Raw genomic sequence first — 144,179 nt, 5'->3', positions numbered from 1 at the left:
TGCCAAACAACCACAAAAAATCCCTCGTTGAATTACCAATTTTCCAGAAAAATATTGTGTTAACTCATAAACAGTAATTCTTCTTCTGAATTAAGTTTTCCTGAAATTTATTGTATTCCTACATATTTTTCTATCATCAAAATTAGAAAGATTTCTACCAAATCTTTCTAATTTTGATAATTGTATTTGTTCATGTTTTAAATCAAACTCATAAATCAACATCATTGCTCAAAGTAGAAAACTATTTATGGTATGACTATAATGTTTATAAGCGCTCATGTAATTGCACTCTTTAAAATACTCTGCATAATTTGCAATGAACAATAAATCTTTGAAAGGTATTTCAGGTCATTGTATTTAGGATCAAAATCTTCAGCATTTCCATAAGGTCAAGAAGTAGTTATTGGATAATCTCCAAACATTCTCAATAGATATTGGTGGGTAATTAAACTGTAACTGAAAAGATGTATTGTTTGGTCTTTTATTGTACAATGTCTTCCTTATTTTGAATATATAAACCCACTTTACCTCAAATTACAGATATTTAGAAAAATTCTAACTTTGCCACTTCATCCACCATAAAAAAATTACTGATTCTTAGCAACCTGTAAGCATGTGGTATCTCAAAGATTGAAGAAAAGTTGACTCAAATACTTTAATCAAACCCATTAGTTACAGGTAGTCTATTCAGTGGTATAACTGAAGGGAAACATAGGACTTTGGGCAGCAAAAACTACTCTGAAGAATTTGGTTGATATTAGGGTTCAAATCGTTCTTGAAATTATTTGTGATTATCCACAAAGGCATACACTAATTTGACACACACTAAAACAATCTTATAGAGTGGAAAATGTACTGCTTTGTGAGTCAGGATATCTGTTTGACTCTCTTCATTCCACGTCCTCATGTATGAAATGGGGACAATAACATGATTTCTCAGGATTATTGGGAGGTGGTAGATAATGCATGGAAAATTGCCTGTCACATATTCAACTCACAATAGTTGTTACTTTCTTTCCCTTCGAACAATAAACCCAAGTGGAATATCTACTGATTTTTCCATGCTATAGAATTGTTTTCCATTCATCCTACAAATATTTATTAAACAAACCAGTCAGGGTTTGGTCATGAAAACAGATATAGTTTAGGATTCCAAGTATGAGTTGTTTTTTTTTTTTTTAAAGTAGGCTCCATGCCCAGAGTGGAACCCAAAATGGGGTTTGAACTCATGATCCCAAGGTCAAGACTGAGCTGAGATCAAGAGTCCATCACTTTTTTTAAAGATTTTATTTATTTATTTGACAGAAAGAGAGAGAGCACAAGTAGGCCGAGTGGCAGGCAGATGGAGAGGGAGAAGCAGGCTCTCCGCTGAGCAGGGCATGGGGCTCGATCCCAAGACCCCAGGATCATGACCTGAGCCAAAGGCAGCCACTTAACCAACTGAGCCACCCAAGCACCCCAACAGTCCATCACTTAATGGACTATTTTCTATTTCTGTGACTCTCTTCACGCCATTTTCATGCCCCCGAATTCCCCGTTTTTCCATGCTTATTTGTACCCCAAACTTTCTGGTTCTTCAAAGCTCAATGTGAAGTCTACCTAGTCCTTGGAGTCTTCCCTGATTTCTCTCTGGCAGCTGGAAACCATCTCTTTCTCTAAATTGCCAGGCAATGTCCCTGCATCTACCTCTAGTCCAATCTTTTGCCTTGACCCACTGTTTTTATTCACATGTCTTGTCACCTCTGCCAGACTGGGAACAGAGTGAGAAGATGATTCAGACATGAATCATCATTGTGTTCCCCACAGCACTGAGCACTGAGCCTTGAACTTAGTAGGTATGCTGGATTATCTGGAGTCAACTTGGTATCACTGTCACCCCCTACGGTCACTATTGCAGAAGAAGCTGAGAACTACAGTTCCTAGAATCCTGTTCAATGGAAGGTATTAGCACAAGGTTTAGAAGAGAAGGGACCATTATTTTCTTGAGGGAGTTGCAGGCAGATGACACAGCAGATGTGAGATTCTAAGCAGTTTTCAGGAGAGGTTCCTGAGAATCACCTGTGTCAGTCCTGCAGCCTGAGGGGTCAGTGGGAACCTCCCAGAGGTTCTGGATATTCTCGGAATCTTTTGTGCCAGCACTTGAGAACCTTGTGGTGCTAGAGCCTGAGATGGTCACTGACAGCCTTCCTGACTTAGATTTCCCACCCTTCCAACCACTGTGTAAGCCTCTAATTCCTTGCATTAAAAATATTCATACTTGTGGGGCTTCTGGATGGCTCAGTCTGTTGAATGCCTGGCTCTTGGTTTAGGCTCCAGTCATGATCTCATGGGTTGTGGGATGGAACCCACATTGGGCCCCACGCTCAGCAGGGAGTCTGCTTGAAGATTCTCTCCCCCCTCCCCCTCCTTCTCTCTCTCAAATAAATAAATAAATAAATCTTAAAAAAAGAGAGAGAGGGAATGCAGTGAGCATCGGGAACACTTAAGTTATTTTATTAAGTAGAAGAAAAGTGTTATTGAAAAGGAGCAAAATGGAGGGGAAATCCCAGAAAGGAGTTTCTGTTTTATCTTCGGACACCATTGCCAAATAGAGTTTGAAATCTCATTAACAGGAAATAGGGAGGAATTGAAGATTTTGAGAGAATCATGATTAGATTGCCCCATGAGGATGAAGATGAATCCTTACCTCCACTCTGTTCAGCCGGCAGAATCTCTCAGGACCTGTGCTGGGTCAGGATGGGCACTGCCTCCCATGGACCAGTACAGGAAGAATTCGGTGTGTACTACCATATGTAGGCACCCTGGAAATCCCCCACTTCATAGGTCAATAGAAGAAATTGGAGTTCAGAAAGGTTGTAGGACTGCTCAAGTCCACAGAATTGATGAAATTTGAGGTTTATGGATTTTTAAAAATATTTTATTTATTTATTTGAGAGAGAGAGAGAAAGAGAGAGAAAGCAGAGGGAGGGGCAAAAGGAGAGGGAGAGAGGATCTGGAGCAGACTCCACATTGAGCTCAGAGCTCCAGCCCACAACCTCGAGATCATTACCTGAGCTGAAATCAAGACTCTGCTGTTTAGCCGACTGAGCCGCCCAGGTGCCCCAAGGCTTTTGAATCTTGATTGCAGAATAAAATTGTTTCCACATAACTTGCTGTACCACCCTCTCTCTACTGCAGTTCCACCAACACGCCCCCCCAAAAACCCAAAACAACAACAAAAAAGAACCTTTCATTCCAGTTTTCTGCTCCCCTTTTCTAACTATATAGATCTTATTCTGAAATCCTGAGAAATAACCAGAGGGTAGTAAAATTTGCTCCATCTAAAGATTATACTTACAAGTCAGGTTTTCCTCGTGTGCACACATATTACAGCAGGAATATTGTGCAGTTCTACATAAGGAAAGAGGAGATTCTGAAAGGTACTCTGCATTCAATACAATGTCAAACTTCTCCTACAAATGCCCTGGTGATGTCAGTACTCTCAATCCGTATCCTTCAGTTGGCTTAGTGGATTACCTAACTAATTTTAAAAATGATTTAGTCTTTAATTCTCTGAGCATTCCATCACCACATCCAAGATGAACTAATCTCATGTTTGCAGAAATTTATAGTGTGAAACTGTGACCCAAAACATTTGTGACCTTATTTATCATTATTTACCTCTTCATACCTTGGTTCTTTTGACTCTGGGCCTCAGGATTTCTCGCTGCTGTGCTGTTTCTCTACCTAAAATTCTCCATCTCTGTGTACTTACATTTTACTCATCCTTTATGTTCCAACATAATTTCTGTTTTCCCCATGAAGTCTTTGTTCATCCAATGCCCACCATCACCTATCTGAACTCTCCTTCCTCTGATACATCTGTAGCACTTAACCTAAATCACTCTGAGAGATGTCTATTTACATTTTGGTTATTTATGTATATAGTGTCTCTTACCCACTGGTCTGCAAGGTTCAGGAGGGCAGGGTCTGAGTTAAATTTATCTTGAATTGTTTTCACATCATTTAGCAGATTGCCTTCAAGCAGCAAGTGTTCAATAAAGAGTCACTGTGCTCTTACTGGGTATTTACCCCAAAGATACAAATGTAGTGATCCGAAGGGGCACCTGCACCCCAATGTTTATAGCAGCAATGTCCACAATAGCCAAACTATGGAAAGAACCTAGATGTCCATCAACAGATGAATGGATAAAGAAGATGTGGTATATATTTATATATGTATATATAGAATATATACATTGTGTGTGTATACACACACACAGACAAACACACACACACACCGGAATATTATGCAGCCATCAAAAAGGGAAATCTTGCCATTTGCAATGATGTGGATGGAGCTAGTGGGTATTATGCTAAGCGAAATAAGTCAATCAGAGAAAGATAAGTATCATATGATCTCACTGTTATGAAGAATTTGAGAAACAAGACAGAGGATCATAGGGGAAGGGAGGGAAAAATGAAACAAGATGAAACCAGAGAGGGAGACAAACCACAAGAGACTTAATCTCAGGAAACAAACTGAGGGTGCTAGAGTGGAGGGGGGTGGGAGGGAGGTGTGGCTGGGTGATGGACATTGGGGGGTAGGAGGGAGGGGTGGCTGGGGTATGTACTATGGTGAGCGCTGTGAACTGTGTAAGACTGATGAATCATAGACCTGTACCCCTGAAACAAATAATACATTAATGTTAATAAAAAAAAAAGATTCACTGTGCTCTGTAGGATGTTTGCTCTTCCAAAGCCCTCTCCACCCTTCTCCACTTGTTCAGTGTCCAGGAAGCTGACGAGTTAGGTTTGGCCAAAGGGGAGGAGACAGGGAGAAAAGTGAGGTTGGGGCATTCATTCTACAGCCTTCCCCCAGTGGCTACCAGAAGCTGGTCCTTCCCTTTATCAAAGGTCACTGCTTTTGAGGCAGGGCTCTCCCATTGCCATTCTTTTTAGGTTCAGAGATGTAATGAGCCTCAGTCCTAAGAGCCTGGGATATTGCACTATCCCTTGTGGTTTTTACTAGAGCTGGGGTGCTGGTAGAAATGAGGGAGTTAATAGTAAGAAATGAAGGACTTAAGTGTATAAGAATAAGAGTTTTAACCAGAGTTCTGTAGAATAGAAATTGAACATGGCTACTTGTTTGTCATAGCCAACGCCAAACTCACTAAGGAATTAGCACATCCATCTTAAATTTGCTACCTGATACCATGATTAAAATGTCCCTTACTTTTTTTTTTAAGATTTTTTTAATTTATTTGAGAGAGAGCATGTGTGCATGAGCATGCTGGGGGATGGGCAGAGGGAGAGGGAGAAGCAGACTCCCCACTGACTAGGGAGCCTGACATGAGACTTGATCCTAAGACCCTGGGATCACCACCCCAGCTGAAGGCAGATGCTTAACTGACTGAGCCACCCAGGTGCCCAAACCCCTACTTCTGTCAGCAATATACCATGAATTCTTGTGAAGAATAACCTTATGCTTGCTTCTTTAGTTCCATTGTGTAACTCCAACTCTCACTCTGTCATGCTGGGCTTATCTATAATTGCAATGGATAAATGACAAAAATAGTAAATACTTAATATAGCACTGTATTATGTGCCAGGCTCTGGTCAGGGCACTTTACTAAACTATGCACTTAATACTCACAACCTACCTGGTAAGGTAGGTACTGTTATTATTCCTATTTTACAGATGAGAATCTGAGGCCCAGAGAGGTTAAATAACTGGCTTAACATCACACAGTTAATACTTGAGAGAGCCACGATTTGAAGATAGGCAGTTCAGTTCCAGAGTCAGCTCTTCTGATCATATGGGGGCAGAGGGGGTAGGTTTCCAACATAGGAATTTTGGGGGAATATAAATATTCATCCATAACAACAGGTGAGTCTGAGGCAAAACCAGAATTAAGAACCACTGCAGTCTGTGTAGTGTTTGTATAGATATAGAAACATTTCTTCCTAATTCCACAAATACTACATGAAATTTTCATTGAAAGATTCAATAGAAGTATACAGAAGAAAATAAATATGGACAAGTTTCCATTGTATGATATGCTCTGTTACCCTATTTCAGGTATCTCTAGCACACATTCTTATAGCCACTGATCAAAACAGTTCTGTGATGTGAGAATCAGATTAGTTAAGAGGTAGATGGTAATTCTATCAAGATGGAGTACATATATCCATTGGTGGAGGATTTTGTGTCTTTGTGTACCCTGTCCCCTCCAAAAACTGGTATCATTATCTTCCATATTCAAAAGTTCCTACTGATTGTGCAGGTACACCAGCAAGACTGTGGAATCTGCCTTGTGACTCACAGTAGGTTCCTCATGATTTGTTCCTTGCTTAGTCATTCTTGGCAGGATCTGTCACTATTTCCAGCTCCGCCTCTTTCTCTCATGAGCTGCCTGGAAGTTTGGCTTAAAATAGCACACCTTTTCTCTGACTTTGGTAAGATGTATTGATCAGTCTGCCTGGGAATCTCCAGCCTTTCATCCTTAGGAGTTAATTTTGATTTTTCTGAAACTTATGTTCATCACCCCACCTTGAGATTGGGGGTAGAGAGAATGGGTTACATGACAGAGGAAGTCACTTTTCACCACTAGGAGACCCTGACTGCACTGTGGCCTGAATCAGGTAACTGTCTGCTTTATGGTCTTCCTTCCAGGATTTCCCACACACCCAGGGGAGAGGATGGAGCAGATAAGCACAGCTGAAGAAAGTACCAATGACTTTATGATAGGAAAATGGAAATCATCTAAAATATAACATAGAAGAGGGTGAGAAAACAGAATAGAGCATTCAAGAGCTGTGAAACAACATCAAACAGTCTAACATAAGTATAACTACATTTCCAGAAGGAGGGGAGTGAGGGAGAGAGAGAGGGAGGAAGAAAGGGAAGAAGAGAGAAAGCGGGATATTAGGGAAGAGGAATCATTTAAAGAGATAATGGCTCAAATTTTCTAAAATTAATGAAAGACAATATACTACAATGCCCAAAAAACACAGAGAACTCTGAACTCTGAGCAGGATGAATCCATGCACACACACACACACACACACACACACACACACACAGGCACATCATAGTCACACTGCTAAAAACTAAAAACAAAGAGAAAAATTTCAAAGCAACCAGAGGGGGAAAATGTATTACTTAGAGAATAACACAGAGAGGAATGACAGCAGAAATCGTGTAACTGAAAGACAGTAGAGCATCATCTTAATACTAATGCTGAAAGATAAAAACTGTTCATCCAGTGGGGAGGACTCTCAAAGATGAAGCTCAATACTATCTCCATCAGTAGAGTTTGCTTTTGGCATTTACATTAAACCACTAAAATTCACAACACTTACCACATTGTACTGCATGCTGTAAACTTACATACTTATACCCTATTCTGTATTGTGATCTACTCAAAGATAGGGACCTTTTGTTTATTTTTTCTGTAGTGACAGATAAAGTGCCTGGCACCCAGAATGCATTCAACAAGTGTTTCTGGTTGTCCAAAGCAACTTAAATTTGAGTCGTAAGGTAGATCATTTCCAGTGCCTACCATGGGCAAAGCATCATCTGTTAAACTGGAAGTTAAAACAATTTATTGAGACATCCCCACACTTTTTGAATATGAATAATGTCTTCCTATATTTACTATCATTACTACTACTACTACTATTATAGTATGTTATGCCCCTATTATGCAGAGCATTATACGGTGTGATTTAGGGGCAAAGAGAGAGGTAAAAGGCAGGGTCTCCTTCTGTCAGTTTAAGAAAAGAATACAGGAATTATCTCGGCTGCCTGTACACATTTTGAAGCAATAACTTAATTAAATCAGTAAGTTGAGGTAAGGTTCAGCACTGTGATAGTCACAGGAATGGTCAGTGTTTCTGTGTCTCTGTTATTTGTGTCTGGTACAGGATATCTGAATTCAACCAACTGTTCATGCTGACATGCTTCAGAAATTGTGCTACCACTAGTTCCTCATAATGCATGAAAAAGGGGAGAATCAGAAATGATGGCATAGCAAAGACATCAAAACTTACCTATCATGATTGTGTGTGCATCTAAGTGTACACACATATATACCTGGGCAAGCTGAAGTCTCCTTGCTGGTCGTCATTCCTTTTCAGTTTTACTACATAATTTACATAAAGTTAAGTATAACTATACATTCATACTAATTAATGCATGATTACTACTTTAAGTAACCTTCAGGCTCATACCTTCATTCAGTTATTTACATTCATACAGTTTTCTTTTAATTTTGTACCAAGTAGTGTGCTATGCTAATGTTGGATGTTACTCCTAACAAGCCTAGAAGGTAAATTTTCCATTGGATTAAAAACATACAAAGCAAATGATTTGTATTGTTAAATTATGTATGTCTATATGTATGCAGAACATAATATTAAAACAATTTTAAAACTTTTAAAACCTGTGGTGCAGGGCGCCTGAGTGGCTCAGTCGGTTAAGCGGCTGCCTTCGGCTCATGTCGTGATCCTGGGGTCCTAGGGGGAGCCCCACATCTGGCTCCCTGCTCAGCGGAAAACCTGCTTCTCCCTCTCCTTCTGCCTGCCATTCTGCCTACTCACGCTCTCTCTATCTCTCTGTCAAATAAATAAATAAAATCTTAAAAAAAAAAACAACCAAAAACCTGTGGTGCCTGGATGGCTCAGTCGCTCAGTAAGTGTCCGACTCTTGGTCTCAGCTTAGGTCATGATCTCATGGGTGTTGAGATTGAGCCCAGTGTCGGACTCTGCGCTCAGTAGAGAGTCTGCTTGGAGAGTCTCTCCCTCTGCCCCTTCACCCACTCACATGCGCTTTCTCTCTCTCTCTCAAATAAATAAATTAATTAAAAAAACCTTTAAAACCAAATAAGAAGAATGTTTTATTTTATATTGAAAAATGTCAAAGAACAGTGTAATAAACACCCATATGACCTCATCTGGATTCATCAAGTGGTAATATTTTTGCCATACCTGATCTGCCTCTCTCTCTCTCTTTTTCTGTCTCCATAGATGCGCACACACATGCACACACACCACACACACACACACACACAATCCCTTTTCTCAACCATCTAAAACTTGGGCTGCACACATGAAGACACTTCCCCGCTAAGTCCAGTTCTCGAGAGCAAGAGATTCTGCCACACAGCTACACACCAGTGCCACACCTAAGAAAACCATTAGTAGTTCGATAACCACATCAACAGCAGCTCATATCCAAATTTTTTCTATTGTTTCATCATGTCCTTTTTTACTAGATTTTTTTTTTGAATCCAGAATCCAGTGAGGGTAGATACACTATTTTGGCTTTTATATCTGATTAGACTCCCCCCATTTTGATCTGTCCCATTGCTTCCTCCCCTTTCAAGTCCTTGCAAGAGTTGTGAAGAACACTCCGTATTCTGGATTTGTCTGTTTCCTTGTGTAGAGGTCCAAGGTGAACATTTCTGGCATGAACACACCGTAGGTGAAGCTCTGTGCCTCCTGCCACATCAGGAGGCAGGACATCAGGCCAGCCCACTAGTGGCAGTGCCAAGCTTGATCACTTGATTCATGTGGTGATCTTTCCATTATAAAAGCAAATTTTGTCTTTGTAATTAACAAGTCATCTGTGGGTGGCTACTTTAAAACTGAGAGACTATCCTGTTCCCCAAGAGCCTTTCAACTATTGTTTAAATAGCTATTCTTGATGATCTGAAATCAGTTTTTACATTTCGGGTTACAAAATGATGATTTTCCATATTCTATCAGTCCTTCTGTATTTACTAGTGGAGGAAGTGTGCTTTAAATAAAAGTAAAATGATAAAATTTCATCAACTAAACAAAACGATAAAAATGTTATCGCCAAGACTTTGTACCCTGAAACTCTAACCCCAGCTGCTTAACTAGTCTCTCCAAGTTCAAAGGTGGATGATGGCAGCCAAAAGTACCCGAGAGCCTCAGGACTTCAGTGTGTTGCCAGCTAGACCCACCCTGAGGTAAGCCGATCAGGTTGAGTGTTACACCTTCAGGGAGCCATCCTCATTAACCCCAGGTGGAGACAGTCACTCTCTTCTGTGCCCGAGCTGTGCCCTGTACTAACGTCCATCAGAGAGCATCTTTGACACTTCATTGCACATTATTACTGTTATGTTATTTCCCTCCTCTGGATAAACTCAGGGATGATAAGGACCTTGCTTATTGATCTTACCTATAGCACCTAGGACAATGCTGAGTGCATACTGAATTAATATTGAAGCCACACACATAATCTACATCATCTAATAAAACTCCTGAGAGGTAAGTAGGACACATGTCCCTTATTTGTTTTATAGACAGAGCAATTCAGAGAAGGTTGTGGGGAAGTGAGAGGGAGGAATGAACAGGTGAAGCACAGAGGATTTTTAGGGCAGTGAAGCCATTTTGTATTATACTATAATGGTGGATATGTTTTATTATACATATGCCAAAATCCAAAGAATTTGCAACACAAAGAATGAACCCTAATGTAAACTATGGACTTTAGTTAATAATGATGTAATAATATTGGCTCCTCCATTGTAGCAAAGGTACCACACTAATGCAAAATATAAGTAATAGGAGAAAAGAGGACAGAATGAGTGGGCATATGGAGAATTCTATGTACTTTCTCATTTTCTGTAAACCTAAAACTGTTTTTAAAAAGTGTATTAATTTAATATTACATTACATTTATTTATTTTAATTTAATTATATAATATAATATTTAAATTAAATATATTATATATATACTATTCTCAACAGGAATGGGGATGTATGGCAAAGAAAAAATCAGTACTTGCAACATGCTCAATGCATCATATGGTGAAATGTTCTTAAATTTGGTTTTACTGGGCTTCTCAGTTAACTTCTTGTAAACTTACTCCTAATGAACTGCACTGCTTCAAGAGAGTTGACCACAGGAGAGATCATTTCCATAGCAAAACTAAGGTGGGGGGTTGTTTCCTTCTCAGTAAGGAGAAGGGTTGCATTACCTGCAACATTCTGATGGTCTGAACTAGCTTCAGGTACTTCCTAAATTAAATAAGGATAAGTTTATGCAACAGGAAAACCCTGATTACCTTGCCCTCAGAAAGATTAAGACAGGAAAATGTTTCCATGGCTTTAGATTGGGTAAACTTGCTCTTCAAGCAAACTTTCTTCTTTGGACAGCACCATCTAGCAGCAGGAATGGTACGAGTTCCCCTGCAATGGCAGTCACAAAAATGCACGTTGGCCTGGAGCCCAAGGCAGGAGTTGTCATAGACAGAATGAATCATTGAGGGCACCAGTGTCTCCCACATTAGCTAATTGTGGGCAGCAAAGGTGGCATGCTTGGAAACTAGGGCATTGTTAGACCATTAGCTTATCTCACTTCTTTGCCTTTCAAAACCTAGTTGAGTCTTGAATATTATGAATCGGAAATTAGAAAGAGAGGGGGAAAATGTCATGGAAGGAGGCTTTGAGTATCAGTTGAGAAGAAATACACACACACACACACACACACACACACACACACACACACCTGCTTATAGGATTTTGTCTATAACATAGTTCAAGACCCCTGGAGTTTAGAGGGCATGAGTATGAGGAGGTAGGGTGGGCAATGGCCCTGAAAAGAGGCCTGGAAAGACATAGGAAGATCCTATTAATAAAGTTTTGCATTTTGTGGGGTTTTGGTGGCAGAAAAGTGGGGAGTGGGGGTGGGAATACAGTGAGATTATAAAATGGAAATAAACCTATTTCTCCCTCCCCCAAACCCCACATGCACATTTATATGCCTGGAGCATATAAGAGTTTCTCTAGGGTATAATTCTTAAGAATGGAACTGCTGGATCATAGGACAAGCAAATCCTCAAATTTACTAAACAAAATCAGATTGTTTCTAATTTTGTTTCTCCCAGTCTGTAGTGTTCTTTATCATATTCTTTGTGGTATATTTTAAAGAGCAGAGGCTTTTAGTAAAGTCCAATTAATCAACTCTTTCTTTAATATTCTTAATTTAACATTTTTTTGTGTCCTAAGAAATCTTTGTGTGTCCTAAATATTTTCTTCTAGGAGTTTTATAGCTTTTACTTTTCATTAGGTTTCTGATCCACTTTTGAAACACAGTTATGCTGGTTAGGACTGGGATTAGAGTGAGGCAAGTGAGGCATTCACCTTGAGCACAAAATTTAAGAGAAACTGAAAAATCTCGGTAATCAAGAAAAATACTTTAATGCAATATTTAAAAATCAAAATTGATGCAATAAAATCCATGATGAGTGAAATGTCAAAATTTCAGATAAAGACAAAATTTCAATTACTGATTTTTTGTTTTGCCTCAGGGTCCCATATAGTTTGGCACAGCACTGCTGTATATAATTCTTCACTGACAGATTTTTTTACTCTTAGAATCTTAATATGTTATGCCCCTGCCTTTTGTTCACCACTGTTTCTAATGAGAAGTCAGCTGTTAATATTAATGTGGTTTCTTTGTACATAATTAGTTGTTTTACTCTTGCAGCTTTCAAGATTTTCTCCTTGCCTTTTTTTTTTTAAAGATTTTATTTATTTGTTTGGGAGAGTGAGAGCACAGAGGAGAAGCAGACTCCCTGCTGAGCAGGGAGCCTGATGCAGGGCTCCATCCCGGGACTCCTGGATCATGACCTGAGCCAAAGGCAGACGCTTAACCGACTGAGCCACCCAGGCACCCCTCCTTGCCTTTGGCTTTAACAATTTGATTATGATATCTCTAGATGTCTTTCTGTTTATCCCCGTTGGAGTTCTTTAGGCTTCTTGGTTTGGAATGATTTGCATCAAATCTGAGAAATTTTTGGCTTTTATTTCTCCAAAATTTTGTGGTTTTTTTTCTCTCTCCTCTCCTCTGGAACTCCTGCTACACATATGTGAGTATGTTTAATATGTCCACAGGTCTCAGAGGTTCTTCCAATTTTCTTTATTCTTTTTCCTATCTTTTCTTCAGATTGGATCATTTCTATTCATCTATCTTCAAATCCTGATTCTTTTACTCTACCAGCTCAAATTTGCTTTTGAACCCCCCTAGTTAATTGATGTCTCTGCCAGTTTTTTTTTTAATTCTTTTTACTTTTAAAAGAATTTCCCCTGGATCAGCATAACTCAGTAGTCAGTCAACGATTGGTCAGAAGTTTGCTTAGAGTCAGTAAGGCTACTACTCTTTGCCATTGGCTCTGTGTGTGGCTTGGGGAGTGCTTGGAAACTTCAAGCAGTTCAGAAATCTGCCCCAGATTTTACTTTCTGCATGCACAAGACCCCAAGTTCAGACAATGACAATTAGATAGCCTTTTCCAGTCTTTTTAAGTGTGTAAGCATGTCCTTGTGCATGAATGCAATCTTCCTGAGCCCTAGAAATACATGGGAACTTACCAAGACCCACTATGGCTATCTCATTTCTCAGAACTCCTTGTTAAATTTCTTGCTGGTCTGCTGATCTGTTACTTGTTCCAACTAGTGAAATCTCAGGCTAACCGCAATGTTGGCCTCCCTGCCTATTTGCCAGAGATCATTATTATTTTCATCAATACCACTGGGTATGTGTTTTTCTGTAATCTGTTTTTTAAATCAGCCTGCTCAGGCACTGAGGCTGCCCATCTTCACAGCCTGCCCCACCCAGGTAGAACTCTGTGCCATGGAGCTGATGGGGCGTGGGATGCAGAATGGACACAGCCGCAGCCCAAAACTCACAGATTCCGACTGCTGGTACAGTGGTTCAGTTTTTCTTGAATCAGTGTTTCTCAAATTGTTATATGTCTGTGGTGAATTTCCAGAGCCCTGGAAGTATTGTTTTTAAAAAATTGTATTCAGTTTTATCATTACTCTTTGAGGCAAGTATGTGCTAAGCTTGTCTCTGAAGAAGAGGGAATCTTCTTTCTGGCCGTTCTGGAAGTCCTGCCTCCTGCAAGGCCTTTGAAGACCTAGCCCTTAAAGCCACACAGAATCATTTCTGCCTCATTCTATTGGTCAAAGCGAGTCACAAGGCCAGCCATGTTAAGAGGATGGAAAAACAGACCCTACCTCTTAGTGGCACAGAGTTGCAAAGCTAAATGGCAAGCGTGCAGGGACAGGAGAATTGTTACAATCATCTTGCCAACAGTCTATCACAGTGTGAAGAGATATAGATAGAGAATAGAGGGATATGGAAAGAGATGTGGATATGGATGCAGATACGGATATAGACATAGGTATACCTTTACGTCATTGTAACTTCCTTATCCTCACCTAAATATGCAGCGAGAAAAGAAAGACACGCTAAAGAAGAGACAAATAAAAAGGTTCATTGAAAAAAAAAATCCTCTATTTTAGATCTAGTTTACAAAGTTTTTGCAATGCCCAAATTAAAGTAGATTTAAGTAAAATAGCTTGAGAAAAAAATAATGTGTGCTGGTGAAGGGACACGCGTCACTAAAAGTTCATGTCCTAATCCACCAGCACAGCTGGGCACAGCACAGTCCTCATGAGACAAAATTGTGAAACTTCCCTGTGCAGAGAGGAAGAATCAATTTCATCCTTCCTCCTAACAACCGGATGAGGTGGGTAAGTACTACCAATGAGCAAACTGAGGTACTAAGTTGCTGACAGAGCTGACAAGCAATGGAGGCAAGATTTAGACCCAGATGGTCTGTTTCTACAGTCTGGGCCACATTTCAAACAGTATTCTCCCACTACCCATGGTTGGGGTTCCTTCAGGCCCCTTCAAAGTCCTCTGATTATACCTAGGAATTCACAAGCGTGTGACCCGTGCAGATAGTACTTTTAGCTGCTGCATCCTATCCCCCATTTTCTCTAACATTCCTGCTCTGTTCTGGTTCCCCATGGTTATGGTCCCTCCAAGGGCCAAACCTCAGGAAGGCACTGGCTGTCGATGGCACAGCTACTTTACTGCTTGCTCTCTCCTGCCGAAGGTCCTCCATGCTGAGTTGCGGCCCCCAGGCCAGATACAGTCACTAACACCCAGTAGTGTTAGGGCAGTGCTGGCAAAATCTTCTGCTGCTAGCAGGTGTCATAGCCTGTCAGCAGAAGTGCTGAACTGAGCCAGGCCTCTCCGTCTCTCTCACCACACCGGCCTCGGGCCAAAGTCAAGGTGGGCAAGCCAAGCCAAGAAGCAAGACACTGCTATCTTCAGAAGTCACCCTTCTCTTGATGTTGAGTACTGGTCAAGAATATACTTGAGGGCTCTCTCTTCCCTTATGATGACTTTTGCTTCAAGAGATAATTCAATCCAGATGTAAGCAGACTCATGGTGGGTCTGCACCACCAGTCCTCAATCTCTTGGCTCACTGAGGTAAGTTTGAGCAGCTCTCTTAAGTTCATTTAAGCTGAGATCCCCACAAAAATGTTATCTTCAGAACCTAGTAGTGTTTGGTACTGGTCAGTAGATACGGCTATGTAGACTGGGCAAATATTCTGGCATAAACTCCCATGTAACTAGCACTATTATTCATATTACATGAATAACAATGGATTTAAAAAGTACTTTTCTGGTGACTCTCATTCTGGTAAATGATATTTTCATATACAGGGGAAAGAATAACTTTCATGAGAAACCTTGGGCTTTTACCTCGGTATTCTAAAAAATTTCTTTTCATATTGGAAGTTGGAATACTTCATTAGCGGTTTAGTACAATTTGCTGCTTCAGTATGATTTTCAATATGCTATTTTTCCAGAGCATAAAGGCATAATCTCTTGGAATAGGTTGTATTAACATTTTAAAGTAAAGAAGATTAACAAGTATAATTATGATTTTTGTTTTGGTTTCTTGGTCATATTCCCATGAATGAAGCAAAGCTATTTCTCTTAACATTTTATTTTTATTTTCCCTAACATTACATACACTTCTTAGGCAAAGAAAGCTTCTCTTAGCACATTAGGGTTGGCTCTTAGTAAGTGGCTGAAAAGCATAAATATACCTCATATCATGATTTATTTTTACTCCTTAAGAAATTTACCTAGCGAGTAGGTTCTCACTCTACTGAGGATGATAAGAAAAGCATGGAGAATTGAATACATAGTTTTCCCTTAAAGTGGAAATACTCATTGTCTGATTTTTAAAACATAATCTGTATATGTGGAAATGCTAGCAATAGGTAAAATATATAATTGCCCGAGAATTTGATTTTTTGAATTAACATATTTTAAAAAGTTACTTCCAATTCCGCATTGTTTCATGATAATAAAACTCACTTGATTTGAAAGTGTAATAATTCAAGGACACCCACTGAAGAGTTTTTTTTTTTTTTTAGGGAGAGAGAGCGAGAGAGTGCAAGCAGGGGTGGTAGGGGGTAGGGGCCGAGGGAAAGGGTTATAATCTTTTTTTTTTTTAAAGATTTTATTTATTTATCTGACAGAGAGAGACACAGCGAGAGCAGGAACGGAAGCAGCGGGAGTGGGAGAGGGAGAAGCAGGCTTCCCGCGGAGCGGGGAGTCCGATGCGGGGCTCCATCCCGGGACCCTGGGATCATGGCCTGAGCCGAAGGCAGCCGCTTAATGACTGAGCCACCCAGGCGACCCGAAAGGGATATAATCTTAAGCAGACTCCATGCTGAGTGTGGAAGCCCCACATGGGGCTCTATCTCAATCTCACAACTCTGAGATCATAACCTGAGCCAAAATCAAAAGTCAGAATCTTAACTAACTGAGCATCTCGGGTGTCCCTGAAGAGGTGTTTCTTTTATTTTTTTTTAAAGATTTTATTTATTTATTTGACAGAGAGAGAGAGTGAGAGCAGGAACACAAGCAGGGGGAGTGGGAGAGGGAGAAGCAGGCTTCCCAATGAGCAGGGAGCCCGATGTGGGGCTCGATCCCAGGATCCCGGGATCATGACCTGAGCCAAAGGCAGATGCTTAACAGCTGAGCCACCCAGGTGCGTGAGATGTTTCTTTTAAAAATACAACCCACAAAGAACCAAGATCCCTGAATTCTCAAACACTGGTATATTTGCTAAATTATTGTCTTTTTAGTTCTCATGCTCTTAAAATTATTCATATAGAAAGCTAATCTTTGAATACAAAAGAAATATGAAGAATGATATTTTTAAAACAGATAAAAGGAGAGTATAGTTGACCTTTTTGCTTTGGACTATAGGATTACATGTATTTATATAAATCCTAATTAGGGAATATGGATTTTTAAAAAATGTACAAAATGGTTGGAAATAATTTCCAATATAAAGTGGCAGAAGAGACTGCATATTAGGAAAGAGTTTTACCTGAAAATAACAAACTGTTGGAATTCCTGGGATTTGCATGCATGGGCAATACTGTTCAAATTAATGCATTCTCTCCCTACCACTCCCTCTTCATCTCATTTATTTTACATATCTTTTAAGGGTATTAGGGGAAAGCATTTTTACAGGTCTAATGCTTTACATGACTTTAAATAGTTACCACGACCTTTGTGTAATAGGTCCTCAATTATTACATTCGAGTGTAAGCATGTCTGGGTGTCTGAATGATAAGGTTTGCAAAAGACAGTACAAATAAAGTTTCATCACGTGAAATCTGCAGGTAAGTAAGTTTAATTCCACATAAGTAAAGTCTTGTGCAGACAGCACTTATTTTTACTCTACCCCGTATTTTTCTCACAGGAGATGCTTCACATTCTTAGGGTGTTTTTTATGAACAGAGAAAGCTAGATTTGAGACTTCTTAAGTGAGCTATATTTAATGAGTTAAATCAATGTGTAAAGCAATATTTGGCACATAATAAATTTATATGTGCATTAGCTATAACCATTCAGTGTCGGTGGTGATAGATAACGAAGGAGTATAGAATTGGGTACTTCCTCCTTTGTCACTCACAACAAAGCAAAATAATATGTGAAGTTTCATGGAATCTGAAGGTGAAGTTTAAATTGGGCAGAATTCCCCAAAATCTCTATTCCAGGACTCTCTGTTCCTGTTTAATTTTGGTACTTATCTCTAATAATGCTTTAGCAGTTAAACAGATAAACCCTGTTAATAAGAAACACACGTTTGACTTCTCCTCTGTAATTGGAGTGTCTAAGTGTTAATTTCACATATAATAACTATCCCCCAGGAGTAATCAAAAGCACAACAGTCATGCCCACATTAATAGGGAGATCATTTCTTTTCTACATTGGGTTCTTCCTCCCTTGATATGTCCCAGGATTTCTCAGAATGCCTACTTGGTATGAAAGATCAGCGATGTTTGCTTTTGGCTTGCTGCTGGAACCAGAACTCAGATTGTTCCCTCTCTGAGAATGACAGACTCCACAAATGCTATGGGAAGCTGGGTGTCCAGAACATGTTGTGTTGCTTCTACATGTTAATGTAGTTAAAGCCTGTATAGTCCAAGGAAATTCTCCATTAATCATAGCCAGGATCGGATCATGCTGCTGGTGCCTTCATGGTGATGATTGCTGCAATCACCAGAGTATTTCTTCAAGGTGCACAAAAGGATAGCCATCACCAAACCACAAATGTTAGCATTTAGATTGGTCTGCACATTTCCTTTTTTTTTTTAAAGATTCATTTATTTTATTTTAGTGGGGGAGGGGCAGAGGGACAGAATCTCAGGCAGACTCCCCGCTGAGCACAAAGCCTTAGGTGGGGCTTGATCCCATGACCCTGAGATCATGGCCAAAGCTGAAATCAAGAGCTGGACAGATTGATCTGAGCTTCTAATAAGTACAAAGTCCCATACTACTGCCCCACAGAGGTGGATGACTAATTTGGGAGTGGTAGTAGGGTCTGCCACCCATAAACCCAAACCCACAGTTTCCCCTGACTACACACTCAGAGCAAAGATCAGCTCACCAATTCTGTCTCTTTCTACCTTCATGGAAATATTTTTCCCTAGGACCTTCCATGCACTTCCCTGACCTAGTAAGAGTACATGGATCCATTAATTTTGGATAGTTTCTATTGCCATGCCTTCAAATTCATTAATCTTTTCTTCTGCAATGTGTAAGCTCTTATTAATCCCACCCAGTGTATTTCTCAACTCAGACATTGTCATTTTCATCTCCAGAAGTTCAATTTGGCTATTTTTACTTCTTCTACATCTACTTAACTTTTTTTTTAAATTTTATTTTATTATGTTAATCACCATACATTACATCATTAGTTTTTGATGTAGTGTTCCATGATTCATTTTTTTGCATACAACACCCAGTGCTCCATTCCATACGTGCCCTCTTTAATACCCATCACCAGGCTAACCCATCCCCCCACCAGAACCCTCACTTTGTTTCTCAGAGTCCATAGTCTCTCATGGTTCGTCTCCCTCTCCGATTCCCCCTCTTCATTTTTCCCTTCCTACTATCTTTTTTTAAAACATATAATGTATTATTTGTTTCAGAGGTACAAGTCTGTGATTCATCAGTCTTACACAATTCACAGCGCTCACCATAGCACACACCCTCCCCAATGTCTATCACCCAGCCACCCCATCCTTCCCACCCCCACCACTCCAGCAACCCTCAGTTTGTTTCCTGAGATTAAGAATTCCTCGTATCAGTGAGATCATATGATACATGTCTTTCTCTGATTGACTTATTTTCCTCAGCATAATACCCTCTAGTTCCAACCATGTCATTGCAAATGGCAAGATTTCATTTTTTTTTTTGATGGCTACATAATATTCCATTGTGTATATATACCACATCTTCTTTATCCATTCATCTGTTGATGGACATCTTGGCTCTTTCCATAGTTTGGCTATTGGGGACATCACTGCTATAAATATTGGGGGTGCACATACCCCTTCAGATCCCTACATTTATATCTTTGGGGTAAATACCCAGTAGGGCAATTGCTGGAGCATATGATAACTCGATCTTCAAATTTTTGAGGAACCTCCATACTGTTTTCCAGAGTGGTTGCACCAGCTTGCATTCCCACCAACAGTGTAGGAGGGTTCCCCTTTCTCCGCATCCCCACCAACATCTGTCATTTCCTGACTTGTTAATTTTAGCCATTCTGACTGGTGTGAGGTGGTATCTCATTGAGGTTTTGATTTGGATTTCCCTGATGCCGAGCGATGTTGAGCACATTTTCATGTGTCTGTTGGCCATTTGGATGTCTCTTTGCAGAAATGTCTGTTCATGTCTTCTGCCCATTTCTTGATTGGATCATTTGTTCTTTGGGTGTTGAGTTTGATAAGTTCTTTATAGATTTTGGATACTAGCCCTTTATCTGATATGTCATTTGCAAATATTTTCTCCCATTCTGTCGGTTGTCTTTTTGGTTTTGTGGACTGTTTCTTTTGCTGTGCAAAAGCTTTTTATCTTGATGAAGTCCCAATAGTTCATTTTTGCCCTTGCTTCCCTTGCCTTTGTTGATGTTTCTAGTAAGAACTTGCTGAGGCTGAGGTCGAAGAGGTTGCTGCCTGTGTTCTCCTCAAGGATTTTGATGGGTTCCTGTCTCACATTGAGGTCTTTCATCCATTTTGAGTCTATTTTTGTGTGTGGTGTGAGGAAATGGTCCAGTTTATTTCTTCTGCATGTGGCTGTCCAATTTTGCCAACACCATTTGTTGAAGAGACTGTCCTTTTTCCATTGGATATTCTTTCCTGCTTTGTCCAAGTTTAGTTGACCATAGAGTTAAGGGTCCATTTCTGGGCTCTCTATTCTGTTCCATTGATCTATGTGTCTGTTTTTGTGCCAGTATCATACTGTCTTGATGATGACAGCTTTGTAATAGAGCTTGAAGTCTGGAATTGTGATGCCACCGGCTTTGCTTTGCTTTTTCAACATTCCTCTGGCTATTCAGAGTCTTTTCTGGTTCCATACAAATTTTAGGATTATTTGTTCCACTTCTTTGAAAAAAGTTGGTATTTTGATAGGGATTGCATTAAATGTGTAGATTGCTCTAAGTAGCATTGACATTTTCACAATATTTGTTCTTCCAATCCATGAGCATGGAACATTTTTCCATTTCTTTGTGTCTTCCTCAATTTCTTTCATGAGTATTCTATAGTTTTCTGAGTACAGATTCTTTACCTCTTTCCTTAGGTATATCCTAGGTATCTTATGGGTTTGGGTGCAATTGTAAATAAGATTGACTCCTTAATTTCTCTTTCTTCTGTCTTGTTGTTGGTGTATATAAATGCAACTAATTTCTGTGCATTGATTTTATATCCTGCCACTTTACTGAATCCATATATGAGTTCTAGCAGTTTTGGGGTGGAGTCTTTTGGGTTTTCCACATAAAGTATCGTATCATCTGCAAAGAGTGAGAGTTTGACTTCTTCTTTGCCGATTCTGATGCCTTTTATTTCTTTTTGTTGTCTGATTGCTATGGCTAGGACTTCTAGTACCATGTTGAGTAGCAGGGGTGCTAGTGGACATCGCTGCCATGTTCCTGACCTTAGGGGGAAAGCTTTCATTGTTTCCCCATTGAGAATGATATTCGTTGTGGGGTCTTCATAGATGACTTTATGATATTGAGGTATATACCCTCTATCCTTACACTCTGAAGAGTTTTAAACAAGAAAGGATGCTGGACTTTGTCAAATGCTTTTTCTGCATCTATTGAGAGGATCATATGGTTCTTGTTCTTTCTTTTATTAATGTATTGTATCACATTGATTGATTTGCTGATGTTGAACCAAGCTTGCAGCCCAGGAATAAATCCCACTTGGTCATGGTGAATAATCCTTTCAATGTACTGTTGGATCCTATTGGCTAGTGTTTTGGTGAGAATTTTTGCAGCCATGTTCATCAGGGATATTGGTCTGTAATTCTCCTTTTTGATGGGGTCTTTGTCTGGTTTGGGGATCAAGGTAATGGTGGCCTCATAAAACGAGTTTGGAAGTTTTCCTTCCATTCCTATTTTTTGGAACAGTTTCAGGAGAATAGGTAGTAATTCTCCTTGAAATGTTTGGTAGAATTCCCCTGGGAAGCCATCTGGCCCTGGGCTTTTGTTTGTTGGGAGATTTTGATGACTTCTTCAATTTCCTTGGTGGTTATAGGTCTGTTCAGGTTTTCTATTTCTTCCTGGTTCAGTTTTGGTAGTTTATACGTCTCTAGGAATGCATCCATTTCTTCCAGATTGTGTAATTTGCTGGCAGAGTTGCTCATAATATGTTCTTATAATTGTTGGTATTTCTTTGGTGTTGGTTGTGATCTCTCCTCTTTCATTCATGATTTTATTTATTTGGGTTCTTTCTCTCTCTCTCTCTTTTTTTTTTTTTTTTGATAAGTCTGGCCAGGGGTTTATCAATCTTGTTAATTCTTTCAAAGAACCAGCTCCTAGTTTCATTGATCTGTTCTACTGTTCTTTTGATTTCTATTTCATTGATTTCTGCTCTGATCTTTATTATTTCTCTTCTCCTGCTGGGTTTAGGCTTTATTTGCTGTTCCTTCTCCAGCTCCTTTAGGTGTAGGGTTAGGTTGTGTGTTTGAGATCTTTCTTGTTTTTTGAGAAAGGCTTGTATTGCTATATACTTTCCTCTTAGGACCACCTTTGCTGCATCCCAAAGATTCTGAACAGTTGTTTTCATTTTCATTTGTTTCCATGAATTTTTTTAAGTCTTCATTAATTTCCTGGTTGACCCATTCATTCTTTAGAAGGATGGTCTTTAGCCTCCATGTATTTGAATTCTTTCTGACTTTCCTCTTGTGATTGAGTTCTAGTTTCAAAGCATTGTGGTCCGAAAATAGGCAGGGAATGATCTCAATCTTTTGGTACTGGTTGAGGCCTGATTTGTGACCCAGGATGTGATCTATTCTGGGAATGTTCTATGGGCACTAAAGAAGAATGTGTATTTTGTTGCTTTGGGTTGGAATGTTCTGAATATATCTGTGAAGTCCATTTGGTCCAGTGTGTCATTAAAGTCTTTATTTCCTTGTTGATCTTTGCTTAGATGATCTGTCCATTTCACTGAGGGGCATGTTAATAACCCTTACTATTATTGTATTGTTGTCAATGTGTTTCTTTGATTTTGTTATTATTATTTTTTTAAGATTTTATTTATTTATTTATTTGACAGAGAGAGACAGCGAGAGCAAGAACACAAGCAGGGGGAGGGGGAGAGGGAGAAGCAGGCTTCCTAATGAGCAGGGCGCCCAATGCGGGGCTTGATCCCAAGGATACTGGGATCATGACCTGAGCCAAAGGCAGATGCTTAATGACTAAGCCACCCAGACGCCCCTGATTTTGTTATTAATTGGCTTATATAATTGGCTGCTCCCATGTTGGGGCATAGATATTTAAAATTGTTAGATCTCCTTGTTGGATAGACCCTTTAAGTAGGATATAGTGTCCTTCCTCATCTCTTATTACAGTCTTTGGTTTTAAACTCTAATTTGTCTGATATAAGGATTGCCACCCCAGCTTTCTTTTGGTGTCCATTAGCATGGTAAATGGTTTTCCAGCCCCTCACTTTCAATCTGGAGGTGTCTTTGTGTCTAAAATGAGTCTCTTGCAGACAGCATATTGATGGGTCCTGTTTTTTTTTTCCAATCTGATACCCTGTGTCTTTTGATTGGGGCATTTAGCCCATTTACATTCAGGGTAACTATTGAAAGATATGAATTTAGTGCCATTGTATTGCCTGTAAGGTGACTGTTACTGTATATTGTCTGTGTTCCTTTCTGGATTATGTTACTTTTAGGCTCTCTCTTTGCTTAGAGGACCCCTTTCATTATTTCTTGTAGGCTGGTTTGGTGTTTGCAAATTATTTTAGTTTTTGTTTGTCCTAGAAGCTTTTTATCTCTCCTTCTATTTTCAATGACAGTCTAGCTGGATATAGTATTCTTGGCTGCATATTTTTCTCATTTAGTGCTCTAAATATATTATGCCAGTCCTTTCTTGCCTGCTAGGTCTCTGTGGATAGGTCTGTTGCCAGTCTAATGTTTCTACCATTGTAGGTTACAGACCTCTTGTCCTGAGCTGCTTTCAGGACTTTTTCTTTGTCTCTGAGACTTGTAAGTTTTACTATTAGATGTTAGGGTGTTGACCTATTTTTATTGATTTTGAGGGGGTTTCTTTTTTCCCTCCTGGATTTTGATGACTGTTTCCTTCCCCAAATTAGGGAAGTTCTCTTCTATAATTTGCTCCAATATACTTTCTGCCCCTCTGTCTTTCTTCTTCTTCTGGGATCCCAATTATTCTAGTATTGTTTTGTCTTATGGTATCACTTATCTCTCGAATTCTGCCCTGGTGATCGAATAGTTGTTTATGTCTTTTTCTCAGCTTGTTTATTCTCCATCATTTGGCCTTCTATATCACTAATTCTCTCTTCTGCCTCATTTATCCTAGTGGTTAGAGCCTCCATTTTTTATTGCACCTCATTAATAGCCTTTTTGATTTTGACTTGGTTAGATTTTAGTTCTTTTATTTCTCCAGAAAGGGTTTCTCTAGTATCTTCCATGGTTTTTTCAAGCCCAGCTAGTATCTTTATAATCGTTATTCTGAACTCTAATTCTGACATCTTACTAGTGTCCGTATTGATTAGGTCCCTGGCAGTCGGTACTGCCTCTTGTTCTTTTTGTTGAGGTGAGTTTTTCCATCCTGTCATTTTGTCCAGAGGAGAACAGATGAATGAGAGAACAAAATGCTAACAGTATAACAACGACCCCAGAAAAATATACACTAAACAAATCAGAAGAGACCTGAAACCAGGGGAAAAGAAAGGGAAAGAAAGAAAGAAGAAAAAAAAAAGAATATGATCAAATATGATCAGGCTGGTGAATAGATCAGTGCTACACACTAGATTTTGGGTGTATTTTGGTCTGTTTAGAAGAAACTGCCTCCCAAAATTTTAAAGAAAGAAAGTTTCAATTTTGCGTTCTGCTGCTCTATCACTTCAGGTAGCAGCTGACAGAGGCTCCCTGCCCTGCTGTCTATCCTCCCGAATATCCCCTCGGATTCACATCTCCGCACGTCCTACCTTCCAGAAAGTGGTCACCTTTCTGTTCAGAGAGTTGCTGCTATTCTTTTCTTTGATCTCCTGTTGAGTTCCTAGGTGTTCAGAATGGTTTGATCCCTATCTAGTTGAATTCCTAGGACCAGAGGAAATTTAGGTCTCCTACTCCTCCACCATCTTGCTCCTCCCCCCTCGACTTAACTTTTTGAACATACAGAATATAAGAATTGTTTTCATGTTTTTGTCTGCTAATTCTAATACGTGTGTCAGTTCTGGTTTTAATTGAGGGATTTTTCATCTATTTAAGGTTCTTACTTTCCCACCTCTTTGCATGCCTGGTGACCTTTGATTGGATGCTAGATATAAATTTTATCATGTTGAGTGCTGGATATTTTTGCATTCCTATCAATATTCTTGAGTTTGTTCTGAGATGTAGTTAAGATAGTAGGAAAACACTTTGATCCTTTAGGTCTGTTTTTAAGATTTATTAGGTGAGAACAGAGACATCTTTAGTCTTTGGCTAATTATTTCCCACAGCTGGGACTAAATCCTTCTGAACAATCTATCCAATGCCCAGTGCATGTAGAGGTTTCCCATGTGGCTGACACCCAGCTTATGTGAGTGCTCATACTGTCCCCACTAATGCTTTTGGATGATTCTTTCCCTTGCCTCTAATAGTTTCCTTACCTAAAGATACACTAATAAGTACTGTGCTGCATTGTCAGGGGGACACACTGTAGATCTCTGGGTTTCTTTCTCCTCTTTGGTCCTCTGCCCTGTGACCTCTAGCCACCTTGGCCTCCCTGGATTCCTAGCTCCCATCTTTCCAACTCAGGGAGTCTGCTAGGCTTCTCCTGTGTTTCCCCTCTCTCACCACAGCCTGGAAACTCACTCTTGCTGGGCCAAAAATAGGGCTCATCTAACTTGTTTCCTGTCTTGTGAGGGGAACTTTCCTCTGTTGCCTGATGTCTGCTGTCCTGAAAACCATATATTCTATTTTACCCCCATTTTTTTGTAGTTTCAGGTGGAAACATAAATATGGTGCCTGTTTTTCAGTCTTGGCTGAAAGTGTATATCCACCCAAATTTTGAATACCAGGCACACTTCAATAATTTCCCATCTTGGAATATTTGAAGAGATGGTGTTTTAAGAATGTCTAAATAAGAGAGATTTAGAGATGGCGATCTTATTAGAAGAAAGGACTTAAAGCTGTGTTTGCATAGTATTTTACATCATAGTGAAAAAATATACATTATATCAGAGAATGAGGGAGATAATGGGCAAGAGCTAAACCTGTTCATGGTGCTACCATTGGATTGGCATCTCAATCTCTGTGCTTCCAATAAGTGCATGGGATTCTTAAACAGATCTGTCCTAAATCTTAACAGCAGTTTCCAACATCATATTTGAAAAGTTTTTGCCCACACAAAATTAAAATTGTCCCCACCTCCTCTCAACAACTTAAACTATGGAAAGGGGAATACCTAGTAGAATATAAAAAACATGGCAGAACCTTCTGATCTGGAACTTCGCATAGTCTGGCTTCTTAGTTGTGGATCTGGGATGCAGTACAAAAGGGAACATAGTGTGACATACCACAGGAGTGGGATGAAGCTAACAAGCACACCCCTGCTGAAAGTATGTGGTCACATTTGCCAGATTTATTGCATTATCCATATTTCTTGAGGATATAAAGCAGCCAGCACATGCCTTCACAAAGCCTGGGTGATTCTCTAGAGGAGAGTTGTAGGGACCATCAGAGAAAGACAGAGAGGTTATTCTCCCTTGTGTGCATGAGGATGCACTGATCTAAGAAACACCAGCCCTCCACCTGAGTTCTTATGGAGACTACGGTTTCTGGCACCTCTAAAGCAGACATCATATTTTGCAAGAACCTACAGTTACCCACATAGAACTAAAGTCCTCTTTAAAATTTTAAAAGAACTTCACAAAAAAGGCTGCTTTAGATGTTGCAGGAAATATAGAAATGTCTGACATGGAAGTACCTGTGATCTAGTAAGGAAATAAGTCATGTATTTATTAAAAGTAGCACAAGGGAAGGAGAGGTCAATAACAATATCAAGTGTCAACAGAAGAAATGTCAAAGGTTACCTATAAGTGCTATAGAATAATATTATTTTTAATAATAATATTTTTCAGTTTAGAAGGGTGAGCAATAACTAGCTGGAATGGCTTCAAAAAGTCTCATGGAAAAAGTGGGGCTTAAAGGCTGAGCTTGAGAGGATTTTAGTGAACAGATTTTGAATCTGTTTTGAATCTTTTTTTTCCCCCTGCAAGATTCATTCTTACTCATTTCCATAGAACTTGCATTTTATAGGATCACCTTCCAGGGTAAAGGAAAGTTTTAAGAAAGGGAAAATGGCAACAATTATGAAATTCTGCATTTCTCACCACTGAAAGTCTAACACATTATACCCTAGAGATGCTTAATCCCAACTGCTGCTGGTTCTCAAGCTGTGGCAATCCCACAAAACTGCCTCCAGACTCTGACCTCACCAAGGCAGGGAGGGGGAGACATCTTTCATTAGGTAGGTACCATTTCATTGAGTACAAAATAGCACGAGGAATTACGCATCATTCTGATCATTACCTGAGTCAGTGAACATGACTGATGGACAAGAGACAAAGCTGTTCTAGACTGCTGTGTATGTTCATGCAAGACTGGTAGCATCATTTTTCTGCTGTCTGTAGAAGTATCTCATAGACTGGATGCTAAGAAAACTGCTGAAGGTGGAACTGCTTGCCAATGAAGCAAAGAGAATATGCTGCTTACTCCTCTCTCGCCACCGGATATGGAAGAGCAAACATGATCTGCATATACCAAGAGGAATGCTAAATAGAGCTAGTGAAAGTGAAGACTAATGGAATTGGACAAATAAAAACAAACCTGTGAAGAAGAAAAGGGCAATGCTGCGTGCAAAGGTGAATTGGGGCAAGTAGGAGAAGGGTGCATGAAGCCAGTGAGGAGTGCAGGGGTGGGGGTGGGGTTGGGGGTGGGGTGGGCGGGTGCATTCTGAATGGAGCAGGAAGGAGTCACCCCCCACAGTATGGCCTCTAAGTGATCAAATTATGAGACTGTTTCTGGACTTGGCTCAGTTGTGTCACTCAAGATATAAAACATAATTTCAAAACATCTTAGACAAAGGTTGGCACTTTATTCCATAAAAGTATCATCACCTTTATAATTACTCTTCAGATTGAAATTTCAGGAAGTCTTCTTTACTTCATTTCCCACTTCCTACAACATGTCAATCTTGCAAATGGCAAGATTTCATTCGTTTTGATGGCTGAGTAATAGTCCATTATATATATATATATATATATATATATATATATATATACATAATATCTTCTTTATCCATGCATCAGTTGATGGACATTTGGGCTCTCTCCATAGTTTGGAGATGTCAAATTGAACTTTTTTCTCATCTTGCTAAGAATTTGTCATGTAACTTTTCAAATATTATGAGTGCGCAAAGAGAGCATTCAAAGATAAAATGCCAATATTTTAATGGTTTAAAACCATTTCTATGTGAAAAATATTGATAATTAAATCCAGCAATTCCATTGTAATTTATTTTCCTTTTAGAAATAACTACCAATAAGTAAATGAAATAACATTACTGTGTATCAGAACATTATTCTCATCAGAAGTGGAATTATATAAATTGCATTATGAATACCAAGATGGATACACATTCCAGAGTGTGTTCATCAGATAGAGGTAAGCATGTGGAAGCCACATAATCATATAAATGAATATTGTTCAAATTATTGTGTATACAAATGGTGTTGGGAAAACTGGACAACCACAAGCAGAAGAATGAAACTGGACCACTTTCTTACACCATACACAAAAAATAAATTCAAAATGGATGAAAGATCTTAATGTGAGACAGGAAACCTTCAGAATCCTAGAGGAGAACACAGGCAGAAACTTTTGACCTCAGCTGTAAAAATTTCTTACTAGACATGTCACCACAGGCCAGGGAAACAAAAACACAAATGAACTATTGGGGACTTCATCAAGATAAAGTTTCTGCACAACAAAGGAACAATCAACAAAACTAAAAGGCAACCTATGGAATGGGAGAAGATATTTGCAAAGGACATATCTGATAAAGGGTTACTATCCAAGATCTACAAAAAACTTATCAAACTCAACACCCCAAAAACAAATAACCCAGTTAAGAAATGGGCAGAAGACATGAATAGACATCTTTCCAAAGAAGACATCCGGATGGCTAACAGACACATGAAAAGATGTTCAACATCACTCATCATCAGGGAAATACAAATCAAAACCACGATGAGATACCACCTCATACCTGTCCTAATGGCTCAAATTAACAACACAAGAAAAAACAGGTGTGGCAAGGATGCAGAGAAAGGGGGATTCTCTTGCACTGCTGGTGGGAATGCAAGCTGGTGCAGACACTCTGGAGAACAGTATGGAGGTTCCTCAAAAAGTTAAAAATAGAACTACACTATGATCCAGCAATTGTACTACTAGGTATTACTCAAAGGATACAAAAATACAGATTTGAATGGATACCTGAACCCTGGTGTCTATGGCAACATTATCAACAATAGCTAAACTATTGAGAGAACCCAAATGTCCAGTGACTGATAAATGGATAAAGGGATAAAGAAGATGTGATATATATATATTATATATATATAATATATATATATATATAATAGAATATTACTCAGCCATCAAAAATGAAATCTTGTCATTTGGAACGACTTGTGGATGGAGCTAGAGTGTATTATGCTAAGTGAAATAAGTAAGTCAGTCGGAGAAAGAAAAATACTATATGATCTCACTCATATGTGGAATTTAAGAAAGAAAACAGATGAACATATGGGAAGGAAGAAAATATAAAAAGGAGAGAGGGAAACAAGCCATAAGAGACTCTTAATGATAGAGAACAAACTGAGGGTTGATGGAGGGAGGTGGGTGTGGGATGGGCTGGATGGGTGATGGAGATTAAGGAGGACACTTGTTATGATGAGCACTGGGTGTTGTTTGTAAGTGATGAATCACTGAATTCTACTCCAGAAATCATATTGCACTGTATATTAACTACCTAAAATTTAAATTAAAATAATTAATTAATTAAAAAAAATGTGTATAACAGCTTATGGTTATATCCTCAAAAGAAAGAGATAAATGGAAAGCACCAAGAAATTATAACCACTATTCCAAATTGAAGCCAATTCCTAAACTCAAAAATGTTTTGAAAAACTTCATGTTAACTGTGCATTCATGTATTACCAAATTAATTGACTGCCTTCTATGTGCCAGGTGCTGTGACAGAAAAGAAATTATTAAATATTGCAAAATAGTCAATCTTATAGCTAATAAACAGTGGATTTCATTAAGTGTAGTGGAAAGAGCCTTGGACTGGATGTCTAAATGTGGCTCTTCCCTCATCTGGCCTAGCGACATTTGGAAGGTTACTTAATCTCACCCTAGGTTATAGTTTCCTTATCTGTAAACTAGATTATATCTAAAATTTCTTTGTAGCTATAAATTGCCATGTTTTTATGAAAAACAATTTGTGTTTATTTTTAAATAAGTTATGGTTGAATAAAATCTTAGGACAAGTTAGAAATATTGGTTAGGCTTTGATGCTAATGAAACCATGCTCATAATTTCCATTTTGACCTAAGTTCTACAACAGTATCATACCAGGTGCTACTGACCAGCTTTGCAGAGTTCTGATTCAAGGTTAGGGCGTGGGTGTGATAGATAAGTGGCAATTCAACTGCAAGCCCAAGCCCTATGAAGATAACACCGTAATCTCACCTTTGTAGACCGAAGGACAACACTGAGATTCATAGATTCTGGTTGATTTTCCATTATAGAAACTACTAGGAAATCTCTCCAGGAACTTGGTAAAAGGCAGAAAGTGGAAGTGGAACCAGGACAATTGCCCTTTTGGTGGCTGCCTTGAAAAGGCACTGACGGTTTGAGGATGGTGACATTGGGAAGCTGAAGAAACCAGGAGAAAGGACTTCCTTTATTTAAAGATGGATGGTGCGCTCCTATGTCCTGAGCAGCAGATCTCGTAGCCAGTTTGGGGTGAACCCAAGGCACACGCACTGTGTATTATTCAAAGCCAGTTTTTGTTTAGATCCCCCAACAAGAGATATTTATTCTGTGCCTTCTATGTACTGGGCACACTTCTAGCAATGGGGATACCAGAAGTTCCTGCTTGGTGGAGCCTACAGTCTAGTAAGACAGGCAATACACATTAATAAGTAACTAAGGGAAATGACTTCAGGTGCAGAGAAGGCTATGAAAACTATGCAATTGTGTAATGGGATAGAAATGTAATGGGATGGAATTTCAAGAGGGGAGGGAGGAAGGCAGTAATAATGAAGCTAAGGGCTCCTAAGAAAGTGACAGATGGGGCGTGAGAGGCACAAAGAAGGCAGCCTTGCAAGGTTGTTAGGGAAATGTGTTTTAAGGGAATAGCCCAGAAAGAGAACTCTGGAATGTTCAAGGAACAGAAAGAAAGCTCGAGTGAATGGAACCCAGGGAATAAGAAGAAAAGACAACTTGAATACTTGAAGGCCATAGAAAAGACTTTCCATGTTGTTTCAATTGCATTGGGAGGCCACTGAGAGTTTTAAGCAGGAAGTAACACTATTTACATTTTTAAAAGATGACTATGGCTCCCGTGTATGTATATTGCATTGTGTAGGATTGAGAAGGGAAAAGTAAACTTTATATAGAAAAATTTCATAAAACTTTTCTTTAATAAAAAATAAAATCAGATTTAAAACATTTGCTCTATCTGCATGTGTCTCTGCATGTCACATGTCTTCAGTAAAAGCTGGATAGGGTCTATTTCTTATTTGACTGTCCTGTGACCCATGTTGTAAAAACAATCTCCAAGGGTAGGAGTGACAATAAGTAATGCCCAAAAGATGGCGCAGGATGGGCAGGGTCAGGGCATGCGGGAGAGAAGATTGGGAAGGAATGGATAGCCCACGGAAGGAAATCTCAGCACAAAGTAAAGATCAGTGATCAAAAATATGATTTATGGCAAGATGCAAAAAGAAGGAACTCAGATAAATAGTTAATCTTATCCTAATAAACTGTAAATGTGGAAGGATAACAGGAAATGGATTTGTATTTTCTAGAGACAGTATAACGTCTTTTCTGAGTTTGCTTAACTTAACAGATCAAGATTTGGAGGGGCCAGTTATTACAGTCCAGGGAAGTAAGAGGTGCTAATAAACATCTAGCCTTTTCATGAAGGACTAGAGCCAGTATACTAATATGTGTGTGTTTATTTTTCACTAAATACTAAGTAACATATTTTTAGGAAAACGCACAGAACAAAGTAAGAATAACAACACAAAAAACTGCAAAAGAATTTTCTGATAATCTTATATGGGAAAACCAAAGAAAATGATTGTTTTTTTTAAACACCTTGATTTATGCGTTCCAGGCTTTTTTCTATGCATGTATTTTTACAAGAGGAAATTCGTATTATACATATTCTGTTGTCTGTCTTTATCATTTAATGTATGTACACAGAGATCACATTTTTTGCATTTTCTTTTTTTACAATGTCTATATTCGTTATTAAAACACTTAAATACAACATTACAATAAAAATTGGTTAGTATTTTAGAGAGAAAAACTGGTAAAATGCTGTTGTATAGACTTAGTCCAATTTTTAAATTTGTAATTTTTACGGGGAGCAGGGGTAGAGGGAGAGGGAGAGAGAGAGAGAGAGAGAATCTTAAGCAGTCTCCATGCTCAGCATGGACCCCGATGCTGGGCTCCATCTCACCGCCCTGAGATCATGACCTGAGCCAAAATCAAGAGTCAGGCGCTTGAACCACCCAGCGCCCCTAAATTTATAATTTAAAAAGGAAATTAGTTTTTCCTTCAACTTAAATTTTATGTGATCATCATTTTATCCACTCATTCTATGTGTATATCTTCTGTGAATTTGGCACCATGAGGTATAGTTTGGGGAATACAAAGAGATTAGAAAACATAGTGAATGACCTAACCTCAATATATTGTATGGGGAAAAAGGCATAAATATGTCAAGTATGTAAAAACAACTCAAAACAGCAAATAAATAAGTATAAGACAGTGTGCAACACACATTCTGCAGCACTTTGGAACAAAGAAAAGCCAATTCCATGAAAGTAGAGTTCGTGTCTTTAGTCAAACACATTTGTGTGCCAAACATTGCACCAAATACTACGAACACAAACAAGCAAGAGATAAAATCCTGAAGCTCTAGAGCCATGCTGTCCACTAGAGTAACCACTAGCTAGGTGTAGAGCACCTGAAATGTGGCCAGTCCAAATTGAGATGTGTTGTACGCATAAAACACACCAGATTTTGGTAGTATGGACAAAATGTAAAATATGTTATTAATTTTTGTATTGAGTACATTTTTAAAACTTTGCATGAAGTGATAATGTTTTGGGCATATTGTGTTAAATAAAATATATTACTAAAATTAGTTTCACCTGTTTCTTTTTCATTTTTTAATGTGGCTACCAGAGAATTGAAAGTTACATATATGGCTCACATTATACTTCTATTTATCAGTGCTGCTCTGGATTTTAAAAATCTGAACAAGAAAATAACAAATTAAAGCCATACAAGACAACCTCTACAAAGTACAGGGAGATAGGAAAGAGAAGCTGAGATGGTCAAGCACTTACGATCCATCCAGCAATTTGTGAGGGGGAGGGACGAGTGTTGGCTGATGCCAATAAAGAATTGCAATTCTCATTTAAAAATCAAACATGGAAAGGAATGAGGAGATACAATGTTTTTGTGGGGAGTGATGATACTCAGCTTTAGACAAACTTGAATTGCAGGTGATGGTGGGATATGCTAGTGGACACAGACTGGCATCATTGTGACCTTGAGTCTCAGGAGAAAATTCGGATTAGTGATGAAACGGGCCTTTTCTGAAAGATGTAATGGTTGCATTATCCAAGGGTGGGGGAAGAGAAAGAAGGGAAAATGTCTGACTTGTGGAAGAACTACATTTAGAGGAAAAGAGAAGACATTAAGAAGACAGAATGGGGAGAGAAGAACCAAAGCAATGGCGTGTCATTGAAGCTGAGGGAATAGGTTGAGGGCAAGGAATGGTTCATTCTTTTTTTCTCTGTGCTTTTGTTTATATTAGTTCAGTCTTCATTCACCACACATTTAATAAACACCTGCTCTATGCCAGGTATTGCGAGACTTGCTGTAGACATAGCAAGAAACACTGGTGGTGAAAATAGTGCTGTGTAGAGGGAGGTCTGGCTGAGAGGCCTGTGGCGGTGGAATGGCAAATGTAGAGATTATAAGCTTTGCACAAGTGACATTTAGTCACCAAAGCCATCAGTGTATCGCAGCACCAAAACAAGAATATAAATTAATTAAAGACAGCATTAGAAGATTACATAACGCCTTTATAAGGCATATAATGAAGTTAATCAAATATTTCGTTATATTTCTCTTTGCCATATAGACATAGCACAAAGCAGGTGCTCAGCCTCAGCGCCAATGACAGTTGGACTAGGTGAGGCACGAGGAAGCTGTCCTATGCTTTGTAGGCTGTTTAGCATCATCCAGGGCCTCTACCCACTAAAGGGTAATAGCAATCCCCTCACCTTCCCTCCCTGAGTCTTGACATTCAAAGATGTTGCCAGATATTTCCAGATGCGCCCTGAAGGGAGGGCAATATTGTCCATGGTTGACAACTACCAGCCTGAAGTAAAAATTCAATAATTAAATAAAACTAATATGTTGGATAATGAAAACTAGCTAAAATCATGTTGGAGGATAAGTCCTTCAACTTTTGATAGCTTAATGAATAGAATTTAATTTCTCATTCAAGTAAGGATCCACTGGTCGTGTAGAGATGGGAAGGGGTATGTGGTCGTTGGGAGGCTGAGACTCCTTGCATCTTGTCACTCTTCCATTTTCAGTATATGACTTTCCGGATTTCCATGGATGTCAACATTTAGCTGGCAGGCCAAGGAAGAGAGTGTGGGATCACACAGGTGGTATTTATACACCAGGTCTGAAGAGAATATATCACTTCTCTCCTCATTCTGTTAGCTAAAATAGAATGACGTTTCCACGGTAAAGAAGACTGAAAAGTGTTGCCCCACTGTGAACCCAGCAGTAAAGGGAAATGTGCTTCATGAACAACTAGCCAGTCACTACCAAAAGGCCACAAGTACCTTAGACCTCAAACGTCATTTTGTCCTTATTATCAGATTTGAGTGTCTACATGAGTTGGATTGATAAAATTGTTAGTTAAGTCTCCATATGTCTTATTGCCATGTGCAGACACTGGTCGTTTTTTTTTTTTTTTAAGATTTTATTTATTTATTTGAAAGCGAGAGCATGAGCAGGGGGAAGGGGCAAAGCGAGAGGGAGAAGTAAGCTCCCCGAGGAGCAGGGAGCTCCACATGGGCCTCAATCCCAGGACCCTGAGGTCGTGACCTGAGCCAAAGGCAGATGCTAAACCGACTGAGCCATCCAGTATGACACTACTGCTTTAGAGTTGGCAGTTTTGAGTTCGGTTGCTAAAGGAAGGCAACAAAACGAATACGGGTTTCTCTGCTGAGTGACACACACTCATTTTGCAAATAATTTTACAAGCATTTGGCGCAAATGAACACTGCTGACCTTCAGAGAGATGCAGGATAGAATGTTAGGTGTTATGACTGAAATCACAGATTGGATGGGAACTTGAACTCATAGCTAGAGTTACGTCAGGAAAACAACATGCCTGACTCTGCATATACTTATTTCACGTCTATAATGCTGTAGCTGAGACATGCGAACCATCCATCATTAAGAAAACGAAAGAGCATTTAATAAAATCATCTGCCATGAGAGCTCACTCGGATCCTCAAATCTATGACTTATTTGAAAAATAGAATAGTTTGCATCAAACAGCATTAGTGCAGGACTCTTCTCATGCTTATTTTTTATTCTTTCACTATTCTAATATTTGTCATCATTTAACGAATAAGCTAGGCAGTACTTATACTACCTAGGCTACAAATCCAATTTCTCAGCACCCCAGGCAAGGGGAGCACCCTCGGGGCACTGGAGGGCACAAAGTTATGCAAGACCCACCTCAGCTCAGTGCATGATGAGGAGGCGAGCTGATAGGCTTGGTGATGAATAGGCATGTCTTCTATGTTGGACCTTGTAGTACATTTTCCTTAGAAACAATACTGTGATTTGTTGCCTAGGCTAGCTGCAGGATCTATACAGTCTATAATGTAAGCAAAATACAAAATTATTCATGGAGAAGTCTGGATGAACCCATAAATAGTATTAAGTTCCTTTTGTTAGATTTGGAGGCAGCATGGTGTGGTAAGTAGCAGCTGGGGCTCATAATAACTAACTCATGGAATTGCCGGATGCATTAAAAAGACAGCAAATAAAAGACATCTGGCAGCAAGTATGTACATGAAGGTTGGTTCTGTGTCATTCCATTTTCTTCTTCTTTGCTTCCACCTGAATGCCATTACCTTTCTTTACATTTGTTTCTAGAGTATTCTGAAGTGCAAATAAAACGACCTCTGGAACATAAAATAGAAATGTATCCCCCTCACAGGACAGGTCTGTTCAGATAAAAATCAAGTTAAATACTCAGAGCAGCAGTGATAAGAAATGAGCATAAACTATCAGCATATAGCTGAATAATCTTTACAAGTATGTGAAGCTAGAAGGCACTTTGCCTTGGATATGATCTTAGGTCTTTATACAAATGTTAACAGCAATTGACACAGCATTTTTCTTCTATGTATGGATTTTTTCTTCTTTTGAGTCACTGCAGTGTCCCAGCAAGATAAATCCTACAATGAGGGGGAGGCCAGGGTGGGACAGGCATGGCTAGCTGACCACCAAAGACAGGTCCCCCCCTCCTGAAGGGTAGAGCTGTTGCTGCCTGCCTGTCCCAGCCTCTTTGCTTTTAAGAGGAGTCATGTGATTAGTTCTGGCCAATGGTTGTGAGTGAAAGCAAGACTTAAGACAAAAGCACACTAAAAATGTGAGAAGCCAAGAAAAGAGAATACCAACCGTAGAAACAACATTCCTGTTACTCAAATGGATGACTTTGATCCTTTTAATGAAGTTAAAGCCTTTACTCCCAAAGAAAACAACAGTGAAAGACAACTTTATTTGTTAAAATTAATGTGGTAATAAAAAAACTTTCAAACCAAACAGCTAGTGTTAATAAATAAAAATTAGAAAATTACAGTTATTTCCTCTGAAAGAAATAATATTCCTGAAGATGAAGAATGGATCTATTAGAATTTTTGTGGGAGACATACTCTGAAATCATCATTACTAGTATAATTCACTCAGACCTTTAAGAGAATATCAGGTGAGTTATTCTCCCTACACCACTGTTATTTTTGCAGACTTCTGCAGATAGGAGAGACAAGATAGAGAGAGAGAGAGAAAATATCGCCAAGAATTTTAACATTACAAAGACTGAAAGAAAATGTTGAGTGAATTCAGCACATTAGGAAGTTTTAAAACTCAGAATCTAGAGCTATTGTTTAGTGCACTGAGAAAATTTATAAAGATAATTTTGAAATTCTGAGAGCAATAGGAATCTGGGCTATATTACCACTATTATTTTTCTCCTGTTGTTTCTCTATCCTGCCACAGTTTCCCAGTGTATTAGTGACATTAGGGAACCCAGTAGGAAAGCAGTTTAAAATTATAGAAATAATAAATCCTTTTGTTTTATTTTCTTTGCTTTTCTGAGTATTTTCAAAACCTCTACATTCTAAGAACAAAGAGTTTACATACATGCCTTTAAGAGTATTTACTAACATTTTTTTTAATATCCACATTTTAAAGTTTATCCTAGAATTCCTTGTCCAGTAAATTTTTGTTAAGAATTAAGTATTTAATGAGTCAATATATATGCGTTGATCGATTGAAAAAATGAATGACTGAATAGTGGCCCAGACATTTTTTGAGAGGTAGGTAAAGTGAACTACTGATTTTTTCCAGGGTGATCCAAATGGATAACAGAAATATGATTGTTGGGGTGCCTGGGTGGCTCAGTCAGTTGAGCGTCTGACTCGTGATTTCAGCTCATGTCATGATCTCAGGGTCCTGGGATTGAGTCCCCAGCTGGGCTCCGTGCTCAGCGGGGAGTCTGCTTGAGGATTCTCTCCCTTTCCCTCTGCCCCTCCCCCCATCTCTCAAATAAATAAATAAATCTTTAAAAAAAATAAACATGATTGTTGCTTGTGACTTATGAAACCCTGGTGCATGTGGGTGATCTGGGCGGAGGACATCATGAACACAATCTGTGTACCCCAGAAAACCCTGCGGAAGGACTCTCAATTCAGTCTAGAAACAATAAAGAATAGAGAAGACATAAACCGATCGTTTCATTGATTTTTATTTTTTGTTGAATTATGTTTAGATATGTTTTGGAGGTTTCTTCTCATCAACTTCTTTGAAGATCCTTCTTCTTTTCCTCTTGACCCTCTTTCTCACTCTAGTCTTCCTCATCTTCCTTGCTGTGTAGTTGTCCACATTGTGCCAGTCATTGGACAAATTCATTATTACCAACCAACGAAAGTTAGATATGGCACGCTAAACATTTTCTGTCCTGATATCTGCAGATATTTTCAGCTCCTGGAAAAAGTTAGTTGAGTTCACTTAAACTTAAAACCAGCTGGACCCTTGAAAACATTTGCTGAGTTCAAATAAAAGATGAAGAATAGGAAATAAGACATAATTGACCAGGATCACACTGAACATTGCCAGTATGGATTTAGAATTCCTGGTCTACCAAGTCAAATGCAATGGCACTCTCCTTTTCCAGTTCTAACTAAACTTTTAAAGTTCAGAAATACCTGGATTGACCATTGGGTTTATCAAATTGACATGCTTGATAATGGTGACCCTGTGGCAAGGTGAAGGCAAACGGGTTCCCATTCTCCTTGTTCCCTATATTAAACAGCCTGGTTTGCAGATTCTGTTTCTTCTGTTATGACTATAGCTTGCCATTGTTGTTCGTTATTTTGCTGAACCACGGAGTTCAGCTCTGATCAACTAATAGGAGTAAAGAGTCAGTCAAATAGTCACACTATTATATTAATTACTGACAACACTTTTGGAGATGTTCCTAGTTCACAGGTGAGCTGGCAGCACCCCATGTCCATAGAAGGCCCAGTAGCCTCTGGGGTAAATGTCATTCCTGGGACCTGACAGAAAAGCTTTAAACTGAAGCTCCAAGTGAAAAAGGGAGGTCCACATTGGGTATTCAGTATTACAGTGGGTCTCTTGCACCAATCTACCTGCTGTGGGAAGGAATTAGCCAAGAAGTCCCTTACCTCCTCCAGATCAGGTACGATTTCCAGGTCCTCATCTCCAGGGAATTTCTTTCCAGTGACTCTTGAAATTTGAACTGAGTTTGTTTTGTCTCAACATTTCTGGTATATTATTCCCATTCTGGATTCTTGGTGCTCTTTTCCCTCCTTTCTATTTATCCATTCATTTGTTTATTCACTAAGCAATCAATGAACATTTATGACCTGTGTGGAACAGATATTGGACTTTGTTCCTCAGGTACAAAATGGTAACACGCATTATCAAAAGTTCTGGGCAGGCGGAACATGGTCTAGGGTCTACGATGAACGGCTTTGCATTCACTCCACGGGCTTGAACTGGCTAAGTGGAAACTGACCAGAGGTAGTCTTTTCAAGTTACTTGCATCTAATGTAGATTTTTCAACACAGGATTAGCCAATATAAACTGTTTAATCTAGGTGAGTGCCTCTGATGGTTCATTGGTCTCCTTCTAGGAATAGATTCTCTCTCTCTCTCTCTCTCTCTCTCTCTCTCTGTCCTCCATCAGTAGCTGCCTTGACCTTTGCTGTGGATTCGATTTGGCTTTCAAGATCAAGAGCCTCCTGCCACGGACTCAATATTTCAGTGTCAATGAGAGGAAGGACAGCAAGTATGCTGCCATGGAGTGTAGTGTCATCAGATTATGAAAGCTAGGGGCTTTGTATTTAGTGAAACCTAATGTGTTGATCCTAGATGTGTTTAATGCACACACTGGCTCTGCTACACCCACTTATCTGGCTGGCTGATTTACCACTACAACATCAGGCGACCCCTAACACACTGATCCTGATAAGACATAGTGCCCTTCACTGGGTGTAGGCAGTCCTTATGGGGTGGGACTAAGATGCTGTGGTTAGAACTGGGACTTAGACTCAAAATTTACACGGATGTGTGCATGTGTGTATACACATACACTACATACATGGATTGAAGGTATTTTATTTCTATCAAAAATATTACATTTAAATAACGAATCCCTTATGGTAGAACTTTTGGCAGAAGAGGGGAGATCTTTTATGGCAGTCGACCATTCTTAATCCCCCTGGAGTGCACGCTACCCCAGAGGTCTATTAGCTACTTTGTTCAGTCTAACTACAAGCGTAGGGCCTGGTAGTAACAATCCTGTCTTTCTAGATGTGGTTCAATTTAAGAGTTTCAGGTGTGTTTGTCTCAGCTGAGATTTTTTTAAGAAATGCTTCTGGTTTAACACAATTTTATATACATTCTTCCAAGTATTTTTCATTTTAGTCAGTATACTGAGATAAATATGATCCACATTTTCCCTTTCATTTAGTGAAATGTCAGGAGATCTTTCCAATAAAAAAGGGGCTTTCTTGAGGGCTCAAACTCAGGAATTTGATTTGCCAAAATTAAACGTTATGATTTGAAAAGTCTAAGATTGCTTCAGAATGTGAAATTAACAGATACAAGATGAACCTATCATTGAGAAAAGTATATCCCACCTCCCTTCAATTCTATTTTTCTTACTACTATTTTCTGAGAGAACAATGGAAATGTACAGAACAAAATGGACTCTTTTGCTTTTAAAATCGTTACCCCTCCCCCCGTTTGTTTAGTTGGTAATTTGGAACACTTTAAAGTGGCATTTCTGAAGTCCCACGGAAGTTACCTCATCAAAAATGTTCTCTCATCAACTCAGTGTAGAAATTATTCAAGAGTCTATCCTCTTCTGGAGATTCACAATATATGTTACCATCTGGAGGCTCTGAAAGAATGGATGGTAGTAAAAGAACATTCTTAATTTTAGCTAACCCAGCATTGCCTGCTCTGCAGGTATATCTACTAATACTTTGTACCTTATGAAATATTGATGAAGTTTATCATAACTACTTAACCCTTCAATATTTCTCCTCTGCAGATAATGGAGGCGGTGTTGTTAGATATATGGACTTTGGACTCAGACAACTTGGGTACAAACTCCAATTCTGCTATTTGCTGATTGTGTGACCTTGTTCAAGTGCCTTACCCTCTGTAAATGTCAGTCTTCCCAACTCTAAGATGGGCATCAAAATAGTACCAACCTTGTAGAGTTGTTGGGAAGACTCAAGTAATAACTTCTATAATGTACTTAGCATAGTGCCTGGCACATAGAAAGCTCTCAGATTTCTGATCATTATTATTGAATCGTTACTGTTAGAGATGGCTTGGGGGTCTACACCTTAGCTCCTCATAAACATTCAGGTCGCTGCTGATTTCCATCTTGCCCTTGTCATTCAGAGGCAGCCGATTTACACAGATAATGGATTTCCCAAAAGGCCAGCTTTCACATCTGGAATCTGCTGCAAACACGATCTACACATCAAAGTCTAAGGAAGCCGATCTCACTGGGAGGCCATTGCAGAGATGTGTTTAGTGACCCCAGTTTAGTTATCTAACCTAAAGAGTTTATCTTCCTTGTCGTTCTGCCCTTTCAGTCCTTTCCGTTTCTGCCTCTTTTTTTTTTTTTTTTTTTTTGTCTTTTTATGCTCTTCAGCTCCAGGACCGCTTTGGCTCATTTCACGTTCTCTTCTCCCATCTGGCGTTTACTGAACGGATTCAGAGTCACTTGGCTGTGTTTTGCTAGTCCAGCAGTTCAACGATTATTTACTGAGTACCTAAGTGGTCCTTGAGTTTATGAATCCCTTTGCACATCCCAGTCCAGGGTCTGACTTTGGTAAAGGCAGAGTCTGAGTGTTTATGTAATATGAGGGGGGCGGGGACCGAAAAGAAAACACTTAGCTTCTTTGGCGAGCTACCGGAGGAAACAGCTGAAATCCAAGAAGCCCTGTGGTTAAGAGAGAGAGGTTGCGAGCACAACAGGAAGAAGCCGTAGACCCAGTGGCAAAGGTTGAGTTTTCCTATGGCAAGCACACTTCTCTCCTGGAAGGAACGCTCTCTCCCCGAAAGCTGCTGACAGGACTTGGGCAAAGGCTCGTCCTCCGGCTCTCTGATAAGCTAACTTAACTCACTGCGGAGCAGGAGGGGCGGGGTAGGGATGCGTGGTTTATAACGGGAGCAGTGGCAGTGTTCTCGTCAGTCCTCTTCCTCCAGCTCAGCCTCCCCTCTGGAGCCCTTCTCCCACCCTTTCCTTTCCGCGTCCAGCCTCGAGCGGCTGGTGGGGAACGGGAGCGGAGAGGAGACACGCAGGGAGCCAGAGAGGGGTGTGGGCAAAAGGAAAACAGGCTGCCAGGCCAGGGAATTCCTCCCAATTTGAAAAGGAAGTCGGCTGACGTGAGTTCGTGAGTTAGTTGAATTTACCATCCTTTTATGTGTAATATTTGCCTTTGGAAACAAAAATGAACTTTGCGGAGGGAGAGGACGCTAAGAGGTACTGCATTAAAACGAAACATGTGGCCATCATCTGTGCGGTGGTGGTGGGGGTAGGATTGATAGTAGGACTTTCCGTGGGCTTGACCAGGTCCAGCAGCCCCACCGGGGACGCCGGGCAGGGCCCAGCTCCGGTCCCTTCCCAAGTTCCTTCTCCGGAGGACCAGGGGGTCTGCCCTGCCAGCGAAGACGAAAGTGGAGACTGGAAAAACTTCAGGCTGCCGGACTTCATCAACCCAGTGCACTATGACTTGGAGGTGAAGCCCCTGCTGGAGGAGGACACATACACAGGCAGCGTGACCATCTCCATCAACGTGAGCGCGCCCACCCGGTACCTGTGGCTGCACCTGCGGGAGACCAAGATCACCCAGCTCCCCGAGCTGAAGAGGTCCTCCGGGGAGCAGGTGCAAGTCAGGCGGTGCTTTGAGTACAAAAAGCAGGAGTATGTGGTGATGGAAGCGGAAAAAGAGCTTGCACCCAGCAGTGGCGAGGGTGCCTACCTCCTGACCATGAACTTCGCCGGCTGGCTGAACGGCTCGCTCGTGGGATTTTACAGAACGACGTATGAGGAGAACGGACAAATCAAGTAAATATTCATTTTTGCTTTATTTACCCTCAGCTCACATATTTGCTTTCCACTTCTTTCCCTTTCCTTTTTACTTATCCCCTTTTAATTGTTTTGTTGGTCTGTTATCTAAACTTGGTTTCAATTCTGCCTGTTCACCTGAGAAACAAAAACTCTTGCCCTGTGGTATTTTCCAAGCCTATCAGAAAACTTGAAAGTACAAAGTGAGCTTCCTGGAGTCCAAAGAATCAGTGTAAGTCTCTAATTTCAACAGGAAAAATTATAATGTACCACATCCTGTCCGAATGCAGAAACTGCTTACAGAAACAACCTCCAGATTTTTTAAAAAATACATGTGTTTGGTAAATTTCATGGCCACGGTTTTGGGCTATATGACAATGATTTAAAAGTGAACTTTTAAATATATATTACACTAAATTTAAGTGGAAGTCAGTAAATGTCAATTATAATTTTGAGTGTTTTATTGGAGAAGAGATGTTGAAGGGTATGTAAAATCCACAGAATTGTCTTTGCGTCTTTATCTAGGAAGGAAGGCAGGAGTCTGTCTGTCTTTATCTTGTATGGCCAGAACCATGTTTCACACTTAAGCTTTTAATAAATACTCATTGAGTTCACACATTAGTGGCGGCATATGGATAACTCTTTGGGCTTATTGTCCATCACTCAATAGGCAATGGTTTTTTGCAACATAAATGATATATTAAGTAATTAAGGATATAAAGATATATCAAGTAACTAGTATATGTATTTTTGCATTTCTGAGTTTAGCAAAGATGGTTACTTGCCTTGACAATCAATCAGATGCTATTACTAGAACTATGTTAAGGGCATAAACTCTCTCAATGAATTAAAAAAAAACAAACTTCACTCTGTGGGTGTAGGCCTTGCATCAGGAAGGAAGGCTATATACTGAGGGTATCAGTGAAGTTGAAAGTGCTTTGACCTTTGCTTTTGTGGATTCTTGACAGGCAAATCATTAAGAAACCTTAGTGTCACAGTTCAGAAATATGAGTCTGGGGCCAGCCCACTGAATAGCCCTTTCCTATGTTGTTTTAAGCATCTTACAGAGCAAAGTAAAGCTTTTGGTCAAAATTCTTCCTATTGTTTGTCAGAGAGACCCAGGGACTAAAATGAAATGTTTAAGTATCCCTATATTACTGTGGGACACACTAATAAATTGAATAGAAGTGATAGTTTGAAAAAATATTTGAAGGGAACATGCTCATATACTGTATCTTACTATCACTAGCAATAAAACAATCTTCTTTATTGTTGACATATTTTTTCTGTTTATAAAAATTAAAAATAATGAAAGCATGGAAAATTATAAAGAAGGAAAATCAGAAGAAACTATGAAGAGAAACTTCACATCCAGTGCTAACTTTGGTTACATGTTAACGAATATTTTTTTAGGCAATCAAATTGTAATTATATAATGTCTATGTATCTATCTATACACCTTTTTGACTTCATGTAAGCACTTCCTCTCATTCTTTTTTTTTTTTAAGATTTTATTTATTTATTTGAGAGAGAGAGAGAGAGAATGAGAGATAGAGAGCACGAGAGGGAAGAGGGCCAGAGGGAGAAGCAGACTCCCCACTGAGCGGGGAGCCCGATGCGGGACTCGATCCCGGGACTCCAGGATCATGACCTGAGCCGAAGGCAGTCGCTTAACCAACTGAGCCACCCAGGCGCCCGCACTTCCTCTCATTCTTCCATATTTTCAAGAATCTGATTTTAAAAGGCTGTGCATGAATGCACCGTTATGTTTTTAAGACCTGTTTCCTAATACTGGATATTTAAATTGCTTTCAGTATTTGTTATAATAAAAGCGTCAGAAAAGAACATAGTTGTAATAAGCCTTTAGGTATATATCTGTTTATTTCCTTATGTTAGGATATATTCAATGAAGTAGAATTGCTGGGTCAAGGAGTACAAATATATCAAGAAACTTGTCACCTTTATTTTGTTTACTTCATAAATAACACACATTCACTCCAGAAAACTTGGAAAACAGAGAAAATTTTATCACTGAAGTATAGTCATTATTAATATCTAGGCATTCTTCCAGGATTTTTCCTGAATACAGATAAAGACGGCATTATGTTGTACATTGTATTGTGTAACCTGTTTTTAGAATGTATCAAAACTTTAACATGGTTTGGTAGATGACTTCATGGATACATGATAGTCTATTATATGAATATAATGTACCTTATTCTGCTTTTCCATTAAATTTGGGCATTAAGTTTCTCCTACCCTTTTACCTTTTTTATAAACACCTATAAAAATATAATATAAAAAACTCCTAATAAAAATATGCATGACACACATAACATTTTATAATAATTCTATAGGAAATTTCGTAGGAAGCTGACCCCAACTGTATATGTATGGACGCATATGTATGTGTGTATGCACACACACATGTACATATATATATAACATATGCATGCACCTGTGTGTGTCTCCAAACTGACTTTCAAAAATACATCTCAAATTACAGGTCCACAGATAATGAATAAAAGTGCCTATTTCTCTGAGCTTCACTAAGGATTAAATGAGTTTTTAAAGTGTTCCCAATTTGGGAAGGAAAGGCATAATATTTGGAGGAATATCCACCTTCAAGAAATTCTGAAAATTCACTAGTTGAATCGAAAACAAGTCAAAACTTTCAAGTGATTATTGTTAAGACTTTAAAATTGTTTCTTGGGTTGAGAAAACAGTAGAAACTGCATCTGAGGAAAGCCACCAAAATATTACAAAAATTCTATCCACTACAGGAAGGCCAAAAAATATGGAACAAGATTCCACTAGTAAATTTCTTTATGGACTCTATAAGATTACAAAAGCATCATATACTAAAATATATATTATTCATTTGACTCTGGATTATCTTACTGTACCAATAAATTTTACCATAAAATATATACTTGAGAGCTCATATCCTGAAACTTGGCTGTCGTAATGGTTGGCCAGCAAATACCAAGTTACAGCAAGACTGGTGAGAGAGGCAGGCTCAGGTGGGTTCTCATGGAGGACTGGTAACGCTGAGCTCGTCTGGTCTCCTTGGTAGCGGTTGAGGCTCTTACGTTACCCAGGATGCTGCTAGTTCGGCCCTGTATACGTGGTTCTGGAACAGTTCTGCACATACTCAGTAACCTCATTTAGGTTAAATGGAACACTTTTTGTTTTTCTTGTTATGAAATATTTCAAGCATATAAGGAGAGTCCGTGGTTCTTGTTTTTTTTTTCAAGCCTGTAAGTAACATTTTGACAATGTAGGCCTATGGGAGGTTCTCATCCACAGCGCCCACATAAGGATGCAGGAGTGAGTTCCACTGTGAGCAGCACTATTCTTTCATATTATACAGTGCGCTGTGTAATATTTGATGCTGATACAATTTAAAATGCTATCAAGCAATATATTTTTAAGCATGCAGTCAAATTATATTTTCTGACTCTTCTGTCCTATTGTAAAATTTAACTCCAGGATGGAGTATTAGCAGTTGCATATTACCATTGGGATATTATCATTGCAACCACAATGCAAACTAAATTTGAGCGTGCTCAATAGTAGTAAATCAAGTAAAATTACTTGATTTCTGCAAATACAACCAGGACTTGAACTTGAACTTCACAGAGAGGAGTCAACTCTCTGGGCTTCTTTCCCTCAAACTTCAGAGGCAAGAGGAGAGTTGGACAAGCAGGTAGAGCCAGTTTAGGGCTCCCTGGCAATGATAGCCATATCATCTTGCTGGGGACAGAGTTGTAGTGAGGCTTAGGAGAAGAAAGTTTGAGTTTAGAGGTTGCTTTTCCTACTCTGGTCTGTTCCTTCTGATCAGAAGAAGCCACTTTTAAAAGGATTGAGAGCTTTGGAGTGTTTTTCTGCCCACACCACCACTACCCTCCACACTGCCACTGTGTTATGTAGCATTGCCAGTTGCTCTCTTCCCAGAGTTCCCCTCTACTCACATCTCCAAAGTGTATACTATTTTCTTCTCTCCAATGGCCAGCATTTCCTTCTCAGCGTTTGAACTACCTTTACACAGCATTTCCCAACTTGCTGCTCCACAGAATTCCAGTTGCATAGGATATTAATAGCCATTGTCAGAAAAAAAGCAGGGGAGGGATTCTGTGGCCAAATTAGTTTGGACAATAATCCTAAATACAAAAATGATGTTTTTCTTCTTCTTCTTTTTTTTTTAAATCTCTTCTGAGACACTTTTATATAATAACATCCACTATGAACCTCTAGAGACTGCCATGAATCTCTGGAGTATGCAGTTTCCCATCGGTATGAGGCTGCAGAATCTTCTGCAGCTGGGAGTTGGGCTGTCCCTCTCTTGTTCACTAGCTAGTGAACAAGAGTACACCGTGAGTACTTAAATATTGCTGAATGGGTATATAGAAACATTTTCACATAGGCTCTCACACGACCAATGTCCTCTGGTACATGCTGGGATGTGCTGCAGAGCCCCAGCCCTTTTCCCATTAAAGAGTCCAATTTCCACCAATAACATCTCTATCTTCCCGCTCAGTCAGGATGGACATTTTTCCTTGGTTCCTTTTCTCCCCATCTCATTGAATGGAAGAGGAATTGATAAAATCTTTTTTTTTTTTTTTGGACTTGGGAATGCAGTCTTCATATTTTAGGGACTGAGAATCATTGGAATTAACAGGAATTATAAGAATTTACAAGAGGGACAGATGGTTTCTAGTTTGGGTTTTCTTGGTGTTTACAGCATTGCTAGGATTGAAGCTGAATTCTGATATAATGGTGGGATTGCAAAAGGCAAAGGCAAGTAAGAACCTAAAAACAAGTAAAAAGGAAAGGTACTAAGTCAGAAAAACAGAGTGAGGATAAGAAATTAGTTTGTAGGAGAGGTTTCTATGAAGAGGCTAGCTAGAGATAACTCTGGGAAGTCTGTCAGGGAAAAGAAAGAAAGTATAGCTAATGGCAGGCATGTAGGAAATATTAACTGGTGACTATTCAGGTGGATGGTGAAGAAGAGAGCTAAATCCATGTGTGGGTATCTGGGAGATATTGCAGTGATCCCAGAAAAGAGAAGATGGGGATCTGATAGGACAGTGATTCCAGGGCAGACAGAAGAAGACACAATGGAGAAAATAGGATACGGTAACATGGTCAGGATCTGCAGACTGACTGACTGTGGGAAAGGGGTGAGTTTGTTATGGATAGAGAATGCCCCAGTTATCAGATCTGATAGCTCACACATTTACCTAATACTGGAAATAGAAGAGAAGAACCAAGTTTAGGAGGGAAGGTCATGAGTTTGTTGTCAGTTGCCTGTGAGGCATCCAGGAAGACATGTCCAGTAAGCATTTGGATAAATAAGTCTGAAGCACAAGGTTAGGTCTCCTGAGAAAGATTAGGAGTTAAGTGGAAACATGGCAGGAGAGAAAGCAGTGAGATGATCTTAGTTAAATCTGTGTGTGGTAAATTCTAACATGCAGGGATATGTATACTCATTTGTGCATTTGGTCTTGAAATTTTAGTTGTATGTCAGTTTATTCATTATATTCTCAGACTGATATGTTGAGTTATCAGTGTACCCATTATCAATAAAGAATAGACTTTTTTTTTTGGTCTTGTTACTTGTTGCAGGAGGCCTGGTAATTTCTTTTATTTTGGAAGCAGGGAAACAACAGGAAACTTTACTTGACCTTGAATGGCTTCTACATAGAAAAAAAGCAACTGGAAAAGAAATTTAAATAATTAACTGGTTCATTCAAACCACCGTAAAAATATGCTGGAGTCTGGGGGGTGCCTGGGTGGCTCAGTTGGTTAAGCGTCCGACTCTTGATTTGGGCTCAGGTCATGATCTCAGGGTCCTGGGATGGAGCCCTGCAGCGCGTTGGGCTCCTGGCTCGGTGGGGAGCCTGCTTCTCCCTCTGCCTCTGTCCCTCCCCCGTGCTCACACGCACATGCTTTCTCTCTCTCTCTCAAATAAATCTTTAAAAAAATACGTTGGAGTCTGAATAATCTAGATGGGTTGTCTTGTACTAATCAGCTCCCCTACTTAATTCTGGAACCCTCTACTTAGTCTGCATAGACTCTTAGCAATTGTGGCTGCCTCCCCTGCATCAGATGGCCTTTGTTTAAGGTTTTCACCCTGACCTTGCCCTTTATTTAGCTGGTTAAGTTACTAAATTGCTGAACATAACCCAAGAGTCTTCTTTGGAAACAGTGTGCCAGATGATTTATGAGGTAATCAAGTAATTCTTTTTAAAGTTGATTCAGAGTGAACTGGTCTGTGACTTGCATCCTCACCTCCTCTTTCTCCAGCTTTCTCTAAAGTCACCTTGAACTGATGTACAAGGATTTCTTCCCTTTTGTAAATTTATAAACTGCACAGAATTGTATTTTTAATGTGCCGGGTCTAGTAAGTGACTTATTAACATGACATAGAGAGGCCCCTATGGAAAAATGGTTTAGCTCAGCACATTTGCCTGGGATTCTAATTATTCAGGACATGCTCAGGAGTCACTCCTGAACGTACTGTGCTCTCAGCCAGGTTTTTTTCCATTAATTTGCAGCACAACGCAGCTGATTCTAAAAGGAAGTTTCAATCACCAAGTAAAACCTCCCCAAAGAAGTTACGATCTAAAGTTGTTTTGCATCTTATATACCTTGTTTTAAAATTTGCAAATACGGGGCGCCTGCGTGGTTCAGTCATTTAAGCGTCTGCCTTTGGCTCAGGTCATGACGGATCGAGCCCTGCATTGGGCTCCCTGCTCCGCGGGAAGCCTGCTTCTCCCTCTCCCACTCCCCCTGCTTGTGTTCCCTCTCTCACTGTGTTTCTCTCTGTCAAGTAAATGAATAAAATCTTTTAAAAAAATAAAAAAAAATTTGCAAATATTTGGGAAACTTCAGTAACTTTGGATGAAATTTAGCATAGAGAAGTAGGGGCTTTTGAGTTCTACGGGAGTTCATGAGAAAAAATCACAAGTTACTATTGAAAGATATCGTTATATTGCCTATAGTATTTATGCACTGAGTACTTTTGTTCCAGTATAGATACTCCTGTTTAATGGATGAATTTTTTTTAAAGATTTTATTTATTTATTTGACAGAGAGAGACACAGCGAGAGAGAGAACACAAGCAGGGGGAGCGGGAGAGGGAGAAGCAGACTCCCCGCTGAGCAGGGAGCCCGATGCGGGACCCAATCCCAGGACCCTGGGATCAGGACCTGAGCCGAAGGCAGACGCTTAACGACTGAGCCACCCAGGCGCCCCAATGGATGAATTTTGAAGTCTGTTCATTGTGGAAAGTGCATTCACAGAAAGCATAGTTAGCCTTCTGGAGTTAAAGAAAATAGATGAGGTGTATCCTAATCCTATCATGTAAATGTGAAGGGAATTTCAAATATATTACTCCGTGTGATCTACCCCTTCTTCACCCCCACATAACCCTGTGAAAAGTCCAGATGTACTTTGGTAACCAGGTTTGATAGATCAGGACTCTAAGAATTAGTATGTTTTGTGACTGGCACAAGATCACCCTTCATTTTTTTTTTTTTTTTTTTTTTAAGATCACACTTTAAAGGGCTGAAGTAGGCTTGGAATCTAGGAATTTTTATTCTTAGAAGTTAAGAGTCAGTTAAGCATCCAACTCTTGATTTCGGCTCAGGTCATGATCTTGGCTCAGGTCATGATCTCGGGGGTCCCAGGATGGAGCCCCACATTATGCTCCCTGCTCAGTGGGGAATCTGTTTCTGCCACTGCCTCTTTGCCGCCCCCTCGTGCACTCTCAGATAAATGAATAAAATCTTAAAAAAAAGAAAAAAGAAAAAAGAAGAGGGTTTTCCCCCCTGAAATCACATTGGCTCTGCACTCTTAAAAAATAAAACAATACATATTTGGTAGCCATTCTGGTTGTTGAATGCAACTTTATCTACATCACTTTACCTACATCAAACACTATAATTGAGATGGACTTGGTGAGATTAATGTTCACTGACAGGACCCCTGAGATGAACCAAACACATGACACAGAGACATCACCAACACCGTTCTGTTCCATCTGCAAAGGCAGGTTCCGAGATACTCTAATTTAGGGAGGCAACTTTCGTGTATAATCAAGCACAACCTCTTTTAAAGAGAGAAGGTGAGGAACGACTGAAAGTTCTCTCTGTTGGGTACTTGAGGGTATGAACTTTAGCACAGAGCAGAGACTGAAACAGATCATTTGGAAACCTACCAATGGCTATTGCTTTGAAAAGCGGAATCCCACTTCCTCCTCACCCTGACCCCCTACCCTCTCTCTCTCCCTCTCTCGTGCGTGAGCAAGCATACAAACACACACACACACACACACACACACACACACTCCTATTCCCAAATTAGTTAGCTGGCTTATTTCTGAAGTGTGACTAAGCTGAAACATTCTTGCAGAGAGTGATTTTTCCCTTTCTTCTGCCTCTGGAAGAAATCAGAAGCCAGAAGAATTCAGAAGAAAAGGCAGCTGACTAAACATGGGGCTGGAGCTTGGTGGAGCTTATTGTAAAACCTTAGTACCCTGGGAAAGTGGGCAGGTTTCTTTATATCCTGATGTGTTTGCAATTCTCTACAGTCTGCACAGTGTTAGAAACTTCAGCTGACTAAGCTGCTACCATCACAAAAACTAATCAGTAATGACTCTACAGAAGAATAAATTCTTGAGGCTTTTTTGGATAAGTTATCTTGACAGAATTTCAAACTTACAGAAAAATTACAAAAATAGTACAAAGAAGTCCTAGAAACATTTTACTCAGATTCACCAATTGTTAACATTTTGTCCTATTTCCCCTCCAACCCCCTGCCTCTGTCTCTGTCTCTCTCTCTTACAGTATTTGACACATTATTTCCCTTTACATCTTTATATTCAGTATATGTTTCTTAAGTACAGGGACATTCTCCACCATTAGCCCAGTGCAGTTATCAAAATCAGAAAATTTAACATTGATACCATATAATTATCTAATCCATAGTCATAATCAAATTTCATCAATTAACCCAAAAATGCCCTTCTGAGCTATTTTTTCTCAGTCCAGGATCCAGTCAGGATTCATGCATTGCATATGCCTTTTTTAGATTCCTTCACACTGGAACGGTCCCTTTGGCTTTCTCTGTCTTTCATAACCTTGATATTTTTGAAGAGTACAGGCCAATTATTTTGAGAAGGTTCCTCAACTTCAGTTTATCTGACTCTCCTCATGATTTAAAAATGCAAGTCAAGCAGTTTTTGTCAGGAATTTCACAGAAGCGGTGCCATGTCCCTCTCAGGAAATCCTATCAGGAGACAGATTATGTTTGTTTGTCCGGTGATTTGCGATGCGGTCCTTGATCACTTGCTTAAGGTGGTGCCCGACAGTTTCCCCACTGTAAAGTTACAGTTGTAAGTAATTTTCAGAGAGATTCTTTGAAACCACTCAAATACCCCTTTCTTCACCAAACTGTCTCCCCCTTGTTTTGGTATCCACTGATGATTTTTCTAAAGCCGTCATTCCTCCTAAAATCATTAATAGGCAATCTACTGTAAAAAAAACCAGCTTCCCCTCCCCCCATATATATATCAGAATAAGGATTCGTGGATTCTTATTTTAGTCAGTGGGTTATAATTTCATTATTTACTTTGACATTCTAATTCCCCAGATTTGACCAGTGGTAGTCCACTCAAGCGGGCTTCTGTGTCCTTTGACTTGTTCCCATGATCCTTTGAGAACTTCCTTACTTTGGGGCAAAGCAAGATGTTCCGGGATCATCTTGGACTTTTCCTGACTCCTCACTGGAACTGGCGATTTCTCTAAGGAGGCTGGTTCCTTTGAGTGGGGGGTGGTGTTTAGAAATCATCATCTGGGAACTAGCTGTGCTCATTTGCTCCAAGCTTGTCAGTGCTCCTAGTTCTGTTCGGCACACAGAATTCAGAAATATATGTCTCAGTTTGGATTTTTATAGCCATCTACTTACATCTACACAAAAAATCGTTGAATTTACACCAAACCCACAATTACAGTTCAATATCAAGGATACATTCTAGTCTTTCTCCTTTACAGATCTGTAACTCTCTTCCCCAACAGTGAGAAGCCTGCCTTCCATTATCCTCATTTTTTTTTTCATTTGCTGAAGCCTAGAATACAGAAAAGGTTGTTTCTGAATTGCTAACTATACTACCGCAAAATACAACTATTTGCTAGAACTTACTGCTCATTTACAATTATTTTTCGGTAAAATTTATATATATTTGTTTGTTTAACCACACACAAACCTAATGGGCACAATTCAATGAATTTTGACAAATGCATACATCTTTGTCACTCATGTCCCTTATAAGATAGATTTTTTTCAATCATCCCAGCAAGTTCTCTCCCTCAGTCAATTGTCTCAAAAAGACAGCCACTTTTCGGGTTTTAATTTTTACAGATGAGGTTTCTTAGCTGAGCTTTGAGCAAGTAACTTTTATATCTAGAGAGTTTTTTTAATAAATTAAAAAATATTTTAATTTCTTGTAGAAGGGTGTTGACCTATGGCATATTATTTCTTAGATCCATTAATGTATATAATACATCTTTGAACCAAAATGAAATGCAGACTCTTACCATGGCCCCTGCTGACCAGCCAAACTCTTTTTTGGCCCCAGTCCCTCTGGTTCACTGGACTTCAGCCACACTGGACACCTTTCAGGTCCTCAACCACATTAAGTTCTTTTCTAGCAACTGGGCCCTTGCTGTTCCCTCTGCTAGAATACACTTTTCTTACACTTACTCTGTCTGGCTTTTTCTCATCATTCAGATCTCAGCAAACCATTACCTACTCCAAGAGATTGCCCCTGACTATTTTACCTAATGGTGCTCACAATTTTTCCTAGGTTCTTCTCTGTCACTTCCCCTGTTTTATTTTCCACATATCTTTCATCACTCTGTTTATTTTAGTTTTTGTTTATTTAGTCTTTGTTATTCCCTCAGCCCCTAGAATAATCCCTGGCAAATGTGTTTGTGTGTGTGGTGTGGGGGCAGGGGAGGGGTATGGCAGGAAAGGGTTCAATAAATATTGGATGAAGGAAAGATCTAATGATTTAGCTTGGTATTCTTTTTCATGTACCTGAAGGACAAAATACTGTCCTTACCCAAATTGTTAATGAACATGTCAACATTGCTTTCTTTGCTTGCTGCTGCAAACTCCTCCTTTCTTTTCTAATTTTTACTTTGCTTACTCTTCTAATGAGCAAATATACAATGTCTTACTGTGATATAACTATGTGTAAAATATATATATATATATATATATATATATATTTTGGTGTTTTGAAATACTACTTCCACTTTGAAATGTTGGAAACATTTAAATTAACATTTTAATTTACACAGGCATTGGCCTAGTTAGAGCAATATAAAAAATGCTGTCTCTTTTCCAAAGCAGGCTTTCAGCCTGGCCAAGGGTTGTTTCACCTGGGAGATTACTCAGAGCACTGCGTTTGCGTGGAAATGAAATTGGAGTCTGTCCCTCGTACAACATAAATAAGAAAGAATGTGTCATGAGGGACAGGAGCTGGGGATTCTGGAAGATACTCCTCTGCTCCGGGACAGGGCACAGCTGCTCCCTCTCACAAAGACAATTAGAAACAAGTCCTTGAGTTTGGCTTTGTGTTTATCTACTGGTTACTTGATGGCTTTCAGGTGGAAAGAGTGATAGCTCATAATTGGGTTTATTTCTGCTTATCTACAGTTCACAGATTTTTAGTTATGGCACCAAAATATCAAGTGGTGCGTATAAAAAATCTGAAGCAGTTTCCAGATACTTATTTATTTGTTAACCTGAAAAATCCAAAAAGACTTTGACAACTATTTGATTGTTTTCTGGATAGAAGATCATTTTAAGAAATGCAGTATAATTATATAGTAGTTATAATCATACGCAATTGTAATCACACAGTTGACTTTTTGTATAAGACTAGAAACACAGGGGTTGTCAGAAAAGGTGACATGTATTCTGTTTGTGTGTTTGCTTCTAAGGAGCATAGCAGCCACTGATCATGAACCAACAGATGCCAGAAAATCCTTCCCTTGTTTTGATGAGCCCAACAAAAAAGCAACTTATACAATATCCATCATCCACCCCAAAGAATATAAGGCAGTTTCAAATATGCCAGTGGAGGTAAGTACTTAAAAAAATTTTTTTTGTTTATGCAGATCGTCAATTTATAATATCAGGTAAGTTATCTTCTTTTGCTATGAGAGAACCCATGGAATTCTCAAATTAAATGTGCTCCCATAGTTCATTTAGAGGCTTGAAAACACATTTTGGCAATATCTTTTCTTTGAGTCCTAAAAATCTTTAACCTAACATATCATAGGTCAAAAAACCATGGTTGGGCTCCAAACAAGAATGACTACAGTAGACACTCCTCAGCTGGGCTCTGCCTAACTGAAAGAACCCCCTAGTTCTGACAGACTAATGACAAACTCACGGAATTAGAGACTTCAAAATATTCCTGGGCCTGGTCACTGTTCTTGGTTTTCAGTTGACTATAAGCCCAGTGTTTAAGACAGAGCTACTGCAAAAACCCATCACTTAACTATTGGAGTATAGAAGCCAAGTCCAAGAAAACCCATGCCCATAGATTTTCTAGTAAACAAGTAGTCCTCATGAAACGTTAACAAAAAATAGGCTCCAGTAAGTTCTGTCTATATAATTATTGGCTTAGGAGTTTTTTCCCCTGTTACCACTCCTCAACCACAGAACGGGTAATGCAGCTAACTAAAGCGTCATTACCTAAAGTTGGGGGTATTGTACCTTATACATACAATAAATGCACATATATTGACATGTAAAAAGGTCGGGCTCATCCTTAGATATAATTGTCACCTACCTAATACCAGAAAAACACCCGGCCTAAATTATATCTCCCATCTTTCTGAATCACTATCTGAAATGGCATCATTGAAATTCATCCCTTTTAATGATAAATACTCCTCAAAAAAAGAAGAACAAAATAAAGCAAACAAAAGCTTTAGGAGAGTTAAAAAGTAAATTGTTGTCAGCCGTCTGTGCCTCGTTTATCAATTTGTTTTCTTCTGGTGTTGGTCACCCGACCCATTGTGTTTTGACTAGAGAAGAAAGAGGAGAGGACACGCTTAAAGTCTGACCCACTACTTTAGGAGACTGGGTCAGGGTAAAAGGCCCTTTGAATGTTGCATCTGGAAGGAGGAGGGCAGGTGGGAGGAAAGTGGATGCAAACCTTACCAGCCTCTGGCTTTAGACCTCCCAGATGACCTTTGCATTTTGCAGAGTATATTTCCTCCCCTGTCACTTGTTCCAGGCAATAGTCCCGGAAGAGGGAGAATATTCTGGGTCGTTAAGTGGTCAAAACTGACACTGCTAGTTCTCACTGTAGAGTAACTGTGCCAGCGCTCAGACACTTCTCTCCCAGCACTTGGACTCGCAGGCTTGCTTGTCAAGGAGGATCGATTCTAGTCCAGCCTGCCTCCCTTAACCCCCCGTGAGAGCTTCCCAGCTTCCCCCAGTGGTGATCTACTGTGTGGCTGCAGGGCATGTGGAAGTATTTAAACAATGGTAGCAGGAGTTGGGCAAGTATCCATGGATGGAGTAGGACTGCTGATTGGCAGTTAGGAAGACAAAGCTCGCATGGACAGCAAACCGGACAGATAGAATCCATAGCGACAGCAAAGAATGAAATCCTTCTCTCTGTCCATGGTAACCAAGGCAGTGACTTTAGTGATAATACCTTGGCTCTTTGATGGGAGACCCCAGCGATGGGAAAGAGAACCCAGAACCCTGCTATGCCTGGTACAGCGACTGCCCTTCCGCATCCCTATTGGCTCCTCTCTTCCTGAGTGCCAGGCACGGAGCACCAGCCTTCTCGTCATTGATGGAGCTGGTCTCCCCTCCAATGTTATGGTCGGGATGGTGTATTTAATGGAGAAAGACCAACTCCTACATCACAGTCAAAGTTGTATTTTTTCCCTGGGAAACCTCATACAGTGCAAAGTTGAATCACTCTTTCACAGGACTAAAAATAAATGCCTTTTCCTTCAGTCTTTTTCTTACATCACCATTCAGGGGTAAAAAGAAATGTTATACCTAAGCTCTGACGAACCGGACTGAGAAGCCAGGTTTGGAGAAATCATTTGTCTGTCTTGTACATGATTCATCTTTTGATCAACAAAATGTTTTCTTTTGTTTTCAATAGAAAGAAGAGTCGTTGGACAATAAGTGGAATAGAACAACTTTCAGGAAGTCTGTCCCTATGAGCACCTACCTGGTGTGCTTTGCTGTACATCAATTTGACCGCGTTGAGAGAAAATCAAATCGGGGAATACCTGTGAGTTCCATTATATTTTTAAAAATTTCCTACCTATGCAATTGTGATGAATTTTCTATGTTTTTTGAATAGTTTTTCTCCTCACATAACAGACTGGGAAAGCCCGCTAGTTCTCAGGGTCCGTGAGCTTGACGATAGATATGCTGAGCAATACAGAACATCATAAGCCGAAAGGACACATGTGAGAAATAAACAAACATGACCAGCATAGGAATGACTAGGTTTGGATTATTTTAAAAGGAAAGCTCACTATAAAAACAAAGCGAGCTCCTAAGTACATTGGCACAATTGTATTAAAATGTTTGAGCATTCCCAATTTAGTGAAGCAACTGAGTATGTGTGTTTGGGTGGGGTCCTGGATGGAGATCAGAGAGGGAAGAGGCGACCACAGGAAGATGAATACCCTTCAGAGTTTGCTATGATGCCATTCCTATATGTAATTCAAAATAAGACAACAACAGAGTGTCAAAAAAAAGATTTTTAAAGGTGTAAGAGATAAATAAGCTTTTTAAAATCAAAACGACCAGGGTGCCTGGGTGGTGGTTCAGTCGGTTAAGCATCTGCCTTCGGCTCAGGTCCTGATCCCAGGGTCCTGGGATGGAGCCCTGAGTCCGAGTCAGGCTCCCTGCTCAGTGGGGAGACTGCTTCTCCCTCTGCCCCTTCCCCTGTTCATGCTCTCTCTCTCTTTCTCTCAAATAAATAAAATCTTGAAAATAAAATAAATAAAATTAAGATGACCAATTCAATAATTTTCTTTTAAAAACACAAATATTGTACCTAGTTTGTCTTCTCATTTTGGAGTCCCCTATTTTGCTTCTGCCCTAGACACTTGCTTTATCTGTCTTTTGGTTAGTCTACCTCTGTGCTACATATTATATACATAAAACCTCATACTCTTTGCAATATAACTTTCTAAGGAAAAAAATCATCGCTCCTATTTTACAGAGGAGAGAATTGAAATTTAATATGTTCAAGTAATTTGCTCAAGATCACCCAGATGGCAAGTCATGGAGACTCAGATTCTTTCCAAATACAGTACCCTGCTAAACCTTCTGAAATATGATATTCTAAAAATATCTTTACCTCTTTACCAATCACTGGAAGGAAGGGATGAATTCTTCTATTTCCCATGAAACTACCTCCAGAGGGAATTTAATGTTGGATAGTAAGAGTCAAGTGTGGTTACCAGCATGCTGCCTATACTATATCCAGATTACAGCAAATGGGAGAGTGTCCTAAGACCTATTCAAAGGGGCTGTATATCCTGGTGACTTCTGTCATCCCATACCACATGTGCTGCTTTGATGTGACCTTCCGTTATGGTGAAAAGCACTGCCGGGGGCTAACAGATAATACTAGGTGTAAAAAAGAAATGACACTGGGAAGAGGAAATTGTTTTTCTGTGCTGTGCTGAATGTCACCGCTGGTGCTCCTTCTGCACCATATAGAGGGGAAAGCATTAGTCCAGCTTCTTTTCTCTTCCTGTCTCATAGCAGTCATAGAATTTTCGTCTGAAGGTTCTTTCTTCATTCCCTGCAGTTCAGTTGCACGAATATCTTTCATCATGTGCAGGTGTTTTCCACACCAATTTCTAAACATGATGATTATGTTTGGGGCAAGTTTTTTATTTTGTGTAGAAATGCCAAGGCAAAGCAGAAAGCATGAACAATTCACTAATGATGACTTAATTTCCTAAATGAAGACCACGCAACCAACCAATCAGCAAAACAACATGTACTTGGAGTTATTTCCCACAGCGACAGTGAGTTTGCATTGCCAATGTGACTCTATCACCTGGTCCTCTGACCAAGGACACTTATTTGTAAGGTGGTGACACTGGCTGGTTGAGTCATGAGAGCCTGTACCAGTTAGTTAGCTGAGCTTGAATGATGGATTTTGTATAAAGGATTTGGATTACATAATGGAAGATAAGATCTGGCAAAAGATCCCAATGACCTTTAAGCAGTAAATGTTTCTTAAATATCAGAGCTGAGCGCATAACATTCTATTGTAAATTTGGGGAAGTTTTCAACACTTGGGTGGGAAATGAATATTGTCATTATACATTGCTCTCTGATCATCTATTTTAATAAGAGAGGAACAGGAAGCCATAATCTTGTTGGACACTTCCCAGAGACTCAGGGTCAGGAGAAGGCAGTGAAAGTGAGGCATGGAGTTTAGCAAAGTAACTCTTCCCCTCACCCCATCCACAGAAGACAGGCAACCAGATTTTGCTCTCCTGCAAAACCTGGTAAGGCTGTTTTCTACCAAAGGTGAACAGAACCTTATAAGAAAACTTCTAAGGCATCCAGTGTGAATGTCAGTTTATGGTAAATTCTGCCTCATTGGCATTTCAGAGGTTCCCTGCCTGGCTTTTCCTTCCCACCCCCTCTAAATTGAAATACAACAGTTGGCACTCAAGCACAAATGCCCCAGTGCAATTTCCCACCCCAGGAAGAATTACAAGGAAACCAACCTACTTAAGTCAATCTAAATGTGACATCAGCGGGAATGCAAACCAGCCTCAGTGCTACATTCTTAGAGCTGAACAGACAACTTAAGATAAACAAGCATATGGGGAAAACAACAACATAAAAGAGAAAATCCAAGACAAATAAACAGAAAAACACAGTGGGAGCAAGTAGTAATAATTGGGGAAAGTAAAGAGAATTCCCAAAAAAAGCCATAAAAAAATCAAACTTTCTCATACATACAACCTTCAGTTATTGCTCTCAGAGACTCAAGAAGATATGATCACCATAAAATAGAACAGAAAGCTATGAGAAAATATTGGAAATCAGTAGCCTGAGTTTAAAAACATGATTTCCAAAGCATAACCGGGCCCTGACCCCCAGGAACCTGTTACCAAGTACCAATTAGCCTATGGCTTCAGTTCTGCCCGCTGCTTTGTATTTGTATCAAGTCCATGGAGATTTTGTTTAAAGTCCTAATATGTCTTGTGAGTTTTCCATTTTTCCATTGCATCTGTCATTCCTGTATGTGGGGGTACATCAGATCTTCAGGTGACTGTACCATCTTGACCCAAAGTCCCTTTATTTCTATTTCAGTTAAAAAAAAAAAACTAGGTAGTTTTTGTGTAATACAACACTTTTAGTAGAAATTTCATGAACCAAAAGACAATTCTTTTTTTTTAAAGATTTTATTTATTTATTTGGAAGGAAAAGAGAGAGCGAGAGCTCACATAGCAGAGCAGGGAGGGACAGAAGGAGAGGGAGAGACAGGCAGACTCCCCATCCAGTGGGGAGTCTAACGTGGGGCTTGATCCCAGGACCCTGAGATCAGGACCTGAGCCGAAGTCAGACACTTAACTGACTGAGCCACCCAGGTGCCCCCAAAGACCATTCTTATCCACTTTGTTCTGACAGTATTATTCTGGTACATTAATCATTTGCTATTCATAATCAGATTATACCATGCAATCAAGAATCAGTAGTACCCTGACTAAACTCTCTTGGGTATGTTTGCCATTCTGGTATAGTTCCTTTGTATCAGTAAACATAGAATCCAGACCTATATTCTTCTTTTAAGATTGCATAGTGGATATTAGTAGATGAACCATTCATTATGCTTGAAATGTCCTTGTTACTCATGAGAAAAAATTAGATTGGAGTACTCATCCCCAAAAATTGTTAAAAAGAAGGGTAACTGAGTTTGGAATGTAGCTCAAAAGACTTTTAAGTTTAACTCTGTATATTTCCTTTTTTGAATATTATTTGTATTACATTTTGATTCAGTCCTAAAAAAAACCAGAATAACTTGAAGAGTTACTCCAAGTAATTTAGCAACAATTGAGGCAGGCCATTGATGGAACGACTTTAAACTCTGTTGGTAAGAAATCTCCTGAGGCCTTTTTCAGGTTTAGTTGATTGTTTAAGGGTTTTAAAGTAAATAAAATCTTCAGGTATTTATCCAAAGAAAGTGAAAACACAAATTCAAAAAGATATGTGCACCCCTACTTCACTGCAGCAGTATTTACAGTAGCCAAGATATGGAAACAACTTAAGTGTCCATTGATAGATAAATGGATACTTACACACACACACACACACACACACACACACACACACACACACACTGGAATATTATTCAGCCATTAAAGAATGAAATCTTGCTATTTGTGACAACATAGGTGCATCTTAAGTGCTAAGTGAAATAAGTCAGACAGAGAAAGACAAATAGTATATGATTTCACTTACATGTGGAAACCAGAAAGTAAACAAAACAAAAATAAAAATAAACCAAAAAAACAGGCTCATAGATACAGAGAACATGTTGGTGGTTGCCAGAGGCAAGGGGTGGGGGGTGGGTATAATGGGTGACGGGTGTCAGAAGGTACAAACTTCCAGTTAGAAAATAAATAAGTTATGTGGATGAAAAAATAAAATAAATGAAATCACTGAATTCTACTCTAGAAAAACAAAAATTAAAAAAACCTGATCAGTGCAAAATGTGGAGATTATATGACTTTCCAGTTAAGTGAATTAACTCCTGAATTATCAATAAAATGCACTGTATTATTTTTATAGAAATCGAATTATGGGAAACAGTGCCCCTGATAAAAATGTCATTAACCTGATAGGTTAGTTCAGAGTTTTCCATTGGACTATATTGCATTCCATTTTCAAATCCAGAACAACATGGATTATGAATATTTTTTTAATTTTATTTTATTATGTTATGTTAATCACCATACATGACATCATTAGTTTTTGATGTAGTGTTCCAGGAGTCATTGTTTGTGTACAACACCCAGTGCTCCATTCAGTATATATGAATATATTTTTAAGTTTTAAAATTTATAGGTTTAATACACATACATTATTGAAGATTTGGACCAAAAAAAGCAGGTAAGAAAAAGGAAAATCACCCATATTACCATGTATAAAATCATTCTAATTTATTAGCTTTGTGAAGTACATTTGATCTATGACCTCAGTAACTTTGCCAGAATTTTTAGTTTTGCGCTAGTCTTCCAGGAATCAAATTCAGGACACGTTATATGGTAAGAGTGATCCTGTTCCTGAGAAACAGTAAGTTCTAATTAGGACTTGAGTTTCTTTCGGCATTTGATCTCTGTCTTTTGTGAAGAAGGATGTGCAAAAAGGAGCAGATAACTTGCTGGAGATCATTTCAACTCTAGTCATATTTTCCTTGGCTTTCATGATCGGGGGAGGAAGTTGAGGGGGACTGCTCAGTAAGAGACTGCTGGTATTACCCATTATTTAGGTTTATACTATAACCATATTAATTTGATTAATTCAGTAAAAGAGATTATAGTGTGCCTGCTTCCATAAATTTATAGGATGATTCCTGATAAGGAATTGCACTGGAATTACACCTTTGAATGAATCCTTCCTACTTGCCTACTTGTTTCTGACTTAGTCCATTATTTGTCTGGATTAGAAAGATTGGTTGAAGGCAAGAAATAGGTGTATCGTGGGTTTGTTTTTTTTTTAAATAAGCTTTATTTTTTTAGAGCAGTTTTGGGTTTTTTGCAATGGATTTAATTTATGCATTCCCTTACATGGTAATATTCTTAACAGAAATAAGTTTCATTGTTTTAATACTCAGATATGTTTTTAAACTCCTTATTTTGAGATAATTTTAGAATTAGGGATTGAGAAGATATAACAGAGTCCCTATGTTACGTTCACCCAGCTTCCACCAAAGTTAACATCTTACAAAACCATTTATCATCCATTCATCAAAACTAAGAAATTAGTTTTGTACAAACTATTAACTAGACTACATCGAATTTCACCAGTTTTTCCACTAATGCGCTTTTTCTGTTCCAGGATCCAATAGATGATACCACATTGTGTTTGGTCAAGATGTCTCCTTAATTTTGTCCAGTCTGTAGCATTTTCTCAGAACTTCCCTGTTTTTAACGATCTGGATACTTTTGAAAAGTACTGGTCAGATAGTTTGTACAATGTCCCTCAAGTTGAGTTTGTCTGACATTTTCTCATGATTGGAGTGGGGTTTTGGATTTGGAGGAAAAATACCACAGAGATAAAGTATCCCTCTCATTAGATCATATCAGGGGGTACATGCTATCAACAGAACTTAATCCTGGTGAGGCTAACTTTGATCACTTAGTTAAGGTGATGTCTGCTAGGTTCCTGTAGTAGAAATTACTATTTTTCTTTTTCATATTCTATCTGTTATAAATGATCATTAAGTACAGCCCATCCCCAAGAGGAAAGGGATTAAGCCCCACTTCCTGGAGGAAGGACTATCAGAGAATTTATGGAGATATAGTATAGCCACCTCAGTGATGAATAAATACTTACAGGGAGAGATAAATAAAGGTTATGTACCTATCTTATTTCTCCTTAAAGTTTTGACCACTCATTGTCGCATTCATCAATGGATCTCGCCTGCAGCAATTCTTATTGTCATGTTCTAATGACAATTTTCTACTGTCCCAGAGCTATTTTTGACATAGGTTTATTTTATTATTTTAAAGGACATTTTTGCTATGGCTTTGCCAAGGTTTCAGAATGAGGTTAATTTTAATAACGATTTTATGAGCGTTTTAAAAAGAATTCATTTCTTTATGGGAAGGGCTATTCTAAATTCATGGCTCTTAATCTTCCCCAAAAGAATGTATTCAATTCAGGAAGCCATAGATGATCGCTAAGGATTGGTATTCTTCATTTAAATTTACAAAAATGTAAACATAATATGAATTAAAAATAATATAAAATTCTATGAGGTAAGTTAGATTTTTTAAATATTTGGTTTTTGTTCTAAAAAAAATTCTCCTGGGGTAATAGTATCGTCAAGCCTCAAACAACTTCAATTTTGACTCAAATAAAAAGTAAGCTTGGAACAAACCCTTCGTGTAACCCAAGCGACGGTGCTGGGTTGTTTCTCAAACAGCACCTCCCAGCAGCTGAGTTCTAAACTCAACAGTTCTGGCCACATTTGACCCTGCAAAGCCACGACAGAAAAATAGTCCATAGTCACCCACACTTCGAGCCATGGTTTTGCATATTTATGATAATTTGTCTGTGGGGAAGGGGCAACTCAAACTTTGGAAGACTACACCACATTCCTGGGATCAAACCTTGAAAAAAAAAACAACGTATCACTATTCTTTTCTGCCAAGTATTCCTCCGCCACAACTCTGCCCACTGCTGGAAGAACATTTGGAGGAATAAGGACTTACACAATTAAACGCATTGATGGCATATTTAGTAACACCAACCATGTACCTTTAGTACACGTTTCTGGACTTAAAAACGATATAGAATTATTTTCTCTTTCTCATTCTGGCTACCCCGCCAATGGTAACAAAACAACCGGTCAGGTTGTTTTGATAGCCTTTCTTGAGCCCTGACCGTGAGCACAAGGAGGGTAAGCCCCGAAGTGAATGAAAGATGCTAAGATAACTGTGCTTCATTTGAGATGTGAAACAGGTGGTCACCACTGTCCAGTGTCACCCAAGTGGGTTTTCATGTCTTCGCTGGTCATACTACCTCTTTCAATGGCGAAGATCTCGCCCTGTGTTTTGGGGGCCCTGCAAAGGTCCTGGGTCCTATAAAGGGGTGTGCTTATTCGGAGCACTTCAGATAAGACTTAGAGACTCAAGAGATGAACAGGTGCTAAACCTGTGAAATGATCGACCGCGGAAAGTCAGCCTGTTGTCGATAGGTCAAGTATATGTAATTTATAAAATATAAATAATAGAGAAGCTCTAATCAATAATGCTGGGCCAAGAGGTGTACACAGATGAGCAATAGACTTACATTTCTGGGCCATCCCTGGGCAAACCTGGATGGCGTGGTCACCTTTATCAATTGAAAACACTCAACAGACAAGGACAATAGGACATGGAGCCAGGGCACAGAGGACCTGTAGTGCTCACAGGTGGCGGTGGGAACCCTGCAGGCATTGGCTCGACTTCTGACCAGGGTGACAGTGGTGGCTGGCAGTCTGTTCAGGCCAATGCCTCTCTGGTCATAGGGTCTTTCTGTGTTCAGTGTCTTCACCTCTGACCCTAATGTACCCTTCCACAGTCTTGACCCATCAGCCTCATTACCCCTCCCCTGGTGCAGGTAATTCTCAGGTAGTTTTTTGAGGGAGAGCTGGGCCTTCCTCCATTCTCTTTCCAATCGATTGTTACAGCATAAATTCTGCAGTTTCCTTTTTTCTTGGCCTTCTGCTTTTATTTCCAAAAGCCTTTCTAACGAGGCTTTGGCAAATTGAAAGATTTTGGCTTTCAAATTTATTGTGTGGGCATGAAAAGCCAATTTTGGCAGCCAAACACTTTTTACTTTTTTCCCCCCTGTATTGTCCTAATGTCCCTAATGGTAATGTGGCTACCACTCATATATAAGGAAATGCGGACAAGGAAAATCACAGAGGTTAATGGTTCAGAGTATTATCGGCAATGATACCAGTGTTCTCGATGGGACGCATAAAACTCTTACATATCAAGCACTGCTTTATGCACTAGCTTATTTAATGCTCCCAGTCACTCCATGAGCCAGCGGCTGTGGTTATCTAAAATTTACAGCCAGGGAAAGTCAGGTTTCACTCTTAGAGAGAAGAGACAAGATGATACACTAAAAACCCAGCTTTGGACTGAAGATTACTGTTAGTTTTGCCTTAGTCTTCATTTTTCTCATGTACACAATGAGGAAGTTTATTTTTAAAACTCTTCAACCTCTAAAACATGAAATGGAGATCTACAGTTCAAAGGAAAATATTATATCCTATTATTGTTAATAGTGCCAGATTCGTAGAATTGATGTGTAGAGTGAGACATTGCATGGAAAGCCCTTATCACATTACCTGGAAATTTTAAACACTCAGTAGGATTAATGATTAATCATAATGATGACACATGAAGGAAGTGCCAGCAACCGGTCAAGTTCCTAATTCTCGTGGACATAAATTCCATCTCTCAAATTCCTGGAGACGCTTGAATGAAAGGGACAATATGAAGAACCATGAAAGCCTTCTTTACAGGCGGTTCCCATATGATAAGAGAAAAGTAACAACAACAATGACGATAAAGTAGGTAGATATATCACACCTCCCAAAGGAATTATCAGCCGAATATATGCATTGGAAAGCACAGACTTTAGATCTGACACCAGCTCCATAGATTCAGTGCTTTGAGATATGACTAATAGTATCCAACATGGCATATCTAGGTAATTTGATTTACTTAGGGAACTTACTACCTCTAAAAACTAAATATAGGTTCTTGAAGGCTTACAAACTTTATACTTCTATATAAGATTATAAAGCTTAAATATAAACTTCATATTTGACCTTTAATAAAGTCCTCGAATATTAAAGGATATACGACTCTTTTAGAAGGCAAGAAGAAGAAAGAATATACATGCATATCTCCCTCCTCACTCCATGCTGTTTCAATATTGTCAGTCATAAGCTTAAAAAAGTCATCTCAGTAAGGCAAGCTTGTAAACTAGAAAGATGACAATTATTACAAAGTGATGACAACGGAGGGGTGATTTCCTGAACTTTGTCACGGACAGAGGTACTGTGGCCTAAACGGTGACGGAGGAAGGCTAGCCACCTTTACTAAAGCCCACAGAAAGGAGAGGGAGGTGCAGATAGAGCATAAGCTGGAGATGAGGTTGGAAAGCAGGAAAGGCCGAGCAGAGGGGATGATGCTTAAATCACCGAATCCGAACATCACAGATGATCTGCTATTAAATGGATGTCACATAAAGGATTTTGAAGCTTCAGCTAGCACACAATGTTGGCATGTTGGTAGAGTCTTTAAAGTAAGTTTGTTACATACCGCATATAGGACATGCTCTAGATAAACTTCAGCTGATTATGGTACAAGATTAATGGCTGAATCTATATATTCTTGATTGCTTAGCTCAGTGGATCAGAGAAATGGTCATAAAATATGATCGATGTCCCTTCAAAATAAGGGTCACAGATCACAGGTGATCTTCAGACTGGCCAGACGGTAAAGACAGAACATACTTCCATGGTGTTGAGTTTCTCAGAAACAAAGAGGAAGGGGCTACTTTCATTTCGATTGAATTTACATTAACATCAATCCAACAACAGAAATATGGAGAGTGAGAAAAACCAGATTACGTGGTCTCAGAAGCATTCTGTGTGAAGGGGGCCAATCTAATAGCATGGGAAAGAAGTTTCAGTACAAAGAGCAGAGTCTTTTTCCTCCCCATTGTACGCCTGGGGTTCCCACTCTTATCTCTTCTTCCTCTTAACTCCCAATGGTGAGTCTAGGGGCTCACCGTTATCACTACTTCCTCTTTCTCCCTCTTTCTCAACCCTTTCTTTATTATTATTTTTATTTATTTATTTATTTGAGAGAGAGAATGAGAGACAGAGAGAGAGCGCATGAGAGGGGGGAGGGTCAGAGGGAGAAGCAGACTCCCTGCCGAGCAGGGAGCCCGATGCGGGACTCGATCCCAGGACTCCAGGATCATGACCTGAGCCGAAGGCAGTCGCTTAACCGACTGAGCCACCCAGGTGCCCTTTCTCAACCCTTTCATTCTCCAAACATTATGTACTGCACAAAAGTAGTGTGTGGATAACAGTGGAGTAGGTCAAGGGGAACTATCCTCCCTGAAGTTTCTTAATGATAGAGAACAGATGTGGTAGAAATTCCGAGGGAGTTTTGACTCTAATTCACAGAGGAAATGTTCTGAGAATCTCAGTGTACAATGTGGCAGTCCTGTCTGAACACGATGGTTTGATTTCATAGCAGGCGGTTACCTTTGCTCTGTGCGGTGGCCACCAGCGGGATCTTTAGCTTCACTCAACTTCTTGGAAAATGCATGTCACTGTTCACAAAGAGAATGAGAACAGTGAGGAAATGTATCACCTATCCTGGTAACTGAAAAAACCAAAACCAAACCCAAACCCAAAACAAACCTCATGTTGGGGTGGTAGTTGAGTGAGTTGTGTTGCCTTTGGAGGTGAAGATGAACACATCTTTACTTTTGCAAATAAAGCAAGAATGTCAACTACCCAGTGGATGTGGGAACAGTGAGCCTGCTCTGGTAATTTCAGGGAGGCTCTTTCAGTACTTGGCCTTTAAATTCTTGGATCGTTCTACTGTTTTTCACATCTAAGAAAAGATGGCTCGAGATGTGTGCCTAAGTGAACACCAAAATTAGCAATCCTTTTGGAATAATAAAAGAAGAAAGTAGGGATAATTTCTCTTTCTGTTTTCCTTTTTCTAAATGATGAGTCACCTGTTTCAGTTAGGTAGATGGGCTTGGATTTACTGAATAACTGCATATTTTGCTTTACTTGAGGGTTTTGAATCAGGTCTTAAGTTCAGCAAGTATGCTTCATTTGAATTCCTCACAATTTTTTTTTTTTAGGATTTTATTTATGTATTTGAGAGAGAGTTAAAAAGAGAGACAGACAGAGCAATCTAGAACACGAGTGTGGGGGGGAGAGGGTGAGGGACAGGGAGAAGCAGACTCCCAGCTGAGCGGGAAGCTCAACATGGGAATCAATTATGAGATCATGACCTGAGCTGAAGGCAGACACTTAACCGACTGAGCCACCCAGGTGCCCTCTTACAAACTCTTTTTTTTAAAGACTTCTTTTTTAGAGCAGTTTCAGGTTTACAGTTAAGTTGAAGATCTTATGTAAGATTTTACATATGCCCCCTGCCCCCACATATGCAGAACCTCCCCCATTATCACGATCACTTCGCCAAATAGTACATCTTTTTTTAACCAAAGACGAACGTACATTGATCATTCCAAGTCCATAGTTTACCTTAGGGTTTGCTCTTGGTGTTGCACGTTCTGTAGATTTGGACAAATGTATGATGATATACATCTATTATTATATCATACAGAGTATTTTCACTGCCCTAAACATCCTCTATGCTCCACTTATTCATATTTCCTTCTTCCTCCACCTCCCAACCTCTAGCAACTACTGATCTCTTTATTGTCTCTATAGTTTTGCTTCTTCCAAAACTAATATAATTGGAATGATATAGTATGAAGTCTTTTCAGAATGGCTCTTGCAGTTAGTAATATGTATTTAAGGTTTCTTCCTGTCTTTTCATAGTTTTATACCTCATTCTTTTTAGCACTGAATAATATTCCATTATCTGGATGTACCACAGTTTATCCATTACCCATTGAAGGACATCTTGGTTTCTTCCAAGCATTGGGAATTGTGAGTGAAGCTGCTATAAACATCTGTGTGCAAGTATTTGTTGGACATATTTTAAACTCTTTTAGGTAAATACAAAGGAGCACAATTACTGGATCATATAGTAAGAGTATATTTAGTTTTGTAAGAAACTGCCAAATTGTCTTCCAAAATGGCTATGCCATTTTGCATTCCCACCAGCTACATATGGGAGTTCCTGTCACTCCACATTCTTGCTAGCATTTGGTGTTGTTGGTGTTCTGGATTTTGGAATTCTAGTAGATGTGTAGTGTATCTTATTACTGTTTTAATTTGCATCTCCTTGATGACATATGATGTGGAGCATCTTTTTGTATACAGATTTGCCATCTCTATATCTTCATTGATGAGGTGTTTCTTAAGGTCTTTGGCCCATGCTTTAATCAGGTTGTTTTCTTCTTGTTGAGTTGTAGGAGTTCTTTGTATATTTTAGTCCTTTATCAGATGTGTTTCTTGCAAATATTTTCTCCCAGTCTTCGGCTTGCCCTCTCATTCTCTTGACATTTTCCTTCACAAAGCAGAAGTTTTTAATGAAGTCAATTATCAGTTATTTCTTTCATAGATCAGGCCTTTGGTGTTGCACCTAAGAAGTCATCTTCACATCAAAGGTCATCTAGGTTTTCTCCTATGTTGTCTTCTAGGAGTTTTATAGCTTTGCATTTTACATTCAAGTCTGACCCATTTTGAGTTCATTTTTGTGAAGGGTGTAAAGTCTGTATCTAGATTCACTTTTTTGCATGTGGATATTCATTTGTTCTAGCACCATTTGTTAAAAAACTATCTTTGTTCCATTGTAATGCCTTTGCTTCTTTGTCAAAGATCATTTGACTATATTTATTTGGTCTATTTCTGGACCTTCCATTGTGTTGTATTGATTTACTTGTCTATTGCTAATACTGTACTGTCTTGATTAGTATAGCTTTATAGTAAGTCTTTAAGTCAGGTAGTATCAGCCCTCCAACTTTGTTTTTCTCCTTCAATATCATGTTGGCTATTCTGGGTCATACATGCTGAAACTGGGAGGTAAAAAGTCTATACTTGGATTTGATTTATAAATCATGTCATAGGGACACAAAGTATCTCAGAGACTTAGAGAATTGATGCTTCCCTCTCAGAAAATTTTGAATCACTGTATTTTAGACTCTGGGAGTAAAATAGTTAAAATATCAAAAGGGTAATTTGGACAGTAATGGGTAGAATAGTACAAGTGGAAAAAAACATATCCAAGGGCTCTTTAGATGAGAAAAATCACATGATTCATGTCCTCAAAAACAAATTGCACAGAGATAGATAGATAGAGATGATAGAAAGAAATTGATAGAAGGATAGGTAGACACATAGATACTAAGAATCTATGTTCTAAATAGAAAAAAGTAACATTTAAAAAATATATTGGACACAACTGTTGTGTCTTACATTATTTCTAGTTTTTGAAATCACTCAGAGAGTTATACAGTATTATTTTCTTTTACACATGAGTCTCAGAGATGTGAAGTGATTTGTCCAAAACTGGGATTCAAATAAGTCTTTACCTAGCTCCAAAGCTCACCTTCTTTCCACTATGTTTTATATCATAGTTTTTGTGTTTTATCAAATAAAGAATAATTTTCACTAAATTTTTGTGTTTTGTTTACTAGCTCACTATATATGTCCAGCCACAGCAAAAGCACACAGCTGAATATGCTGCAAACATAACTAAAATTGTGTTTGATTATTTTGAAGAATACTTTGCTATGGACTATGCTCTTCCTAAATTAGGTGAGACTCATTTTTTATTTTCTTATTTTTAATATTGCCTTTGTTTTTACCTAAATTAAATCATTTCTTCAAGTTTTCACATCCTTAGTTAATAGCCACCCCTTAGTATTTTTATTATATGCCTAAAATATGTAGCTAATATTTGCTAGATAATGAAAGATGCACTTTGGATTCCTCCAAGAATAATGTCCATACTTATTCTGTTCTTACCTGGTAGATGCATAAACTTTTACTTTCAAATACGGACTAAAGTAATGTGCAAAACTGCAGGTGTTGGTAGCAATGGAGCCAAAAATAGCAACCTAGATTTGTTCATTTCAAAATCGTTACCATCGCAATAGCTTACATTGCCACCCTACCATCAGTGAGTTGATAAATAGTAGGGATAAATGATGCTATCGGAGTCCCATGTGCTTCTAGTCTTTCCATTGTACAAGACTAATTCTAGATTCCCCGGCAGTTAAAATGAAACACTGATAGTCTTTCCATAAATATATTTTTCTAATTGGGGGGAATGTTTTCTTTTTAAAATAAAATTAGGGCTATAATCAAAATGGTGTGGATATGATACTTCCACCAACAGTAGAAGTGCTTTGTTAGTAAGCTTGAGTGGTGTTAGCAAAGACTTTAAATGAAACACCCATATAGATGTTCGTAGGGATAAAACGAAGACAACAAGGAAACCAAACAACCCAAAATTGATTTCTCTATTTCTGTTTATGCCTCTACTTTAATCAACTATTAGTGCAAAGTGACTGGGATGCCAGATTCTCTACATAAGAGTGGCTTTGGCTCTGGGCAACTTTGTAGATGCTCCATTTTCTCTTCAATGGCATCAGCTCCCCACTATTAGAGAAAGAGACAGGAAGAGAAACACCTTTTCATCAACATCAGAATAATATTTAATAAAATGTTAAGCACACTAATTTAAAAGTCTCTTTTCTCTTTTTCTCACTTGAGTTAATTCATTATAATGTCAATACTCACTAGAGAAATGAGGTCACAAAAAAGTCCTTTCATTCAAGGATTAGGTAAAAATTATACTCCATAATATTATAGAAAACAATGGCCCTTGGGGGGAATAATTCTCCACCCTTTAAGTGGCATTCTTGGGACAAAATAACCTAACCTAAGAATGAAGATAACACGGAAAGGGAACTACTGCTCTAATCTTGACTTTTATTTAAGATAGATCCACTTTTCATTCTTTTATAAGAAGCTTTAAGAATCTTTATGTTAACTAGAAAGGACCTTTGTTTATATGTTAGATAAAAATTAAATTTATTTTTATTTATGTACCTCATTTAAATTATATGTAATAATGTGGGGCACCTGGGTGGTTCAGAAGATTAAGCATCTGACTCATGACCTCAGCTCGAGTCTTGTTCTCAGGGTTGTGAGTTCCAGCCCTGCATTGGGCTCCACTCTGGGAGTAAAGGCAACTTTAAAAAAAAAATTATATGTAATAATAAAGAAATTATATTTTTTATTATAGTTCTTTAGCTGGAGAATCTGTATTCTATCCACTAATCAAGGTCAACACTTTCTGTTTGGGATTTAACATAGAACTGATAGGCCCTGCCTCTTCCTGTCAGATGTTATATCAAAGATTATAGGGCCAAGCAAAAATAAAGAAGAGAAATTCCTGGTAGAATCCAATATTTTAGGTCTGGAAGAGAGTTTAGAAAGAATACAGTCTATTGTATGTTGATCCAACTTATTTAATGCATGCAAATGGATGATAACCAGTAAGGAATTGGGTTGATCTCAAGTTGTACAGAAATAGGGAAAAAGTGGAATTTTATATGCTCTAATATTCTGCATCCTTGAATAGAAATATATTTCTGTGCACTTGGAAGCTGTGTACTTCTAAGTCTTCATTTGAAAACTTCACTTCCTTATTCCTCACAGCTTATCCTCAAAAACAGATGTTTTCTGTTACCTAAGTAAAAATCTTGAAAAAAAACCAGCTAATAAAAATGAAGTACAGAGAGAAACAAAAGACATAAAATTATAGAGGACTGAAAAGAGCATTGCCATTAGTATCCTTTGAAAACTAAAAGACACACTGATATCTGGGGCCAACAGGAAAAGTTCCATGGAAAGTTTGAGTGCATGAAGGCCGAAATTTCACACAAATAGATTATTGTTTTACTCTAAGAAATTATTTTTAGCCTTTTTAAAAACAGTCATCCAAAGAACTTAATTTAGTAAGAAATGTTATAAGCAAATGCAAAGAAGTATTTCTCATGGGACTGTTTCTTTCTCCATAGATAAAATCGCTATTCCAGACTTTGGCACCGGGGCCATGGAGAACTGGGGACTCATCACTTACAGAGAAACAAACTTGCTTTATGACCCTGAGGAATCAGCCTCATCAAACCAGCAGAGGGTGGCCAGCGTGGTTGCCCATGAACTTGTACATCAGGTATAGAATCTTAGTATCAAATTAGCTTGTTTTTAAAAGTGGCTTAAGACCGTAGGAATAATTGAAATTAATAATAACTTAGCAAATAAAAAACAGCTAATCAGAAAATCCGGCCTGACGGTCTCTTAAGACACATTGTTTTGCCTTTAGTAAATACACAGGAGACCTCACTATGACTTTACATAGGCCCGGTAATGCCTAAATAAAGGCAATAAACTAAGGAGAATTTAAGATCATTTAAAAATCAGGAGAAATAGAAAAAAAAAAGCAGGAAATAAATTCTGATTAAGTACAATGCCTGCCACTTTTGTGTCAAGTGACAACATTTATATGGACAAATAAATATTGCAAATTTCTAGGCCTCTCTACCACAAGCACAATAATTAACTCTCTCTTTATTGTTTATAATTTCAGTGGTTTGGAAATACCGTGACCATGGAATGGTGGGAAGACCTGTGGCTAAATGAAGGATTTGCTTCCTTCTTTGAGTTCCTGGGAGTAGGCCAAGCAGAAAAAGAGTGGCAAATGGTGAGCCCAGAACATATTAGCTCTCAATGTCTATTTGGCTCATGCAAAGCAACTGAAACTTTTACACCATGACAGTGTCCCCGAGTCAGGGGCCTGGCGCGGTGGTGAACTGGGAATTTCCTTGTGAGCATGGAGTGGAGTCAGTTCGTTCCACTGAACTACACCTCGCCTAGGGCCAATGCCCAGGCCCGGGAGGGCAGCTGACCACCCCAATCTGAGGATGTCCTCAATAGAGTCCCTCAATAACCCATGTCAAAGCAGGAAAACAAAATAGTGAGCTTAGACAACACAGCTCTGTATTTAAGTGTGTGCATTGTTCATCCTTTGAAAAATCTAAGCCTCATTTTACAAAGGACTTACCTTACACAGGCTGCTGAAATAGTGTGATAAAGAGATAAGAGCATAAATTGAGTGTTATAGAGGATGTGGCCTTGAGCAAGTGACATATCCCGAGTCACTTCTCTCCTCTATGAAAGAAGAACATTGTTCTCTATCTTGTAAGCTTAAAGGCTCCTGAAAATACATGTAATTACCATTATCCTACCTCATGTCCTTGAGGGGCCTGGAACAAAGGCATCTAAGAACCATAAAGATATTTTTTTCTGAAAAGCTAAATCTGTTTTTATCGATATTTAAATGGTGTACGTGCTCTTATCTGTTTGTATATATGAAAGTATAAGTGTGTAGATGTGTAAAAGTAGAGAATTACAGGTTGTGTACTGTAGAGACTACTGCCCTCTACTGGAAAAAATAAAAAGACAACCTTAAATGCCTGAAGCCCTTGGCCATTTCCATAACCTACTTTAAAAAGTGAGAAAGTTAATTTACAATGATTCGTGCTTAAAACTTTAATCTGCATCAGGGTTTTTCAACCATGGAACTATTGACATTTTGGGCCAAGTAATCTGGGAGTGGTTGACAATTGTGGGGCTTGTCCTGTGTATTGTAGGATATTTATGAGCATCCCTGGTCCATATATACTAGATGCAAGTAACCCTCCCTCCTCAGCTGTAAAACCAAAAATGTGTCCAGATATTTCCAGATGTCCCCTGGGGAACAAAATTTGCCCTAGTTGAGAATCACTCATATATGTTGAAAATTGTTGATTTTGTAATTTATTGAAATTAAACTGTATAAATGAAATATTATATTGTCCTTTATTTTCTATAAAGTAAACTGAGGCCCTTCTTATTGCAAGCTATCATAAGAAACTATAACATTTTCATATTGTTGTATTATATATAAGATATTTTGCATTTTAATATTCCACTTCAGCATTTTAAAACACCAGTTAAATTTCAGAAGAATTTAGTATTTTTTTTAAGATTTGTTTATTTGAGAGAGAGAGAGAGCGTGGTGGGGCGGGGCAGAGGGAGAAGGAGAGAGAGAATTTCAAGCAGACTCCAGGCTGAGCACAGAGCAATTCCACAACCCTGAGATCATGACCTGAGCTGAAATCAAGTCAGATGCTCAACTGACTGAGCCACCCAGGCGCTCCTAGTATGCAGTTCTTAAACGAAATTTAATCACATGGTCCAACCCATCCATCCATCCATCCATCCATCCATCCATCCGTCTATCCATTCATTCATTCATTCTTTATCCATTCATTCTCTTCTGTGTTCAGTGGACACTACAGAGGATCCAAAACAGAATAAAATATATTTCTTGCCCTCAAGGAGTTCCCAATTAACGGTCTGGTGGGTGGAGGGGAACAGATAAAGATAGACAGATTGTAAGAGAGCCTGATAAGTACCACAACAGTAGAGCCTCAGTTCACGGGTGAAAAAGCTGATGCCCAGAAAGGTAATATAACTTTCCAATATCACACAGACAATTGGAAGCACAGCCAAAACTAGAGTCAAATTTCCTGACACTAAGAACTGAATTCTTTCTACTTACTTAAGCCTTTTAGGTGTACAAAATTTAAAATCCAATTCAAAATTACCTTGGATTGGCAGTCATCACTTGATAATAGTGTCTTGCCTATTATACATGGAAATTGCAAAAGTGGAAAATGTAATACCATGCATTATCATTAAATTCTCTAACAATTCCAAAAAGCATATGCCATTATTTCCCTATTTGAAGGGTTAGGGAGCTTAAACTTACATATCTGGAAAACGGAAAAATTGAGCTATGAACCATGAAAGTCTGACTATAGGGCTAGACCTCTCTATTTTGCTGAGAAAAGAAGGATTGGAATGAGAAGATGATTATTAGAACCAAAGCAAAAACTAATATTTCTTTGATTAATTATGAATCATCCAAATTCTAATGATTAGTTGACCAAAAAAAAAAAAAAATCCTGAACAACAATTTTGATCAACATGCATCCTCACTTAATCCTGAGAACAAATCTGTGAGGTGGTATCATTCCCATTGCACAGATATGGAAATAGGGCTTGAAAACTTTGGCATGTGTCTGAAAGTCATGCATAAGTAGCAGAAACAATTCACCGATGCTTGTCTTCTTGGCCCGTCATATAGGGGTGAAGTCAAAGGAATTACAGTAGAAGAAGGGAATGGAATCAGTATGGATCAATCAGTGCAAAATATGATTAATTTGAACACCTACTCCTTGTCTTAAGTAATTTGAGTCATTTATATTTATTTTCCACCAAGTGATATATAAATGATATTTTGAAATATGAACCAGTATTAAGGAAGTGCTATCTTTTTCTGGTTCATTCTGTCATTTCAGAGAGAGCAGATGTTACTTGAAGATGTCTTACCCGTACAAGAGGATGATTCTTTGATGTCTTCACACCCAATTGTTGTCACCGTGACAAATCCTGCTGAAATAACATCTGTTTTTGATGGGATATCCTATAGCAAGGTAGGGAAAATCTGACATTGTTGTGAACATCTTCTTGTTTAGTGACTTTTAGTAAATGCTAAAAAATGGAAAGAATGGTGAGACTATGCTAATGGGCTTTAGGAAACAGTGTAGAGCTTATTCTGGGCGCTGAATATTCAATAGTTTATATTTTCCTGTCAAACTGATCAATGCTGGTCATTGTCATAGGATTTTGAATCAGATTTTTAAAAATTTCTCCTTTCACTTTTGTTTATAACTTCTTTCACTCTAACTGAATATTTACACTTCAAGCTTCAAATTTAAAATTGTTTGATTTGATTTTTTAAATTTTATTATGTTACATAAATCACCATACATTACATCATTAGTTTTTGATGTGATTTGATTTTTTAAAAGACAGTAAATCTTCTTTTTCTGATCTGTGGTCTTTGATGTCATATATGTGGACACCTTTTCCAATAGAATCCTTTAGTTCAGCCAGTAAGAATTTAAATCCAACTCATTTTGAAAGAATGACTTTTATTCATTTTTATATGATATATAAAAATGACTTTATTAATATGTTGTAGATGGGTGATTTTTATCCATTAACATGGTTTGCAAAGCTACTGTAGATCTACAGTGACCCATTTTCTCCCACAGACTTTCCTATAGCTCCTCCTCCAAACGTCTTCATGCCTGCATGCAGTATAATTTAGTCATTTCCCTTTTGCTGCTCATGGTTTACCCACTATGCTAAGTTGTTCAAAAGCCATTGCAAATGAATACATTTTGTTATTCTGGATAATATGTAAAGTTTTATTTAAAATGAAATATTATAATTATTAAAATGAATACTAGATAAAATGGCTTGAGTGAAAAAAGCCTTCTATATATTACTATTTCAAAGTTATAGTATCATATTTTTGGCTTTCCCTGTCATTATTCCTATGGCATCTTTTTAGTCTTCCTTTATTCATTTTTCTTTCACATCTGCCAATGAGTCTTTTCTCTTTCTCTTAAAATGGACATTTCCAATCCACTTATGATATGGTTTAATAACTCACATGGAGATGTTTATATTTTATTAAATCAGCTTCTTTCTGAATCCTAGATATTCCATGGGTTTAAGATATTAGGTCAAAAATAAATAAATGTTCTAAACCTTTAGCCTTCTTCTAGGTACAAAAGTAATTTATATTATTTATAAAAATAATAAAATGACAGCAAAAATTGCTAACTTCGTGGGGAGGCACACGTTTTTCTGGCAAGTTACTTGAAAAATGATTTAAAAATGTGTAAATAGTGAATTTTAGTATTAATCTTATAACATGTGCAGAGAAAGTAGAGAGCAGAGGTATTAATCAGATTCGTCAGATAAAATAAAACCAAATGAGATAAACTATTTTGAAGAGGATTTTATGCCTAAATGATATATCTAACTATATTAAACTATTTGACCAGACAATTCCTCAACTATCTATTTCCACTAAATGTAATCTTTTTAAAGTATTGAAATATACTTTGAGAAGTAAGCAGAATTTTATCATGGAATTACTTTATTCACTGAAAAGTAAGTTTTCTGAAAGTGTTTCTAACGTTTCTCCTTCATTAGAAAAGCCCCATCTGCTGGTTCATTTGGTGAAGTGCAATAATTATTTAAACCCCAAGTCACTGAAATGATGGCCACTTTTTCAATTTCTCTTTACCTTTTAGCTATTTTAGAAGCGTAGATACAGGGGGTGTGCCAAATGACATTTTCATCCTAAAACTACTGAGTTATGGCCAAGTAATTTAGTGGGGTCATCTTGAAGGCATAATCTCACAAATACGATATTAAAATACTGATCACAATAGTGATCCCTGGTGTTCGTTTCCGGCCTGTCCTTTACTAGGTTCAATTTGTCATTTTTTTCCACCATAGGGATCGTCCATTCTGAGGATGCTTGAAGACTGGATAACACCAGAGAAATTTCAAAAGGGATGTCAGGTATGATTTATTACTTTTAATAGCATTAAACGTAAGCTACACTAATCCGTGGCTGATGGATGTCCATATGTGATTAATTAAGGACAACTCCCTTTTTACTTTCTCTCTCCTTACTCAAGGATAGATTAAATAGCAAAACATGAAAAGGCGACTTCACAGCCAGCTGAGTGCCTACACCAATTGCCATTTAGCTGAAATTTCATGGAGAAGGTGAATGGACTCCTTAGGTATTTTGGATGTCCTTTATATGTGTATTAGCTCAGTCTACCATAATAAATACCATTGGCTGGGTCATTTAAACAACGGAAATGTATCTTCTCATGGTTCCGAGGGCTGAGAAGTCTATGACCATGGCATGGCAGATTCATGGGTTGGAGAGGGCTGTCTCCCTGGCCGGCAGATGGCCGCTTCTTTGCTGTGTCCTCGAGTGGCAGAGCAAGAGAGAGAGCTCTCTGGTGCCTCTTATCAGACAGACATCGACCCCGCCCTGAGGGTCCCACCCTCATGACTTCATCTAAACCTAAGTACCCCCCATAGGCCTCATCTGCAAACACCATCACATTAGAGAGTAGGGCTTCAGTGTCTGAATTTCGGGGAACACAATTCAGTCCATAGCAACGTGACGTAAAAACGGAAACGTATCTATAAAAGTCTTCCCTTCCAGTCTGTAAAAGGACTTTTCCCCTGTTATTGGATTTTTTTTTAAAGATTTTATTTACTTATTTGACAGAGAGACAGCGAGAGAGGGAACACAAACACAAGCAGGGGGAGTGGGAGAGGGAGAAGCAGGCTTCCCGCGGAGCAGGGATCCAGATGCGGGGCTCGATCCCAGGACCCTGGGATCATGACCTGAGCCGAGGGCAGACGCTTAAGGACTGAGCCACCCAGGCGCCCCATCCCCTGTTACTGGATTTAAAAAATGGCAAATATACACATTCCCATTATGATGGAGTCAATGACTGAAGAGGGCCTGCTTCCTTTTGGAAACAGAAATGACACATTTTCAAGAGCATCTCACATATCCAACTTAAGGTGATTACTCCAGGGGATATTTCAGTTTCATCTTTATTTTTCTAGCAAAACCTAAGCCAAGTCTCTCAGGGTTTTATATTGTCAGTGTTGCTACAGTCTGTCTCTGCAACTGTGCCGTCTGCAGGTTGGCCCCACTGCAGCCTAGAGATGGAATTGGCTTCCTACTTTCCCCCTCTCATCTGCCTCCTCCCTGCTGTGATGCCCCAGGTTGCTCAGCAGAGCAGTGGTGATGGTGGTCAGTCCAGAAAGCAGAGAACAGGTCAGAGTAGCCCCCGGCCAGCTTTTCTAAAGAGTACTAGTACGTCTTTTCGATGTGATTCCCCAGGACAATGCCTGCTCCCCATTCCTTCAGCTCTCGCTACCACTAAGTCTTCTTGTATGGCATCCGGCACTCTCTATGCTCCCTCAAAAGTAAAAAGTAAACTCTCTATGCTCCCTCCCTCCTTCTACCCAATGCTAAAATTTCTAGGTGACTACTAAAGTAAGAAATAGAACCAGGACTTGGGAAATATTCGGGGAGTATATCCATACATTTTACTTCTTTTGTCCATTCATAAAATATTCTGTGTGGACACTGGTGGGAAGGGAAAAGCTATGTGCTTGTTCTTATGTGCACATTAGAATATCTTGTAACTTTTCCGTTGGCTTCAAACTCACATTTCTTCGTATCTTCTCTCACTGTGAGCACCTTCAGTGAGGAGCTTGGTCTTCTATATCTTTGCGTATACTCCAGGGCCTAGGAGAATGTATTACACATGTTAGGCAATCCAAAAAATGCTTCTTGAGTCAGTGAGTGGTCTATAATAAATAGTATAAAATAGAGAAAAAAACAAAGACAATTCTTTTAAAAAACTCAGTGAAAATTCCACTTGCAGAGCTTTCATTCTAAATTAAACTGATCAGTAACACATTCTTGGAATCTTCAAAGCTGACTTCAAATTAAATGATTTTTATGGTAATTTCTAGAGATGGACCTAAAGAGTCTTTAAAAGTGAATAGCTATTCTAATAATTCAGAAATACTCTCGTATTTCCTTTAGCCCGGTATCTATGGTATAATTAATTAAAAAGCCAGTCTCCCTGTCTAAAACTAATATTTCTCAAGTGAAAACTGTCTTCCTCCACTCTGTGACTATAGATGGATCTAGAAACTGAACTAGAATGAATAAGTATTAATTTTTTCATGCCCTCATAGTGCTGTGGAATAAATTTACCAAAAAAAAAACCCCACTAAAACACTCACTTTTTCCCCACAATCTTCAAACACTAGCTCATATCTGAAAATGGTATATGATCAGTTATAGACCACACTCAATAGCTCTCAAACCAATTGGAACATTCCTTTCCTTCATTCAAGTATCTGAATAGTATCTCTCCTTGAGTTATCATCACACTATGATCGCTACCCCTAAATCCCACACTCCATGATACCGTTCAAAATTTTTCCTTTGAAAATACTAATTTTCTGTCCAAAGTGACTCTTCATTAGCTAACCTGATGTGGCATCCCCATCTGGGGATGGCCAGCTGTCTGCTCTCCTTCGTGCTCATCACCTTCCCCCAACCCCCATCTCAGACATCAAAGGAGGTGCAGAGTGCAGGGAAATAAGGGCAAAACCATCACCTGGAAAATCTTTAAGGCTGTGCTTGTGCCTAAAAAATCACAATAGATAATGGGGCATTCGTAACAGTACATGGTCATGAAATCAAGCTGAGAAATGTATCCATCCTTTCTTTTATCTCAGTATCAGCAGTATCCTTGATAGGACAGGGATGGCTCAGTTGGAACATGGCCCTTTTCCTTCCTGGGATACTAGTTACAGAAACAAGGCTCCTTTCCTTTTGTGCTTATCACATCAATACCAACTAGTGAGGGACTATTATTGGGGGACCTAGGTCACCATAAAATTTTGAGTGGAATGACTGCATTGTGATTATTCAAGGTGAAGAAAGAGAAATTTTTTTTAATTTTGTTTATTTATTTGACAGAGAGACACAGCGAGAGAGGGAACACAAGCACAGGGAGTGGGAGAGGGAGAAGCAGGCTTCCTGCGGAGCAGGGAGCCCGATGCGGGGCTCGATCCCAGGACCCTGGGATCATGACCTGAGCCAAAGGCAGATGCCCAACGACTGAGCCACCCAGGCGACCCAAGAAAGAAATTTCTTAATATAGACTATTCAGAAGTGCACTAATCTAGACAAAATTAAAATGATGTCTTTTAATAGACTGTTTATATAAATGTCCGTGGAGCCTGTAGTTCAGGAAAAGCAAGAAACTGCAGTTTAAAAAGCAATAATAATACCACCACCACTGAAACCCACACAAACTGGTCCAGGAGTCGGAATTCTTTCAAGGTTACCACAGGAAACTCTCTTCCCTCTATGGGCGCCAGTTTCCGACACCCCTAAAAATGTGAGTTGTGTTAGATAATATTTAAAATCCCTTCTAGTTCCAAGATTGCACGTTCTAAGCTCAAGGCATTGTGAATATACAAATAAACTCCTCTACATTAATTTTAAGATGCTACTACTCACTAGAAAGTGTCATTAACAGGTAACTATGGTCATAATTAATCATTACCATTCCAAGTATCCCATTATTTTATTTAGAATGAATGATTTGTGCAAAGCTCTGGAACAAATACCTAAAATTGAATATCAAGTAGTGCCTTTCATGTCTTCTCCCTTCCTCTGCCTGCCCTCAGTGGGAGTGCTGAGCAGTGACCTCATCGAAAGAACAAATATGAAGGGAGCACTCCAAACTGGTCTCAACTGTCACCCAGGCTTCTTGGAGCTGTACTGCTAACAATGTTTTATCTCTCTGTGCCTGAAATGAAAGGAATTTAGAAGATAATGTGACTTAGGCACAGTGCCTCCTGAAAATTATAGCAACTTAGAGTGAAGATGTCAAGTGCAAAGTCAACCGTTGGTTATATTCTTTGAAGCTCAAGGAATACTTAAGGAGGTTTATTTCTATCAAAGATGTCCATATTTTAAGGGACAATTCTTGACAGCAACAAAGTCATGATATGGCAGGAACTGTGGACGGTTTCCTGGAGAACCACAATTATGAGAGTCGGAGAAAATTGGGAATTTTCTTTATGGACACACCACATTATATCTGAAAACTCATATACAGAGACTTTGTGAACAGAATTGCCAAAGGGGAGAGTCTTGTAGTTTAAAAATTCATATTTGAAAAATAATTGAAGAGTGAAGACACTCTTTAAAGAGAATAATTTCCCCAATTTACCCATGATCATGATCATCATTCTTATTATTCAAAACATCATATATCCATTTCTTTAAAGCAGGGGTCTACTAACTGTGACCTGGGGCCAAGTCTGGCCCACCACCCATTTTTGTAAGGTCTGCAAACAAAATCACTTTTACAATTTGGAATGCTTGAAAACTCGAAAGAAGACTATTTCATGACATGTGAAAATTGTATGAAATTCAAATATCAGAGTGCATAAATGATGTTTTATTGGAAGACAGTCGTGGTCATTCATTTATATAGTATCTACAGATGCTTTTGTGCTATGGAGTTGAGTAGATGCGACAGACACTAGAGAGCCCCCCAAACTGAAAATCTTCACGATGTAGCTTTCTACAGAAAAAGTTTGCTGAGCCCTGGCTTAGAGCCAAGCTCACCTGTTTTATCTTTGCATGTTGCCTCAATTACTTATGGGTAATGGGTCATGTAGTGTCTGAAATGAGAAAACACCCCTGCAAATGACGGTAGGGGATATAGCCAGTAGTGACAGGTTAGCACCACTAAGTGAAGATCATAGAATTAAGGATCTCTCATCATATTGGATCACAAATGTTGTGGACTGTTGACTGTTGGCTGAACACTTGGCTGCCCTTAAGTATCTTATACTTCTCCTGAAAAAATTAAGCTTTTCCTCTCCTGCCCACAATTCCATTAGACTATAAAAAAGAACAAGCTGTATCATTAAGGAAAAACAATTGTGCTTTACAAATAAATTATTTGTACAATGTTTTTATGGGTTACAAAATATTTTGTATACAATGTATCATTTTATTTTATTCTGGCCATATTATTGCCATATTATACATTAAGATTATGTTGCCATATTATACACTCGCCATATTATACATTAGAATGAGATATGTCTAAGGGTTCAGCTCATGTTGTAGAAGTATAAGCATAGCATACATTGACTTCTTTTTTTAATTTTTTAAAAAAATTTATTTATTTGAGAGAGAGAGCGAACACAGAGGGAGAGTGAGAGGGACAAGCACACTCCCCCCACTGAGCAAGGAGCCCGACTCAGGGCTTGATCCCAGGACCCTGGGATCATGACCTGAGCTGAAAGCAGACGTTTAACTGACTGAACCACCCAGGTGCCCCCATACATTGACTTCTAAAATACTTGTTCTTGTTCACATACAGACTTACTTGGAAAAATACAAATTCAAGAATGCAAAAACTGAAGATTTTTGGGGAGCACTTGAAGAGGTAAGAGTATATCCCCAAGTATTTCTTTGTCTGATTAACAAATGATTTATCAATCATTTCTTTATCTGACTCTTCTTTTTATTCATCTAATTTGTTAATTATTCCTCATGTTTTTTAAATATCAGGCAAGTAATCTACCAGTGAAAGAAGTAATGGATACGTGGACCAAACAGATGGGTTATCCTGTACTTAATGTGAAAGATAAGAGGAACATCACACAGAAACGCTTTCTGTTGGATTCAAGAGCTAATCCTTCTGAGCCACATTCACCTCTTGGGTAAGGATCTATAATGCATTTCAAGAGAAAAGCAGAAATTTGATGGAAATATTGGCCATTTGCTTGGATTTGCTCTTCAGTACATGACTGATGGGTGATAATATAAAAACACAGTGTCTTTAGGGAAACAAAAGCACTCAAAGAGAGCTCCGTGGTCTCCAGGTTCAAAATGGTGGACTGAGCACATGCACCCAAGTCCTGTTCTTCCCAGAAATCACTGAATAAAGGAACAGAAGTGCTAAAAGAAATAAACTCACAATGGAAAGAAAATAAAGAGGAGGGGCAATATACATCATGGAATTCTAGAAGACAAGCCAGAAGGAGAAATATTGGTAGAAAACAAGCTAAGGAAGATGCAGCCAGATAAAAAAGGTAGAGGTAGAAATATCTTCCCTATCCCTAGGTGGGCTCTGGGCTCACTGTCAGCATGAAAAGCGGAGTGCAGGAGTGAGAAGAGAGGCTGAAAATAGGGCAATTAATTTGAAGTCTAGACTCGGGACAATTGTGCCAGTCAGACACACCCCCATTCCATTTTCCCTGCATCTACTACCATCCTGTTCTCTGTTCAGAGCTCTCAGAAGTCTGCCAGAAGCCTGGCAATGACCCAAGGCAAAAATCCAAAGGCTCTTCACCCCCCCCCCCGCCCCCGCCAAGTAAATTGAATAAAGCAGTGGAGGAGAGCTAAGGATTTCCATTTGGTTAGGAAGCCCAGAGTAAAGCTTTCCTCTTATGGCATTTGTGGGATGGATGGGCTAGAGCTGCCAGCTCCCCTTATACATACACAGAGCTCCCAGTCAGACATCCTGTTCAGAGGAAAAGCATGTTTCAAAAAGACACCTCCCCTCTCAACAGCAGAGGGATTACAAGCAAGATGCCAAGAATAATTAATTTAGTCCTTCTTTCTAAAATATGGGTGAACCATTAAGATCACACGACACATAAAAAAAAAACCCTAAAAGCATAAAAGGTAAAATCTCACTTGAGCAAACAAAAAATAGTCTCTATAAGAAACATAATTGAGGAAATAGAAAATAAATTTATGAAATACATTCGGAGATCAAAGAAGCTATTAACACCCATTTACTAAGAGTAGAATGTCTTTGACAAAACAAACTTAGAATACAGAATTGCTCTGGAAGATTAAATTTTTGGTTGTCAAAGAATTAATCAAGCAAGTAGAAATAAATTTGGGGAACTGTCTCAAGTTATAGGGCACACACACAGAACTGACAAATATGAAAGAGAAGACAAATATGCAATGTCCAGCACCCAACTAATAGATGTCTCTCAAAAAAGAAAACAGAGAAACTTGAGAGGCAAATCATATCAAAGAAATAATAAAGGACACAGGGATTCTGATTAAAAAGTCCATTGACTACACAGTACAAAAAAGGAAAATATATATATATACCTAGCTATATCTGCATGAATGGAACAATCATCTAAAATGGGTGAAGCAAAAAGTATTTTCAGCCTCCAGTTCTCCACCCAAACTAAACCAAATGCAAAAGCACAGTGAAGACATTTTCAAATATGGAGCCCCAGAAAATGCTTTCCACAGAGCCCTTCCTAGAAAGTTACTAGGGGAGGAAGAAGAGGAAAAATATGGATAAATTAAAAAAAAAGAAGAAGAAGAAGAAGACGTGGTTCCAGGAAACAATGCGTCCAACCAAGGAAAACCATGACAGGAAATGCCGGCCATTAGTGAGCCAGTGGGCTCACGGTGCCATGCATAAGACCCGATGACTGGGCTCAGGTTGGTGAGCACCAGGAAAAAGCAAGTATGGTTGAGAGAATGAAAAAACCTGAGGAGCTGGTGAAGGCCCATCAGTTAAGTCAACTATAAAGAAGAAAACTAGAGAAACCAAATCAAGGCTGTATGTAAAAATTGTGATCCAAAAATATAAACAAGGTAGAACAATTTTATGCCATTGATAAATACAAGCAAAAGGAGTCCATTTGACCCTTATGTTAGGGTATTAAGGTAAATTTTTATTTAAATGACTCAGGGGGCCATGAAATCAGCCTATAGAGAAGGAAATGTAACTCTAACACACTTCTTGGCCAACAACATGTCTACAATAGTATGATTACATAAATGTTACTTATTGGCTTTTAACTTTTATAATCAGGGATGAATAACGGAACGATTTTGTTACAGTGGCAGAGAAGATTGTTAATATAAGCAGTCTTAACATTGTAACAAGGAAAAAAGCTGGCGGAAGGAAGGAGGTAAAATAGGGAGGAGAGGTGGAAGGAAGCGTTGGGTCCTAATTCAGTGGTGTGCTGGTGGGTGCTGACGTTAATCCCAACTCAGTGCCATCATGCTGGTAGCTTGAAATAGATCATGTGGTGAGTTAATGGAAACCAGCAAATACTGTGTTCAGTTCCCCGCCCCCCCGCCCCCAAGAGCCAGTTGTTAAGTATTTACCAGCACTTCATAGGATATCCTACAGTTTCTCTTCACTAAGGTAGGTAGGGGTAAAATCTCCTATTTTACAGTTAGGAGAGAGTAGCAATACTAAAATTTATGAGACAGGAAATGACAGCTTGAGTACATTATTGAAAGGAACAATTACAACCTATAGAAATCTAATAATAATTTTACTTTCTTAAATTTTGACTCTTAATGGGGGAATGGAAGATAAATTAGTATAAGTAAACTAAATCACCCCGTCTCATGGATGAGTTAACAAATACTATCTGGGGCAAAAAAAAGAGAGAGAGAGAGCTATTTAGAGTTACAGAATTAGCCATCAGGAGAATTAAATCCAGAAGTACTTTTTTAAAAGAAGATACTTCTGAGAGAGGGGCCAGCCTGTGGGAAGGGTGGAAAAGGAGACTGGCTTTTCAATGGCAGTCTTTCTAGTTTTTGATGAGGATGTTTCTATTTATAAATTGCACAGATGAAAATCTCCTGAATATTAAAGAGCAATTATAAACTTGATCACTCAAATTCTTTTGCTAATATCATTTATAAGAAACTTCTGAACATCACCACATAAAATTTTATTAAATCCCATTTATAATTTCAAAATACAAACAGCTAAAGACACAGATTTATAAACTGAATTTAAAAGAACTTCCTATATGTTTTTATGAATTTAACAAATTAAAATTCATAGAGTATATCAAATTTCTTGGGCATTTTCAGCATATTGAGAATCAAACCTTTGACTTCACAAACTCAAAACTTTTCTAGACATTTAAACAGGACTACTGAGTTAAGGTGTCCTAACAATTTCAGTTAAAATTATAAATACAATGTCATTTCCCTCTAATTTGCCAGATTTTTTTTTCCTTTTTTTAAATTTAAATTCAATTAGCCAACATATAGTACATCATTAGTTTTTGGTTCAATGATTCATTAGTTGCATATAAATTTCCCAGATTTTTGAAAGTGTTGCAAATATTTTAAAAGCTGACAAAACATGTGCAACACAGCCCGTGATTTCACACTGATCACACTTGTGTGAATATAGCTTGTACAGAAAGTCTTAATAGTATATCCATTTCTGTATGACTCGATATTTTTGTATACACTTCTGGGGTACCAATTGCTGCCAACAGAAGAGAAAAAAAATCAGGATCTCAGGACCTCTGGTACGGGGCTGGCCACAAAAACCTGGGTATATCACAATTGGGGATATCATCTCAGCCACCCATTACCCAGATGAGCCCCCGCCTAGACAGAATCCTGGCTAAATGGCAACAACATAGCACGTGCGGCCCTGGTGGCCTGGACAGTGTTCTAATTTCACCCTTGCCAATTTTTTTTTTCCAGTTTCATTGAGAAATAATTGTGTCATGTATAGTTTAAGGCGTAAAACATGATGGTTTGATTTAGGTATATCGTGAAATAATTCCCACCATAGGTTCAACTAACACCCATCACGCATGACAATTTTGATGGTCTCTTCTTTCAACTTCTGAATATTCAGTTTGGTAGAGAGACTTTTGCACCCACTGCCACTTCTGGTGATCTCTAATCTCCACTGCCCATTTTCCACTAAAAAGGCCCTTTGCCCTCTTTATCTCCTTTTTAATAGTCTCATTGCTCTTATTATATAGTTACTTATATATAAATCATCACAAGATCAATGATCTGGTAGCAATTAAGATAACACGAGGAAGGAGAATTATAGGGTGTGACAAAGGCGTCCCAGAATATCTATAAGCTGGTTCTTTTGTAGTTACTGTTTTATGGTTTAGCGAATTAAGATTGGCCAAATTTAATACTGCTGGAGCCTTTAGATATTAAAACTTAAAAATGTTTCTCTCTTGTGAAACAAGCTTTCCTTGGGGGAGTTGCACAATGATTACGCTCTCCAGTCATATGTGCCCACTGATACACTGAGCCTGAATTAACAGGTGGGTCAGGAGGTGCGCTTGAGGAGGGAGGGCCATGGAAGACTTTCTTCCTTGAAGAAGTGAGATTTAAGCTGTGTAGGTTCATATGAGGGGATGCCCATGGCGGGCGGGGGGGGTGTTCAAAACAGAAACTCCATGTATGAAGGCTCTGGAGTTTAAAAAGTGGCATTACCCATATAATATGCAACACTTACTGAGCATTTACTAAGTAGCTGTCACTACTTTGAGCACTTTAGAGCATTTTATTATAACGGGTGGGAGAAATAACTGAAAATGATGAAATAACTTATTCAGGGTTACCCAAAGTGTAAATGATGGCACTTCGAGCTGAACACTGGCAGTCTGGGTCCAAGAAGCTGAACAGCAGAGAGGCACTGGGCACAGCGGTGAGGGAGGAAGGCAGGGGCCAGGCACGCACATCCTGTTCAAGATTTTGAACAATAGTGTGCAAACTCAAGGACTTCAAAGAGAAAGAATTAGCAGTCTCACCTTTACATTTTTCAAAGTTCCCCTCTGGCTGCATTATAGAGAGTAGGTCAGAGTGGGACAAGAGTGGGAGCAGGGAGGTCAGTTTCTATGGTAACTGTAATGAGTAACTCACATGAGAGATGAGCCAGAGGATGGGTCTGCACAAGGAGAGTGGCTGTGAGGAGGGGTGTGGCAGGTGTAATGAGGTTGAGGTTGAGGCTGAAGATGAGGTTGAGCTCAAATTTCTCATTAGAGAACAAACGATATGCAGGGAACTGCATTGGATGAATTTTCAGATAACCATCTCATTTTAGAATACTGTTCTCATCTTGTTCTATAGTGGTCATAGCCAAATTTCTAGAGAACTGAAAGATCTTTAGAGACCCACTTATCATATGTACTCTAGACCCTGTTTCTTGGCTTCCGATTCAGGGCTTTGAAAATTAAATCACGCTAATAGCACACTCGAGTGTTTCCAACAATTCCAAATTGCCAAAATTCAAATTGGACTTCCTGTCCAAGGCATCAGAGAATGAAGAGCACTCAGAATTACTGAATTAGCTACTTTCAAGATACTAGTTGGCATGTGAACTGGAAGAACATCAAGAAAGCCAGTGGTGCTCACCTTGTTGAGGCCGGTGATCAGCCTCTTCTGGAAACATCAGACACTCAGCTCCAGCACAGTAAATGACATTCAAAGGAACTGGGTATCTTGCTGTATGCAAATTCTGAAAATTAATAGCTCACACCAAAACAAAGGAAATTTGAGTTCCTAGACCAAATGAGATCAGTCAGGGAGTGTCTATTTATACTACTTTATCTTCTCTTTATTTTGGAAAAGAAAGATTATGATAGAAGAGCTTTGTTTCCACTCTTTCCTCTTCGTAATATATGAATGAGTCGATCTGACGTAGGTGATAATTCAGTTATAAAAATCCACATAATAATTTGTGCTATTGTACTGTTAACTATAAACTGTTTATTTTATAGTTACTGTTTTATGTTCTAGCAAATTAGATTGGCCATATTTAATACTGCTATTTAATAGCCTTTGGGTATTAAAATTAAAAAGATTTCTCTCTTGAGAAACAAACTTCCACTAGGAAAGCTTTGTAGTAATTGTTCCCTTCTGTCATATGTATCCACTGATTTGTTAAGCCAAAGACATACCGAACACTGTTTTTATTTTAATTTTATTTTTTTTAAATTTATTTATTTATTTGACAGAGAGATAGTGAGAGCAGGAACACAAGCGTGGGGAATAGGGGAGGGAGAAGCAGGCTTCCCGTTGAGGAGGGAGCCTGATGTGGGGCTCGAACCCTGGACTCTGGGATCATGACCTGAGCCGAAGGCAGACACCCAATGACTGAGCCACCCAGGCACCCCTGAACACTGTTTTTAAACTGGTGGGATTGCATTGTTTGAATTACTCCTTGGTTATGCATTCCTCTCCACACAAATAAAAAAATTTATTACCCCGCAAATGAAGTGTATTATCAGGTCTTCACTTTTTCAGTTATAACAAATCTTTAAATTGTATTCATTAAGATTCAGAACATGGAACTATATTAACATTTATACTTTTCTCTAATATTTTCTTTAGTTTTTACCTTCAGTTACTATTTTTATTTTATTTAGATTCATAGATACATGATTTTTTAGTGATCACTTATCAGAAAGTGAATCTACTTGCTCAATTTTTGTAAAAAAAATAATAAAGGAAAGGAAAATAAACCCAGAAAACATGTGCTATCTTGTTGAGAACATTTGTTAAAAATCTATAGCAGCTCCTGAACAAATAAGAAAGAAAACATTACATCAAAAGTGATCCTTCATGATTTTTTACTTGACTGAAAAACCTAGATCATAACATATGCCCTCATGACACCAGAAAGGAATTGGCCTTTCTCCAACCCTAGTGTTCACCTACTGTCTGTCCAGATATATTTCTGTCTGGTGGGAAACGTGGTTAAACTCAATGGCCCCCTCCCTTTTCTCACTGCTTAAATATTCCAAGATTAGGGAATTCTTACTGACCAGAAACTTTGTACAATGCAAATGGCCCACAGGTGTATAAGTTATTGTTTTAACACTATGGTCTCAACCATCTCTTAGAAACAAACATATTTCCTGTCTCCATTAGGGGGAGTTCTCTATCAGGAACATGTCTTCGGCAGTCCACTCAATGTAAATAGGGGAAGAAGGGGAGTAGGCATGTTATTTGGGGACAATCAAAGTCAATTTCTTTAGTGAAAATTAGGTTGACCGTGTTTAATACTACCAGAGTTTGTTAGAGTGCTAGATACAAAAAAGTGACTCATACCTTTAAAAATGAAATCTGATCCTCCTAAATTGTAGGCAACATATAGAAGACTCTCTCATTCCATTTACGTAATTTCCATTTCTTGATATTTTGTACCCAAATCTATTTTTTTTACTCAAATTAGATTAGATCCTGTAAGGGATTCTAAAACTAGAAAATTATATAGCCTCAACCCCCTATGTTTTTAGTCTTGTGATCCCCTCAGACTTCAGAGCAATTTTTTTTTTCATAACTAAGTAGTATATCTCATGTCTACTTTTAGGCACAGTGTAGTCCCAGAGACCATGTTTTACGGGGGAAGAGTCAAGTTATGAAATCCTGACTGTGCACTTGGGCATCCAGACGCTTGCGTGCTCCATCCTTGCAGTCAGGGCGGCATTGGGGAAATGTAGACAGGGGAAGAAATGTTCTTTTATGTGGCAGGACCAAAACGGAAGAGCAGTGAAAGAGTGAAATATGTAGATAGGATGTGACCTTTAAAAGGTGCTTGTTTGTCTATCTGTTGAGAAGCTGCAAGGGATCGCTCTTAGGTCGGCTTCCCTGAAAGTGGATGCTGAGGTGATGATTCAAGTGAAAGCTACTCACCAGGAAGTGTTTCTAAGAAAGCCTGGAAGGGGAGTGGGTCGTGGGTAATCAAGTAGCCGAGTGCAATATCGAGCAGATGCTATGGAGGATAACTATCCAGCGGGGATAGTGCTGTAGAGTGGTCCTGACAGATGGGGCAAGGAAGAGTCTCAACGCCCATCCATCACTGGCTGAGGACGGCAGCCAAGACTAAATTCCAAGGAACTTCTGGCTTTTCCTTGCTCAGTCCGCTAGAGGGCAGTCCTCTGACAGAGAGACCCAGGCGCTTGGCTGTTGGCAAGGAGAGCACTTTGGGATCTGGGGGGGTACTAAAATGACAAAGAGATTCAAGGGGATAAGGGTAGAGCACTGACAATGCTTGCAACATGACCCAAGAAACAATGTATGTATTGGTCCTATGGAACTTGGAGCCAAAAACATTCCACAGCAATAAAATCCTCAAAGAAAGTACTAACAACTCAATCCTATAAAACGTTTCAACAGTTATAAAACAAAGAATTACTTCTTTCGTGTAGATGGCAAAATGTATTCTCCCCATGGGGCGCCTGGATGGCTCAGTCTGTTGAGCCTCCGATTCTTGAGTTTGGCTCAGGTCCTGATCTCAGGGTCCTGGGATGGAGCCAGCTGCAGGCTTCCTGCTCAGCGGGGAGTCTGCTTGTCTCCCTCTCCCTCTGCGCCTCTCTCCACTCACGCCCGCTCTCTTTCTGAAATAAATAAATAAATCTTAAAAGATGTATTCTCCCTGAATTACATAAGTTTTATTATATCTTGAAAAGGAGAAATAATCATTCTCCATTCTCTGTCAGGGACCTGAATGATCACAGATGAAGAAAAACAAGGCAAACTTTGAGTTGGAACCCAAATTCAAACACAGATTCACCTTCTTTCTAGGTCTCTTGTATTTTCTGATAGTACATGGCATGAGAACAAACAAAACAATTTAAGACCTCTTTTATGAGATTTCAAGACTAAAATGTTAAGTATATATCATACCAAAGTACAAAGCTAACCTCCTCCCCTTGCTCCACAAGAAAATACTAAGTAGCTACTGAGAACACTAAAACGTCCCAAAACATGCTTGTCTGATGATTTTTCCTTTTCAGCACACCTGACTCACATGATGCAAAATAGGAGATATTGAAGGAACATGAGAATCTTTAAGGGCTGGATGGTGGTGGTGTAATTAGAGTGTCAACCTAATTTCTAAAATGTGGTATTCCCTACACGGTGTTTTAAGATTGACTTTTGAATTTGAAAAATGCTTTGTGTTCCTTGACAGAAACTAAGCATACTAGAATATGTGCAAGTATGTGTGTGAAAGCTCAATGTTATCATATAATGTATTATATTTATGCAATATCATTATTTCAAATCCTCAAGGCATTTTATTGAAATAATCTTCATGATTAGCTAATTTGTTGATACAAAGTTCCAAATCTTAGAGATTTATAGAAATTGAAAGCAGTTATATGGCTTATCCTCATCACCAAAGAGTGTTTTATATTAACTGCATTAATTGTATCCTATACACTGGATGATCATTTATGAGGAAAACATGCTTGTCTATTGCTTTTTAAGTATTTTTATTTTGGAAATGTTTTTATTTTTTAGTAATAAAAATTAAATTTTTCTTTTTAAAAAAATTTAGTTACACATGGAATATTCCAATTAAATGGACTGAAGATAATGTATCAAGTATTACAATCTACAACAGGTCAGAAACAGAAGGTAAATGTCATCAATTGATGTATTTCTTCTTTTGAAATTAATGTGCCACATTAAACTAATGTAAGTGTAAAGAAACAACAATAAAGCTGGAACTTATTACAGCTAAAAGAGCCCTCTTAAGTAATTTATCAATGAATTCAAGCCTTTATCTACAATAATGAGAAATTTTCTACTACCTTGAGATATTTTTTTTTTGATGATTTACTGTGACTGACAGAATAACAAATACCCATATCCAAAGAAGGGTCACACACCCAACCACTGGATGATCAATATATGTTTTCTTTTTTTCTTTCCCCCTTCCTCGTTTCTTCCCTCCTTTCCTTCCTTCTTCCTTTCTTTCTTTGCTTTTTTTTTCTTTATATCAGAGAAGTAAGTCATGGAATTTCTTAAAAGTTTATGTGACAATGCTGGTTTCTTAAAATGCTGTCATTACATTAGACCTATCATTTTTCCAATTCAGTATGACATTAGAATCCTTAATGACTCCAAATTATCTTTTCTAAGTTGTAAATTGTCACCAGTAGCTAAGGCACTATCTATATTTCCATCCATCCATTCATCCGTCTGTCCATCCATCAATCTCCCTAAATGAATTACTTGGCACGTGCCTGTGTTAAAATTCAGCTGTGACTGCACTGCTTACTTAAATCAACTGGAAATATATTTCTGTATTTTATCTCCCTTGGTTTGTCTTTTCCTTTGTTGAAAAATTCAGTTATATAAAAACAAGGAGGACTTATCACATGTTCTCTCCTCCAGATGGCTGAAAAAAATAACAAATAGGGCAGGTTTTAGCATCCATCCCAGAAGATTCCTCCTTTTTATACGTTTACCCTTGTGTTTGTTTTATGTTTCCAAATCATTTCTTTTCTAAGACAAATGACCCTCCTCTTCACCCCATCCCATGCAGTGTTGGTTTCAGAAAAGCATTTGGCATGCACTCTTCACCTGTGGCTTCTTAGGGATAAAAGTAGAGTAAATCATTTATCCTTTATTTACATATGCCTATTTGCTCCTGCAAAATATTCTAAAATATTAATTAGGTATGATTTTCCCTGGCAAGTAAATTTTTATCCTATTGGTTGATTTTTAAATCGCTTTTTTGAGATAAAATTCACATTGTTTTGCAATTCACCCATTTAAAGTGTAGAATCCAAATATAATAAATCCAGATTCATTATATTTGCAGATATGTGTTACCATCACCATAGTCAAATGTGAAGCATTTTAATCACCTCAAAAAGAAATTCCATACCCTTTAGCTATCAATCCCTCTCTCCTCCCATTACCCCCAGCCCTAAGCAGCTGCTAATCTAATTTCTGTCTGCATAGATTTGCCTATTTGAGACATTTCATATAAGTAGAATGATATGTGTAGTATTTTATGACTGGCTTCTTTCACTTAGAATAATGTTTTCAAGGTTCATCCATGTCGTAGCGTGTATCAGTACTTCATTCCTTTTTATTGACAAATTATATTCATATCATATTGATATGCCACCTCCTGTTCATCTATTTATCAGTTGATGAGTATTTGGATTATTTCTACTTTTTGACTGTTAATGCTGCAAAAACATTTGTGTACAAATTTTTCTGTGAATCCAGTAAGGTTTTTTTCACCTTTGGGGTTTTTTACTTTTATTATAAGTTCTTTTGTGTGTATGTATGTGTTTATTTTTACCATAAACTTGACCAGCTTTGCTACTGTCAAGGCAAGAACTCGTTCTGTTGCTTTGTGGTAAAACTTTCTCTTGATCATTTATACTAACAATTACTTTGATTGTTATGGTCAACGCTTCTCCTGAATTCTTCTAGAATTCCCAGATCAATGCCATTTTGTCTTACTCTTTTATATATGATTGTAGTTTTGAATACTGAGCTCTATCTTTCGTGATCTGCCTTATGACCATTTTTTTTTTTTTACTTATAAGCATGTTTGCCAATGGAAAATGTAGAAGACAAAAAAAAAAAAAAAAGACTTTCTAAAATGTGCAATACCACTGGGGCCCCTGGGTGGCTCAGTCAGTTAAAGTGTCTTAATTCTTGATTTCGGCTCAGGTCATGATCTCAGGATTGTGAGATTGAGCCCCATGTCAAGGTGGAGCCTGCTTAAGATTCTCTCTCCCTCTCCCTCTGCCCTACCACTCCCCTAAAAAAATGTGCAATACCAATGATAAAATGTATAATGAGGCTACCATTCATTCCATTGGAAGTTCAGTGAATTTGGTTTAACATATTACTACATCTTTTCGCCATTGGTTGCCATTGGTTAACTGAAAGTTAGAGGAATCTTGGCAGCTGCTTGATTTCCTGTTAACAAATTTAAAAGTATGAATAATTAGTCTGTGCTAACAGCATTTTCATGGAATGAGGTTTCCAAAAAGTGCATTTTCTGGATAACTAGAGCTTACTCAAGTGTTTTATAAAATAAAGTTTAAGAGTTAACAATAAACATTTTTCTTATATGGATTATGTACTTATTGGAGAGAATATTTGAATAATAAATTTAATACTTATTAATCAATCAATTGGTTCTTTCAAGGAAGTATTTATTGAGAGCTGACTTATGTGCCAGACACAGAGGTAGGCATGGAGATAATGCTGAGGGAAAAAATCCTTACCCTCTTGGCGCTTACTGTCTGGTGAGGATTCAGACGAGTCAGCAGGTAAATATGTGTCAGAAGTACCTGGTGTGGTAATAGCCAAGGGGGCTCGCTGAAGAAGCACCAGCCCAGATTTGGGGGTTCAGGAAAGGTTACTAAAGAAGAGGATGTCTAGTCTGAGAGCTAGGGGGTAAAGGTAGTGTTTAAATGGATGATAGGATTGACCAAGTGTAGACAGGAACTACGCTCTGGACAGAGAATGCTAGTAGGAAAGGGGAGAAAGCTCTCCCAGCAACTGCATCCCTCTGTCTTTACATTGAACACATTTTTTTTTTTTTTTTTGGCTCTAACTATTGACTTAGCTGTCTTTCCCCTCCCCATAGATATTTCTTGAGGAAATGGAGCTTATTTATTTTGGTTGTGGTTGTTCTATGTCTTCAGCAGCTACCCAGTAATTGTTTATTGAATAAATGAGTGAAAGAATGAATGAAGAGGCTCCAATGTTCACAGAGCTTTGATGACAGACCTGTCTTTATCTGAAATTTCAGAATCATGACTGCTCACTTAGCCAGAAACAAACTAGACGTCTCTTCCTACTTCAAAGTGCCTGCTCCATTTTTAGGCTATGCAATAAGTTCCTGTTTCCTGTTTGGGGACATCTTCAGCTCTCAGTTCAGAGCACGGATGACAAACACATCCCAAGTGCACTGAATGGGCAATCAGCTCAGGTTACCAGCCCTACCTCCCTCTTCTTCGTTTCTTTGATGATTCATCAGCCAGAAATTTCCCAGGCGATGTTGGGACTTCCCCCAAGGCCTTTTATTTACATTTGTGTTGTACATGATCTTTTAAACATTAAAAAAATTAAACATGTAATTTATAACAAAAGAAGAGGACCTCTATCACAGACCCTTCTCAGGCTATTCCAACCTGCCTTGTGTAATCTCTCTTCTCGCTGTTTATAGTATATTTTATGCTATCGGTTTAATCAGTCCTTCCTTATTCCTAGTATTACTACTTTATATTTTGAATATCATCATTGTTATTTAATCTTCATTTGCTCTGTCTTTTCTTTTTTAACTAAATGACAAACTCCTTGAAGATACAACCTCTACATCATACTCCTTGATGGCAGGTCAGGAATACCACCCTATTGCCAATGAGGTTCTGTGCATATCTTAAGACTTACTAAGAGTTTAGTAAGTCCTTGCTTACTGGAGGCTGGTTTGCCCTCAGCCTGCTGTGCTGTTCGAGAATGCCTGCAGATCCTTTAGTTATGCCTCTATCTTTAGTACCAGCTACTACTTTGTCAGTGCATCTACATTTAGTAGTATATCAACTTTTTGCTTTTTAATCTGCTGCTTTCTAACATTTAGAAGACTTGAAGGTTATCACATGATGTCAGATAACTAATCTTACTAAAACATAATATTTTAAAATAGGTATTTCTAAGTGTATAGTGTCTAAGAGAGGGCCTAGGTAGGAAATGATATAGACTTTGTGATGACTATTTTCATAACTCTTGCAGATTTGAGGATACATTCTGGATGATTTAGATAACCAAGTTCTGACTACATATAAATAGAATATTACTAGAATTTAATGGTAGTTATATTTAAATATTTCATGTCAAAATAATTATGGGCATATATTTTTAAATTTAACAACAAAGAGAAAGAGAGACTTTCTTCATTCTTTGAAGCTGAGCCTCACGGAATGTTTGAATTTTGATTGAATCATTATGAATTCAGTTTTGCAGATTCAAAAGCTCAGTTTCATCAATTCAGCCCTGGTCAACCAAGGCTTGGAAGATTTATTCACACAAAGCAAACATATAAGAATGCTAATTTGTTAATTTATACAAATAAAAATATACTGGCAAGGTGAACCAGAATACTCATGTCAGGTAATTAGGAATCTCTTTCCAAGAAGAAAGTTTACTTAATAAGAGTAAAGAGATAGTTAAGGTAGATCAATTATTTTAGAGATTTCATCAAGCTGTGATAGCCTCATATATTGCATTAACCGGGGGAGTCTAATTATTGCATTTAGAGGCTATTTTGATGCAATGAAAGTTTCTTATTCATGCAACAGACCAATGGAGGTATTCCTGACCTGCCATCTTTCCTGGGTGGTTCACTCCTAAATAATAATGTCCTCCTTTTTATGGCTCTACTGCTTCCTAGACCTTCGATTCCTCTGCTAGATCTTTGCATCTGACCAGAAGACAGAGGAAGATAATGGAGGGAGCAGGTCTAGAAGTGCATCTATTACTTCTGCCCACAATCTGTGTCCAGCTGTCAATCTCATGTTGCTACCTAACTGCAAGGGAGGCTAATAAATATAGTCTAGCTGTATACCCAGGGAGGAAGAGGGAATAGTGTGGTAAATAACAGATCTCTACCATATACACTGTTCTCTATAGGAGGAAATCTGTTAAAAGATCTGGAATACAGGGGTGCCTGAGTGGCTCAGTCAGTTAAGTGACTGCCTTCGGCTCAGGTCATGATCCCAGGGTCCTGGGATCGAGCCCCACATCAGGCTCTCTGCTCAGCGGGGGGCCTGCTTCTCCCTCTCCCTCTGCCATTCCCCTGCCTGTGCTCTCCTGCTCTCTCTCTGTCAAGTAAATAAATAAATAAATAAAATCTTTAAATTAAAAAAAAAAATGATCTGGAATACACATACCAGCTCAGCTGTGCACCTACTTCCCTCGGCAGACTGAGACACACTGACAGATCTTCACTATCTAACTCTTCTTTGCAATTATTTCTTCCCAATCACCAAAACCATCACCAGTCATAATTGTTCATCATGGTAGCCAGGTTGCATTCTTCCAGATTCCTGCTTATTATATATTGCATATTAATACTACACCTTTCTTTTTAGGGAGATTCTCATAAAACCTTGCTGAGATTTAGGAGGGACTCTGTAATTATTACTAACATAATCATTAATACTTTCTTAAATACTTTCTTAAATGATTTGTTGAAAATATTACTACAAATGTATAACCAATCCATTTTACAATAGATCATGTTACTCTTAGTTTCAGAAATTAAAATTTTCTTCCTTGACCCTAAATTCCGATAGTGCATCCTACTAGAAAGTTTTAGTTCCTCAAGTATAAATAGTGTGTCATTAGTAAAAAAAAGTACTAGTCTTGTATTTTTCAGCTGTTGTACTAATAAGTGATGGATAAAATTTAATAAGATATAAACTGTCATTTTACACTGAAAAATAATTTGCTTAAAGCATCAATGCAACAAAGCATCTACATCACTAAAGAAAAATGTTTCTTTCTCTAGAATTATCAAGCTATCACAAGAGCTGTCTAGTTGTCTAAAGTTTGTTATAATTATTTATATAAAATAGTATACAGGCATACCTTAGGGGTATTGTGGGTTTGCTTCTAGACTACCACAATAGAGTGAATATTGCAATAAAGTAAGTCAAATGAAGTTTTTGGCTTCCCAGTGCATAACATAAAAGTTATGTTTACACTATACTATAGTCTGTTAAGTGTGCAATAGCATGATGTCTAAAAAACAACGGACATACCTTAATCCAAAAATACTTTATTGCTAAAAATGCTAACCATCACCTAAGCTTTCAGTCATGATCACTGAGCACAGATCACCATACCAAGTATAATAATAATGAGAAGTTTGAAATGTTTTGGCAAGAATTTAGCAAAACGTGACACAGAGACACAAAGTGAGCAAATGCTGTTGAAAAAATGATGCCAATGGACTTGCTCAATGCAGGGTTGCCACAAACCTTCAATCTGTAAAAACTGCAGTATCTACAAAGTGCAATAAAGCAAGTTGCAATAAAGTGAGGTATGCCTGTAGTAAAGAACTGTTATGAGAGTTCTGTTACTGAAATCTATCTAGGTTGAAATTAAATAGCCCCTGGATGAAATTTTGAAAAAGTAATTACCTATCTTCTCCACCATCTAGACAAATAAAAGAAAAAAAAAAGGAATTTTCTAGAAAGAGCTGCCACCCAGAAAGAATTCATTCATCTCGTTTATGTATAAAACTAGCAAGAAACAGAACAAGATGATTTATTAATTGAACGATAGGGTGTTATGTGGCCGTTCAGTTTACATTTTCACATGCACATATCCCCTGTTTTCTGAATGTTCACGTTCTGCCACCTCATTTTTACAAAAGACCTACATTAGTATGGTAATGACTTTTTTCATAAAAATGAAAATGCTCTTTGGATTTCTTTCAGTTAGCAAAAACAGGTACTAATATAGGTCTTCTGTAAAAAACAAAGTGGAATTAACCCAGACTTTTAGAAAGTGGGAGATACTCCTCTCTTTCTGCTACTTCAGCTTAAGAAGCGTTTCACAGGGAAGCTCTACTTTCAAATAGAAAGCAAAATTGCAAGGTGTTTACAATATACTTTCAAATGAAAAGGATTGTGAATCATAAAAACAGTAAAGTCCTATTCTGTGTATTGGGTGTGTGTATATGCACATTTACGCACGAAGAAGACAAGAACAATATGTTAACTAGTGGTGGATCATTTTTTATATTCTTCATTATACTTTTTTTTTTGTATTTTCCTAATACATATTTGGAACTGTAAGGAACACATAAGCCTGTTACAATCAGAAAAACAATGAATAGTAAGTGGAGAAACGAAACATAATACGCGCTGACTCCCATGTGCCGCCGGGAGTGGGCACCAGTATTCTAGCCCTACTTACTTCGCTATGTAACTAAACAAACCAACAGTACGTTGCTGTTAACAACTGCTGGGAAAGTAGCATGAACTTGGAAAGTCCATAACTACTGACTTCCTGGATCTCAGCTTCCGCATCTATAAAGTGAGAAAAATCACAGTAACTCCAGCCAGACTTAACTAGGTATATATAAAGCACACTGAAATACTGCAGTATTTAGATGGATTGCCAGGAACTTCTCAAGGTTATTTATATTTGCTTCGCTATTTATAGAACTGTGGCATATCCCCTTTCATAATAATGAGGATAGCTACCATCTGTTGGACAAATAACTCTGTAACCAACACTTTACGACGTTATCTTATTTAATCTTCACAACAGCTCTGTGAGGGATTTTTATCCCTATTTCCCTTATGGTGAACAGGGACACAGAGAGGTCAAGTGATTTGGCCAAGATCACACAGCTAGTTAGTCACAGAACAAGGGTTTTATCCTAGATCTGTCAGACTCGAAAGTTCATGCTCTTTTTCCTATAACATATGGCTCTGTGCTTAGCAAGAGGCCCTCCTCCAGATACAAATATTCAAAGTGTATGGTTGCCAAAAGATTAGCTTCCTTTCAACAACTTGTCCATGGGAGAATGACAAAGAAAGATAAATACTACATGAGTGAGGTAAAGGTTTATAATTTGTCAAGTACCTACTCTGAACATTCCTAAAAAAAAAGTATTGTCTTGTTGGAGAGCTTACTCATATATTATGAAAAACTACTGTGTCCTGGATATCTTCCAAACCTTGTGAACACTTCCAAAATTTAAATCTTCTTTCCTCCCAAACTAACTCATCTGCCTCTATTCTGTAATGGCAGCATCATTATTTATCTGACCATGCAAGCCATTTCCCCCCTCCTCTGACCATCCACATCAAGTAAGAAAACCGACTGTTGATTTTACCCGTGACGTGTCTGTCTTGAAAACATCACCTTTTTTCTTTTTTCATTACCTCCACATTGGAATAAGCCCTCATTCTCTTTTGCCTTAGATGATTACAGGAGACTCTAAAATCTCCTTCCAATATATCACTCGTACCACCATCAAAATTATCTTTCTAGAAAGCAGACTTGAGCATGTTATTTCCCTGCTTAAAAATCTTCTCTATCTAATCATCTCTCAGAAGATGGATTCCTTCACATGGCATGTGGCTCTTGCACTCCAAAGCTCTAGACTTTATTTTCAGCCTCATCTTCATTTTCCAGTATCACATCCTTACATTGTCACTACATTAACCTATTTGAAATTTCTTGAATATATGAAGTATTCCCACACTATTATTTAAATTGTATATTGTCCTTGCAAACAAAAGAGTGTATGAATTAAAAAGTATAGAAGCAATGCTAACAAATGGATACTGGTCATGTTGGAGCACAGCTATTATTTTAAGTGAATATTTTTTACCTCAAACGTAAGTCTCTATTCCTTCAATGTTGAGCTTCTAAAATCTATATACTAGAGCCGTATGTAAATACTGGAGGCTACTTTAGAAAGAGAATTAATTTGGCAAATCCATTGATGAAAAGCATTGATGTAATTAATTGAAATAAGGAAACAGAAGACTTTACAAAGATAAATAAAATTAGAAGAGCAAGCATGACACGGATTACAAAATCAAGAATGTTGTATTTGAATTGCAGTTCTATTGCAGGCCTTCTTGACATTTTAAAAGCATTACTGATTCTCAAATCATTATTTTGCTAGGCAATAACCATTGCCATCATTTTGAAAGTTGATTTTAATAAATAAAGTATTCTTTTAGATGTTTACATTTTTATCCCCTCCCCAGGCTGCCCAATGAATATTCTTTGTGTAATTAATCCATCATGATTAGCAATATATGGACTACCCCCAAAAGCAGGGACCTCTCTGTCTTTTGGAATTGTTTTCTTTTATTGGAGAATTGACAAGCACAGAATTATTTCACTCACTTGGCAAGCTTCTACCAGTAAGAAGTACAAGTCACAAGTCACAGGACACTTATTTACATTGGTTATTCTTTTTCAGCTCACGCACTACAGTGACATTCTAAAATTAGGCAACTAAATAAGAATTAAGCTTTGGGGCTTTGGATCCAAATCAAACTTGACTCCTTGAGCTGATATTTCTTTTCTTTTCTTCTGACCCTCTGGGCCTAATTTCTCTGTGTTTACAGTATATGCAAATATGTTTCTCATTAGTGTTTATTTACTACCACAGGAATCACTTTGAACTCTTCTAATCCTGCTGGAAATGTTTTTCTCAAAATAAACCCAGATCATATTGGGTTTTACCGTGTAAATTATGAAGTAGAAACTTGGGAATATATAGCTACCAATCTTTCCACCAACCACAAGGTAAGAGTAGCAGTGGTTGTGAATTGTTTTATTTTTGTTCTAAGAACAGTGTCTTGATGATATTAATTTTTTCAACATGCTTTGCTTTAGGAATTGTGCTACTTACCTCTTTTTCTTCTTCTTTTCAGAACTTTTCTTCTGCTGACCGTGCAAGTCTTATTGATGATGCTTTTGCCTTGGCAAGGTGAGTGTTGGAATGAGATTGGACTGTGGATTTTGTCATAAATCTCTTTTCTTGATGAATTGCAATGAAGTTTAAGTATTAATTATAGCTTAAAATATCCAAAGTCACTATTTATAACATTATTATTTTCCTTAACTCTCTTTTTTAAAACTCACATAAGCCTCATCGCCAAAATACTGAATTTGCTCTTAGCAGACACACAAAAGCTCACCTACCCTTTTGACTTTGAGTAGGGTTCATCTATATCAGAGCCCTTGAGCTAATTAGGAGTAACATTTGCAAATGCTCAAAAGTACACCTTCATAATTTGATTTAATAAAACGACAATGTATTTCATTAACTTACTTCTATGAGCCTAAGCCCACTGTATGAGTTTATGGCTAGAGTTGTCAACTCTTGTTCAGGTCATCAGGGAAAGAAGAATGAGACATGGTGCTCTAGGATTGATCAGAATTAAGGTACTGCTGAAGAAATTTGACTTTTTTGGTTTTCATGGTTTGAAGGTGACCTACACTTAGAAAAAAAAACAATCAACACAGATTAGGGAAATGAAGAAGTAGTCACCACAGTATTTTTGAGATTTTCTGTTTTGTTTTGTTTTCAAGGAGTCCGACACTACTAATTCAGCAAGTGTTTGTTGAATTTCTGGTACTTCTGTAGGAGCTAGGGCTGGCTTTTAGTGGCCTCATCCTAGATATAAGCAGTGTACTGAGTGTACTGAGAATGAGATGCTACTTCCTCAAAAAGCCTTCACTGGCCCCTTTGTCTAGGTTGGGTGTCCCTTTCGCAGGCCCCTGTGTTTCGCCACAATATTATACTGTCATTTCCTATTAACAGTCCATCTCACCTACCTAACTGTAAGTTATGTGAGGGTAGGCACCCAGATCATGTTCCTGTTTATTTTATTCCCGGCTTCTAACTGTGACTGGCCCAAGGCAGAAGCTCATTAAATATGAGCCAAACACATGTCTGAAAGATAGTATACCAGCACTCTAAAGGCCTGGGAGAACTATTTTCCACAGACTTCCTAGATGAGGTACTGGAAGTCAGAAAACCTTGACATTTTTTAAGGAGGGAATGGATAGGGTTATAAAACAGGCTCTGGAACGGTTAAGATCTTGGTTCTGTAAAACCTTGAGTAAATTTCTTAACCACTCTCTGACTTGATTTCCTTATGAGAAAAATGGAGATGACCTTAAAAGATTCTTGTGAGAAATAAATGAAATAATGCACATAAAGCACCCCAAATAGTGTCTGGCCTATAGCAAGTGCTTAATAAAGTGTACCACTTGACTATACCAGACACTGCATAGGCCTGGGAAATTAAGTGGTAAGGGAAGATAATCAATATTATAAAATACAATAGAACCCTTAAGAATTCTTTTGGGGGAAAACTCTCCTAGGAATATATCATGACCTTTTCCAAAGCTTGGCATCTTGGCTTTTAGCAATCACACAGAACTACAATATCTTTATAATTTAATTCCCATCAAAACACAATGCAGACAGTTCTTTTTGCTTTAAGAAGTGAAAGCCTCTTGAACATGTCTCTGTGGGGAACTGTGTATAAAGCAAATAATTCACACAATTGAAAGACTTTCCTCACATTTGCTCAGCTCCTTGGCCATAGCCCCATAAAATTTTGGGAAAGGTATGGGAAGGAGGAACGTGAAACTCATTTGAAAACCAAAAAAAAAATATGTAGAATCACACAGCAACGGGTCTGGAAAATACCTGAGCAATCACCTGAGCTATTCAGTTATCACCCAAATTCCTTCTGTAACACGTGAGGGGAAACAGGACTCAGGGAAATGGCGTTCACCAGTGTTAGCTACAGCTAAGTGAGTTCACTCAGAAACTTTAGGGAGAAAAAGGAGAAACATGTAGTTAAACAGTAAGTGCCTGTGGTAGGATGAGAAGTTATACAGTTCTACTTGGGTGTTCAAAAAGAAATGTAACTATCATGTTTCATAAGCAGGGCTAAAAAAGCGCCTCTAAATATAAATGTATTCTTGATTCCCCTGTCCCCAAATTTGAGGAGCTAGTACTCTTACTGCCCCAGATGAATACCCAGATGGGCTCATTTGTTCAAGACAAGGAACAAAAATTCTCCCAACCACTTCAAGTCCCCCAGACAGGCTTACTTTGAGTTTGAGCCCAGTTCAGTAAAACGATCAAAGTTACCAACTGCATTTAAAGTTCCTCCCTGCCCCCAACTCAGGCTGGTGTCTGGCCAGCCACCTGCAGTGGAACCAGGTGCTTGATGTCTTCACCATTTTGTTGCCTGGAACTTCCACTCCTCACTCACCAGGCTGCCTCTGATTCCTCCAGAGCTAAGGCAAGGAGAGCTTGGAGCGAGAGCAGGTGAAGGGAGAAAAAGATCCTGACATGCTGTCTGTGTTTGGCCCTCTCTGGACTTTGAAGATGTTTAATACTGACTCATTTTATTGTGTGCTGTTTTCATGGGGTATTTGCCGTCCATACTCATTTTTATTGCTAAGAGTCTTTCTCTTGCAGTTCCTTGAGATAGGTAAGTGAAAACCTCTGAACCACATCTGGTCCATAGGAAGTATCCACACAACTTTTCCCCCAACAAAATCTGGGAGGATGGGCCACCCCACACAGTCTTCTCTCTTCACTCTGAGGTTAGAGTGGTGTCAACCATAGTCTCTTATCCTTTAGATTTCTCAGGGTATCAGACACCAGGCCACTGTGCCCCCAAACTCCAAGATAAAGGAGTAAAACTCTTCAAGTGGTTTCATCAAAGCCCTTTTTCCTAGGCATTATGTGAGGGGAAAAGCCTCCTGCAACCCCCTCTCCCCTGTGGGAGGACAGCATTCATAGTACCCTGACAGCTCTCCCCACCGAAGCCCTCTGTTAAAATGTCTCATTCTGCCCCTAGCTTCTCCAATGCCCTTAATAGGCTGGTGATGGGTTATTAGCTAAGGGTCACAAAAATCTCTCCTGACCGTGTTAGTTATGATTTGGTGGGCCTGCGTCTTACTTTGGGGTTTAGGCCAACCGGCCTGGTTTGGGGGTTAGGCAAGGGGTCTTGCCAAAACGGAGAGAGAAAGAATCCTTTTTTGTCCACCTGTTACAGTAGGGTTTTCCTTTTCAATAGCTTCCATTGTGCTTTGTAACCCACTGTGTGCTAAAGCCAGGAAGAGGGTGAGGAATAACATAAGGGAAAGAAGAGAGCAGTAGCTAACAAGCCAGTGGGTGGAAGCAGGAGTCTCTAGGTGAGGAAAGAATGGCAGAAAGAATGGCTTAAAAGGTCACCAAAGCTAATGATTCAAACAGAATTTCAGCCTGGCTTCACACAGCGGGGTCCCAATGATATCCAAGGTGAGGAGCAAGTTAGCAAATAAAGGCCACCAAGTGAACATCAGCCACACCAAGGTTACAGACCTCTAGGGTCACTGGTTTTACCATTTTACAGGTGTTTGTCGAGGTAACCAGAGCACAACACAGAATTGGATAAGCCACTTCACCCTCCTACCCCCCACCCTCAGGCTGCCTTTTAAAGAAAGGAGAAGTAGGGTAATCAGAAAGACTCCAAAAAGGACCTAGTTGTTTGCAAAAAGACTGTTATAAGCCAGAAATCTGAATTTAATTGGCAAGTGAACACTGAGAGATCAGGCACAATGGGGACATTTTGAAATTCTCCATACCACCAAAGGCTTTGCTGGGAAAGAACATGAGCACATTGGGTCAGCTGCATCCACCTAGGCACCTCTCTGAATCGTTTCTAATGTCCCAGTGAAGAGCGACATTTGATGAGACACTATGCTTAACTCAGCTTCTCTGAGGATTGTACTATACTTCCAGGTCACACCCAGGGAAGCAAAAAGAAACCTTTTGTTATAGGATCCCCCAAACTTCCTGGGTGCCTCAGCCCAAGATAGGAAGGCAAGAATTCTCTCATTAGATCCATTCGTCCTCTTTTCCATCGAGTTTGGTGGGAACTTTTGTTAAGTATAGCCTCCATTTTCTCCAGATGATAGGAACTTCTATGATTTAAGTCCATCAGGCATGGCTTTTACTAGATGGATGGAAGATTTTTAAATGAAGAAAATTATTGGAACGCCTGGGTGGCTTAGTCCATTAAGTGTCTGATTTCAGCTCAGGTCATGATCACAAAGTCCTGGGATCAAGCCCCACATCAGGCTCCCTGCTCAGTGGGGAGTCTGCTTCTCCCTCTCCCCCTCTGCTCATGCTCTCTTTCTCTCTCTCACTCACTCTCTCAAATAAAAAAAAAATTAAAAAGATTTTATTTATTTATTTGAGAGAGAGAGAGTGAGGGAGAGAACACAAGCAAGGGAGAGGAGTAGAAAGAAAAGGAGAAGCAGACTCTCCACTGAGCAGGGAGCCTGACGCAGGACTCCATCCCAGGATCCTGGGATCATGACTTGAGCCAAAATCAGATGCTTAACCAACTGAGCCACCCAGGTGCCCAAAAAATCTTAAAAAAAAATAAAAGAAAAGAAAATTCTTAACCATATCTGGCTCTCAGAACTGTTGTATGCCTATGGATTTAACAAATGGAGTTTGAGACTCAAAGTTGCATAAGAATGCTGTCTTGGGTTGAGCTCCCTAGAAGCAGAGTATGAAATGCAGGGTCATGTACATGTAGTTTATTGAGAGAGTACTCTCATGAAATAGGAAGTATGAAAAGCAGGATGGGGCAGGGATAAAAACCTGAGCCATGATATGGTCTCAGATGGAGTCTAGCTTTGCCAGAATCCACTAGAAAGCTATAAATTGTGTTGTAGAGTAGGTCCAATTTGAGGGAAGCAGGCTGGCTTGTTGCCTTCCTGAATCAGAAAATGAATGGCCTGGGGTGGAGGGATTGCATTACCTCTTAGGCAAGATGGATATATTTGGCCAAGGGCTCTTCTCTGAAGAAGGTGGCAGTTGTGAGCCAATAGAGCACTGTAAGGGGATCTGAGAAGGGCACTATAGATGTCTTTGTTCTCAAAACCAGGTCTTCACATGTGGTCCCATCAGTATCAACGCTGCCTAGGAGCTTGTGAGAAATGCAAATTCTTAGGCTTTACTCCAAACCTGCTAAATCAGAAACTCGGTGGGCGGGGAGGGGGCGGTCCGAGAGTATATGAACTTTCCAGGTGTTGTTAATAGTTGCTCAAATTTGAGAATCATAATTCTAAATGATACTGCTCTTCCTCTGAGAATCAAATAGCAGTAGGAGCTACAGAGTAACATAATTTGTGGGAAAAGAAAAGTACATCAGCTATATTCTCAAAATGTTATCCCTATAATAACCAGCAAAAATTCACTCCCAGTCCAATGTTCTGACCATATGACTCCGACTTAAAGAAAATAAGTGATACCAAAATGGAACTATTGCATAATTATCAAGCATGTTGGAAAAATAAGGCAATAGGATAGGATATTGATTTTCAACATTTGAATACATAGTATTTTCTCAGAACCTCTAACCTTTGGATAATTGGATTCCCTTCTTACTTCTACTTATGCTACCTAATTAGCCTATTCATCTGGCCCTGGTAACTGAGACCCATTCCTTCTAATCTTTTCACTTACCTAAAATATACAGACCACTTGGTTTCTGACCAAATGGTCATTCTTCCTAAACTTTCATTATTCTCTTTGCTAAATTGATCCTCAGAGCAACAACTATTATTCATAAACACCTTAAAAACCACCCGCTGGACATAGTTTTGCTCTATCCACCAGGGAAAATAGAGAATCATTAAAATTAAGAGAATTCTCAAGTTTCAAATATCAACACAAAATTCTATAACAGACAGACATTCTCAATAAATCACTCCATTTCTCAGTATTATTTGTGCTTTTATTAAGGGAGGCTGCATGCTCCAAAATATAATTCTTTCTAAATAAGATCAGGAACTGAGAAAATAGAAGAAATCAGCTCTCTGAACTGAAAACAAACTGTTTCATATCTCATTAGTACAAATCAAATGATGCCAAAGATTTTCATTCTTATCTACCTGTCCAATACTACTAGTTCATCCTCTAATCAAACTCTTGGAGAGATGTCAAGATAAAATTACATTCTTCATTCACAAAATACTTTCCAATGTAAATAGCATTCAATGCATCAGTATTACTAATTCAATAATTCAAAATTTATTATTTAATTTAAACTTTCAAAGTGTAATTTGAAAAGACAGAATTACCATCTAAGGTTCTTTTTAAAACCTAGGCTAAAATTTGAGACATAACAGATTTCTGAAAACAGTATTTCAAAAGATTCTAGAATCTCTTTTAAGGAAGAAAAAATTTAATTCTTTAAACTTTGAAATGTCAATAGAAACTTCAAATTTTGTGAAGGAACAAAATCCATTTTTATTTATCAATATTGTTTGAAAATGTATGAAAAAGGAAATGTTTTAATGGGAAAAACAAGTGCAGTTGGAATGTTTTAAACATTCATAATTCACGAGTATTATGTTTCGTCTTCATATCAAAGGTAAATAATTTCAGTAAGATATAATTATCATGGTGCATTTGTATATTATTTTCTTATGAAGTATTTTTTTAAAGATTTATTTATTTATATATTTAGAGAGTGGGGGGATGCAGAAGGAGAGGAAGAGAGAAAATCTCAAACAAACACCTTGCTCAGCATGGAGCCCAATGTGGGGCTCGATCCTACAACCCTGAGATCATGACCTGAGCTGAAATCAAGAGTCTTTCACCTAACCAACTGAGACACCCAGGCGCCCCACATTTATATATTATAATCGGCTTGTGTCTATTCATCAATATTAACCATAGCTAAATGGCTTTTGTTTTATCCAGAATTTTGCCTCAGTGATTTTTCAAATGTACTTTTTAAAGTTCTGCCTTCCTCTTTACTATTGAATATAAGAAAGCACTAAGACATCATTGTGAACAAACTTCTGTGATTGGGTCCCCCAAAATAAACACATTTTCTTAATTGCTTAATAGAAGGGTTCTCATTAACATTGAATTCTATGATTTCCATATTAGTACTTTTAGTCAAATGAGTACTAGTCTATGGTTGGATTTTTTTTGTTTTGTTTTTAGTCTATGGTTTTTAATTAATGTGTTTTTTTCTCTTCCTTAGAGCTCAACTTCTAGATTATAAGATGGCTCTAAACTTGACCAAGTATCTCACAATGGAAGAAGATTTTTTACCATGGCAGAGAGTAATTTCAGCCATAACCTATATCATTAGCATGTTTGAAGATGATAAAGAGATATACCCTGTGATTGAGGTGATGTTAATGCTATATCTTATGACCGTAAATGTGCAGCAATTAGCAGAATAGGGAGATTTCTGAGACAAAGAGCTTCTGAGACACAAAAGCACATCCGCATGCCAAGTGAAATTAAAGGAAAGTACAATGACATGACTAGTCAAACCAGAGATACCATCTCTATTTTTTTTCAACTTGAAATGTATCAGTATTTCTGGTTCAGTATACTAAAATATATATTTTGGTGTTAGAAAGAACACAAGAATTAATATTTTAGTTACAATAGACAAGATACTAACTAGATCCTATTTTCAATGGATTTATCTATGTTAAAATGAATTTATTCTTACTAAAATATAACATTATGTTTCCTTATTCTTGCTGCTGTTATTTCCACATTGAGATTTTATTATAGGATAGTCATTCTAAATATTTTGCTTTGGGGTTTCAGCAGCACTTTGGTAGGACACTTGTAATTTTAAGGAAATTCCCGGTTCAAAGCTCTAGCTCTTCTACCTACTAAATGAAAGAACTTGGACAAACGATTTAATATTTGTGAGTCTTCATTTCCTTTGTACAATAGGAATGTTGGCACTTCCCTGCCTATGGCAATGGGATAGTATAGATCATATAAAATAAACATCCTTTGTAGAGCCAAAGGTAGTATACATATATCAGTTATCACCATTTTTATTTCATCAATACTTTATTAATCTTCTTAGTGCAGTAAGTATGTCAAGTGTTACTCCATTTCTTAGAAATGTTAACTGAAATGTAGAGGTTAAAAGGGGCTTACCCGAATTTTATGAAACTTTAGAGGATTCCAGGATGTTCTTATCTTCAGAATCGAAGCAAATTTGCCATGTGGTAAGAACTAAAAACATCCCTTTCCTAAGGAGAGGCCCAAAGTCCTCTGAACTAGTAGGAAAGAAGATTACAACAGGGGGCTGTAGATTATAATAAATGAGAACCTGTTGATAAATAGTAAATTATTACTCATTGTACCTGGTGCTTTTATTTCAGAAATACTTCCAAAGTCGAGTGAAGCCCATCGCAGATTTACTAAAATGGAATGATGCCGGAGACCACCTTCAAAAGTTATTTCTTACATTTTTAAAACTAATTTTCATTTAACATCTGTTTGTGTATGTTAAAACATGTTAAAAAGTGCTCACAGCCCCAGCTTTGTGTGTGTTTGTTTTTTAAGGTTACTCCGTGCATCTGTGTTAGGGCTTGCGTGCAAAATGAGAGATCAAGAAGCCTTGGACAATGCTACCCAATTATTTCAGCAGTGGCTAAGTGGGACTGTAAGGTGACTGTTCATGTGTTCATTTCTAGAGGATTTCAAACTTAAAAATGAAGAATCAAAATCCCTGAAACACTGTTTCTTCTTCTAGGCTTCCTACAAATCTCAGGCTTCTGGTATATCGGTATGGAATGCAGAACTCTGGTAACGAGACTTCATGGAACTATACTCTTGATCAATACCAGAAAACTTCGTTAGCTCAGGAAAAAGAAAAACTGTTGTATGGATTAGCATCGGTGAACAATGTTACTCTTTTGTCAAGGTAAATTTTTTTTTCATATGAGTGGCATTTGATGGTTTATGTGTCACGGTCACTTTAAGATGCGAATTAAAGTATGATACATTTCCAAGAACATCTATTAAAACTTATTTTCCTGGCAAGAAACAAAGTATCCATGTAAGAATGGAATAAAGAAATGTAATCTCATATGAAAACATTCTGGGAGTAGGCAGTTTCTAGTTGTGAGCAGTGGTTCAACATTTTCATTCAGGACCTGGGGTATTTCTCTTTCTGTTCTGCCATACTCAACATGTTAGATGTCTCATAACCTCTAAAGCTCTAAATGTTTTTCTTCACACAAATATGTTCAGTGAAAGAAGAACAAGAACAAAAGAGTTCCTCCTCACAAGGTTTTGTCTTTTATGCTAAAGGTGAGTTATCTCTGCTTCCCCTCATAACCAGAACTGGATCACACTTGATCATTCTGGGCTATACTTTAGGTCTAGCACTTGATCATTTGCCACCTAGGATGAACTTGCTTTGACTGATTTGAGCCATCACCACACTCTGAGGCTGGGTAAGAGCCTAACTACTTCCCTACCATCTCAAGGATACTTTGATCCAAGCCCAGAACAAAATTGGTTTCTATCATCAGAGAAGTATGTGCCACAATATGCATACATACACACAAAATATATTTATATTCCACTCAGAAAGGCTGCTTGAAGCGCATCTATGAATCTTCTGCCATTACACATATGTCCCAAATCAACTAGCATCTGCCTTAATTCATTTGTTGCTTAGCTAAGGTTTCTGAATTATTTATTGCCTTCACTTAACCAACACTTATGATGTCCTTTCTATGTGTAGGTATACAAATTGTGGGAATACAAATGAATAAGACATGATATCTATCCTTGAGAAACATAGCTCATGAGAGAGGCAGAATATAGATAGGAAATTATGATGCAATAAACAGTTTGTAAGAATAACAGGAAGGAAAGCCAACAATACTCCATCATCATCTTGCTTTGGGGTAGATGTCAATTCTCCTGCTCTTGGCCCTAAAATAGTCAATCAAGAACTTGATCATTTTGCCATTCCATAAAACATCATATTGATCCATTATTTTGATGGCACTGTGCTGATTATCTGATGAGAAAATTAGCAAGTGCTTACATGCCTTACTAAGACTCTTGTGAATTAGAGGATGAGTGGTAAGTTCCACAAAAGTTCAGGACTACCACTAAAGTGCAGTTTCTGGAAGTTCAATGGTCTAGAGTATGTCAAGATATTCCCTCTAGGTACAGCTATGGCATAGAGTTAAAACCATGAGAGACTATGGACTCTGAGAAACAAACTGAGGGTTCTAGAGGGGAGGGGGGGGATGGTTTAGCCTGGTGATGGGTATTAAAGAGGGCACGTACTGAATGGAGCACTGGGTGTTATACGCAAACAATGAATCATGGAACCCTACATCGAAAACTAATGATGTCATGTATGGTGATTAACATAACATAATAAAAAAAAAGAAAAAATCTATTGATCTGGTCACTTAATTTATCTTGGACTTCTTTGCATTAGACTATACTTATAGCTAATTAATCTAACCATAGAGGTTACTTTAGTTGTTTCTTACAATCTAGGGAAGAACGAATAAGATGTAACTTATTCATTAGAAAATAAAAGAATAAATACTTTCCCTTAATTTACTGGCTCCTTTTTTTTTTTTTTTTAGTTCAGGGAGATAATAGGTAATTGGGTGAAGTGCTTATATACAATAAATTCAATTAATTTTTTAAAAGTTAATAGTTAACATTTTGAATTGTTTTTCTATTTGTGTTTTCTTAGATATTTAGATTTGCTCAAGGACCCAAACCTTATTAAAACTCAGGATGTGTTTACAGTCATCCGATATATCTCATACAACAGCTATGGGAAGAACATGGCCTGGAATTGGATTCAGCTCAACTGGGAATATCTTGTCGACAGGTGGGATAATCAGATAATGGCTTGTTGTTCTCTTTGTTTGACACCATCAACAAGTTCTTTCTTTTTTTCTTTGTTGTACTTTCTCTGACATCTATACAATATCTGGAATGGCATATAATTAGAAGTAAAGGATCATGGTATTTTCCTTCTAGGGAAGCAATAAACTAGTTAATTTTAGGCCTAATTCCTTTTCTGGAAATTATTGTTTCCAACTGATCTACAGAGTTCTGAAATCTGGAGAGATGCCTAAATTGCATTATTTTTAGTTTGGTTAAAACAAGTTAATATAACTCTCTCTGTTGTGTAGCACATAGTATAATGCCAGGCACATATTTAATTCTCAAGATTTAATGAAAATGAAGCGAGTTTCTGGACTTGGGTTCAAATTGGAGCCTTATATCTTACTGAGCTTATATGGATGATAACTTTTATCTCCCTTGACCAGATAATTAGACTTTAGGTATTAAAGGGACCTATATTTCCCAGGCAATAGCAATTTTAAAATGGGAAGTACAAAGGACAAGAGAGGAGTAAATCGAACTAAAGAGATGCTTTCCCAAATGGCTTATTTCTTCAGCCCCATTTAGAAGAAATGTTGCTATTCTTGGTCCTAATCCTCTAAATTTAGTGGTTATTCCTATTAAAAAAATTTTTACAGACTATAAAATAGAATCTAGATTATATATCTCAAATAAATAGACCAAAAGACCTTTACTGTCTGTAATCCCCACACTGGGAAACAGGTCGTGTTATCCTCTCCCAATCTCTCCTGTTTTCCCATCAGCACTGCCTCATTGATAATGACTGCCTTATCAGAAATACTGACTATGAAGATAACTTTTATTTCCGTTCTCTTTTCTACCCCACAATTCACCAGGCTGCCATTAGGTTCATTCACATTTCTCATCGTTCTGAGATCCAGATTGTATCTGTACCTTTCAGCTAGGATACCCTACATTGCTTGTGCCTATTTGTGATGAAGTTTTGCCTTTTCTGTTCTTGCAGTGATGGAGTGTAACTGCTCATCCATCTCTATAAAAATTAACTGGCATGTATGTGTGTGTGTGTCTGTGTATGATGCTTTGTCCATCTGTTTATAACTGTTTCAGTGAAATGCATGACTTAGAATTAATAAATCTTCCTATTGAGAACATGTTATCTGAAGGTAACCCTTCATGTTATGCAAGCCAGTACACTGCATTTGCTTAATATATGCCTACTGACATGTACTGAGTATTTTGTTTTAATCAGAAAGACTGTAAGTCTTTCATTTTTTTGGTACCTGATGCAGGAAACCTATGCAGATGAAGAAGAATGCTTACTTTAGAATTATTGTAAAAAGATAAGTAAATAATGTTCCATTTCGCATAATAAAATGGCGATTCCCTTGTTGTTTATTAAATATAAAGTAATTTTCAAGGCCTATTTGGGTAGTTTTGGTGTGATTTATTTCAAATAAGATATTTTTCATTTGAAAAAATTAGTTCATTGTCATACCTCTTAATAATTAATAACTAGAAAAAAGCAGGTATTTTGTCATAAATGTCATAAACATCTGACCCTAAAATAAATTTATTAAACCTAATCCTGAATTTAAAAAAAATAATAAATTGATATACTATTCCCAGTGCTAGTTCCAAAAGCCCTTGCTCAAGGCTTTTAATATTTCTTCATAGTCTAATGATCTAATTCTCATGAGGTATTATTTCACATTGCCTCAAACATAAAAGTATATTACAACCACATGTTGGACACAAAAATAACGCCCAATATTAATTATGGTTAGTTTGAATAAATAGAACTTCCCTGCTAAAATTGGATAGGATGAATTAAACAAAAATGAGCAAGCTTTATACAAATATTTCCAAACTCTTAAATATTTTCCAGAATTCAGGATGAGTGATTTTCCTGCCTAGGTTCCTGAACAATTTATTGTCATCCTAAAATAAATAAGCTGCTTTTTTACAAAGGGTTTTGTCATGTAATTTTTATGACAACTGATGGCCACACCACTAATGCCCTTTCTAGTTTGAGACTTAATCAGAAAGTTCCAAAGATACTTCTGCAATTACTCTTTGCTTTTGTTTATTCCAGTAAGGTCTTAGGTGAAACTGAAGTTGAATGAACTCAATAAGTCAGTAGCGTGGTGTGCTAAGGTTTGATTTTAATTTATGACTATGGTTGAAAATTAAGTCAATGGGACATGACTGAAACCATTTAAAGACTCCCTCAGAGACAAAAAAATTTAGTAAGAATTTAATTAAAAGTTTTATGTGCATTGAAATAATTTCTTTCGGGTAATATAATAATACTTATGTAAATATTAAGTCCAAGAAGATGATTGTTACATAATATTATTTTTTAATATTTAAGATAAATCCTTATTTTAGTTTTAAAAGTAATTAACATGATAAATATACAGCATGTTTCCCTTTAAATGTTACACTCTATATGATATTGGTTTATTGGGACAAACATATTTTGTTCTTACATTTTTATTATTTATACAAGGAGTTGCAGTCTTTATTCAATCTATTCATTGCTAGTTCCCCCAAATATCCTCTAATTTGTGGTTACTAGGAACAAAACAGAAAAGGAATATTATAGAGTTATAGAAGGTCACTGAGAAAAATTGTTTTCTTACCTCTAATTAACAAACTTTCTTTGAATCTACAAAATATCATTATAGCAACTTAGTGTGATTTCCTTTTTTACATCCCCCATTTTCTTATTATAAAATGGGTAGGTATTTTTTTGCACAAAATACAGATAAGCAAATATAGGGACATGAAAATCACCTGTGATTCCACCACCTAGAAATAACCCTTGTCAGAAGCGCCTCAGTGGCTCAGTCGTTAAGCATCGGCCTTAGGCTCCGGTCCTGGGATCGAGCCCCACATCAGGCTCCATGCTCAGCGGGAAGCCTGCTTCTCCCTCCTCCACTCCCTCTCTTTGTGTTCCCTCTCTCGCTGTCTCTCTCTCTGTCAAATAAATAAATAAATAAATAAATAATAAAATCTTTAAAAAGAAATAACCCTTGTCACACTACTGTTTTCCTTGAGACATTTTTCTATGGCAGTTTATTTACAGAAATGGAATCATATGATACATATGGTTTTATAACCTGCTTCTCCTCCTGCATCATCCTCTATCGTGGATGTCTTTTCATGTCTTTAAGTATGCTTCCTCAATGTTATTTTTGATGCTCAATCATATTTCAATGTATAGATATATCTTAGTTTACTTAGCCAGTCTTTGTCTGTTGGATAATAAAACTGTTCCAAACTTTCTGATGAATGTTGCAGAATGGCCACCCAGAAAAAAATTTGCTATTAACTTTGCCCATTTTTCCAACCCTTGCTAACACTGACGGCTGTCTTTAGAAATATATTTGCTAATGAAAGACCTAAATGTGAGATAGGAAACCATCAAAATCTTAGAGGAGAACACAGGCAGCAAGGTCTTTGACCTTGGCAACAGCAATTTCTTACTAGACGTCACCAGGGGCAGGCGAAACAAAAGCAAAAATGAACTATTGGGACTTATCAAGATAAAAATATTCTGCACAGCGAAGGAAACAATCAACAAAACTAAAAGGCAGCCTACTGAATGGGAGAAGGTATTTTCAAATAATGTCTGATAAAGGGGTAGTATCCAAAATCCATAAATAACTTATCAAACTCAACACCCAAAAAACAAATAATCCAGTTAAGAAATAGGCAGAAAATATGAATAAACATTTTTCCAAAGAAGACATCCAGGTGGCTAACAGACACATGAAAAGGTGATCAGCATCACTCATCATCAGGGAAATACGAATCAAAACGATGATGAGATACAACCTCACACCTGTCAGAATGGCTAAAATTAACAACACAGGAAACAACAGATGTTGGCAAGATGCAGAGAAAAGGGAACCCTCTTGTACTGTAGGTGGGAATGCAAGCTGGTGCAGCCACTCTGGAGAATAGTATGGCAGTTCCTCAAAAAGCTAAAAATAGAACTACCCAATGATCCAGCAATTGCACTACTAGGTATTTACTCAAAGGATACAAAAATACACATTTGAAGGAGTACATGCACCTCAATGTCTATAGCAGCATTATCAACAATAACCAAACTATGGAGAGGGCCCAAATGTCCATCAACTGATGAATGGATAAAGAAGAGGCTGTGTATATATACAATGGGATACTACTCAGCCATCAAAAAGAATGAAATCTTGCTGTTTGCAATGACTTGGGTGGGGCTAGAGTATATTATGCTAAGCAAAATAAGTCAGTCAGAGAAAGACAAGAACCATAGGATTTCACTCCTATGTGGAATTTAAGAAACAAAACGGATGAGCATTCAGGAGGGGAGAAAGAGAGCCGGGGGAAACAAATTATGAGGCTCTTAACTATAGAGAACAAACTGAGGGCTGCTGGAAGGAGATGGGAGGGCAATGGGACAGATGAATGATGCGTATTAAGGAGGGCACTTGCTATGATGAGCAATGGGTGTTATGTGCAAATGATGAACCAGTGAGTTCTCCTCCTGAACCAATACTGAACTGTATGTCAAATAGCTAGAATTTAAATTAAAGAAAAAAAGAAATACCCTTGCTGAGTATATAAAAACTGATATCTCATTTTAAATTATAATCCTTTTATCCAGTAAATACTGTATAACATCTACTGTGAGCTAGGCACTGCGCTTGGCATTGAAGATGCAGTAGTAGAAACAGACCTGGATCTCTGTCCTCATGGAGCTTAGGATCTGGTAATGGAGACCAATATTAATTAAAGAATCACACAAATGCATGTACAATTAAGACTGTAATAACTACAAAAAGAAGAAGTTCTGGTCACACTGAAAGAGTGTAAAAGGGGAACTGACCAAATCAAGAGAATTTGGACATTAAGTGTTTCCCTAAGGAAGTGATGGTTGAGCTGAATTCTAAAGGAAGAGTAAGAGTTACTTAGGTGAACAGGAGGTGAAGCATTCCTGGCTGAATACCTTCTATCAGAAAAGAGAAAAGATAAGGGCCACACTTTGCTGGGTCAGATGTAAGATCTGGGCTGTTGTTGTAAGAGCAGTGCTAAATCACTAAAGGGTTTTAAGTAAGAAAGTGAAATGCTTGATTTTACTTTGAAAAGAAAGCTCTGGTGGTAAAGCACAGACCTAGGTGGGGGCCAGAGTGAATTTGAGGAAAGCAGTCAGAGAGCTATTGGAGGAGTCCCAGCACAAGGTAGTGGTAGATTGGACTCTGACAATGAAGATGAAGAGATAAGAACAACATTTAGAGCTTGGTGAAGTAGAAATAGGACAGAAGTGAGGTGACAAGGATAATGCTTCGATTTCTAGAAAAGGTAAGGAGAAGGAGAACAATGAGTTCAGTTTGCTATTTATGATGTCTTTGAGTCTCTTTTGAGATGTTGAAGTGGAGATTGTTTCAAGGAAGTTATAGTCCCTTGTCAAATGCTACTTAAGAATTGAGTAAATCCCAGACCGAAAAATGCCCATTAGATTTACTGGCATAAAAGCTATTGGTAACTCTAGAAAGAATTTTTCAGGGGAGTGATTGTGGCAGAACCTAAATTGAAGCCAATTAATTAATCAATCAATGGAGAGGAATTGAAGATACGAAATGTATAGAACTCTCTTGCAAAGTTTGACTATGAATGGGGAGGTGAGAGAAAGGATATTAAGAGAGATGCCAGATCAAGGAAGAGAATTTTTTCTCTTTCTCTTTGTGGAAGATAGTTTTAATATGTTTAATATATTTTAAAGCTGATGAGAAAGAGCCAGTGAAGAATGAGAGACTTACTATGTAAGACAGAAAAGATTCATTTAAAAATAAAATTTTTAAGAAAGTGGGGAGAAGTTGGAGCCAATGCACAGATGATAGAAGAAAAACAAGTGTCTTTGTATGTCTGTAAACTAAAAGATGTAAGAGTTACGATGTATTTTCTCTGTGAATTAGAAGACAAGGTCATCTTTGTTGGAGAAGGAGGGAAGGAGGAGAATGTCTGGAGGTTGGAAGAGAGTGAAAACACTTCAAAAAAGTAATTCAAGGAGTAAGAGAATGAATTGACCAGGGTAATGTAGGAGGACTCTCAATGTGGAGGGTCCATTTAAGATTGATATTCATGAATTTATAGTGAAACATTTTGGAAAAAGTTGGGTGACTTCCCTTGGCAGATTAGCCACCTGGCACAAACACAGAGGAAATGGGCAGTTGATTTCATCCAAAGCTGGAGTTTTGCTAGAAACAAGTTATTAAACTGTAAGGGAGTTTAGGGCTTAGGAAAAAAAAATGTTATTGAAAGTGGTAGACCATGGAATCTAAACTATGTAAGGAAACAAGTGCAGGAAAAGGAAGAGCTGATGGTCCAGGAGAAAGTAGGGCTAGGGATGGTCAATGGACCAGAAATCCAGATGAAGTCAGAGAATGGTCATAGTGAAAACTGAAAGGTAAATTTTATCATGGAGGGTGCATGAATGAACAATTTTAGAGATAGTGTACTTATTGATGATTGCAAGGTATGATGATCATGGGAATTGGCAGCCAAGGTAAAGAAAATATCACTGGGAATGAGAATGTCAAGAAACTAAGGAGCTGGGATGTTATATTTACCATCGATGTGGACCTTGAAATCACAGCTTGGAATAGAGAGGAAGACTAGGAGTCAGGTGCTAAAGTGTATCACAATTTAGGTGAAGGAGAATAACTAGAAGGAACAGAGGTTTTTAAAAAGAGTAGAGAAATAATGGTCTGGAATCCACAATGGGGGAGCATGAGCACATCAAGTCCATTTCTGACCTGCTTCTGTGAAGGATGTGGGGAAAATAAACATTCTCCAAATAAGAAGAAATATTCCCTGGAAAGGGATAGTTCCAGAAGGCTAGGTGGAAGGGATCGAGAGATTGGGAGATCGCAGAGTCTGTCAGGGGCGAGGAAGTACAGCATATACATTATTGGGGCAGTGTTGAGAATAGATGCCTCAGAGTCTTCTATTTGGGATAATGACTGATGACATTAAGTAAAGGGAAATTGCTTATGTTAGACTGCTAAGACATGAGAGATGAAAGACATGGTGGATTTCAATTCAATGATGTTTGTGATAAGAGTGAGCCCTGGACCTAGTTCACTGAAAATCATTATTAATTATTAGAACATTTCCTCTTTTTTCCCATTGATACATTTTCTCTTTATGTTTCTTTTGCAAACTGCTGACTGATTTTTTGATAATTTCACATTGGCGTATTTCTCCCTTTTACCAATTTGTAAGTGTTTTTTGTACAGTGAAAATATTTGCTCTTTCCACAACAACAAAAAAATGAATTTTGACTTAATTTTATGAGCTTTTTAGCATAAAAATTTAAAAAATACGTACAACAAACTTTGTTAGCTTTTATCTCCATGGCTTCTGCTTTTGTTATGTGATAATTTTAAAGTGTAAAATTTCTTCTCCTGTTTGTTTACCTCTCCTATAGCGATATGTTTTCTTTTATCTTTCCCCAGCATTCCAGTGGTTCAAAGTTAGTACATAATTCTTGTTGTTTTTCTCACACTGTGATTGTCTGTGATGAGATTTTTATCTGTATCACAATCATTTGTATTATGTTCTGTAAGGAAATCTCTGATTCTTGCTCTTTATGAGAGCAACAAGGACAGGAATAGAGTATCATCTCTAAAATCCTATCTTTACATTTAGCTTCAAGTGTCTTTGCCTGGCCTGACTAATATAGATCATATAGGCTGATACAGACTAATATAGTAGGCGAGTAGCTAATAAAGCTTTTTGAAAGAATAAATAGCTTATATTCAAATTTCTGTACCTGTGGGAAGATGCATGGAGGATTTGTCAGGGTAAAGGGGACTAGAGCTATTTTCTGTGTGGGAAACACAGAAATGCTGCAACGGACACACATAATTATTTCTCACTCATGTTAGTCTCCTGAAATGAGCACTCCAAGTCATTAAAGGGTTCTGCCCCACAAGGCCTTAGGGCCTTATCCTGTCAGTGTGGCTGAAGCTTGGAAGAAGGGGGAAAAAAAACAAGAAGTCGAGGGCAAGCAATTTTCCTTGACTTAAGCAAGGAGGCAGAGGTTGAACTCCTGTTCCGCTAACAAGAACTGAGGCACCCGTCCACACCTAAGCTGTGAGGGAGGCGGAGAAGTGTAATCTCCATCTGGGTTCTCCTGTGTGCAGGACAAAAAGACAGATCGGGGGAATCCAACCAGTGGTCTAACACATCTGGGGTGGTGTTATGGCTCTGTCTACAAAAAGGCTGGAGGATGTACTAAGAATTTTTCCTGAATAGAAATTTTAGATTAAATGTGTTTACTCACGGTGTTTGCTTACTTTGAAAAGTACCATTTTTAAAAACCCACAAAATCAAAAGGAAATGTCTGCATCGAGAGAAAGGATTTAAAGTTCTTGACACTTATATTCTCTCTTCCGTCTTTAAATTTCTCTTCAGATATACACTCAATGACAGAAACCTTGGCAGGATTGTCACCATAGCAGAACCTTTCAACACTGAATTACAGCTCTGGCAGGTATGAAGTTAAATCCCTCTAAACTTGTCTAGGAAGAACAGAATTAAACTTTTTTTTTTTTTTTCAAATGGAAATGGCATTTTCTCTATTCAGATCTCAGAGGACAAGGAGAAAGTAATAATTTTTATCTCTAATTAAATGTAGACTTATTTTTTCTAAACTGAAAACAGTTCAAATAACCAAGAAACAAAGTGTAAAAGTTGAGAAAGCTGAGGCCTTGAGAGGCATAGAAGGCCACTGGAGACCTTCCGGCTTACCAAAGCGTGGACAGTATGTTTCCCCTTCCCTCGTAATTGTAACTTGGAATAAGATAGTCAAGATTTGATTCCTTTCAAAATTCATAGTTTTGGAATTTAAAGACGTTTTGGTTTCAAATATCTCAGTTCCCAGAGGGAAAAATGTTTATTAATATTGGAAAATTGAGATTGTGTGAATTTTCAATGTCTGTATATTACATATTGGAATGTTAACATTTCTTCTGAACAAAATAATTCTTATTTTTGTTAAGTGGCAAACAGTACTATGATTGAGTTTGGGGGAAGGTTTTGGAAGGAAGACGAAAGAGAGAACCAAGATTAACAGAGCTGTTATTACGAGGCCTTAATAAAGGAGCTGAAAGTATATTAAAATATTCCCAACCCCTGGAGTGAAAGCCTAAGTAAAGCCCGCATCCCACAGACTGGGTTTTCCAGGGAGCACACTGAGGAAGGCACAGAAAATAGAGAAGCAGCAGAAACACCTAGGGGCACGCAGCTGCTGGTGTGCCGCTCTCCTTCCCCAAGAGGGCAGAGCCTCTCTAGACCTGACGTGCTGCCCAAAGTCCAAAAGCCACGGGCGACGATTGCCAGTCTGAGAGATGGGCTCAGTCTAACTGATGCACCAGGACATGTAACTCAGTGTTGTGCGATGATCATGAATTTCCAGGGAAGAAGGAAACCAACCTAGCTTGTAAATAAAAGCCTTGAAGACTAATTGGGCTGAAGATGACTTTCTTAATTATTGCCCTCTCTTTTCTAGATGGAGAGCTTTTTCAAAAAATACCCAGATGCTGGAGCAGGAGAAAAACCTAGGGTGCAAGTGCTGGAAACAGTGAAAAACAATATTGAGTGGTTAAGACAAAATAGAAACACCATAAGACAGTGGTTTTTGGATTTACGTTAAGAATGGTTGATGTGTCCAAATATCATTTTAATTTTGTGAATCTATTGTTTCTCCTATTACATCTTTGGTGGCCGAATTTATAAGCACTGTGGAGGGAACCTTATACGCAGATACTGCTTTTGAAAAGTAATGTGTTTCTGTGTCTTGCAAAGCTTTTAAATTGTTCTTCTTTGTTTATGAAGGAAGATACTAATAGAGTAGTTAATGCACTCAGGGATTTCTTCTAAGTGTACTTCATAGGAGATTCTTTGCAAACTACAGAGAATTTAATAGCCATTTTCATGTCTCTAACTATCATTCTTTATATCTTAAATCTGTGAAAATAGAACAATTTGGTCTTAGCTTTACATTTTTAGTACCAAAGAAACACCCCTTAATCTTCTCTCTTGATTGATTTTTAAAGCTTAAATACCAGTACTTGAGGGACCAAAGTTATTATCTTAATTTTTATTTTATTATTCAGAATTACACATATTTAATATCATTGTATTCACATGTGTCTTACTCCTTTAAATGCTACCAAAGTAACCCAGGTTTAAATTTACTCATGAATTAGCCAAAGAAATGGCTATTGCCTTCACTATAAAATCAACAAGAGGATTCTGTTCTCCTTTTTAAAATAAATCTGAATGATTAACCTGAAGAAAATATGTTGTTTTCCAGTGTCACTTTACTTTCAAATAATAATGACTACAGCATTCCCCAAATAATTGAGCATGAGGCAAATGCAGTTCAAGAACCTGGCCTTTTTCATGCTTGGTACTCTGTCGCCCTGTTTCATTCCCTACAAAGCTCCTTCAAATACGCTATGACATTAGAGGGAAGATAGTGCTTAACTTTGCTCTGTGGATTTTAGAGAAAAAAGGCTAAATAATTGGAGACTGGTCAGAAAAGAGAGAAGGCTGATTATTCTATAAAACTAAATGGAATTAGAATTTAGCTTTGATCTAACCTAGCAATCTAAGTGTGAAAATGAAGAATCCCATGTATGTCTCCAGCATGACTCTGCATATCTGAGGATATATCTTCTTATAGATAACTTTTATGTATAAGCCCTTAGATCCTAATCCATACAGAATAGCACTGATCAAATTTATATTCGTGACTTGATTAAAGACATCAGTTTTGTAGAAGCCAGTGGCAAGAATATGTTCAATATGGCACTTGATGCCTAGTAGATCCACAATTTAAGTCCACTAGACAGCAAAGAAGGTAAATGACTATATTTCAGTCTGCTATATCTAGAAAATCTAAATTTATTTGGAACTTACAGAAGTATAAAATAATTTAAGATTGATTTGATGATAATTGAAGCACATGAAAACAATCAAAATCTTAGCTTTGACTTTATCTACATAATAATGTACCTTAATTAAATGTTCTCATTCTTTGTAAACTTTCCTACTGCTATTTTTTTAATTATTGCTTCTCAATCTACACAGCTAAACTGACAAATTCAAAGCAGACTCGGGAGGGGGGAGGATTAAAAAAAAAAGAAATTTCCAGACCAGGACTTTTAAAAATATTATTTTAAATGACTTCAGAAGAAAAAACACATTGACACCATAAAGCATCAGGAAAGCCCTACTATCCTCATGAGGTTTAACACCCTAACTTCAAATTAATCACAATCAAAACCAGCACTTGAAGTCTATGTATTGTTTCAAGTCAACAAATAAGAGGGGTTTGTCCTGCTTTATGTAATAAACACATTTTTTAAAGAAAAATATAAGTTTGAGGGGGATGGTAAATAAAACAATTCCAACTTGCCTCCAAGTCATTCTGTTTCATTCCATTTTAAGCACTAACATGGAAAATGAATTGTTTAGTTCTCTTTGCACCACGCAAAAGAGCTGTGCACACTCTGTCATAATAACTTCACTAGTCCATTAGGCCCTTCTCAAACAGCATCTGCTTTTTAAAAGGCTGATGACCGATAGACCTATGCCAAAAACAATTTACTACTCTGCTTGCTTGGTTTGTCCTGATTTCCACAAGGGAGGAAAATTAGTATATTGTTTCCAAAATTCAACTGTAGTCAGCCATCAACTTTAAAAAATTAACTGGAAGAAATGATCAGCAAGGTCATGTAGCAAGGAGCAGGGCCAGTGTTATTGCCTTGGACCTAGGCAGTCTACTCCTGTATTCCAGATCATTGCCATGCACATAAATATAAACTAGGAGTTCAAATAATAAACCAAGAACATAAAAGGGACGGGAAGGTCTGGGAAGCAGACACATACAGTTGGGTTGAAGGCAACAGTATTCCTATAGTTCATCCTCTCTGTTGGTAAAGTGTTAGTCCCAAAATAGGTAAATGTAAGGTGGGAACAAAAATCTAGAACAGTAATTCTTAAAAGGAAATTGAGAACAAGGAGGGAACAGAAAGTAGGGGAATAAAATTACCAGTGGAGCTTTCTAAAACATTAACAAATAATAATAATAGCAAACTTTTTTTAAACCAAGCACTGTTCTAAACACTAGCACTCCACATACCTTAATTTCTATATTTACATTTACAAAAACCCCATGAAGTAGGTACTTTAATATCTTATTTTACAGACGGAGAAACTGAGACAGAGAAGTTGTATGGCTTGAGCCATAAAGTAGTGTCTGGCACCAGCCGGGATTTCGAACCTAGGCAGTTTATCACCAGAATCTATGTTCTTAACCACAGTGTTAGAATAGAAACATGTGCTTTAAAATTGGAGTGATCTGATGGGGTAACTGGGTGATGGGCATTAAGGAGGCCACCTGATGTAATGAGTACTGGGTGTTTTATACAACTGATGAATCACTGAACTCTACCTCTGAAACTAATAATACACTATATGTTAATTAATTAAATTTAAATAAATAAAATAAAAAATAAAAAAAATAAATTGGAGTGATCTGGATTTGAATCTCAACTCCTTGGTAGTCAACTACCTTAATCTCTCTGTTGCTCAGTGTCCTCATCTATAAAGTGGGGATAAAAATAATAACTATCTTAATGGGTTGCTGTGAGAATGAAATGCAAGAATGCAGGTAAAGCCTTAATGTATGGGAAATAATTACCGAATACACAGTAGGTGCTTTTATTGTCATTATTATGGCTCCTAGTCCCCACTTATGACACTAGTTTGGATAACACAGTAAACTTGGGTTCAAGAATAACCAAACCTCAGCAAGTGAAGGCACTAAGGAGAGGCAGTGTGTCTGACTGTGGTATAGTTCACAAATCGTTCCTGCCCTTCCCTGGGAAGGATCCCATTATCTCACCCCACTGAAGTCTAGCATGGGTATGTGACTTACTGTGGCTGGTGAAAGATGAGTAAAAGTGATGTATGCTGATTTGAGTAAAAAATGTCCAAAGTCAGCACATGTTTGCCATGCCCTCCGTTTTTCTTCTGCCATTAGATCCAGCAATGTTCCAGATAAGGGTGCCTCTATTCGTCTGAATTCCAGAATGAAAACAGCATGGAGCAGAATGTAGCCAGCACACAGTGCACCTGCACTGTGAGTGAGAAATGCCCTTTGTTATTGTAAACCACTGAGATTTTGAGGTTGTCTGTCCCTCAGCATAATCTAGCCTAATCTGTCTAGTATGAACACCAAACTAATGTGGTATTCTACCATAGTTATTTTTGTCCAGTTCTCTCACTTTAAATTATATGAAATTTAAATGTCAGTGCCCTTAAATAAAGTTTTATTGAAACATGGGTACAGGCATTCATTTACGTATTAATTATGGCTGTGCTGTGTGGTTGCCACCAGAGAGCTTATGGTCCCCAAAGCCTAAAATAGTTACCTTCTGGGTCCTTTCCAGAAAAAGTTTGCTGACCCTGCTGGATCTTATTATCTTTACTTCTTCCCTCCTTTAGCATTCAATTCTTTTGCCTTTTCCCCCCTTCTTCCATACTCCAACCCAAAGTTTCTCAACATTGGCACTTTTGACTTGTGAGGCCTGTGAATCCTTTGTTGTGGGGGGCAGTCCTATACATGCTAGAATGTTTAGCAGCATCCCTGGCCTTTATCCTCTATTTGCCAGTAGTCTTCCCCCATCGCCACATGTCTCTAGACATGGCCAAGTGTCCTGTAGGAGGTCAAATCTCCTCCGTTGAGGATCACTGCCTAACCTTAAACTTGTGAATAATGTTGTGGGCATTATTTAGCCAAAGTAAATGACAGGCGAGGAGGGTGTAGAAATTTGAAGACTCTTGAAAGGAGAAAGAAGTTTGGGGAAAGGAACTACTAATATTAAAAAATATCTATGATAGGGGTGCCTGGGTGGCTTAGTCAGTTAAATGTCCAACTCTTGATTTTGGCTCATGTCATGATCTCAGGTTCATGAGATCAAGCGCCATGTGGGGCTTTGTGCTGGGCATGGAGCCTGCTTAAGATTTTCTCTCCCTCTCCATCTGCCCCTCCCCACCCTCTCCCTCTCCCTCTTTTTCTCTTTCTCTTTCTCTCTCTCTCTCTCTCCCTCTCCCTTTTTCTCTCTCTCTTTCCCTTTCAAAAAAAAAGAAAAAATATCTATTATATTATATCTATTATATTGTTTTAGGTACCGGTTGGCCTAGATTCAGGAATGGACTTAGAAGATAGATGGAAGGGGGGAGACTGGGTGGCCCAGTCAGTTAAGCCTCTGACTCTTGATCTCAGCTCTGGTCTTGCTCTCAGTGTTGTGAGATCAAGCTCCATGTTGGGTTCCATGCTGGGCATGGAGCCTACTTTAAAAAAAAGAAAAAAATAGAAGACAACTGGAAGAAAAATTGAGTCAGGGGATTAATGGAGTGGGGTGAAACACATGGGGCAAGGAGAATGTGGACGTCATTGACTAACTTCAGCAAATGACAATACCTTGACCTGATACTCCCCTGGAAAGCCTTTGCTACTTTGCTACTTACCTGAATAAAATGTTTCTTTCCTAATGGCAATTTAGGTTGTCTGATTTGAATTGTATCTGACAAAGTACTAGACGTTGTCTATTATAACTGCGCTTCCATTTCTCCCATGTTCTCTATTCCCATCCTCCTGTATTGCCAAGCTGGAATGCCAAAAATGACACTTCCCTGGCTTCCACATGATTTAAGTTCTGCCAATGATAAGCACTTCTATGAGACTTGAAAGAAAAGAGGCTGTTCTTCCTCTTCAGGAGAGTGCAGGGGAAAGCAGTTTCTGGGGTAGATGTGAGTTGACAGCTTCTGAACTCATGTGTATTTGCTATCTCTATGGTGCAGGGAAGCTCTGATGAGACACTCATAGTTTACTCACTTCTGGGTGATACTAGCAGTGTCTGATCTCTGGAGAAGAATGGTGGTGATATGCAACCTTGAAACCAGAAGCCTGGCACTAACCCTCTTCTTCTATTCCTCCTGCACTTTTAATGATGTATAAGTGCCTACTGCCTTGTATTTGATCTTTTTCTGCTTGGTATATACACAGTATTTTCTGAACTGACCCTTGAGTGATACAAAGTGTAACTACAGATTTTGTTTGGGTTTATGTTTCCATTTTACCCTGTGCTCCTTTCCTGCCATTGTCCTTAGCATATAAAAAGCTCCACACTGGGTCCGTTGCTTGGCACAGACTGATGGACTGGATTGACCCTCAGAGAGTCCATTCCAGTCTCAATGAGTTTTAGAATATAGGAGAAATTATGATAGGCAGCATTTGAGACAGACTGATATCTGTAATCAAGGGAAAAAATCTGGAGCGGTATGTTTCCCTTTTGCGTTGGGATATATAGGAACGCTAGAATGCATCACTGATAAACCATCAAATTTGACTTCCCCAATTCCTCCAATGTTAAACATAGAGTTACCAAATGATGTGGCAATTCCACTACTTACAATATACCCAAGAGAGTTGAAAATGTAAGTCCACACAAAAACTGATACATGACTATTCAAAGAATCACTCATAATAACCAAAAAGTGGAAATAATCCAAATGTCCATCAACTGATGAATGGATAAACAAAAGGTGGTATAGCCATACTCTAAAGAGGAATGAAGTAGTATGATATATACCTTAACATGGGTGAAATTTGAAAACATTATGCTAAGTGAGAGAAGCTAGTCACAATAAGTATATTTCTATTTTTATGAAATGTCCTAAATAGGCAAATCTGTAGAGACAGAAAGTAGATTAAGTGGTTGCCAAGGGCTCAGGAAGAGCATATGGGAAGTGATTGCTAATGCTTTCTTTTTCAGATGATGAGAATGTTCTAAAATCAGATAATGGTGAGGCACCTGGCTGACTCACTCAGTAGAACATATGCAACTCTTACTTTCAGGGTCGTGAGTTCAAACCCCATGTTAAAAAAAAAAAAAACATGTTGGGGGTGGGGCCTACTTAAAATTAAAAAATAAAATAAAATAAGATAAGGGTTATGGTTGCACAAGTCTAAATATACTGAAAACCACTGAATTGTAATACTACTTTAAAAGGTTGAATTTTATGGTATATTAATTATATCTCAATAAAGCTGTTACAAAAAAAGTTGTCTTCCCTTTTTGGAGTCTCACTAAACTAAGTCACACAGTAGTACTGGCTCATGAGAAAGCCTTATATTCTCTGCAATAGATAGTGGAAATTTAGTGGCATAAGCACCAAGTGCTTATGAAGTTTGTCTCTTTAAAATTGTTTCTACTTCCCGATTCAAGAATTTGCATTATTAATTCCAAAAGACCCTTATATTTTTATTCACAGATTAAGCTGTTTTTTTAAATTGCATTTTTCATCATTAGGATTCCATGTGATCTTGACAGAACTAAAAATCACAGTGCCTCATTTCCCACATCTCCCACCCTTCCCTCTATGGTGCCCCATCGCCATGATGCTCAGGAGTGACCACTTGACCCAAGCAGACCAAATTAATGTATTCTGGGGTTATGATATATGGATATTAGAGAAGTCCTCTTTCTCCTGGGGTTGCTGAGATAGAAGATTCCTGGGCCATTCTTGGTCATCTTACTACCACATGGAGAGAAGCCAAGTGAAAATTGCAGAGCTACGAGAGGAAAGACACAGAATCCTGATGACATTACTTGAGCCCCTGAATCTGTCTGTATGTAGGCATCCCTTAGATCTTTGAAAAAAATGAACCTATAAATTTTCCCTATATTTAAACTAGTTTAAATTGAGTTTCTGTCACTTTCAATGAAAAGAACCCCAATACTATGTTCCCTCACATTCTCCCAGAAAAATTATATAGCTAGAGGAGAATGCTATGGAGGATACATTGTTAAGACTAATAGAAAGGGTCAACAATTTTTACTGGATGGAAGAAAGGAAGGAAGGGAGAGAGAGAGAAAAGAAAGGAAGAAGGGAAGGATAGAGAGAGGAAGGGAGCACTTTAGTCGGAAAGGAAGGAAAAGTAAGAAAGTGGTCATAATTACTATGACATATCTGCATGTAAATGGAAGAACTCTTCTAATTTGTTTTCTAATATTCCCATAGCATTTTCCCCTCCATTTGAAAACTGAGATAGAAAAATAAAATAATAACCCTAATAACTGAGATCAATGTTATATTCATTATCATGAAAACAAAAGAAATCCATCATTAAACATCCAACGCCATGGGGAGAACAAGTAAAAGAACCACCTCTCCTCCCTGCAAATAAACTGAGAAGAGATACTGAGAAAAGAAGCTAAACCACATGAAGAAGAAAAAAACTTGTTTAAAGAAGCAGGATAAAACACATAACCTATAAGATACATGTTTGTTAATTCAAGCATGTGTCATATTGTATTATGTGTTTTAAAATGCCTACGGAGAATTTTAGTTTTTATGATAGATATCAATTTATTTTTTTAAGTTTTAAGTATGTTACTTTTCTATGAGAAGGAAAACGGCGGTCAATTGCAAAGCTTCATTCTGTGTCTTTGAATCCTTGCCCTTTTCTGTAATGATACATACTTGTCTAGTTAAAAGAATGTGATCTTATAATCTAAGAAAGGATAAAGTCCAGAAGTGGAAATGAGGGCAACATATTTTTGGAGAATACCTCATAATGCTTTTATTTAAATTTTCTATACATTTAATGTACATAGTCAGTGTTCCTCTCAACCAAAGAGTTACTGTCTATATTTTTGTCAGTCTAAGACTTACTTTCCTACATCAAAAATGATAACTACTAAAAGGGAATGCTCCTAACAGACATGCATAGAACATTCCACCCAACAACTATTTAGTACACATTCTTGATAAGTGCACCCGCAACAATCTCCAGGACTGACCATGTGTTAGGACAGAAAACAAGCTTCAATAAATTTAGGAGAATTGAAATCATACAAAGTGTGGCCTCCAACAGAAAGTCAAAAACAAAAGGAAATTTGGGAAATTCATAAGTACACAGAAATTAAACAACACACTCCTAAATAACCAATGGATCAAAGGAGAAATCACAAAAGAAATAAAAAAATAGCTTGAGATGAATGAAAGCAAGATCACAACACACTAAAAGTTATGGGATGCAGCAAAAGCAGTCTCAGAGAGAAATTCATAGCTGTGAACATTTATATTAAAGCCAAGAAAGCTTTCAAATCAATAACCTAAGCTTCCACTTTGAGAAACTAGAAAAAGAGGAGTAAATTAAAGCCACTGGAGGAAAGGAAATAGTAAAAATTACAGTAGTAATAAATGAAAGTGTTAAAATAAAAAAAAATTAGAAAAACGAAGACCAGCCCTGAAAATTCCCTGAGCAGACAAAACCAGTTTACTCATACAAAGCTTAGCTTAGTTTATTTTGCCAGACTAACTTGACCTGGGTCATTTCTTATGTATACCTCTGAAAATCATGAAAAGCAAAATGTCAATTGCCTCCCAAAGTTGATATGAGGTAACCCCTGACCAATTCCCTGTCACTTAAGAAAATTCTAATATAATCAATGACGGTGAAGAATCAACAGTCACTGTGGGCTCACTATGTAAGCTGCTATGCTCTTGAGTCTTGCTCCATGTTTTGGTTTGAGTGCTTCTGGTTTGCAAACTGTCTTTTTGATGTGTGCACATTTTACTAATTACTACTTTGGTAATTCATTGGTTTTACTTCTGTTGTTTATGAATTTTGGACATTTCATGGCATCAGAAGTGGGATCCAAAGAAGATCCCGAATGACTCCAAGGCCAGTGAGCAAACAGGTGCTGGTATTCACAGAGGCCACTGAGCTTTCACTGCTTTCTCACCAACCCTGGAATTTGAGGATCTGTCTTGGTTCTGAGCTCTGTTCTCTCGGCATTTTGAGCTCTCCAACTTTATTGTGCATACCTATATTTTGTTTATTGAAGCTTCTTGGTACGTCCAGTTTGTTCAAAAAGGTGTTTAAAACATGTGATTCCATGTGTTTTAGAACAGTTGTTAGAAAACAGAGCTGCTCTTAGTTAAAAGGTCTTAGGGAATCCAAAGGCAAAGTTGGCTTCCACCTAGTCTACGGACCAGGATCTTGTGCCTTTTTGGAAAAAGGGTGAACTTTTGGAATTGTAGGGGCCACTTTGGGGAATCTTTAACTTAGGGAAGTCCACCTTAAGGGGCACCCTTAAAAGAGAGAATTCCAAACCTCTCAGAGACAATGGAATGCATTCTTTGATTAGTATGCAGAAATTTCTAAAAGACAAATTTCAAAAAACAGCTCTAAAAGGATCCTTATAGCATGAAAATAAAAAATCTTTAGTAAAAACTCTTGGCTATCTGAGCATAACCTTAATTTAGTCCATCTTCCAGAAACACAATTTGGATCCATCTGTTGAGTTTTGTATGTGAGACATGGCTAAAATTTTTCAAACAAAAGTTATATCTGTGTCCATCTATATGTTTATGTATGTCTATGTATGTACGTTACAGATATGTGATATTTTTCTACTTCTGAATAGTATTGCCAAAATTAATTTGTAAAGAGCTCCATTTAATTGGCTTAAAGAAAATTAAGCATTTATACAAATCATGTACACTCTCAGAAACATAGAAACTAACCCAAACGTTTTTCAAGTTCACATGATCTGGGATAATCTTTGATAAATAAAAGCTAGTTTAAGTTTGTTGGTTTAATAAAAACAAGCATGTGTTCAGAGTTGTCAATATTAAAATGTAATGCAAACATGCAACTTTTCTGCCTGTGTTTAGGAATCAAATAAGCTCATCCTACTTCTATACCTTCAAAGTTTGTCAACAAGAAAAATAAGATAAAAGTTAACTGTTTAATGTCTAATCCAAGCATAATTGTTAAAACAAGTAATTTAAATAAATGTAAATAAGATAAAAAATTTATATTAAGTCAAACTAAATAATGGATACTCATTGCATATTTAAATCATTTCAAATAAGATAAACATTAAAGGCTAAACATAAGTTTATCTATTTCTGGCTTTTAAATTTTTTCAGGGAGACAAAAGATATTTGGGTCTATTAATAAACATGTTTTGTACCACACTGAAAAATTTACTATGAGGAAGAATATACTTTTAGAAATTATGAAATATATTTATAAATTTTCCAGTTCACAGTTAATACTCACTTTCTTTATATGGTTACTTTCTTTCACCTTTATTATTTCTAGTAGCTTCCTTTCCCACTTGGTATGTTAGTCATAATTCTAATAATTATCTTAAAGTATATTGTATGTCACAAAAATAACCAAATTTACTTATCAATTGCATCATTTTTTGTGTGTATATGTATGTGAACTCTCACCAGATCTTTAACCGTGGCCATTTTTAAGTCTTTTGTCATTTACAGACAATTATTGTTTTACACTGATGTTTATGCAAAAGTGTTCCTGCAAAAGTGCCTTATCTTCAAAGAGATTCACAGAAAAGACACTGACAGGTACTCTAAAATGCAGGTTTCTGATAACTTAAAGATTGTACACTGAAACTGGGTAAGAATTTTTTTTAAGCTATTTTTATTTATTCACTTGAGAGACAGAGAGAGAGAGCACTCAAGCTAGTGCATGAGCAGGAGATTGAGGGAGGGGAAGGGCAGAGGGAGAGGCAGACTCCCCACTGACCAGGGAACTCCCCGTGGGGCTGTATCCCAGGACCCCCAGATCAGGACCTGAGCCAAAGGCAGACGTTTAACCGGCCAGGCACCACCCAGGCGCCCCTGGGTAAGAATTTCTAAAACTTTAATGGAAAACCAATTGATTCATAAAGATGCTAACCCAAGATCAAACAAAACAATAACACCAAATGAACTGATAAAGATAATTATAATTTTTATGACTTTATTTAAAACATCACTAATTCTTTAATGCTTTCTTTTTCAGATTTAAAGGACTCCCTTTTCTCCTCTCTTTCAAGCTATGCATAATTTATAGCGATTTGGTAAAGTGGATCTTTGCAATGAAGGTTGAAATATTTATCCTTTTCTCATTACCTGATCCCTCCAGTATTAAGAAACTCTTATTAAATATTCTTATTTTTCATGACAATACATGTATTTGTGTAAGTTCAGTAAGAATTTGTTCTCCTGGGGTGCCTGGAAGGCTCAGTTGGTTAAGCGCCTGCCTTCAGTTCACGTCATGATCCCAGAGTCCTGGGATGGAGACCCACATTGGGCTCCCTGCCGCTCCCCCTACTTGTACTCTCTCCCTCTCTCTCTGTGTCAAATAAATAAAATCTTAAAAAAAAAGAATTTGTTCTCCTTGTAACAGGACACAATTAGACAAGTCCTTGGCTTGAGTTCCTAGCCTCAGGAAGCTTTTGAAAATTGAATCTGAAGTTCCTTATAAAAATTCCAGCAATGCAGGGGTGCATGGGTGGCTCAGGTCATGATCCTGGGGTCTTGGGATCAAGCCTTGAGTCGAGTCAGGGTCTCCCCCTCCCTCTGCCCACTGCTCCCCTGGCTTGTGCTCTCTTTCTCTGTCAAATAAATAAATAAATAAACAAATAAATAAATAAATAAATAAAATCTTTAAAAAAGAAAAAGAAAATTCCAGCAATGCAGATTTAAAAGAGGTATATAGTTTATCACTCTTCTTGCTGAACTTATGTAAATAATGAGTCCAAGTTTATTGAAAGCAGACTTAATTTGCAAACAAATCAGTCTTACTACAGTTATCTTTGACAGAAATGGGAGTGATTATAGAAAAATTATGCTTTCATCATACACCTTTGTTGATATCAGATTCTAGTCCTGCTAACTATCTTTGAGGTTTTGTTTTCCACCTGGAAAACTGGACTGGATCCTGAATTCTTCTGATTTTCTCCAATATTAAGTTAGTACTCTCCAAACTAACATTTCCAATTTTCTCCCACTCTTTCCACTTGGAATCACCGGGGAACTAAAACTGTCCTTTTCTCAAAGTCATGCAAGCTAATGCTGGACAACTTGATACAACCTTCAGAGAAACCATCACAATAGCCCATGTGTGGACAAACTTCATGTCTGCTGCTAATAGCACTCAGAAAGATCACCAGGGCAATTCAAACTGCAAACCAGGAAAATCTGTCAGATTGCCACCTCACCCCATCTGAAGATGCGTAGAGAAACTGACACCTAGAAATTTTCTCAACTAACCGCTCTCTAAACTTAGAGACTGAATTTTTAATTTGCTCATACTATTAACTTTGTTTTTCTTTTGTTTCCATAGATATGCCAACTTAAAAAATTATTACCCACGAGTTATTTAATTGGTTAAATCTTGAGTCCTGGGAATCTGTGCTCCAGGAAATTTTTCAGTCCTTGGCTATTATTCTCTGTGTACTCATCATTTTAACTTCTCTAGTGTGTTCTTGAGGTTTTTAAAAGTGTGTCAGTGGCCCCTCGCTTGCCAAATGGTATCCATTAGGATCAGACAACTGGATGAAATCAACAACAACCACACAAAATGAAAACTACATGGCTCTCCAGCCTAACCATGCAACGAATAGAAACAGTGGACATGTGATTCTTCAACCTGACCACATCAGCAGTGGTAACTGAGAATAACATTGTATTGCTTGGTCATACTCTCAGCTTGGGGATAGAATGACCAAAATGGGAGATTTGTTAAAATAAAAAACCAAGAATAGCCTTGAATATTCCCTGAACAGACAAAACCAGTTAAGTTGTACAAAGATTAATTTAGCTTATTTTATTTTATTTTTTCTTTAATTTTTTATTGTTATGTTAATCACCATACATTACATCATTAGTTTTTGATGTAGTGTTCCATGATAATTTAGCTTATTTTAAAAGACTAACTTGACCTGAGCCAGTTCTTGCCTATGCCTCTGAAAATCATAAGCAAAATTTAAATTGTTTCCCAAGGTTGATATGAGGTAATGACTGACCAGCTCCCCATCATTTGAAGAAATTCTAATATTATAACCAATCACTGTGAAGAATAAACAGCCACTGTTCTCTCACTATATAAGCTGCTTTATAACAATATACCCCTGAACCTCATTCCATGCTTTGGTTTGAGTGCTCTCAGTTTGCAAACTGTCTTTTGGTGGGTGCACAATAAATTTTAATCAGTTAGTACTTTGGTGATTCGCTGGTTTTACTTCAGCTATTTCTGAACTTTTGACCAAACAAAGAATAGAAAATAATAGAAGAAATCAATGAAACAAAGAATTTGTCCTTTGAAAAGAACAACAAAATTGACAAATCTTTGGCTAGACCGACCAAGAAAAAAAGTGAGAACACTCATATTACCAAAATCAGGAATGAAAGAGGAGCCATCACTACCAACTTCAGAGAGATAAAAAGGATTAAAGAGAAGACCATACACAACTGTATGTCAACATATTAGATAAATTAGGTGAAATGAACAAATTCCTAGAAAAACACAAACTATGAAACTGTCTCAAGAAGAAACAGATAATCTGAATAGACCTATAACAAGTAAAGAGATTGATTTAGTAATAAAGCACTTTGCACAAAAGGGGCATCTGCGTGGCAGAGTCAGTTGAGTCTCAGACTCTTGGTTTCAGCTGGTGTCATGATCTCAGGGCTATGAGATCAAGACCCACGAGGGTTCCACGCTCAGCGTGGAGTCTGCTTGAGATCCTCTCTCCCTCTCCTTTTGCCCCTCCCCCCACCCTTGCTTTCTCTAAAATAGATAAATAAATCTTTAAAAAAATGCAGATTCTGATTCTATAGGTCTAGAGTGTGACCTGAGAATCTGTATTTAAGGAAAAAAAAAAAACACTTTCCACAAAAAAAAAGGCTAAGATAAGATGGCTTCCCTCGTGAATTCTACCAAACGTTTAAAGAAAGATTAGCATCAATCCTTCACAAACTCTTGCAAAAAATAGAAGAGGAGGGAGTACTTCTCAAGTCATTCTATGAGGTCATTTTTACTCTGATATTAAAACCAGGCAAAGAGCTCACAAAAAGAAACCCCAAAACTACAGACCAATATCTCTTTTGAATCCAGACACAAAGATCCTCAACAAACTACTAGTGAACAAAATCTAGCAACATAAAAAAAAAATTAAAGACCAGGACCAGTGCCAACTGGAATTTATCCAGGAAAGTAAGGTTGTTCTGACTTACGAAAATCAATCAATAATATACCATGTTGACATAAGAGACAAAATACACGTGATCATTCCCATAGATGCAGAAGAAACATTTAACAAAATCCAGTACCCCTTCATGATAAGATATTCAACAAGCCAGTAATTAAAAGGAACTTCCTCAACCTGATAAAGGGCATCTATGAAACACCAACAGCTAACATCACACTCAGGTAAAAGACTGAATGCTTTCCCCCTAAGATCAGTAACAGGACCAAAATGTTCACTCTTGACACTTAACATTGTAGTAGAGGTTCTAGCAAGGATAATTAAGGGGAAAAAAAGCATCCACATTGGAAAAATAAAATGATGTCCATTATCACATCATATCACATCATTATCACAACATTTCTTATATAGAGAAAATTGTAACACACACACCACACACACTCACATGCTCGCACACACACACACATAAGTACTACTAAATGAGTTCAGCAAGATTGCAGAATAGGTCAATATATATGTATTTTTATATACTAGCAATAAAAATCTGAAAATGAAATTAAAATCAACTTCATTCTAAGACCATCTAAAAGGATAAAATACTTAAGAATAAATTTAATAACAGAAGTCTAAGACTCATACACCTAAAACTATAAAACACTGTTGAAAAATTAAAGATCTAAATAAATGGAAAGACATCTCAGGCTCATAAATTGGAAGACTTATTTGTTAAAATGGCAATACTCCCCAAATTGATCTACAAATTCAACATGATCTCAGTGAAATTGGAGCTTACTTTTTTGTAGAAATTGACAACATGATCATAAATTTCATATGGAAATGTGAAGGACACAAAATAGCCAAAGGAATTTTCAAAAATAAGAACAAAGTTGAAGAACTCACATTTCTCAATTTTAAAACTTACTATACAGCTAGAGTATCAATATAATGTACCTCCATAAGGACAGAAATATGTCAGTAGAATAGAATTGACAGTCCAGAAATAAATCATTTACAGTCATTGGATTTTTGAGAAGGGTGTCAAGACACTTCAATGGGGAAAACAACAGTCTTCTCAACAAATGGTAGTGGGATAACTGGATATACATATGCAAAAACAATAAGGTTGGACCTCTTCCACCATACACAAAAACGAACTCAAAAAGCATCACAAATCTAAGCACTAAAACTACAGAACGGCTAGAACACATAGGAGTAAAATCTTTGTGATTTGGGATTAAACAATGGTTTCTTAGATATGATACTAAAAGCACAAGCAACAAAAGAAAAAATAAATTAGAATACATCAAAATTCAAAAATTTCCTGCTGCGAATGATACTATCAAGAAAGTGAAAAGACAACCCACAGTATAGAAGAAAATATCTGCAAATTATACATCTGATTAGGGATTGGCATACAGTATAAACAACTCTTACAACTCAAAAATAAAAATAAAAATAACCCAATAAAAAATGGGCAAAAGATTTGAATAGACGTTTCTCTAAAGATATAAAAATATCCAAAAAGCACATGAAAAGAAATTCAACATCATAAGCCATTAGTGAAATGCAAATTAAAACCACGATGAGATACCACTTCACACCCACTAGGATGGCAATAATAAAAAAAGACAGGCAATAACAACTGTTGGCAAGCATATGGAGAAATTGGAACCTTCATACATTGCTAGTGGGAATGTAAAATGTTGCAGCTGCTTTGGAAAGCAGTTTGGCAGTTCTTCAAAATATTAGACATAGAGTTATTATATGACCCAGCAATTTTACTCCTAGGTATATATCCAAGAGAAATGAAAACGAATGTCCACACAAAAACTTGTACACAAATGTTGATAGCAGTATTATTCATAATAGTGAAAAATGGAAACAACCCAAATGATGAATGGATTTAAAATATAGTATATCCATGGGTTAAGTAGGTGAATTAAGGAATGCAATTATTGTAATGAGCACCAGGTGTGGTATGGAAGTGTTGAATCACTATGTTGTGCACCTGAAACTAATATAATACTGTATGTTAACAATTGTAATTAAAATGAAACCTTAAAAAAAAAGCCAAAGAAAATAAATACAGTATATCTGTATAGTGGAATATCACTGAAAAGAAATGAGGTTCTTTATTTCTCTTTCTTTCCTTTCCTTCTTCCTTCTCTTTCTTTCTTTCTTTAAATTTTGTTAGTTAACATACAGTGCAATATTGGTTTCTAGAGTAGAATTCAGTGATTCATCACTTACATACGACACCCAGTGCTCATCATAATAAGTGCTCTCTGTAATAGCCATCACCCATCTAGCCATCCACCTCCCTCCATCAACCCTCAGTTTGTCCTCTATCATTAAGAGCCACTTAGGGCTTGTTTCCCTCTCTCCTTTTTTCCTTTTCCCCCTTCACATATGTTCATCTGTTTTCTTTCTTAAATTCCATATATGAGTGAGATCATATGGTATTTGTCTTTCTCTGACTGACTTATGTCACTTAGCATAATACACTCTAGCTGCATCCATGTCATTGCAAATGGCAAGATTTCATCATTCTTTTTGATAACTGAGTAGAACTTCATTGTATGTATATACAACATCTTCTTTATCCATTCATAAGTTGATGGACATTTGGACTTTCTCCATAGTTAGCTATTGTTGATAATGCTACTATAAATGTCCAGGTGCATGTGTCCCTTCAAATCTATATTTTTGTATTCTTTGGGTAAGTATCTATTAATGCAACTGTTGGATCATAGGGTATTTTTAACATTTTGAGGAACCTCCAAACTGTTCTCCAGAGTGGCTGCACCAGTTTTCATTCCCACCAACAGTGTAAGACAGTTCCCCTTTCTCTACATCCTCGCCAGCACATGTTGTTTCTTGTGTTGTTAATTTTAGCCATTTTGACAGGTGTGAGGTGGTATCCACATTTTGTATTTCCCTGGATTTGTATTTCTCTGATGATGAGTGATGTTGAGTACCTTTTCATGTGTCTGTTAGCCATCTGGATGTCTTCTTTGGAAAAATGTCTATTCATGTCTTCTGACCATTTCTTAACTGGGTTATTTGTTTTTTGGGTGTTGAGTTTGTAAGCTCTTTATAGATTTTAAATACTAGTTCTTTACCTGATATGTCATTTGCAAATATCTTCTCCCACTCCATAGACTGCCTGTGGATTGTTTCTTTTGCGGTGCAGAGGCTTTTTATCTTGATGAAGTCCCAATAGTTCATTTTTGCTTTTGTTTCCCTTGCTTCCGGCAATGTGTCCAATAAGAAGTTGCTACAGCTGAGGTCAAAGAAGTTTCTACCTGTGTTCTTCTCTAGGATTTTGACGGTTTCCTGTCTCACAATTCGGTGTTTCATCCATTTTGAATTTATTTTTGTGTATGGTGTAAGAAAGTGGTCCAGCTTCATTCTTTTGCATGTTGCTGTCCAGTTTTCCTAACACCATTTGTTGAAGACTGTCTTTTTTCCATTGGGTATTCTTTCCTGCTTTGTCAAAGATTTGTTGGCCATATAGTTTGTGGGTCCATTTCTGTGTTCTCTATTCTGTTCCATTGATCTTTGTGTCTGTTTTTGTGCCAGTACCATACTGTCCTGATGACTACAGCTTTGTAATAGAGCTTGAAATCTGGAATCATGATGCCTCCAGTTTTATTTTTCTTTTTCAGAATTGATTTGGCTACTCAGAGTCTTTTGTGGTTCCATTAAAATTTTAAGACTGTTTGTTCTAGCTCTGTGAAAAATCCTGGTGATATATTGATAGGATTGCATTAAATGTGTAGATTGCTTTGGGTAGTATAGGCATTTTAACAATGTTTGTTATAATCCATAAGCACGGAATGCTTTTCCATTTCTTTGTGTTCTCCTCAATTTCTTTCACAAGTGTCTATAGTTTTCAGAGTACAGATCTTTTACCTCTTTAGTGAGGTTTATTCCTAAGTATCTTATTGGTTTTCATACAGTTGCAAATGGGACCAATTCCTTGATCTTTTTTTTTCTTTCTGCTACTTCATTGGTGTATTTGCTATTCCTTTTCTAGTTCCTTTTGGTGTAAGGTTAGGTCGTGTGTTTGAGACTTTTCTTGCTTCTTGAGATGGACCTGTGTTGCATTATACTTCCCTCTTATGACTGCCTTTGCTGCATTCCAAAGGTTTTGGTCTGTCGTGTTTTCATTTTCACGTTTTTTTTTTTCCCCTTTCTTCTTTAATTTCCTGGTTAACCCATTCATTCTTTAATAGGATGTCTTTTAAGCTCGATGTATTTGTGGTCTTTCCAATTTTTTTCTTATGGTTGACTTCAAGTTTCACAGTGTTATGGTCTGAAAATATGCATGGTATGATCTCAATCTTTTGTAATTGTTGAGGGTTGATTTGTGATCCAGTATGTGATCTATTCTGGGGAATGTTCCATGTGCACTCAAGAAGAATGTGTATTCCACTGCTTTAGGATGAAATGTCCTGAATATATCTATTAAGTACAACTACTCCAATGTGTGATTCAAAGCCATTGTTTCTTTGTTGATTTTCTGCTTAGATGATCTGTCCATTGCTATGAATTGGGCTGTTAAGGTCACCTACTATTATTGTATTATTATCAGTGAGTTTCTTTATGTTTATTATTAGTTGATTTATATATTTGGGTGCTCCAAGTTTGGGGCATAAATATTTACAATTGCTAAATATTCTTGATGAATAGACTCTTTAATTATAATATAATGCCTTTTAAAAAAAGATTTTATTTATTTATTTGACAGAAGGGTGGGGGGGAACACAAGCAGGGAAAGCAGGAGTGGGAGAAGCAGGCTTCCCACTGAGCAGGGAGCCTGATGTGGGGCTCTATCCCAGGACCCCTGGATCATGACCTGAGCTGAAGGCAGATGCTTAATGACTGAGCCACCCAGGTGCCCCTAATATAATGCC

At 38.0% G+C, this 144,179-nt stretch overlaps 1 protein-coding gene across 1 annotated transcript; it reads left to right on the top strand.

Annotated features, from left to right (window-relative positions):
• The first annotated feature begins 42,554 nt into the window (after nt 1-42,554).
• On the top strand, nt 42,555-124,820 carry ENPEP (glutamyl aminopeptidase). The gene is made up of 20 exons (XM_028121320.2): nt 42,555-43,171; nt 55,186-55,327; nt 57,384-57,515; nt 71,360-71,480; nt 73,754-73,908; nt 74,323-74,436; nt 77,141-77,275; nt 79,161-79,226; nt 84,677-84,742; nt 84,868-85,019; nt 94,415-94,494; nt 104,045-104,181; nt 104,310-104,365; nt 111,462-111,612; nt 112,618-112,691; nt 112,802-112,906; nt 112,992-113,162; nt 114,972-115,112; nt 123,581-123,659; nt 124,677-124,820. Exons 1-20 carry the CDS (start codon nt 42,555-42,557, stop codon nt 124,818-124,820), a joined length of 2,838 nt encoding a protein of 945 aa, XP_027977121.1.
• Nucleotides 124,821-144,179: the final 19,359 nt, after the last annotated feature.

The sequence above is a fragment of the Eumetopias jubatus genome, unplaced genomic scaffold, assembly GCF_037043125.1.
Source record: "Eumetopias jubatus isolate StellerSeaLion01/CBP00866 unplaced genomic scaffold, mEumJub1_p1.0 scaffold_2, whole genome shotgun sequence".
NCBI lineage: Eukaryota > Metazoa > Chordata > Mammalia > Carnivora > Otariidae > Eumetopias > Eumetopias jubatus.
This window is presented reverse-complemented; position numbering and strand designations above follow the sequence as displayed.

What these genes read in the sequence shown, in the direction of transcription:
- ENPEP (XM_028121320.2), top strand. Translation starts at nt 42,555, where the DNA reads ATGAACTTTGCGGAGGGAGAGGACGCTAAGAGGTACTGCATTAAAACG. An exon ending in TTTCAAATATGCCAGTGGAG is followed by an intron (nt 55,328 to 57,383) that starts GTAAGTACTTAA and finishes TGTTTTCAATAG; the next exon opens with AAAGAAGAGTCGTTGGACAA. An exon ending in GATGCTTTTGCCTTGGCAAG is followed by an intron (nt 104,366 to 111,461) that starts GTGAGTGTTGGA and finishes TCTCTTCCTTAG; the next exon opens with AGCTCAACTTCTAGATTATA.